Raw genomic sequence first — 126433 nt, forward strand, 5'->3', positions numbered from 1 at the left:
GAACAGCAATAGCATCCATCCTCGCTTGTTTTTAACCTTGATGGAACTACACTGAGTGATTCATTCCAATATTTATTTGTTTCTTTGTTTATTCAGGCATTCATCAAATATTTCTTGGCCTGTATTTTTTGTGCCAGGCACTGTTCTTGATTCTGGGTGCACAACCATGAACAAGGCAAACAAGATCCTTCCTCCCTGGAAGAAGAGAGGAAGTAAACAAGACAAAAAATAAAACAATTTAAGGGACATGGAAATATTACAATGAAAATAGAGTAGGGTACCATGTTTGAGAGGGATGGAGACTGTGTTTAATGTTAGGTTTTGATCTATCTCTTTTTGAAGTTAGGAAGATTCATGCTATTACTAGTTTAAGAATTTGTATCAGGAATCATTGTTGAATTTTACCAAATGTATTTTTTGCATTGATCAATATAACATGGTTTTTCCTGTTCTACCCTATTAATGTGACGAATTTAATTATAAGATTCCTAATGTTGAACCATCCTTTCATTCTTGGAACAAATTCTACACGGTCAAGACATGTCATTCTTGTACTGTACTCTTCAGCCCCACTTAGGATGTTTGCATGTATATTAGAAAGTGATATTAGTCTTTAGTTTCTCTTTTGTGCTATTGCTGATGTTGATCTCAGGACTACGTTACCTTCAGAGGACAAATCAGGGATCGTGACGTATTTTTTCTGCCTTGGATCACTTTAGATAACAGATATTATGTTCCTGGAGGAGTTGGGAGACCTTGCCTATGCAACAATCTGGGCCTAACCCGCGAGCACGTGTGAGGGAAGTCAAATCATTTACTGCATCTCCCATTTTTTCCCCTGTGTTACTGGACCATTCAGGTTTTCTCTCTCTCTGTGTTTTAGTCTGCTCGGGCTGCTACAACAGAACACTATAGACTGGGGGGCTTAGAAACAGCAGGAACTTATTTCTCGTAGTCCCGGAGGCTGGAAGTCCCAAACCGAAGAGCTGGCAGATTTGGTGTCTGGTACGGTCTGCTTCCTGGTTCACAGACATCCGACTTGTCCCTGTGCCCTCACACGGTGGAAGGTAGGAGGGAGCTCCCTGGGGTCTCTCTTCTAAAGGCACGATCCCCATTTGTGAGGGCTCCACCCTCATGGCCTAATCACTTGCCCAAGCCCCCACCTCCTAACACCATTACATCAGGGATTAGGATTTCAACATACGAATTTGGGGGGACATAAACAGTCTATAGCACCTTGTGAGAAAATCTTGGTAATTAATATTTTCTTAGAAAGTTATCAATTTTATTTAGATTTTCACTTTTTATATAAACATTGCATTTTAAATATCTTTTCTGTAGTTATATCCTCTCCTCATTTTCAAAGAACCAATCCTTTTTTTTTCTTAAGTCTAATTGTTGTTTATATTCTATTTCATAATTTCAGGTTTTCCTTAGCTTCTTTCTTGTACTATCTGTTGAATTTTGTTGTTGTTACTCATAATCTAAATTTTGAAGTTGGACTTCCCTGGTGGCGCGGTGGTTAAGAATCTGCCTGCCAATGCAGGGGACATGGGTTCGAGCCCTGGTCCAGGAAGATCCCACATGCTGCAGAGCAACTAAGCCTGTGCGCCACAACTACTGAAGCCCACATGCTCTAGGGCCTGTGAGCCACAGCTACTGAGCCTGTGTGCTGCAACTACTGAAGCCCTCACGGTCTAGGGCCAGTGTTCCACGATAAGAGAAGCCACTCCAATGAGAAGCCCGCGCTACGCAACAAAGAGTAGCCCCCACTCACCACAACTAGAGAAAAGCCTGCGCACAGCAATGAAGAAGACCCAACGCAGCCAAAAAATAAAATAAAAGATAAAAAGGTAAATTCTGAAGTTGAATGTATAGGTCAATCATTTTCGATCTTTCTTGAATTCTTACCAAGCATTTAAGGTTTGAATTTGTTTCTTTAACACAATGGCTACATCCCATTGGTTTTGACGAAGCACATTCTCATTCTCATTCATTTCTAACTAGAGTATAATTTCCGTTTTATTTCCTCATTTAACCAAATAAGTTTTTTAAGTTCTAAGATGTTTGATTTTGTCCCCCGGAGCTACACTTTTCTTGTTTACTTCCTGTTTTATTACCTGGGGCTCAGAGAAAGATGACCGGTACAGTTTCTTCTTTGAATAATTTACTGATATTTTGGAGGGCTCTAGGCCTAATTAAAATTATGTCCACGTTCTTGGGCTTTTGCGAAGGGGAAGCATGTACTGGTGAGGGTTCCAGGAGGAAACTCGCTAGGGTAGCTGCAGAGAGTTCGTGAAGGGCTGTTTATTCAGCGGAGGCAGGGCTGGGGGCCCCTGAGGGAGGGGGAGCCCCAGGAGTCAGCAGCGCTGGGAGTCTGTGTCAGTCCCGGAGGGCACAGGGAGGGGCCGCACCAGAACCTGGAGAAGGTTGTGCGGGAAACAGAGCCCTCAACAAGGGTGGCAGCCCCCCAGGCGAGATCTGAAAAGGAGGCGCTGGGGAAACCTGCCCCCACCTCCCCCCACCCTCTCCTCCTGCCCTCTAACCTCCTGCTGGACCCCCCACTGGCTGAAACCAAAGCAGAGCCCAGAGGAGTCAGGGACAGAATGGGTGGAGGCTGATTGGGGAAGTGGGGGGTCAGGGAGGGGGTCCTGTCCTGTGCGCTGCTGGGCATCACCACCGCAACACTTCCCACTTTGCAGAAATTTCCTGGGGAAGGCTCTGTCTTCTGTAAGACTGCAAAGTTGCCCTGAGCAGGACGGTGTCCTACCCAGCCCCTGAACCCTTACCGGCATCTAGCAGTGTGCTGGACACCCTCCATTCTGAACCCCAGAGCACCTGCTCTAGCCCCCAGAGCCTCCCCCTGGCTTTACGTGCCGGCTGACAACAGAATCCATGCCGCATCACTGGGAGCCTCAACCATCCCGCCCTGGATGCAGCTCAGGGTGGGTGGCGGGAGAGTCCTGATTACTAGCCCTACCTAACAACCTATTCATGATACAGAGAAGGGCACCCTTCCTGTTCCCTCACCCTACAAGCCCAGACACAGCTCAGAGCTTGTGGGGTCTTTGCAGATGCTCAGAGGAGGGAAAACAGTGGAGGGGCCGGGAGGGGGGGTGTTGGGGACTTTGACCTTTAACGAGTCAGCATTTCCTTCTGGTCTGGGTCACGAAGGGAGCTTCTGGAAGCAGCTGCTGTTCGGACACGGTCCCCCACAATGGGCTCTGGCCCCAGCCCAGCCGCCCGGCTGCCAGCTGCTGCCGGCCAGACACTGAGTCAGCAATTGGCCGTCAGGAGCACCCAAAGCAGAACCCAGCAGAGCTATCCAAACGCAGTGCAGATCCCCTCCAGGCCTCCCAAGCCCAAAGCCCAGGGACCCGTTCACTTGGGGCCTCGCCAACCTCCACCCTCGACTGGGTGCGGATCTCCCAGCTCTGCTCTGGGTTCCAAATCTGGGACCCAGCAATGCCTCTCTCCTGCAGGTTATTTCCCTTCTTCATTAAGTTTGATAACATTGATCTTACCTCCTGGGTGATTCTGCAGTGAAGTGAGATTGGAAATGGTTAAGGGGCAGGGTGTTTTCCTACAAATTCAGACTCCTGGGCCTCATACCAGCCCTGCCCACTTTCCAGGGGAGGAGCTCAGGGGTCCGGCTAATCAGAGCCTCCAGTAATTAAAGCCTGGGGTGGGCCAGTCACCTGGGAACCTGCTTCCTACCATCCCCCAAGGGCTGCTTCACCCCCTGTGGCTCTGGCCCCTGAGAAGCTACTGGAGTCGTAGAAAGTGTGTTCAACCAGGGGTCTGGCTCAGACTGACCGAAAGTACCCGGGACCCTCAGGGCCTTTTCAAGTCTCTCAGCCTTGGTTTCTTCATCCACAAAATGGGGTTGATAATTGTGCCTCCCTGTGCAAGGGGGCCTGCGTGTAAGGAGCTCAGTTATTCAAAAGTAAGCACTTTGCAAATTCTGCAGCATGATACAAACGCTGGCAGGGCCCAGGTTACTGGTGCGAGCCCAGAGCCGAGCCCAGAGCCGAGCCCAGAGCCGTGTCCGTATGCGGGCTTGAGGCTCTCTGCCTGCTGCCCCTCCGTGTTAACATGTGCTCAGCCTCAGGCTGCCCTCAGGTCAGCCTGGTTGAGAGTCCCAGCCCTAGGACTCGAGTCTCTGGCCAGTTCTGGACCCCAGCCCCACTGCATATGCTGGGCCAGTGACGGGAGCTCTGCTGGGCCTCTTCCCCTGCACCCAGGTCAGTGGCTGGTGTCTGGTCCCTACCCCATCTCGGCAGCCACCGGTGGGTCATACAGGAATCTTGTCCGCACTGTTGCTGAGGTTCCTGGATGCTTGCACACGTGTTGGCCTACCAGCCTGAGGAGTCTGTGTCGTGTTCTCCTGCCCAAGACTGACCCAGACAGCCAGGTTCTCAGATAATTCACACACTGCCTGTTGGCTCACTTGCTTTACTCTTCCCCAAACTCCAAGGAGGGTATTGGGCTCACTTTAAACACAACAACATGAGACTCTCAGAAGATGAAACAAATGAGAACTCAGAGGGTGGAAACGTTCCATCCAGTGGTGAAGGCAGGAAGGCTGCATGGAGGAGGCTTTCTAATAGGGCTTTGGAGGATGGGAGTCTCAGTTTTAGAGAAAGGCTGCAGAAACTGAAGAGAGTGTGACTTCAGTGTAGCTCTGCAGATGCCTACAGGGCAGCGGTTCCCAACCTTTTTGGCACCAGGGACTGGTCTCGTGGAAGGCAAGTTTTCCACGGATGGGCGGGGTGTGTGTGTGTGGGGGATGGTTCAGGCGGTAATGTGAGCGATGGTGGGATGGGGAGCAGCGGATGAAGCTTCGCTCCCCCACTGCTCGCCTCCTGCTCTGTGACCCGGTCCCTCACAGGGGCCCGGGGGTTGGGGACCCCTGCTATAGGGGATCAACGGGGACCTGGACAAGGGAGCTTCAGCCAGATAGGGGAGCTCTGTCCAGCTCTGCCTGGACATCAACGCGTTGACGTGGAGCAGGTCTTTCCCTTCCTGGCCTCAGTTTCCCCATCTGTAAAATACAGATAAAGGCCTTCCAGTGTTGGATCTTGAACCCCACCGCGACGCAGCTCGAGCCCCCGCGGTCTGGCCTCACCTCACGGTCCGGATCCGTACCCCGCGGGGCCCTCTCGCCGCAGGGGCCAACGGCACCTCTGTCCGCGGGGATGCGCACCCCGCTCTCAGGACCAGGCCAGACACGCCCCACCGTTGCTGTGGCAACGGCGTTCCCCTGCGGCCCCGCAGAGCCCGGAACTCGGCTGCAGTGGGTTGCCACGGCAACCAGGCGGCACCTCCAAAGGGCGGGGCCTCCAATGAGAGTGGCCTCCAGTGGGGCGGGGTCTCCAGGGCCTGGACCGCAAGAACACCAGATGCTCCGTGGCCCCTGAGGGGAGGCGGGCTTGGGCAGAGGAGGTCCAGGTTGAGGCAGTGCAGCATTGTCCAAATTCCACGTGTCCCCTCAGCTCCTCCAGGGCTCCCATCTAGTTCCGGGGCAGCCTCACATCCCACCACTCCCCCAGCTGTGGCTCCTTTTCAGGCAACCTGTCTTTTCATTCCATCATTCGTTCATTCATTCATTCATTGTCTCTGGTTTCTGCAGATTTGGTTTTCTTTTTCCTATTCGGGATCATGCTGATTCCTCACTAAGTATTTCTGTCTATCTACAATTCTGGAAAAGTCTAAGCCAATATTTCTGCAAATATGGTTTCAATGAGTCTATGCCTCCTTCAAGAATTTCAGGAACATTTCTCAAGCACAGGTCATGGCTTCCACCTGGCTCCCAGCTTCCCCGGACGCCACCACCCATCTTTGGCTTTTCTGCTGAGCCCTGGCCTAGCCTAGACTTTGGGTGCCCACCAGGCAGGAGCCCCGGCCCAGTCTTTTCCTCCCAGCTTCCCCCCAGTTCAAGCACATTCAGGCCCCAGGGATGACCCGTGTTGGACAGTCGTTTTCCTGACCTGGCCCTGCCATCCTGCCCGTAGAGCTCCTTCAGCTGGCTCCTTACCCACCTGGTTCACCTGGTCCCCTCTGCACCTGCCCAGTTGCTGTCCAGACATTACCAATCTGCTGCCAGCTCACCTTGACTGTAGCCACCACTACATTTTTAGTTTCCTCTTGGTTTGTGACACCTGGGTAGTTTTTCTTTTCTGTTTGCAAGCTTGGTTTGTGTATTTTGAATTTTGTAATATATTTTTCTACAACTTATTCTTATGAGGTTAAACCATTCGAAATTACCATTTTTCATGATCCAAATTAGTTGAACATAAGCAATTTTATATAACTTATTCTAATATTTGGACAGGCTGGGGTCTTTCAACATCGCTTAGGCTTCGGGAAGTCTACAGCTTTGATAGATTTTTAAAACTTAAAAAACTTAATGTAATATTTATTAGTATTGTAAATGGTGCCAAAAAAAGTAAAAAATGAAAATGGGTCTTAATTTCTACTCTTAGATAGTGCTACTGGCCTACAAAAGATATCCCTGAATATGAGTAGAAAATTCAAACTATATAAACAGAAAGTAGACAGATCGATCGATTGATCGATCGATAGATAGATAGATGGATACTTTTTTTTTTTTAAGTGAATGAAACCTTGTTTCCCTCCCCCAACAGCAGTCCCAGCTCTGGCAAACACTGCCAACCGTTTCTTGTGATTGTTTGGGTATATTATGCACACTCTTCTGTGCCCCTTTTAAATAATTGAACAAACATCTCGGTGGTCTTTCCACACTGGCACACAACTTTTGAGACTCATTCTTTTCAGTAGCATCAGAGAAATCTCTCCTGTGTACCCCAATTAATTTAACCAGGGCTCGTGGGTGAACACCTTGGTTATCTTGTCTCTTGGGAATTTTTTTTTTTTTTTTTTTTTTTTTTTTTTGTGGTACGTGGGCCTCTCACTGCTGTGGCCTCTCCCGTTGCGGAGCACAGGCCCCAAATGCGCAGGCTCAGCAGCCATGGCTCACGGGCCTAGCCGCTCCGCGGCATGTGGGATCTTCCCGGACCGGGGCACGAACCTGTGTCCCCTGCATCGGCAGGCAGACTCTCAACCACTGCGCCACCAGGGAAGCCCTCTTGGGAAATTTTTGTGCGCAGATACTGCCGGCAGATTTCTATCCGTGGGATTACTGAATCAGGGAGGGGGCACCTGAAGTGCAGACACGCCCAGAAAAATCTCTCCACTCCAACCACAGCTGTGGTGTGGAGGGGCTCCTTTCCCCACACCCACAGAGTGCTGGATGCCACCAAACATTTAAATTTTGGACAATCTGACAGGTCAGAAAAAAGATCTCACTGTTCTGATCTGCATTTCTTTAACTATGATTATCTTTGCTTATTGACCCATTTTCTTTCTGTAAAGTGTCCCTTTCATGGTCCGTGGCCATTTCTCTGGTGGTTACTTATAGTTTTTGCTATTGGTTTGCATAAGCCTTTTATACCTCAAGGAAGTTCCCTTCATCTTCATATGTTTTGAAATATTTTTTCCAGGGTAGGGTTGGTCTCTCAATTTTGTTTATGATGTTTCAGCCATGTAGATGTTTAGTTTTTATGTAGTCCATCTGTCTTCTTTAGAGCAATCAGCTTGTGTACCCTGATTTCTCCACACCAAGATGTTGAATGCATCCATTCACACTTCATTCTAGTTTCCTAAAATGTCATTTTTTACAAATAAGTGTTTACTTCGTTGGAAATTTATCTTGATGTCGTGTCAGGTGAGATCCAATTTTATGTATTTCCTATAGTGTCCTACACCAGTTATCAAATCATCTATTTTCTCCAAATTTTTTGAAATGATACTTTTATCATAAACTTTTGATCTATTTTCTTTTAATACTGGCATACTTTTAATGATTAGAATATCATGATATGTTTTAATATCTAATAGGGCAAATCCTCCTCATTCTTCTTTCGTTTTAACAAATTGCCTCACTAGTCTTTCATGTTTGTTTTTCTACATGAACTTCTGCTGCTTTTTTAACTGAGATTGCAACAAACGTGTAGCTTTAATTTAGGGAAAACTAGACCTTTTACAATATCACCTGTTCCTTTCCAAGAGTATACTATATTTTTCCATTAATTTACCTCTTTTCATGGACTTTCAAAGTTTTCCTACCTAATTTCTTTGTAAACGAGAAACCTGCACATTTCCTGTTATTTACCTTTCTTAGTACTATTGTGATTAGACTCCTCCATTATAGGCTCTAACTGGTTATTATTTGTTTTTATGGAAACCGTTGCCTTCTCAGTGATAGTTTTTCTTACTTCTCCCTAAAGTACTGTTTCCCATAGCTTTTCACTCATCCCTTAAATTTTCTTGGTAGATGATTACATCACCTGCAAATATTGATACTTTTGTTTCTTTTTTTTGTTCCAATATTTTTACCTTTTTTTCTCATTTGTAATTTCATTGGCTGATACTTCTAAATAAAACAGAGATGATAATACACATCCCTAGTTAAATGGGAATTCTTTTGCTGTTTCACCATTACGAGTATTGTTTGTATAGGGCTTACCGTGTGGCCAGCCCTGGACCCAGCATTTCATACATGAATCCTCACCACTGCCCTTTGATGTTGGTACTGTTCTTATCCCACCAACAGGAGAGGTGACAGACATAGATGCTGGTGAACTTGCCCAGAGTCACACAGCTGATGGAGAGTGAAGAGAGACACTAATCCACGCTGCCCCTTGGCTGGACTCTTATCCCCCAAGACCCTGAAGGGATGCTATCTCCTAAAGTGAAAGAAGAAGCCATCTTTCCCTGAAGGGAGTAGTTATTTGCTTGTTAACCAGAAATGGATGGCCCTTTGGTCAAATGCCTTTTCAACACCTACTAAAGCCATCCTATTTCTTTTTACCCTGTGACTTACTACCATGGTAGATTATAGTGATGGAGCCCTTAATATTGAACCACCCTTGCCTTCCAGAGAATTTAGTCAAGGTGTAGGATCATTTTAATGTTATTGAGATCGCAAGCCATGTGCGGCTCTCAGTCTCTGAGTGTGGCCTCCTTTCCACACTGCAATGAGGTGAAAGCGAGAAGGTTGGTTATGCTGTGGACATTTCTGCAGCCGAGGTCTGACCATCTTTTCAGGACCTGTGTCTGCAGGAAGAAGGAAGGGCAGCAGCCCCCAGCCAGAAGCAGGGAGACTCCCTGACCTCAGTGCTGAACCTGTCCGATTTACTGGTTTTCCTTTATCCATGAAAAAGAAATCCACAATTTCACCCGCTGCCCCCATCTTTCCAGAAGCTGTTTCGAGTCCATAGCGGAGTGAAGCCCTTGAGTTGATACATTTGAAATGCAACTTAAGCGGACATTTTCAAACCAGAAAGCATCATGATGAGTGGTGATGGGGTGGAGCACACAACTGAAAGCAGATGCCAAACCTGCATCTCAGAAGGGGGTCAGAGCGTGATTCACAGGGAACACAGGGAAGTGTGCTGTGGCAGGGCTAAAATATGAAGGATTTGATTGTTAAGCCAGCCATTTTAATGGTGGGGAGGGGCACTGATGCTAGGCATCCCAAAAGAAAAAAGATGTTAAAACAGAGAAGAGAAAATATTTGAAAAACAAAGGAAATGAATTTTCCAGAATTCAAGAAAAATAAACAACTTCAGATTGAAGGACTCACAGACTGTCAAACAGGAGACAGAAAAGTCCACACCATAAGAAAATTCTAGAAGCATCCTGAGAGAAAGAACATGGAACTAGAACCCAATAAGTGTTTGACCTCTCAAAAGCATACAAGAAGACCACAAAGTCATATTTTTAAAGTATTGAAGGAAACAAACTTTGCACCTAGAATTTTACATCCAGTGAAATTGAAAGTACTATAAAAAATATTCTCAGAAATACAAGGTTTCAGAATGTTTCTACCCAAGGCCCACATTAAAAATACTTTGTATTTCATAAGTAACACAAATGAAGAAGACTCTTCAAGAGGTATGGACAATAAGGATGACCAAGTTTCTTAGAATGTGTATTAATTGTCTTAAAAGTGAGGACAAAAGACAAGAAATAGAGTATATCCACAATAACTCAGAACTGTGTAATTCCAGACAATCTCATTATTGCCAGGGAGTGAGGAATAAGTGACCAAACAGATGGTGAGTAGGGAAAAAAGAAAAAAGAAAAAGAAAGAAACAGGGTTTTAAATTAAGGGCAATTGCCATAAAAATAAAAAAAGAATAAAGATGAACCACCAGAAGAATATATACTCAAAGAGAAACAGGAAAGAATATATATAATAAATGGAAATTTTTAATAAGATGGTAAAACTAAGTCTCAATATAACAGTTCTATAAATGTGAGTGGGTTAAATTCCAAGTAAAAGGTGGAAGCAGTCTGCATTTTGAAATCCTCACAATGGGTTGCCTAAAAGAGATACACTTAAAGATACAAAAAGTTTAGAATAAAAATGTTGGCAGACGACATACTAGCCAATATGGACCAAAGGAAACTGGGTTGACCTCTTCATATATGACATTCAAATTTAAAGCAAAAACCAACAAACAAACAGAAAAAAAAAAGCAACAGATGAAGAAGGACATTACATGCATGCTGATGAAAGGGGCTGCAGAATGATAATGCACATCCATCAAAATCATTTAAATACCTAAGAGTATGCCTCAGTGTCCATCAAGCAACACCCGCCAGATTTGCACGGAAAAGTAGATATTTCAACAATTGTAACTGGAGACTTTAACTTAAAAATTATAATTTAACAGCTCAAGCAGACAAAAATTAGCAGAAATCTCCAAATTCTGATCAATATAATTAATAATTCTGAACTTTTAAATACATACAGGACTTCATACCCATCATACAGAGAACACAACCTTTTGAGCACACGTAGAATATTTACAGAAATAGACAATGTGTTAGGACATAAAGAAGCCTCAATAAGTTCCAGAGGAGAAATACACGCAGACTGGGCTGCTGTCCTCCATTTGTGCTTCTAAATCCCCTTTGCCCGATGCTCTAAGAGATTGTCCTACATAGACCATGTCAGCGGGTCAGTTCAGCCAAAGGGAGCACTGACAGATAGCAGAGAGTGAGGTTCAAGGGCCTTTTTCCCAAGTCCCTTCTGATGGGTGCTCAGGCTGGCTGCGTTCCTCAACTGAGGCCTCTGCTCCTAGCCAGGGCACCTCCACCCCCCACCCCTGGGGCAATCAGGAGACAGTGTCACTCAGCTCTGTGGTTTCCCTACTTCCTACCCACACCTTTGTAAGTACTCCCTTTACCAAGCCCTGCTCAGTTTGAGTGTGCCATCTGCTTCCTGCCAGGATCCCTATGGAACACAGACTATGTTCTCAGACAATAATGCAATTAAATTAGAAATTGGTAACAAAAGTTTATAATAAAAGAAACACTTGGAAAATAAATAACATTATTAAGTAACACATGGGTTTGGGTTTAAAAGGAGATCACCTGGAATATTAAGAAATATTTAGATCTGAATGATAATGAAAACAGTGTATGTTCAAATTTTGTGAGACCCAGCTAAGGCAGTGCTATAGAAGGAATTTTGTGGCTTTAAATAGATCAGCAATTTAGAAGAGTTACAAGTAAATGAGCTAAGAATTTACCTCGAGATGGAGCAACGGATCAAATCCAAAGAACCAGGAAGGAAGGAAATAATAGATAAGGACAGAAATAAATGAAATAAAGGGAAAGATGAGAAGATTAACAAAGTATAAGTTTGTCCTTTGAAAATGTTAAAAAAGAGAAAAATGCAAATAAGCAAAATACAGAATAAAAAGGAGAAATAAGTACAGAAACAGTAGGTATAAGAATAAATATGCTAGTATTTATTCTAAAACCTCAGTGAAATGGACTAATTCCTAGAAACATGTAAAATGCCAAATCTGGCTCAAGAAATAGAGAATTTGACCAGAGGGATAACTATGATGGAAATAAAAGGATAAAAGACCCACCCTTCCTGGGGGGCCCACATAGTTTTACTGTTTCTACCAAAAGTTTGGAAGAACAATAACTTCTCTTTTATGCAGGCGGTGCCAGGGAATAGAAAAACAGAAGCTACCTGGGGGGCTTTGGAGGGTAGGGTGGTCTCCTTTGCAGAAGTGTATGTGTCTGTGCCCTTGCTACTTTCAAGGCACAAGCCCCACAGATGCTGCAAACTGAGGTGAAGCACCTCCCTTACTGCACAGTGTGAGGAGTAAATGGTTAAGCGGGTAAACCTCGGGGGCAGCGCCTGGCACCTGCCCGACGCCACCGAGGTCCTGGGGATGCGGAGGAGGCTGACGCAGGGGCTGCGTGGGAAGGGGGTCCCGGCGCCCCGGCTTCAGGGCGGCAGGACGTCACCGCACCCACCGCAGTTCCGATGGGTGAGCTGGCCAGAGGCTTTGTCAAATTTGCCCAGCAATGGGGTATGCAGAAGGAGGTCGGTGGCACGCAAAGATGCCAGTCCGTCCCTGGTGGCCTGCTTTCCGGCTGGGGGATTGACAAAGGCTGGGGTTTGCCAGTGTGGACCGAGAGCCGCGTGTGACTTGGTCCAAGGAAGTTAAGCTGGAGAAACAGGGTGTGAGGACGGGGGCGCTGACGACCTGGAGAAGTGGGGCGAGAGGATGGCGGGGGTCTCCACCCGAGGCATGACGGGAGGAGAAGCGGCAGGTCCACTGGCCGGCCGGTTGCATCATCCCCGCTAGGAGGGCTGTCTACGATGCTCTGGTCTCCCTCCAGGGCTCTGCCCAGACGCCAGGCGCGATTGAAACTCACCTGTTACACCTAGAAGTCAGTATCCCTACCACCCCCGACAGGCCCTCCACGGTGTAAGGAGGGAGGCCACCAGAGTTTTGTCCCTCCGCGTCGATGCGTCTGTATTGCTGGCATCGCGGGTGGGGCAGGTGAAGATTTAGTGGTTCCACTTGAAAGGGGTACGAGTCGGGGAGGGCCCGGCGCGCCGGGTCCGTGGGTAAATTCGGGGGCGGGGGGGGGGGCGCCCAGGCCTGCGCCAGGGGAGGGGGCGGCGCGTCCGGGCCCGGGTGTCGGTCCCCGACTCCCCCACCTATCGCACGGCGGTGTCAGCGGTGATGTCACAGCCCGGCCCCAGCCTCATCCCCGCCGCAGCCGCGACGCCCGTCCCTCTCCCCGCGCGACAAACCAGCTGGCGGCTGGGGCTTGGGCGCCGCGCGCAGCCAACCAGCGCGGCGGGAGGGGCGCGGGGCGGGCCGGGCCGGGGGGCCCGCAGCCGTCACGCGGCGCCGCCGTCAGAGCGCCGAGAGCAGCCCGGGAGCGGCAGCAGCTCCGCGCTCGGGGACCCGCGCCCATGCCCGTGCTCATGCCGGGCCGCCGCCAGTGACGCCGGAGAGGTAGGGCAGCGGCTCTCCCGGCCTCCCGAGCCCCGCGTCCAGAACCTGCACCCCGCATCCTGCACCTGCATCGCCTGCGTCCCGGGGAGGGGAGCTCGCGCCCTGCGCTGGCGTCCTCTTCTCTGCCAGAGGCGCTGGCGCCGCGCGGCCCCTTCCCTTCCCCCGACCCTCCCCCGTCCCCGCGGAGAACAATGGTGCAAATTCAGGGGTGTCCGCCCTTCTTTAGCAGCTGGGCAGGGCCCTCCGGAAAGGCCCCTCCGATGCGGCCCCGGCTGCAGGGGGACTCTCGTCTGGGATGGGCGGGGGTCGTTACGGGGAGGGCGCAGGCAGCTGGCTGCATCTCGAGACACCCTCCCCCCTTCCCCGATCTTCCCCTCCCCTGGAGTGGAGCCATTCCTAGGGATGCGGCCGGGACTGCGACCGGACCGGCGGGGGAGGGGAGGGATGGAGAAAAGGCGAGAGGATGCGGATGGGGCATCCGGGAGGGGGCGCGACTGCAGCGGCCGGGCCGCAGGGGAGGGCACTCAAGGCTGCCGGGCGCGGGCAGAGGCCCTGGTCCCCGGGGTGGGGGAGGGCGGATGCTGGAGCCAAGAGCCAAACCAGCGGGCAGGCGGGCGGGGCGGGCGGGGGCTGCGGCGGTAGGGCTGGGCCGCCAGCTTGGTGCGCACCTCCGAGACTGCCCATCGCCCCACCCCAAGTCGCGTCCTCCTCCCAAGAGACCCCTTCTCCCTTCCAGAAAGACCCACGGTTTGGGAGGGGCCGCCTGCGGATGCGGCCTGCGTCCACGCAGCCAGCGCCCCAGTAACAGGTGTGGCCTGCAGGAGGGGAGGGGGCTGTGGGGCCGCGACGTCTCGGCTGGCGGCGCTCCCCAGGCGCCTGGGCTCGGATGACAGGGACACTGCAGCTTAGACCCTTTCGCTAGTCCTTTAAGCTGCCTCTCGCCCTTACTTCCCCTCCAAACCCACCGCGCAGCCCTCCCGGCGGGCAGGGAGGGGCCGCAGTCTGCCTGGCGCTGGGTGGGCTGGGGGACCTCGGGCCGCAGGGGCGGAAGCGGGAGGGGAAGGAGGGAATGCCAAGTCATGGGGCCTGCCTGGCGCGGGCGCGACATCGCCCCGGCGCGGACCCGATGCGCGCCCACGTTCCCGGGAAGAGGGACTTTCCCACAGAGACCCGCGGACCCCTCCCCAAGCGGCCGCCCCCTCCAGGGGATGCCTGCATTGCTGGGATAAAGGCCTGTTAGAGCAAAGGATTGGATCTTGCGGCTGCGGAGAGGCCCCTGCGGCGCAGGGCTGTCCCTGTCCTAACCCTGGGGAGTCAGCGTGACACCCAGCGCGCGCTTCTGCAGGACAGTCACACCTAACCCACCCTCTCCCTGATCTCGAGCTGGCTGAGGGCCCTTTACCGGGGCAACCGTGCCCATCCCCCTCTCGGTCTGAGAAAGCTGCTGCAGGTTTGAAGGGAAGCTCTGGGGTCTGGAGTGGGGGCTTGGGGCTGTACCTGCGGCGGCCATTTTGCAGGTGTGGTCGGCCACCCGCCTTAGCGGAGCCTGAGGGGTGGGGGTCGTCAGGAATGAAGCAGGTGTGGCACTTGCAGTGGGTTGCAGCGTCTGCAGGGTGGGGTGAAGGATGCTGCCGGGGCCAGGGCCAGCTCTCAGGGGCTGATGCTTGCAAGGAGGCCGCTGGCTGAGAGACCCAGATGAGGTGGAGGGGACAGTCAGTCTCTACCTGGGTGTGAAGTCTGGTGAGGGTACTGGGTCAAAGCCAGGGAAGGGACTAGAAACTCCATCCCATGCTATGCCCGGATCTGAAGATGAGCAGGGAGTTGCCTGTGGGGTGCGGTCCACAGGACAGAGGGAAGATCAGGCGTGGAGTCAGGGCCCCACGACCCCAAGGCTCCCAGGGGGGGCCCCTTTGAGGAGGGCCTGCCAGGTGCCTGCTGTATGTCCACCCACTGGCTGCTAGCCCTACTGAGTGTCCTCCCTTCCACCTCCCCCCGCTGGAGTGGCCCATAGACTGCCCGTCCTGGGGCCTCCCGATGGGCCAGCCATGGCCAGGTGGAAGCTGAGGCCCTGCCTAAAGCCCAGAGGTGGGGTGTAGCGGGATTCATACCCAGACTCACTGGGCACAGGGGGCCCAGCCACCCAGCCTTGTCCCCCTTCAGTCCCCCTGGTGTCACCACTGCTGACCCAGGGCTGGCCACGTCCTTTGGACGCAGAGCAGGGAAGTCCTCCCATGGGCTCTTGGAGGGTGGGATGGGGTTGGGGGAGTGGGGGGGACAGACATGGGTGGGAGGTGGAGATGGGGGGCATAGCCTCAGGGGAAGACCCGGAAGGGATGGGGCAGTCTTCATAGGCCCATTCCGCTCAAATAGGCCAGCCAAGGTGGGTGAGCTGGGCGTGGCAGGGTGGGGGGATATTCTTATGGGGTCCTGCTATCCCAGGATTGGGGCCCGTGGAGGGGCTACCAGCACTGGGAACCCCACCCTGGACTTTAGGATTGACTGACCAGGGCCTGTGCTCAGGCCTGCCAAGCCCTTCAGACCTGAGACCCTTCTGAGTCTGGAGGGGCCTGGGCTGCCTCCCCTGGGATGGAGAGTGGCTGGCCAGGGGCCACTCCGCAGCGAGTGACCCCCAGGATGAGTGAGTGGCTGCCCTCCTGCCCAGTCCTACGTGCTCCCTAGAGCACTCCCCGTTCAGTATTCTTCAGCCCAAAGGACCAGGCTCACCACACCTACCCAGATGTGCCACTCCCGCTGTCTCCCCTGCCCCATACCCTGGAGCACCTCTGAGAATGCTGGAGGGGCTGGACCATGCCCTCCCCCAAACCTCTCGGTTTTGCCAGGGTGCCCAGGGGCACCGCCAGGCTGCTGGGCCTGCTCAGTACTCTGTTCTGTCCAGTTAGCTGATGGAACTCTTCCCACCTGGCCTCACCCTGCACAGGCAGGCCCAGGGCAGGGGGCGAGGATGGGGTTGATGGCAGGTGTGCTTCACCGTCCCACCTGTTCTAGCAGGTTTGCTGAGCACCACCAGGGTCCTGGCTTCCGGCCGAGGGGCGCTGGCTGACCCCAGGCTCCCCCAGCGCCCCAGTGCAGAGTAATGGAGACGTTGGAAGGGTGGAGGGTACGGTCAAGGTCAGCGGTCAGCTGAGGCTGAGCCTCCTGACCCCTCTGGGGTTTTCCCCAGCCCCTCCTGCGGGCTTTGCCCTCCCCCGACACACACACCCTGAGCCTGCTCCCTCCCAGCTGCCCCCCTGTGCTGGCCGGAAGCCGCTCCCCTTGCAGCCTCCTGGCTGTCACCCCTGGGATTGGGAAGGACACAGCGCCTGAGTGGCTGGGCCCCGCTTCTGCTTGCTGCCTCTCTAATGCCTCTGCTGGATTTAATCTCCTAATCCCGTCCTTGTGTCTGGGCCGGCTGAGCCCTGGTTCCCCCGCCCCCGCCTCATCCCCCGCTCAGGAGCCCGGGAGTGGGGAAATGCCCCCCCTGCCCCTCCCTCTACCTGGGTTTCAGGGCTCCCTGGGGTCTGGGGAGGACAAGCCAGGACCCCCCAGCCCTGGCCTCCTGTTCTCACTCCTCACCCTTCCCCACTTGGCCCTTGGGCTGACTGGAGCCGCTACTCGGATACACACTCACACAGACACACACAGACTCACACAGACGCGCGCACACACGCTCACACAGACTCACACGCACGCACACACACATTCACATACACACACATTCACACACACGCTCTCACACACACTCACACACACAGATTCTGCAGCCCTCACCCGGCTTGTTCCTTCCTGGTCCTCTCTCCCCTGGAGCACTCCACATAACCCCCCACTGTGAGATTCCAGCCCCCCTCCAGTGCTGCCAGCACCTTGAAGCCTGCCGTAAGCACCCCTGAGGGCCACCCCACCCCACGTAGGTAGTTTGGGGGTCAGTGAGGAGGAAGTGAACACTGATTAGGAGCAGACTGCATTGCACATCTCCGTGTGCCCCCTTGTCCGCACTCCCAACACCTCAACACGCAGGTGGCGTTGTACCCATTTGTCAGATTTGGAGGCTGAGGCTCCTGAGAAAGCATGTGACTTGTCACAGAGGACCTGGGATTCCACCCCAGCTGCCTCTGACTCCAAAAACGTTGGTCTTCTAGCACTTTCTGCTCCCCCCACCCCCACCCCATTGCCACCCCATCCCGTGCCAGCACAGTGCCTTACACGCAGTGGCCACTCAGTAAATGCCGGTTCCTTGTTGGGCCAGTGGCTTTAGCCCAAGGAGTTCGTTTCCTGTGGCCCCAGGGCGAGCGGCTGCCTCTCTGTCAGGGGTGGGGATTGTCTGTGTGTCTCTGTGTTTCCATCATGGCCTGCCAGGGCTCCTGAAATGCAGCTCTGGGATAAGGATGGGGATGCCCCAACTGCTCCTGTAGGCCCGGCTCCCTGCAGGCCCCCTCCCCTAGCCCAGCCTCTGGCCTATCCTCAGGGGTGTCCCCCCACCCCAGTCTCAGCCCTGCAAGCAGCACTCAGGTAGTCCTCAGCTTCCTTCCCCATCTGTCATCAGCTCAAGCCAGGATGGTGAGGGGCACGGCTTGGTCATCAAGGCTCAAGGCCTGTGGGTCAGTGGGGACCATGCTTCTGGGGGGCCGTCATGGGGCTGGGGCAGAGGGTGACTCAGTTGCTAGTGTCATCTGGTCTTCACTCTCCACCTGCTTCTGGGACCAGGGCTATACCACGGCCGAGGCCATGCCCAGGAGGGCGGCAGCTCCAGGACGAGCAGTGATGCGGTGGACGATCTCAGCTGTCCCTTTCTTGTACTGAATGCATTCCTTTCATCCTCACCTTCCCCCAGCTTCTCAATCACATTCTCTCTTCGCTGAGTCCCCTCTTTCCTGGTGCTCTCACCCCCGGAAGCCACCTCCCTCCTGCTGCTTGCTGCATCCCCTGGGCTGGATTCTCTGTCCGCTGGGCCCCGGAGCTGCTTCTTAGTTTCCTGTCTTGTTTGGCTCAAGCACATCCTTGTGTGACATCCTAAAAAGGGTGATGAGTCCTTGGCTTCTTGAGAGTGTCTTTGCTCTGTCCTCACGCTGGGTCGATGCTTTGTCTGGGGGCACTTTTTGTTGGTAAATCACTCTGAAGCCTTTGTCATCGTCACCTTCTGCATCCAGTCACCTATGAGAAGTCTTTGTCAGCAACTCGACTTTCCTCCCTGAAATCTTTTAGGATCCTTTCTTCATCTACGGACTCCTGACCATCCATGCAGTTGGGTTACGTGTGGGTTTATGTGTTTATTGGTGCTCAGTGGGACCTTTCAACTGAAGACAAGCTCTATTCTTTCATCTGTTCATGTTTCTTCCCTTTCATTTTTTTTGTTTTCCTCCTTGAATTCAGGCATTGGTCTTCCGGTGTTCTGGCCTCTTCTCTCATTCTGTCTCCTGTTTATGTCCTATTTTCTGGACAATTTTTGGACTTCATTTTCGAGTGCTTTGGGGAAGTTTTGTGTTTCAGCATTTACACTGTTTATCTCTAAAAGAACCATCTTCCTTGTCTCTAAGTGTTCCCATTTCATAGCATCCTGTTCTTGTTTTGAGAATGTAGCCTCTTCTTGAAACATTCTGAGTAAGTTTATAAAGGTTTTTTGTTGGTTTGCTTGTTTTTGCTTGTGGTTTACCTCTTTATCACAGGGCTTGTTTTCTGCTGGTTTACTAGTCTTTCACTTTGAAGCCGTTGGGAGGCCTGCTGGGGAGTGGAAGGGTTCCTGCGATCTGGGTGGGATTCCGACTGGAGCCGAGTGTGGGGTGGGGGGTGCCCAGTGGCAGTTTTGCTGTAGGTGAAGGTGTGGGCGCCGGATGCCAAGCTGTGCCCCAAGCGCCAGAGTGCAGGGGGCCAGCGTCCGCACGAGGACCTCACTCTTGCCTGGTGTTTTCTTCCGTTTCTGTAGGGAAGAGCCTCCTACCTTTTGCCTGAGGATTTGGAAGCCATGGCCCTCTGTGAAGAGGGGGCAGGGAAAGGGGTGAGGGTTTCACCATCGAAGTGGTGGTTCCACAGGCAGACTTGCACCCAGGGCGCCCTCTTCAGCCTCACTCCCCACTCCTGCCCACCGCTGGGTCCATGAGCCCTCAGCCTAGAGCCCCCGGAGGCCCCCGCTATTGTGCTACAGAGGACCACTCCCCTAATCCTCATGGAGTCGGGGGAGGGCCTGTCTTACCCACTTTGCACATGGGGCCACAGAAGCATGCAGAGTTCCATCCGTGCTGCTGACATCCTGGAGGTCCACTTTGAGGCCTTGGCCCCAGTCGGTTGGACCCCTGACCAGGGTCTCCCTGCCACCCTGGATTCGGCGTCAGCATTCTCAGAGCTCCATTATTTACCCCTGGGCTGTCAGTAGTGTTGCCAGGAGTGTGAGGCTCTGCTGGCTGATCTCACCATGCCCACTTGTCTGCACGTTGCTGCCTGAACCATGTTTGTGAGATTCCCTAGGACGCTTCATTCACTTTTATGTCTGGATGGAGCTCCTGTATGACTGGCTGGTCTCCAGCTGCGGGGCATTTAGGCATCTCCATTCCCTCCCTCTCAACTCCTGGACTCATGCACAACATCTCTAGTTGCACAGCGGCTGTCCATGTGGTCTGCAGCCTTACTAGAAAATTGCCGTGTTGTTTTCAAAGTGGTTGAACCAATGAACTTTTCCCAGGTGATCTGTAAGTTCCTGTTGCTGTATCCTTAGAACAGTTGGGGTTTTCAGACGTTTTAATGTTGGGACCTGTTGGGTGTGGTTTTAGACAACACTTTGTTAATTACTATTGTGGTTGAGTATCTTGTCCTGTAATTTTCCTGTTCATATCTTTTTGCCCATTTTTTCTTTTGTGTCTCTTTTCTTTGATTCTGTCTGTTCTTTATATGTTCCTCACATGAATCCTTGTTGATCATATGTGCTACAGACATCTCCAGGTGGGTGGGATTCTCTTCACCCTTTCAATGGTGTCTTGATGCCTGGACTTTTCCTTCTGGTGTCTTCCATGGGCTTAGAAATCCTTCTTAAAGGTGAGCAGGGAGATAAGAGTTTTCGGTTTCTTCCAAAACTTTGTTGTTCACATTTAGGTCTTCAGTCTGCATGGAATTTGTTTTGGAATAAAAAGGGATCTAATTTTGTACGACTGGCCAGTTGTGTTAGTCTGTCTTAGTTTGCTATAACAGAATACCACAGACTGGGGGGCTTAACAACAACAGAAACTAATTCTCACAGCTCTGAGGCTGGAAGTACAAGATCAGGGCACAAGCTTGGTCCGGGTGCAGAGCCCCCGGAGGCGGGTACCAGTATGGCCAGGTTCTGGTGAGAGCCTTCTTCTAAGTTGCAGATGGCTGACTCACTGTGTTTTCACATGACTGAGAGCAGAGAGAAGGAGCAAGTTCTCTTGGGACCTTTATAAGGGCAATGATCCCATTCATGAGGCTCCATCCTCATGACCTATAACCTCCCAAATGCCCCGCCCCCTAACACCATCACACTGGAGGGTAGGGTTTCAACATAGGAATTTGGGGGGAACACAGACATTCAGTCCATGACACCTGTTTTCTCAGCATCACTGGTTCAGCACCCCTTTCTCTTCTCATCAGCCTGTAAAGCCTCCTTGTCAGATGTCAGAAGGGCTGTGTGTGCAGGTCTGTTTCTGGGGTCCCTTCTGTTACAATGGTGATGACTTACTTGTCCCAGCCACCTTGTCTTAATTACTACAGCTTTATATTAAGTCTTGTTATCGGTGGGGCCTATTGCCTTCTACCTCTTGTGTTTCTTCAAGCTTGTTATTGGTATTTGTAGTATCTTATGCCATATACATTTTTAGAAGCAATCTGTCCAGTTTCACAAAAAGACTTGTTTGTGATTTCATCTGAAATTACATCGAATGTTTTGATTCATTTGGGTGAAAATAAACATTTTTAAGACATTTAAATTTCTTTTTCATGAACAGGTTGTAGTTCTTCATTTATTTAGATTTTCTATAATGTTTTTGTAAAGCTTAAAAGTTTTCTTCATAAAAGATGTATGTATTTTTTGTGACCTTTATTCCTATGAAGATATTTTATATTTTTGGTTATTTTTTCAATGCCGCCTTAAAAAATATTTTTAAACTCTTGTCTCTAGTTCATACTAACATGGCTGGTTCCTAGCAACTTTGCTGACCCTTCCTAATAATTCAAATAATATGTCTCTGGATCCTCTTGATTCCTGTGTAGATAAGCAAATAGTCTGCAAATAATGGCAGTTTGTTTTATTCTTTTCCAACCCATATTTTGCCCATGTTATTCCTTTTTCTTGCCTTATCACTCTGGCAAGAACCTCTACTACAGTGTTGAATACAAGTGGTGACAGCAGGCATCTGGAACTTGTTCCTGAATTTAAAGGAAATGTTCCTACTATTTCACCATTAAGTGTGGTATTTGGGTAGATTTTTGCTAGATACCTATTATGAGGTTAAAGAAGTTTTATCCTTCTATTGCCAAGAGTTTTATCACAAATGGATTTTGAAAATGACTGAATGCTTCTTCAGTATCTATAGAGGACCTCATTTGGACTTTTTCTCCTTTGATCTGATATGTGGTGAATTGTATTAATAGATACCCTAATGTTAAGCCATGCGTTCTATTACCATACTGGTATTCCTGAAATAAACCTACTGCATTATCTTTTTTATTTTCTGCTGGACTTTCTTGTCAATATTTTGAACTTTTCTATCTATGTTCATCAGTGAAATTGGTCATTTCTCAAATGTTCTTTGTCTAATTTGATGCCAAGGTCGTATTAGCCTCAGTGAATGAGTTGAGGATATAATCTTTCTCCCTCTGTTTCCCTCTCTTTTTCCTGCTCTCTTAAATAGTTTGTACAAGATTGGAAATATCTGGTTTTTTGTATGTATGGTAGAACTCATAAAAAGTATCTGAGTCTTCTACTTTTCTGGTGGTTAATATTTTAAACTATTGAATCAATTTATTTAATGATTGTAGGAAAATTCAAGTTCCTACTGACAAATTTTTCTACTGGTTATAGGTCATCTTTTCTGGCTTCTTGGCATGTGTAGTAATTTTTTAAATTGAATTCTAGGCATTTCTACATTGTGGAGCATCTGAATTATGCTTTCTTCCTGTAAAGAATGTTGGGCTTTGTTTTGGCAGGCAGTTAAATTACTTGAGGACTTATTTGATCCTTCAAGGCCTGATTTTAAGCTTTTTTAGAGTTGCTCTAGGGTAGATTTCACTTTGGGAATAGTTAAGCCCACACTAAAGTATGATTTCTTTGGGGTCTCTACTGAATGTCTGGGGGCCTGGGGTGGAGGAATCAAAAGAACTGTATTCTGGCTGGTGGGAGCACAGATGTCTTCTGACTTTGTGTGAGCTTTGGGAATTCTTCAGTCTTCAGTCTTCTTTGTCCAGTCCATGGGCATGGACTAGTAGTCTACAAAGATGCAAGGGTATCCCTATGCAGATTTCTGGAGCTCTATTACTGAGCAACTGTTCCCTTTCCAGAACTCTGACCCACAGATTCCAGCAGCTGCAACCTACCCAAACTCTGACTTCCAGCTCCCCAACTCATCAGAGTTGCTGAGCTGTTTGGGTCCCACCTCCCAGTGCCTGAGGTCTGTAAATTGCCTCTGGGAAGATTTGGAGTGATTGGAGGGAAGGGAGACTCATATGTTTCCCTTCTCTCAGTGCCTTTTGTGCCATGTCTGAAAACAGTCATTTTCATCTATTTTGTCCAATTTGCTAGTTGTTGTTTACAGTGGGAGGTTAAGTATGGTCCTTGTAACTCCTTCATGGCTGGATGTGGAAGTGCTGTAAATTTTGCTGGTAGTATTTGCATGTTCATTTACTACTAAGTTTATTTATAGCTCTGTAGTGATTTTTTGTTTTTTGTGTTGGTTATTTAGAAGTTTATCTTTTTAAATTTCTAAACATATGGGTTTTAATGATATTTTATTGATTTTTAATTTAATTGTGTTCAAATTACATGATCATTTGATACAGAGTCTTTGAAATTTATTAGGAGTTGCTTTATGGCCTACTACAAGGTAAAATATTGAAAATGTTCCCTATGTATTAGAAAAGTATGTCTAATTTTTGAGGGCAAGGGAGCACATATGTTCATTAGTTCATGATTATTATGTTGTTCAAATCTTCTACAGCCTTATTAAATTATATGTCTGCTTGATCTGTCAGTTAGTGAGAGGTGTGTTAAAACTGCCATGGTAAATTAAGGAATTATTCCATGTTGCATGACTCCTAACCTTTGTTTTATGGTTTCATCGTTTTGTCTCTCTGGGGCCATTCTGGGTAATTTTTTCTGACATATTTTTCAGTTCATTAATTCTCTGTTCAGCTCCATTTAATTTGCTGATTAACGTGTCTGCTAAGTTTTAAAATTTAAAGGATTACATTTTTATATCTAAAAGTTCTGCATGGTTTTTCCCTCATATTTTACTGCATTATTTCCCATTCCTGCTTATTTCTGTAAACATTTTAAGTGCACTTATTTTATAATCTGTATCTGACAATTGTAACATCTGAGGTCCTTGAGGATCTAATTCTGATTTTCTTTTCCTTTTTTTTTTTCCTGATTCTCATGGTGAATTTCATCTCTTGTGTTGGGTAATATTTCACCATCAGCTCCTATTTGACTGATCTTCATCTCTGGGAATACTGGGACCCCAAGGGTAGGAAGCTATTTCCAAGGAGGATTTGTATGTGCCTTTGTGAGGTGCTTTGGGTGCAAACACCTGAGACCTACTCTGAGCTAATTTCTCAACCTTGGGCTTCCCTGATCCTGCAGGTGAATTTTAGACCCAAACCTGCATGAGGTCAGGTCTGTGGCCTCAAATTCTCAGAAGCGCTGGCTTGTTCACCACAGGGAGCTGAGAGTCATTCAGACCAATGCCCACATCCCTTTGATGGCAGATGGCTTTCCCCAGCCTTCCACTCCACGGGGGCTGTAACTTTGCAGGATCCAACTTTTTGTGACATTTGATTCCAGTCCCGACTGCCTGTGTTTGAAGCTATGTCTCCCATCCCCCCACTCAGCAGGTGAAACCCAATTCTCTGCATTTCTGGCATCAGCAAACGCCTGCAGCTTCCTTCTGGATGGACTTGTGGGATGGGCTCCCCACGTTCATTTCAGCTCCTTCTTCCTCTTTCCCCCCCTTTTCCAGAATTCTTTTATTCTGATGCTTGTTATTTATCCCAAATTTCTAGGTGATTTCTAATGGGAGGGTATCTCATCCATCATATTGCCAGAAATAGGAGTGTCTCAATCACCTTTCTCCCCCCATCAGTTTTGAAATATTAATTTTAATGAGCAAAACTGATTTTTGTTTTCATGCACACCAGCATTTGTCAACCGAAAGTGAGCTAGCCTTCTCTCTCCCTCTTTCCCTGAACCGTTTGGTAATTATTTTAAAAATAATTCTTTTTAGGTAAAATATGAACATTATTTAGAAGAGTCGAATGTATCTCCCTCTTTCCCTGAACCGTTTGGTAATTATTTTAAAAATAATTCTTTTTAGGTAAAATATGAACATTATTTAGAAGAGTCGAATGTATCTACAAAACTCATTTAGAAAATCAGCAGTTTTTGCTCTCTATCTGCAACCTCTTTCAACTCCCTTTAGCTGTTTGTTGTTACTTTTTCGTTGTTGTTACTGTTGTTATTTAGCTCTAGATTGCTAAATAATGTGCTATTCTGCTCATTTTTGGCCAGTTTAAGAAGTTACATAGATAGGATTATATAGAATTTAGTGTTTGGTTCATCATTTCTAATTTATCTTCTCTCCCTCCTTAAATGCCATTGAAGTAACAGTAAACTAAAGAAAGACCTAAATGCTTCCATAAGGATAAAAAAACAGAAGATAAGGCTCAGCAACCACATTTTGGAAAATGAAAAGCAGAACCCATGTGGTAACTGACAGCAGGTCCAGGAAAGCCAAAGGCACGGAGGGAAATTGGGAAGCAGCCCGCGGACGTCCTCACAAGGCTCAGGAGCTGGGCCCCCAGCTGCCCTGGGCAGACAGGTCCAAAGTCTGCTAGAGAAGCAGCTAGACTCCTGAGAATTCTCCCCACCTGCTCCTCCCCCATTTCTTTCTTCCTTTCTAACTCTTCTCCCTCCTTGATCTCATCCATCTCCATGACTTAAAGAGTCAGTGCTCACAAGCAACTGATGCATTTTTCCTGCCCTGCCCCCTCCTCAAATGCTCACATCCAGCCTCCTCCCTGGCATCTCCAGGCATCTCCTGCTGGCGCCAGGGTTAAGGGGTGAACAAGATGACAATCTTCCTCTGGCAGAGCCTCAGCTGCTGGTTCACGTGCACCGGGTCCTTCTCAAGGCAAACCTTCAAGTCCCGAAGGTCTGCCTGGCAAACCCACAACTCCCTTGGGGACGGTGGGTTCTGGATTGACCTGGGACTGCTGTGAAGGACTCCCCACCTCGACCCCCATGACTTAAAGCTATACATTTCCTCGTGAGTTCTGTGTGAACTGCACTCCACAGCTTTGATATGTTGTATCCTCATTATTCAGTTCAAAATATTTTCTAATAGTCAATGAGTTTTTTTTCCTTTGACCCATAGGTTATTTAGAATTGTATTGCTTTATGTCCAAACAGTCGAGAGGTTGTAGGATTTTTTGGGTTTTTTAAATTAATTAATTTATTTTTGGCTGTGTTGGGTCTTTGTTGCTGTGTGAGGGCTTTCTCTAGTTGTGGTGAGCAGGGGTACTCTTTGTTGCGGTGAGCGGGCTTCTCTTCTCTAGTTGTGGTGGCTTCTCTTGTTGCGGAGCATGTGCTCTAGGGTGTGCAGGCTTCGGTAGTTGTGGCACGCGGGCTCAGTAGTTGTGGCGCACAGGCTTAGTTGCTCCGCGGCATGTGGGATATTCCCAGACCAGGGCTCGAACCTGTGTCCCCTGTGTTGGCAGGCGGATTCTTAACCACTGCGCCACCAGGGAAGTCCTGGTTGTAGGTTTTTTATTGCTTTTTTGTTTGGTATTGATGTATAGCCTAATTCTACTGTGGTCAGAGAACATATGAATTTAATTTTATGAATTTAATTATAAATTGAAATTCGTTAGCATTTACTTTATGACCAGCATATGGCTAATTTTAGTAAATGTTCCATGGGCGCTTTAAAAGAATGTGCATGATAGATATTTTTCCTTTTCAGTAGCTGATAGAATAGGCAAAGCAGGGACTTCCCTAACAGTCCAGTAGTTAAGACTTCGCCTTCCAATGCAAGGGGTGAAGGTTCGATCCCTGGTCGGGGAGCTAAGATCCCACATGCCTCGCCAAAAAAGACAATAAAACAAAAAACATAAAACAGAAGCAATATTGTAACAAATTCAATAAAGACTTTGAAAATGGTCCACTTCAAAAAAAAAAAAAAAGGATAGGAAAACGAAAAATTTTTATCTTTTTATTTTCAGCCTCTGTGTGTCTTTTTATTTAAAGATGCCTCTTGTCAACAGACTATAACTTAAAAATAAAAATCTGTTCTGACAGCTGTAACATTTGACTTGGAGTAATAGCCCATACTAATTGACTTGAGCTTTTATCTAGAGTCTTAAATCTTCATTTTCCATTTGACATTTTTTTGTTCTGTTTTTCCTCCTGTATTGCCTTCTATTGGATTAATAAAAATATTAAAAAATTTTTCTATTTATCTTGCTATTAACCTGTTAGTTGTACATTCTTTCTCTGCTCTTTCGATGGTTACCCTAGCAATTGAAACAAGTATCCTTGACAGTCTAATATAAATGATTACTTTTCTACTTAATGTTGAAACCTTAGAACCTGTCTTTTGGCTTCCATCATTTCTGTTGAGAAGTCAATTGTCAATCTTTTTTTAAAATATAAATGTATTTATTTTATTTTTGGCTGCATTGGGTCTTCAGTTGCTCCATGTGGGCTTTCTCTAGTTGTGGTGAGCAGGGGCTGCTCTTCCTTGTGGTGTGCAGGCTTCTCATTGCAGTGGCTTCTCTTGTTGTGGAGCACAGGCTCTAGGCATGCAGGCTTCAGTAGTTGTGGTGCGTGGGCTCGGTAGTTGTGGCTTGAGGGCTCTAGAGCACAGGCTCAGTAGTTGCGGTGCATGGGCTTAATTGCTCTGTGGCATGTGGGATCTTCCCAGACCAGGGCTCAAACCCTTGTCCCCTGCATTGGCAGGCGGATTCTTAACCACTGTGCCACCAGGGAAGTCCTCAATTGTCAATCTTATTCTTGTTCCTTTAAAGGTCTTTTTTTTCCTGCCAGCTTTTAATATTTTTCTTTTCATCTTTGGTACTCGACAGTCTTATTATGATGTGCGTTGGTGTAGTTTTCTTGGTGTTTGCAGAGCTTCTTGAATCTGGATGGATATACTTCAGTAGTTTTAGACAATAAATGGTCATTCTCTTTTAAAGTATTGCTTCTCTCCTATTCCATTATTCTCCTTTTAGATTTCAGTTGCATGCATGTTCGACCATTTCACTGTGTCCTGTATTTCTCTGACTCTCACTTTTATATTTTCCATTCTTTGTTTTCTCTGTTCTTTAACTTTCTGTTTACCTGTTCTCCACTTCCTGAACACTGTCTTCAGATGTGTCTAATCTCTTCAGTTCTTAATTTCAGTTATTGTATTTTCAGTTCTAAAATTTCCATTTGATCCTTTTTTATAGTTTCAAGTCCTCTTGCAAAATTCTCCATTTTCCATTTATTTTCTCCATCCTTTTCTCTCTTATTTTGAACATATAAGTCATGATTATTTTAAAGTCCTCATTTGATAAGTCCTAGATCTGGATCATATGTAGGTTTGTTTCTTTTTTTCTTTTTACCTTTCTTTCCCAATTTGAGTCATATAGCCCTGTCTCTTTTCATGACGTGTGAGTTTTGATTAGTCTCAGATGGTGCCTGTGAATGCATATTCGAGGCTCCAGATGGCTCAGATTTTCTCTTCCAGGCAGGTGGAGTGAGGGTCATCCCTCATTCAGTCAGAGACCAAGCTGAGTCAGCGCTGGCTGCAGTTTGATAAGGTGTGGCCTGCCTGTGGTTCTGCCCTGCTTTTAGATTCTGTGCCTTTCAGGGCTTTCAAATCAGGCCCTGGCGTGATTGCTGTGGCCCCTCCTCCCAGTGGACCCAGAACTCTAACCTGTGACTCCTTGGCACCTGAGACCGTGGAAGACTTCTCTTTGATTTCCAGACGCTTTCTACTTGAGTTTTAAACTTCCGCCCCTCATGCCTTCGGAGTTTGGCAGATGTCTTAAGGGGAGAACTGACCATTTGTTCGGCTTAAGTCTCTGCTTCTTTCTCCGGGGATCTTGACCTCTCAGGTTTTGTTTTTCTCCACCAAAAAGTTCTGCAGGTTCTCCATCCCTCAGCAATGGCTTTCTGCCTGGAAAAACTCTAGATTCCCAGCCTCAAGTCCGTGACCAGAATGCAAAACGCTCAGGGAGAAAGTGCTGGGGAAAGTCCTCCCCTGCCCCGGTAGCCCCATCTCTGGAATCTTGGCCTGCCTGTCTGCATGGCTTTTGTAACTCTTAGACCTTCAAACAGATTTAAAAATTGTATGCAGCTCCTCTAGTTGTGCACGGAGGGGAGGGAGCAACCCTCTGCCGCCAGCCACTCTGCCACCTGGATGCACAAGTCCTCCTTTGTTTTTCATGCTTGGTGTCAATGCATAGTTTCTATCCAGAGCCATAAGCAGAGTCTCCTATATGTTCTTGTAACCCTTTCCAAGATAAAGTTCTAGCTCTATTTTTCAACATGGGATAGCCAATTGTCCAATACCAATCTTACCCAATCCCTGCAATGCTGCTTTATCATATGTTGGATTTGTCTCTGTGTGTGTGTCTGTCTGTGGCCAAGCTTCATCTTTTCCATTGATCTCTCTGTTCTTGTGCCACTACTAGACTTCGTAAATTATTGTAGCTTTGTAGTAAATATGATAGCTGGTAGGGGATGCTCCCCCTCTTTGTTCTTATTTTTCAAAACTCTCTTCCAAATACTTGCCAAATTCCACTGAAAATCCTGTTGGAATATTTTGCTTATTGGAATTGCGCTGAATTAATATAGCTAAATCTGAGGAGAACTGAAAATTTTGCAATGTCAAATTGAACATCTTTCATAAATATTTTCTTCATTTCTAATTATTACCTATTTTGGCACTTGGGAATCACTTATTCAAAGGATATGGCCTTTATTTTTAAGGCATAAGGCCTGTTACTAAAGGCTTGCTAGAAATCTCACCCCAGTTTGCATTCCCACCAAGAATTCATGACCTTGTTCCTACTCTTCCCACTCCAGCCAGAATGTCCTAAGGCTTTTCTCAATTTCGAAAGGGTAAAGATTTTCCAGCATAAGGAAACATGGATTCTCAGAGAGGTACGTCCTCCAGTCCACCCTGGATGGTCATACATGGATGTAAGAAGGTGAAACAGTGTTGGAAAAAAACATACATGGTGTGTAGATGAGGGCGCACTTGGGCTGTGAGGGGCTGTGGGGCGGAGCTGGGCATGATTCCAGCCCCTGAATTCTTCCCCCCACCCACCTGGGCTTTTGCTCGTGTCCTGAACTGGTTGGCCCTCAGTTGTTGGCTGGTCTGGCACTTCCCTCTCTCCCTGTAGCCTCTGGAAGAGCTGTGTGCCTGAGGGGACGGTCCTGCTCCGTGCCCAGCCTGCTCTGGGGAGCCTAGAAGCTGGCCCTGGGCTTTACAGCATTGACTTCAGCCCTGGCCATGCCCTTCCCCAACTGTAGAGAGAGGGTCCCCAGGGTCTCTGCAGACCCCTCCTGCTCTTGGTCCTGGGGTCCATGCACAGAGGTCCCTGCCCCATTCTAGAAGGGGGTCTTTTGGCCAGATTCTCCTGAGGGTGTCAATTACAGGCAGGGAGACTGAGGCGGAAGATTCCCTTTTCAGAAGGGGAGATGGCATGGAACCTCAGTGTTCCATGGAATCACCCTCCCGGCTCACCCGAGTCTCATGGGCACTGCTCTGTCCACTCATCTTGGGCCCGTGGGCTTCCAGCCCAGGGCGGGACAGCCCTCTCGAGCCGGCACAGACCTGGCATGGAGCCTGCCCGGGGCCTGCGTCCTCGGGAGGTGGGAGGGGTGCCTCCTCCATGTGAGTGTGACCTTCAAGTGGACGTGAGGGTCAGCTTCACATTCACACCTGGGTGGTGGCCAAGCAGGCCCAGGGAGTGGCAGCCGTGTGCAGAGGCTCACTCCGTGGTGGCCGACAGTGGCCGCGCCCTTGCCCTCCTTCCTCAGGCATTTGCCCCGAGCCTGGCCACACCGTGGGTTCCCTCTTGGCTTTCCCCTTTTGTTTGTTCTTAAAATTTTTCCAAAGTAACATATGGAGACGTGGCATCCAGGTCCGTCAGGGCTGCGAGTCTCCACTGGAGAAGCAGCCCCGCCCGGGGCCTCACCCTCCACATTCCGTTTTTGGTTTTGTCTGATCCGTTTAGATCCCACTGGGACAGAGTCAGCTTTTCTGCCCCGTCGCACTGCCAACGACCCCGCCACATGCAACACCTCTCCCCGTCTTCCTGCTGTGTTTCCTGTGTGTTGGTTAGTATTTTGTGTTTACACCAGCAGAACTAGTGAACATTCTTTCCTGCTGCTCTCAGGAGTGGACTCTGCTTATATTTTCTTTCTTGGAGAACATTGTATCAGGAATGAGTGATAACATAACGCCTGGGGTCATCACTGATCTCTCATCAAACCCTCTGACGGATGCTTCTCCACGTGGGGAGACCACCTCCCGCCTCGCAGCCCCGTCTTCTCCCCGGCTGGGTCCCCTCCATTGTCCTCCGATGAGGGACGTCCCCGCCTCGAGGCAGCCCCAAGGTCCTGCTGGGACCCCTTCACCATCCTCCGGGCTGGGCCCGCACCCACGTCTGCCCCACCAGCCACCTGCTGGAGCACAGGTTCTAGCCTCCTGCTGAGTCTTCCTGGGTCTTCCTCTCACCCTCCCTCCTGGTTGTGGTGTGGCTGAGCTCAGAGTTCTAGGCTGAAAGTTGCCGTTCCTCAGCAATTTGAAAGTGTTTCTTCATCTGGTATCTATGAGATGCTGATGCCATTCTGAGTCTCCATCCTTTCTCTCTGGAAGCTTCTGGAATCTTCCCTTTAGCCCCGAGGTTCTGAAATTTCACAGTTTGCTGTGGTTTCTGACTTTTTATAGCAGGTGGGGTAGGTAGACCCTTTGAATTTGGAAACTCATGGCTGGCTGTACTGGGAAGTTTTCTTGAATTATTTCTTTAGTAGTTTCTTTTCATTGATCCCCAAATTTTATTTCTCTCCTCACACAGAAAATTACTTAATTGTATTTCCAACCTTTTAATTTACTTTTGAAGGTTCTGTTTTCATAGTCTTAATTTCCAAGGACTCTTTCTTATTCATTAAATGGTCCTTTTAAAAAAAGCATACCTCACTTGCTCATGGGTGAGTAAATTTTCTTTCTGAGGATATTAATTACAAGGTATTTAAACATTTTTTTCCTTCTCTTCCTGCTTTGTCTTTTTCTGTTGTGTTCCTTTTCTATTTGTTTTAGTCTCTGTATTGCTTGCTAGAGGCTGTGGTCCTGCTCAGTTTCCCCAGTAGAGAACCCTGCCCTCTTCCCTGGCAGCCAGCAGGTGGGGGCCCTGCAGCAGGAGGAGGAGGCTGGGGTCCCCCACTACTGGGCATCTTCACTGGGCTTTTCATACCCACCTTCAGCTGGTCCTCAGAACTCCAGGCTGGACCAAGCCTCACTCTCCCAGAGGGTAGCCTCTGGCCTCCTGCCTGATGGTGGCATGGAGGGGGCAGGTCCTGGATGTTCACCGGGTGGGGATGGTGGTCTCGGAATCTTCATTACTCTGCTGGGGCTGCCGTAACAAAGTACCATAGACTGAGGGCTTAGACAACAGAAATGTATTGTTTCACAGTCTGGAGGCTGGAAGTCCCAGATCTGCAGGGTGGTTCCCTCCAAGGCCGTGGGGGAGAACCATTGCCTGCCTCTCTCCTGCCTTTTGGCGGTTTACCCCCAGTCCTTGGCTTGTAGACCTTTGTCTTTGTCTTCACGTGGTACTCTCCCTGTGTGCATCTCCTTTTATAAGGACACTGGTCACCCTGGGCAGGGCCCACCTCACTCCAGTGGGACCTCATCTTAACCAGTTACAGTGCCAGGACCCTGTCCCCAAATAAGGTCACGTTCTGAGGTCCCGGGAATCAGCATGTGAATTTTCAAGGAATACCATTTAACCCATGACATGGCCTGATGCTCCCTCTGCTAACTTTCCACAAACACCTGTTTTCGGTCCCACACAGCCTCTGACCTTCAGAGGCACTTGGAGTATTTCTGGGTCCCAGAGAGCGAATCGGCTGTTTCTTGTTAGGTTCCAGCTTTCCTAGGCTCCTCTCATCCCGTTGGCTTTCTTCCCTAAAGCTCGTGGCATTTCTCACCTGCAGCTGCCCTGCTCCGTTCCTCTTCCTTGTGGACTGGTTATCCGAGCAGGTGTCATTTAGCCCCTGTCATTGCCAGCCAGAAACATCTGTTCTGCCTTTTTGGATATTGTTTCTAACTCACGTCTCCCTTTTTCCCAAGGTGTCCCCCGTGCCTGCTGGGGCTCCCGCCGCCACTAGGAGTGACCCACGAAGGCCGCAGAGATGGCTGGGGCCTCGGTGAAGGTGGCGGTGCGCGTCCGCCCCTTCAATTCCCGAGAAATGAGCCGCGACTCCAAGTGCATCATCCAGATGTCCGGAAGCACCACCAGTGAGTATTGCGATGGGATTGCCGTTGCTGCTGGTCCCTCGGGGCCATGGCTCCTGGGCCTCCCGGCCCTGGCTCCCTCCTTGTCCGCCCCGGGTGTTGGTTTCCTGGGACTGCAGTAACAAATGACCACAAACTGGGTGGCTTAAAACAACAGAAATTTATCCTCTCACAGTTGTGGAGGCGAGAGTTCAAAACCAAGGTGTTGACAGGGCCACACTCCTCTAGAGGAAGATCCTTCCTGCCTCTTGTGGCTTCCAGTTGTGGCCGCCAGGTTGGCCTGCGGCTGCATCACCCCAATCTCTGCTCTGTCATCACGTGGCTTCTTCCCTGCATGTCTGTGTCTTTGTGTGACCTGATAAGGACACTGACCACTGGACATACCCTAATCCAGTATGACCTCATTTCAACAACTGATTACATCTTCAAAGACCCTGTTTCTTACATTTTGAGGTTCTGGGTAGACAGGGGCCACTTTTCAACCCAGGGCACAAGGTTCCTGATTTCTTGTCTTGTTTCAGCTGCTTTTTACTTTGTCTGCTCTTTTGTTTTGTTTCTAATTGTAAGTCATCTCAAGCCTTTCTGAGAAGTAGGAGGCCTGGGGTCAACAGGATGAACAGGGAGTAGTAAGAGACAGAATGGCCATTTCGAGAAGGTCAGGAGGACAGGCATGGCCTCCAGGGTCCCTCTACTGCACAGGACCTGGCTGCCAGAGCAGCAGAGAGGACTTAGCCCCGAGCCTCCCCTTGCTCTTTCTGGCGCCACAGACTTTGTCCTGAGTTGGGGCACGTTTGCAGAAGAGTGGACATAGCCCAGTGTGCAGCTCAAGGAGTTCTCGGCAGCACCCCGCTGCTGAGATCAGAGCGATGCCGGCACCCGGAAGCCCCCCTCCCTGGCTCCACCCACCCTTACCCACAGAGGGAGCCGGCATCCTTGCTTCTAACACTGTAGGTTAGAGGGCTTGTTTGGGGTCCCCTGGAAGTCAAACCAGTGTTTGGGTCATCCCCTGCTGGTCAAGAGCCCACCTCCACGCTTGGTGACTTAGAGCAAGAATTCGCCGTCCTCTCTCCCAGCTGTGGGGTTGGCGGGGCTCAGCTGGGACGTTTGCACTTGGAGCGGCTGCCGTCACCGCAGGCTCCGGTGGTGTGAGCCGCACCGAGCGGACCTCGGGGTGTAGGAGGAGGATAGGCCTGGCCCGCACCTGAGTAACCCCACCCCTTCTGTCATCTACCAGGTTGGAGGGAGGGGCTGCCCCAGGGGAGGGCGCTCAGGGCTGATGGCGGCTGCATCCCTAGGCCTGTTGAGGGGCTGAGGCTTTGGGCATGGCTGGGGGTCTGTGCAGGAGGCCCTGGAGCAGGCTGTGGAGGCCCCGCTCAGAGCCAATGGGGGGGGTCTGTGGGGCATATCTGGGGGCTCCTAGTGACTCTTGTGAGTAGTGTTGCCTCTGCTTGGTCCCTGGAAGCAGAACTGAGATGAGGATTTGGGTGCCAAGAGCTTATGTGGGAGGTGGTCCCTGGATGCACTGCGGGGGTGCAGAAGCCACGAAGCAGCAGGTGAGCAGGTGGCCGCCACGGGCAGCGGGGGCTCAGCTCGCTGGGACCCTCTGAATACAGAGTGCACCTCTGGGGTGTCCTCCCCAGGAAGCGGCTGCCCAGCGCAGGTGGAGGGTCCGTCCAGGTCCTGGCTTTCTTGTGTCTCCAGTCTGGCCCCCTCGAGGCTGGAGAAAGTGCTCAGGAGGTGTGACTCAAGCCTTAAGGTGGGAAGCCAGGGACTGTGACCCCGGGTGGGAGCGTGACCCTGGGCGGGCAGGCGGCATCTGCACGAGGAGCTGTTAGGGTTGCGGCCACGTCACTGTTGGGTGACCCAGGACATCAGGAGTGGCTGTGAATCCCCATCCATGCTGGGTCAGGCCCCAGCGGCATAGTCGCCACCTTAGACAGTAGCTGGGGGTCTCGGCTTGAGGGGCTCACAGGTGACCAAACCCTACGGGAGCCTGTAGAATGGACAGAAAGAACAAAGGGATCAGAGGCAGACCCCGTGTCTCCCCTGGAACTTGGGGGTGGTCCAGGACAGGGTGGGGCAGGTGTCACGGAAGCAAACAGCTGGAGGTGATGGTGGGCTGCACTCAGGGGAACTTCTGATCCTGGGGCCTGAGAGACAGAGACAGAGAGAGACAGAGAGAGAGACAGAGACAGACAGACAGAGACAGAGACAGAGAGACAGAGAGACAGAGATAGAGACAGAGAGAGAGAGATAGAGACAGACAGAGACAGAGAGAGAGATAGAGGGATACAGAGAGAGATAGAGACAGAGATAGAGACAGAGATACAGAGAGAGAGAGAGAGACAGAGAGAGAAACAGAGAGAGAGAGAGAGGGAGAGACACAAAGAAATAGAGAGACAGAAAGACAGAGAGAGAGACGACAGAGAGAGACAGACAGACACAGAGAGAGAGGCCGCCCTCAGCACAGGGAAGCCTGCCTGAGGAGTGGCGTCGGAGGGCAGGGTGACCTTTATTCCTGGAGGTCCTCGACAGGGGCTAGGGCAGGGCAGGCGGCTCCAGAGCCGACCTGAGGCAGATGCTCATAGGAGCTGGATTTGGGCAGCAGCTCATGACCGTTTTGTCAGGGTAGGAACTGATCTGGCCAGCCCTGCCAGCGGGGGTGGTGACATACTCCTTGAATCTCAAAACGAGGGGCACAGCAGGAGACCCCAGTTCTCTGAACGTGCCACCTGGAATCTCCACTGTGACACAGAAATTAGAAACACTTAAAAGTCAGTTTAAATTCTTACCCTGTAATCATGGCCTCGATAACAGCACTCTTCATCTGAAACACAGCGAATATAGCAATTCTGTGAGCTGACCAGATTGTACGTGACGTGTGCTCCTGTCCCACCGTGGGGACCCTACTTCCAAATAAGGTCACAGTCTGAGGTTCCGGGAGGACACTGTTCAACCCAGGACAGTGCCTGGAGGGGAGGGACCCGCCCCAAACCACAGGGCGATGCCTTCAGGGCCAGGCCCCCAGCCTTCCTCCTGGACCCTGGCAAGCTGGGCCCGGTGTGTGTTTTCAGGGAATGGACCACCGTTCTGGAAGGTCCACCGGGGCCCTCCTGACCAGCAGCCCCCGTGTGGTCTCAAAACCTAACCCATCTGAGAAGTCGGCCCCATTTGCCGTCACTATTCTAGAATGTTCCGGGCTCCAAATACAGTGAGACTGGGCCTGGGAGTCCACAGAAGGGAGCTCGGTTTTGCCAGGAGGTGGTGACGCGGTGCAGGCCTTTCTATTAGAGGAATGGCTCCACACACGTGGTGTCAAAGGAGGGGCCCTGGGGGCCAGCGGAGTCCTGGTCAGCAGCCTCGGCCGAGGGTGCTGGGGGCCTGCCGTCACTGGCTGGCCCCAGGCCAAGGTGCCCCTGGTGCTCCCTGCCTTGAGCTGCCTCTCCCCGGGGGTCACCCCTGAGAGTTGCAACGGGCTCTCCACTTGCAGGGTTAGGGTTAGGGCTGCCTGAGCCCCTCAGGGCTGAGGATGCTCCCACGGCCCAGGTGGGGAAACGAGGCTTGGTGGGGTCAGGTCAGCACACGTCACCACACGGGAGGGGAAGGTGGGGGTCCCTCCACGTCCACGTCTTGAACATCACTGAGCTCCAGCCTAGGCCAGGCTCCACTCCTGGCATCGGGCCCCGGGGAGCAGAACAGAGGCTCTCACCGCCCTGGGGGTGACGTTCCAGTGGGGCCACGGAGATGGAACTAGACGGGCCGGTGACAAGGGCCACAGATCGCAGTCAGGCAGGCAGTGATGGGCGTGGGGGGCCTTGCCGGGGGTGTGGAGCGTGGGGGCCAATCAGGTCAGTGGGAGGAGCCGTCCCACCGTCCGGAGAGCCCTCACTGAGGGTTCATGAGGACTGGCACAGGCCCCATGTTGAGAAAACGTCCCTGAGGCTCCTGACACTGAGGTCTCGGTCTCAGTTTTAGCCAGGCCCCTCGCTCGCTCGCGCGCTCTCTCTCCCTCTCTCTCTCTCTCTCTCTCACACACACACACACACACACACACACACACACACCGCTGTTTGCCGATTTCCGTGGTGTCAGTGCTCTCCCCATGGACAGTTGTAAGCTACCCAGGGTTTAACCACAGACCCATGGAATTCCTCAGAGTTGGGCCACGGCTCCCGGAAGGGCGGGCGCAGCACACGGCTGTGGGGCTTCGGGCTCCGAGAACACAGCTTCCCTTGCTTAGCTCCTTCGCTGCTGCTCCCGCCCCCCATTCAAGCTGGGCCCTCACAGCTGTCGCCTTTGTCCCTCTGCGCTCCTGCAGCAGGGGCGGAGGGCACGGAGCCCCCCGCTCAACAGCCCGCGGTCCTGTCCCCCTCCTCAAACCCATGGAGGAAGCAACCCGAGAGCTGCCCGGGAAGCCCCTCCCCACCAGATCGCCTCAGTGCTGATAGGCGGCTGCCCGTCCAGCCCTAGTCCAGGCAGGTCGCCCTGGTGAAGGCTCAGAGGTGCCGGTGGAGAGCAGGCCTGGGGTGGACCCTGGGGAGCGCCATCCCCTCTGGAGCTCAGAGCCCCATCTGTGACGACGGAGACACCACAGGGCCCCCCGCAGGACACCTGGGGGTCAGGACCAGGGCGGGGGTCAGAGCCACACCGGGGGACCCCACCCGAGGGGGAGGGGGCAGGCGACAGCAGTTCCCACGGGCCAGAGCAGCTCTGCCGGGTGGTCCCCGCGGTGGGCTCTCCTCGTGGCCCACTCCGCATTCACTGACCCTCGCAGCCGGCTGTCCCCTGCCCGCCCAGCGTTCCTTGAGCACATCCATGCCCCGTCCCTGGTGGGGGGGTCCTCAGGGAGCTCCCGGTGCACACAGGGTATACAGCAGACGCCCCGGCACCCGGACACAGTCAGAGCAAGGTCAGCGCCGGGGGCAGGTGTCGCAGCCCGCGAGCAGCAGCGGCTGGGTGGGGTGGGCGGAGGAGGTGCACGGAGGTGGGGCACGGGTGGGCGCCGTCGGGGGCCCTGCCCAGGCTGCCTGCGCTCGGAGACGCCGTGATTGTCGTTTCCGTGGCGCCGGCATTACCGCGCTCAGGTTCTGGCGGCCGCATCCCCAGGTCCAGCAGGAGTTGAAACCGGGACGGCGAGGTCTCCTCTCAGCCTCACTCCTGGAGCCAGCATGGACGTGACCCCCTCTCGGCTCCAAAGAAAGGGCTGTGATGGTCAGTCACCTACTCCCTCCTGCCGGCCTCGCAAGTGTGCTGGGTCATCTCCCAGAGCCCATCAAGCCTGGGGTCTGGGACCCAGAGCTGGTCAGCTCCTGCCCGCCAAGCCGTGGCCCAGGGCAGCTGCCGAGTGGGGCGAGGCCGGTGGGAGTCCCAGCGTCCCAGGGCTCCAGAGCAGAGCGCCGTGGACGGGACGGCCTAGACGGCAGTTCCCGAGGCTGTTAAGTCCCCGATCAGGGTGTCACCGGGTTGGTGCCTTCTGAGGTCCAGAGGGAGAATCCATTCCGGGCCTCTCTCCAGCCCCTAGTTGTTTTCTGGCAATGCCGGCATCCCCTGGCTTGTAGAAGCACCATCCCAGCCTCCCCCCCCCCTACATGGCCTTCACCCTACGTGTGTGTCTGCGTCAAATCTCCCCTTTTATGAGACACCAGTCATGTTGGATTAGGCCCCACCTGACCCCAGTATAACCTCATCCTTACCAGTTACTCTGCAAGTATGTAAATAAGGTCACATTCTGAGGTCCTGGGGGTTAGGACTCAACATGTGAATTTTGAGGGGATATAATTCAACCTGCAACAGGGCCAGGGCTTGTTCTCTTGGTGTGAGTTACAGGTCACCCTGGACACGCGCTGGTGGGGAAGGGTGGGGGGGTCCTGGATTCCAGAGGGGCGAGGCCCCCAGCCCGCTGCAGCTGAGGAAAGCCAGTCCAAGGGGTTGGCAGACATGTCTTTCATCTCCAAGTAGGTGGAGGGAACGTGGTCCTCAGATGGGATGAGGTAGGGTGGTGGCCTGGAGCCCTCTCCCACCAGGATGGCCCAAGTCCCTGGTGGAGGTGAAAACCCCCGGCCAGGTGGGCCCTCGGGGGTCCTCGGGGTCCTCTGTCAACACAGACATCGGGGGTTCAGACAGTGTCCCAGAGGGCAGCCTGGCGGGCGCGGGGGCCGCAGCCCCTTCTGCCCAGCCACCAAAGACCCACTGCCTGCTGGGTCCGGGCCTCGGGGAGCCGAGACCAGTCCAGGGCCTGGGGAACATGGGATGCCTCAGCCCTGCCTGGGGGGCTCCCGGGGCGCTCGGCAGGCCCGGTGGTGTGTGCCGGTGGCATTGCTCCTCCTTTGATGAACCGACGTTTCGTGAGCACCGCCTCCCGCCAGCCCAGGTGCAGCTGCTGGAGGAGGGGGACGGGGTGGGGGAGGACCTGAGCAGAGGACAGTCCCACAGCCCCTGAGAGCAACCTGGATGGGACCTGCAGGTGCCCCGGCAGGAGGAGGAATACGTGTGGTGTCCCTGCGGGGGGACAGCCAGCACGCCCCGGACACGGAGGAGCACGTGGGCGTGATGGGGCCCCAAAGCAGCAGGGACGTGGCTGTGACTGTGCTGTGCCTCCCAGCACTTGTATGCACAGCAGACAAGATAGACCTGGGCTGGGGGGGCGAGCGGAGTGTGGACCCGAGAGGTGGGATGGGCCAGGGGCTCGAGGCCTGACCCAGTGCCTGCACCAAGGGACCGCTCTGGGCTGCCTTGGCGGGGGGCGGGGGGAGGTCAGACAGAGTAGGGGGCAGAGATGGCTCATCTGCCTGGAAACGGGGCCCTTGTCCCTGCCCATTGGTAGGGGGGCTGGCTTTGTTGGGGCCAAGGCCTCTGAGGACCCCACCTCCCTGCCCTGGGGTCCCTCTCGGGCGGGCACATCCAGGGTCAGCCTGTCCCTGCAGCATAGCGCTGAGCACCATGCCTGTCCCCTCCCTGCAGCCATCGTTAACCCCAAACAGCCCAAGGAGATGCCCAAGAGCTTCAGCTTCGACTATTCCTACTGGTCACACACCTCGGTAAGCCCAGGGCTGGGGGTCCAGATGGGTGGGCTGCTGCCGTGTGGGTGCCAGCTCAGCCCTGCTCACTGTGCGGCCCTCAGCCAATCCCTTGACCTCTCTGTGCCAATGGGGCGAGGGACCACCCTGCTTCTCTGCAGGGCCGATTGGGAGGTGGGGGCACAGGTGTGAGACCTGTGGGGAGGGGCCTGCTTTCCTAAGTCGCCTTGTGTGTGGAAGGTCACCTTGAGCTGTGACACACACTGTGCCCAGCGGCAGCAGGGACCAAGGGGCCATCAGCCCACTGTGGGCAGTTTCCTAGGGTCCTAGCCATACAACCATTTGCCTGCCAGCCTCTCCTGTTCCCCAGACACCCCAAGCTCGGTCCCCGAAGCTGAAGCTGCCCACCTGGCACCAGCCCCTGCGTGCCCTCCCCCACCCCCTGGAGCCTGGGAGACCCCCAGACTTTGCGCATCCACATCACCCATCTGGTCTACACCAGTCCTCCCATCCCCCAGCCTCCTGAATCCTAGAAGGTGTCCAGGCCCCCGGCCCCAGGGCCAGGGCCCACCTTGGGTCACACCTCTGATTGCCTGGCCCCGGCATGGCCCCAGGGCTCCCCATTTCGCCGTCCCCATCCAGCCCCTCCTCTCACGTCGTCAGGGTAACCCTGGGCCTGCCTAACGTGACCGCTGTCCTCAGGACAGCGTCCAGGGCTGATAGCCCGGACCATGGACTCCTTAGGCCCTGCCCTGCTGCCCCTCCAGCCCCACCTCGTCACCCCCACGGCTGCTACATTGAGCACCACGTCATGGACTCCCACCGCTGAGCCTTTGCACGTGCTCTTCCCGCTACTACAATGCCCTTCCACTCCGTCTGGCCCTAGACTGGCTGGCTCCTCCCACCCTTCCCTCCGGAAGCTGCCGCCCAGGCAGGATTACTTCCCCTCTCCAGGGTCTCCTGTGAGTGGGTGGGCCAGGGAGTGTCCCTCCCCGCGGTGTTGGCCCTGGCGCCCGGAAGGCCCTCCGTGAACACCGTGGGCCGAGAGCCCAGCACGGCAGGCCCAGCCTCCTGCAGCTGCTGCCCTCCTTGTCCTGCAGCCGGAAGACATGAACTACGCCTCGCAGAAGCAGGTGTACCGCGACATTGGCGAGGAAATGCTACAGCATGCCTTCGAGGGCTACAATGTCTGCATCTTCGCCTACGGGCAGACCGGGGCCGGCAAGTCCTACACCATGATGGGCAAGCAGGAGAAGGACCAGCAGGGCATCATCCCTCAGGCATGCGGGGTGGGGGCGGGGTGGGGGACCCGCTGAGGGCAGGACAGGCAGGGGAGCGCAAGCTGAGAACCGGGAGAGCAGAGGGCTGGGAGGGAAGGTAAAGCGTGGGGGTGGCGGGGGAGGTCAGGGCAGGAGGGGCAGCGTGGGGCAGATGGGCCGTGAAGAGGCTGGAGACCCAGATCCGCGGATGGGGAGCTGCGGGAGGGCCCCAGCCCTGGGCAGTGCCCACCACGGTCACACACATAAGACAGGGAGGCTGGGACAGCCGCTGGTAGGGGCAGACCTTCCCTGGGAGGGCTGGGAGGGCTGTGAGTGCTGGTGGTCCCGGCAGGGAGAGGCCCGGGACAAGGGGACGCCTACGGGGTGGGTCTCTGAACCTGAGTTGGTCAGTACTTGACCTGGTCAGGGCAGGGGAGAATGCTGGGTGGTCTGTAGCATGGCAGACCCTCCACTTCATGCAGGCAAGGATGGTGTGAGGAGCAGGAGAGGATCAGACATCGGCTGGGGGGCCCCCGAGTTAGCAGAAGACAGTGGCTCCTTGGCTACAGGCCGTCTCGGTGCCTTTAAGGTGGATTGGGAGGGTGCAGGAGAGCAGAGTCCGGCCTGGGTTGCAGGAGCCACAGCACCTCGAGGGGTGAGGCTCTGGGCACAGCCCAGCCTCACGTCTGGTGGTGTGCTGTGTCCCTGCAGCTCTGTGAGGACCTCTTCTCCCGAATCAACGACACCACCAACGACAACATGTCCTACTCTGTGGAGGTAGGGCTCTCCGTCACCTGTCCCTCGGAACGTGGCTTTACTGATTTAAAGCCAGTGCCCGCCACTGGTCTGTGCCCTTAGCTTGTCATTCATGCGTGCATGTTGCAGACATGCCAGCCCACGCCGGGCACAGGAACGAGGGGCAGTGTCCGCCCTGCGGTGTCTATTGAGCAGCTGCTCCGAGCTGCGTGGCCCAGGCTGAGCCATGGCCCGGGTGACCCCAGTGTGACCGCGTTGGGTGAGCCCCCGCCATGGCTGTGCATGGGGAGGGCCAGGCAGGGGGTGGGCTGACCCCCCCACTGACATTCGTGCGGGGGGCCTGGCCGCACCAGGTGGCTTGGAGCGCACCGTGTGCTCCCCCCACCTCAGAGGTCCCTGATGTCATCGCTGCCCTGCAGGTCAGCTACATGGAGATTTACTGTGAGCGTGTCCGTGACCTCCTGAACCCCAAGAACAAGGGCAACCTGCGCGTGAGGGAGCACCCGCTGCTGGGGCCCTACGTGGAGGACCTGTCCAAGCTGGCTGTCACCTCCTACAATGACATCCAGGACCTCATGGACTCAGGGAACAAGGCCCGGTGTGTGCGGGGTGACGTGCCCACCCTCCCTGCCCTCCCCCTACCACCCGCGCAACTCCGAGTCTCTCCGAGGGACACCTGTCCTTGGGGCGCCTGTTGGTATCCCCATGGGGTCTGTCCAGCGGCCCCCATGGAGGTGTGGGCCTTGTGGGCCTAAGGACATCCAGGGCACATGCCAGCCCATGGTGGCCTCCAGCTCCCCCGGGAAGGGGACGCTGTCGCCTACACAGGGTCTGCTCCTCGTGGGGGGTCAGGCTGTGCGCCCTGGGGGGCGGTGGCTGCCCTGGGTGGGGCCAGGCTGTGAGGACCAGCCCTGCCTGCTTGGAGGGCAGATGCCCCTCTGGACAGGGGCATGTGGGGAGGGTCGGCCACAAGGTGCCAACGCTGCTCCGGGCCTCCCAGCCTAGGAGGATCTGCCCTGGTTGTCATGGCAACAGTCCCCCTGCCTTCTGCCACATAGGGACTCTCGGGAGGGTGAGGATCCCTGGCCAGTGGCCTACCCTGCACTCAGTAGAGGTCCCCGGGGGCTCTTCCACCTCTGTGGGGGCAGCTGTCGGGCAGCGAGCCCAGCCTGGGGGCTTCCCTGGGGGCTCTGCATGGCAGCGACATCGGGACCAACCACTGGCCTCCGCTCGGCAGCCTCGGGCCTTCTCCCCAAAGGCCGTGCTGGCCCTCCCCGGATCGGCCGGTGTGGATGGATAGTAGAGCCCCCTTTCCCTTCTGGGGGCCTTTCCATGTCACAGCCTGCAGGCCACCGCCCAGGGAGCTCTGCTCAGCCCCTGGAAGCAGGGCACCCCCAGTCATGGGGCCCCGAGTGCCAGACTCGAGTTGGGGGCCGAAGGAGCCACACTGAACACAGTGGGCAGGCAGTGTGGGCCCCACCCAAGCTCTACAGGAGGCACGGTCGCCACCAGGCCTGGCAGGGTGGCCCCGGGAGCCCAGGGACCTGACGTCTAGTGACCTGGTTAAGCGGGCTGGCAGCATCAGCGGCCCTCACGCCCGACCACGGGACACTGGGTGACCGCGTGTGGCTTCTGTTCCCCAGGACCGTGGCGGCCACGAACATGAACGAGACCAGCAGCCGCTCCCACGCTGTCTTCAACATCATCTTCACGCAGAAGCGCCACGATGCAGAGACCAACATCACCACAGAGAAAGTGAGTTCAGCCTCAGTGGGCGGGGCCCCGGGTCGGGGACTGGGTTGGGCCGGTCAGGCGGGCGAGGAGGCCAAGCCGGATGCTGGCCCATGAGGCATGGGTGCGGACCATTTCCTGCCCAGCCCGGGCCTCGGTGAGGGGCTGGCCAGGCCTGCGAGGCCACCTCTTCTCGGTTTTTGGCGCCATGTGGGTGGGGAAGGGACTGAGTGGAGGGGCCGTGGACCCTGGAACAGCCTCCTGCCAGGCAGTTATGGTGGAGACTGTAGGCCCAAGGAGGGACGTCTCCAGGGCAGCCCCACTGGCTGGAGACGCCTCGGGGGCCCTTGGAGGGCGGTGTCGAAGGCCGCAGGTTGTGATGCCCGTCACAGGCTGACCGTGGGCCCTGGTGCAGGCTGCGGGTGCCCCTCACCCCGTGGGCGCCGGCATCTGTGAGCACAAAGGAGAGGTTGTGCTGAGCGGCCCCGCCCACTGCCCCCGCCCCAGATGCCTTTCCCATGAGCCTTGGCCTTGTCAGTGGACCCAGGCAGGGGCCTCGTCTCCTGGGGCCTTTATCCAGATACGCTGACTGTGGGCGCTGCAGGGGCAGTAGGGCGGGCGCCCTCCGTGGCTCTGACCCTAAGCATCTCGATTTCTCTGACTGGGCACCCCCCATCGCCACCCTGCCAGCCAGGCCCTGCTCCCGGAGGCAGCACCCTGGGGTCCGCAGAGTGGCTGGGGGGAGGTCGGGGTGCTCAGTCCCTGATGATGCCGGGTCACCCCGGCCTGGCGCCGTCCTCCCGGGGGCCTGGCTGCGGGCTGCCTGCAGCTCCCACCCCTCGGGCTCAGGGCAGCCGGCGGGCCCACCAGGCGACTCCTGCCCGCAGCCCTGGGCTTCCCCGGGTGCATGTGGCTGCCCAGCCAAGTGCTGGGGAGGGGGCCCCTGCCCGGTGCCCGGGCGGCTCCGGGGGCAGTGGGCAGTGGGGGAAGGGGCTTCCGGAGCCAGGTTCACATCCCACCACACGACGAGCCTGGTCTGTGGGACGGGTGGTAGTGACAGTGACGTGCGGGTGAAGAGCGGCCAGCAGGCGGGGAGCAGCTGGTGCCAGGTGCTGGGGCAGGCCGTGCAGCCTCCCAGGGAAGGTCGCCTCCTCCTCAGAGGAGAACAGGAAGAGCTGGGAGCAGAGTTGCTGGGCTCCACAGGGTGGGGCGCTCCGGCCCCGGGGAGGGGGAGGGCCCTGCAGGCTGCACCCAGGGGAGGCGGGGGCCCACGCAGCGTCGCAGCTCCGGCACGTGACACACGTGTCCCCGCAGGTGAGCAAAATCAGCCTGGTGGACCTGGCCGGGAGCGAGCGGGCCGACTCCACAGGGGCCAAGGGCACGCGCCTCAAGGTAGGGACACCCCCCACCAGGGTCCCCACCGACTTGCCAGCGGGGCCTGACGCCCAGCGGCTCCAGGACCAGGGGGCGGCGGGGAGCAAGGACCGAGACCCTGGTGGCGGGGGAGGCGGGCCGGCCTCGGGTGGGCCCCCCCTTTGCTCCTGCTCTCGTGGGACGGGGAAGCGGGGAGGGTCAACGGTGGAGGGCTGGGCGCTGGGTCTCCATCAGGGCCGAGTGGCTCAGGCCCGGTCCTGCCGGAGCGAGGGGCCTGAGGCCTCCTGACGCCCGGCCTCATCTTCCCTACGCAGGAGGGAGCCAACATCAACAAGTCCCTGACCACCCTGGGCAAGGTCATCTCCGCGCTGGCCGAGATGGTGAGCGGGCTCCATGTGCTGCGATCAGGTGGACTCGGGGGTGGGGGGACAGCGGGCACCTCCATCCTGCCCTGCTGGGGGGATGCCGGGAGTGGCCACCTGTCCCTGCTGTGGGGCCAGGTTCACAGAAAAGCCTGGAGGCTTGGAGATGGAGCCACAACCGTGTCACTCTACTGAGCCTCAGTTGTCCCACCTGTGAAATGGGGATGTGCCACCTCCCCACAGGGCCCTGGGGGTGGCCTTGGGCTGTGGGCGGGGCAGTGACCTTGGGTGGCCCCCCGGGCTGTCAGGAGGAGCAGGGACCCTCGGGGTGAGGGGCTGGGCCTGGTGGGCGGTGAAGAGTAGGCAGTGTGGTGAGGGGGGCTCGGGCTGTGCTTGGGCTCCTCCCACCCCTTTGCCCCTGGGCCCAGCGAGCTCTGTCCTCAGACTCTGTCTTTGCCTCTGCAGGACTCTGGGCCCAACAAGGTAAGCGTCTTCTTTCCTCGCTTCTCAGGGAGTGGGGGGGGGGGTGTCTCAGCCCTCTTGGTCGGGTGGCGGGGGAGCCTGAGAAGCAGGGCCACCGTGGGCCACACCAGCCCCGATCAGAGCTGGGCCGGCGCCGGTGCCGGTGCGGGGAGAGCAGCGCCGCGGGGGTGGATGAGAGATGGCGGGAAATGAGATCGTGGTGAACGAACGGGAGGAGCCTCGTCAAGGACGGTGACCCTGAGCAGGAGGGTGGCCTCTCGTCAGCCTGCCTGGGGGGCGGGGGCGTCGTGGGCGAGGCTGCTCCGGGGCTGGGGCCTGGGGGCTGAGGAGCACCCGGTGGGCGCTCACCCTGCAGCTGGGGAGCCCGCCGAGCGGTGTGAGGCACTGAGGTGGGAAGAGCTTGGTTTGCGTGAGGAGCGGGGAGGGGAGTCGGGCGCTGGGAGCTGTGAGAAGGCTCGAGCGGAGCCGCGTGCAGGTCTGAGAGGAGCTAACCGCGTGGACGTGTGTGCGGAGCTGTGAGAGGAAGCCGAGCAGGGGCGGGGCGGGGCGGAGGGGGCGGAGCTCCCGGGAGGGCTGGGCGGGGCCCTGTGAGGAGCGGAGACGGCGCGGGGCACCGCGGCTCCGGGGGAGCTGTGAGAGGAACCGTGAGCAGCTTCGGGGGCGAATACGCAGGACCTGCGTGACGGGCAGTGTGGCGAATGGCAGGCAAGCGTGGCCGTGTTGGGGGAAGTGAGCGGGTGGCTCTGAGGAGGCGGAGGGACTCTGGGCGCTGCGAGCAGCTGTGCGAAGCCTGAAGGGCCACGGGCGACGGGCGCGGGTGGTGTGTGCGGGGCCCGAGGGACCGGAGGAGCCGTGTGCGGGGCTGGGCTGTAGGCGGGTTGCTCTGCGCAGGGACCCTGTGTGAGGGAGCGAGGGAAGCTGCGGCCCAGCGGGAGCTGTGGGGGGTCTGTGAGGAGCCGCGGGAGGAGCTAGGCGTGGGCCCGCCGTGTGAGGAGGCGTGGGGTCTTGCGTGTGGCGGTGGGAGAGCCGTGCGGAGCCTGGGCTGTGAGGAACAGCGTGGGGAGGGACCAGGACCAGTGCGAGGACCTGGCAGGGGCCTGTGCAAGAAGCTGTGAGGCGCGTGTGGGAACACGTGCAACTGTGCGCAGAATCGTTAGGAAGCGTGTGGTTCTTGGGAACGGTGGAAACGTGAGAGGAAGTGTGTTCTGATGGTGCGAGGACCTGGGAGGGACGTGCGGGTGGAATTGTGTGGGGACGAGTGAGAAGGCGTGTGGAAGTATGCGAGGCACCTGGGGAGCTCTGAGAAGCTCTGAGCGGAACTGGGAGGAGCTGGTGTGACTGTGAGAGACTGGAGGTGTGAGAGGAAGTGTGAGGAACTGGGTAAGAAATGTTGTGAGGAACCGTGAGGAACCGTGTGGGGAACCGTGTGGGGAGCCGTGAGGAACCGCGTGGGGAACCGTGTGGGGAACCGTGAGGAACCGCGTGGGGAACCGCGTGGGGAGCCGTGAGGAACCGCGTGGGGAACCGTGTGGGGAGCCGTGTGTGGAGCCGTGTGGGGAACCGCGTGAGGAACCGTGTGGGGAGCCGTGAGGAACCGCGTGGGGAACCGTGTGGGGAGCCGTGTGTGGAGCCGTGTGGGGAGCCGCGTGAGGAACCGCGTGGGGAGCCGCGTGGGGAGCCGCGTGGGGAGCCGGGAAGGGACTGTGAGGAGCCGCGATGGAGACTTGCAGGAGCCGAGCGAGACCAGCGCTGGGGCTCAGCGCCTGGAGCCGGGAGCGCGGGGGAGCGCGGAGGCCCGTGGGCGACGAGGCCAGAGGGCCGGGCCTGAGCCGCCCCGCAGTGTCAGCGGGAAGCAGCTGGCTGTGATTCAGCGGAAGCGGCCACGGGTTGGCCACGGCTCAGGAAGACTGTGGCTGCAGCCGGATGCGCCCCCGGGCTGCCGTGGGAGGAGCCGCTGGCGGGAGGGGCGGCCGGGGGTCAGGGTGGCGAAGGTCCTGGAGCCGCGGCGCTCGCGGCCGGGCCGGCGGAGTGGAGGGAGGGACGTTGAGGGAGCCACCGAGTCAGGGGCGCCGCTTGGGCTCCTCATGGGGTGACCGGGTGACCGTGGGGCGTCCACTAGGGGAACGAGGAGTACGACACACGTGGCCGAGAATTCACCCTCGGGGTCAAAGCATCAACACCCGAGGCGGAAGGGGAGTCTTTTCACCCACCAAGCTGGCAGTGGGAAAGAAGCTGCGCTTTGGGGGCCAGACGCCGCCACGCCTGCTCTCTCGCGGGGGGGCTGCACGGCCTTTCCTACCCCCCAGCGGCGGCCCCTGCAGGCCCCCCTCGGGGGTGACGCGTCTGCGCCCCGAGGAACGCCCCACGGGACCCTGGGGGCCGCTGCGGCTGCCGAGCAGCCGCTCCTGAAGCAAACATGTGCACAAACGAGGGGCGTGGGCAAGTCGCTGTGCCACGCTTAGTGGCGCCTGAGGGAGCCTCGTCCTGACGGGGGAGGGGGTGGGGAGGGGGACCAGGTTGTGGGGGCTTCGGAGCCACTTCGGCGGGACGGCCCGGGCCTGGCGCAGGCGGAGGCGGCTTCACGGGCACAGGGAGGGGCCCCGCGGGGCTTCCTGCAGGCGAGGGGCCTCTCGACCTCGGTCAGCAGCGCCGCTGGCGGCGTCTGTGGGGCGATGGGCTCGCGCTGGTCCTTCTGACGGCGCGGAGTGAGGACGCACTGGCCGTGGCCACTGGCATCAGCCCGCCTGGGCTCGGCCGGCCGTGTGGCCCAGACACACTGTGGCGACAGAGGAGGGGGGAGGCCAGGGAACGTGCTAGCCGGTCCCTGATGGCAACCCGAGCGGAGGCACTGGGACTGGGGGAGGCGTGGAGAGGCCCTGGGAGCAAGCCCGCCCTGAGCCCCAGACAGCCTGGACTTCGGGGACCCACCTGTGCTGGACCCCCTCTTCCCTCCCCCTGCGGTGGGCCCGGGGCTGACCTTCGACGCTCCTCTCCTGCAGAACAAGAAAAAGAAGAAGACAGACTTCATTCCCTACAGAGATTCGGTGCTGACCTGGCTTCTCCGGGAAAACCTGGGTGAGGACTCGCCCGACCCGGATCGGACACCCGGCCCGGTCGCCGCCCTGTCCTCCCCGGCCTGGGAGGGTGCCCATCCTTCCCGGGCTGAGCAGCGAGCCCGGGGGGTCCTCCCAGGGGCCCGGGCCAATGGTCAGCAGTAGGTCAGCGATGCAAGGCCCGGGGACCCGGACAGCCCTCGGGGCTGCAGCTGAGCGGCCAGTGTCGGCGCTCCTGGCGCAGGGCTGTGACGCCCAGACCAAGGACCCACCCTCTGGGCCTCGGTGATTCTGGGGAGCCCTCTGGCTGGCTATTGGGGAGCTGCTTGGTTCCCCCTCCTCCCCTCCACCTGAGCTCTGAGCCAGTGAGACGGATGGGGAGACGGAGCCCAAAACGCCCCAACTCCGATGTGTTCCCACCCAGAATGGCCTTGGGGTCCTCCCCACCTACACTTTCGGCGGGGACCTGACACCCAGGAATGTAAACGGAGCCCCGGGCTGACCCGTTGGACCTGGACAGCTGGGGGTCTCCAGCCTTCCTCGGCGGCATGGCTGGGCCGTCGGAGCCCCGGCTGGCTGACCCTGCACCCCAGAACCAGCCTAGCTGGTCCCCGGCTCGGGCCAGCGTCGGGTGCAGTGTCAGGCCTCCCGGTGGAGGAGAGGGCAGATGGGAGACCCTGGGGGCAGGTGGGCCCCTCGAGAGAGGACACGAGAGTCACAGGAATGAGTGTCCCTTCATGTGAGACGCGGCTGGGACAGAGGCCTCTCCCCCAGGGCCACACTCAGGTCCCGCCCCAGGGTGGGTGGGGAGGCCCTTCACAGCACGGCACCCCAAGCCCTTCGCAACGTCACCTCGCAATCTGTGTGGAGGCCACACCCTGGGGATGTGGTCCCCGGGACACAGGTCCCTGAGGTCTGTGGGTCCGTGCGTTTCCTGATGCTGGGATCCATGTGACCCGAGCTGGGAATCTGACGTGAAACATTAAGAAACGTATTCCAAGTAAGAAGGATAAAAGTGAAATTTTTATGGAACAGAAACAGTCCTTGTAGTAAACGCCATAAAACTCTCCACAACTTTTCTCTTTATTATGGGGAGGGGGAGGCCTGTTGGTTGTAATGTGACCCCAAATGTCAGAAAAGCATGGTTTTATGTAGACAAAAAGTGAGCGAGTGCCCGGCGTGGTGAGGGAGGCCGGCCGCCGGCTGTCTGCTCACCTCCCAGCTACACCTGTGTGGGGGGAGGGCAGGGGGGCGCAGCCGCGGGACTGACCCTCCGCTGGGACCACCTGCTCTCCTCCCACAGGCGGGAACTCGCGGACAGCGATGGTGGCGGCGCTGAGCCCCGCGGACATCAACTACGATGAGACACTGAGCACCCTGAGGTGGGTCCCGAGGGGCCTGGACCCTCCCTCTCCCCCACCAGCCGGCTTGGGTGGGAGTGGGTCCTCTAGGTGCCTCCTTGCAGGGCCGGCTCACCTGGACTTCTTGAGGTTCCAAATGGCTGGCAGGGCACCTGGCGCTTCTCGGCCCCATTCCGTTTCCCACTGCGTGTGGCCTCGAGTGGCCCAGGCCCCTGCCATCTGACCAGGAGAGCTGGGCTCGCGGGCTGAGCGGTTTGCCCCCACCCATGGTCCACGGAGCCACCGGGGTCTTTAACAAGCCATGCAGGGGGCAGGCATGTCTGAAGGTCCCTCTGGCCAGGGGCCGTCCTGGGCTGCAGGAAGCAGCTTGGCGGCCTGGCTCGGTGCTCTGGCCTCTTGGCTGCCACCGCAAAGGGCTGGAGCGCAGGTTAGATTCGCACCGTCCACCTGGGACCACAAGTCCAGATGCGGAGGCCTCGCCGTGTGGAGAAATTTCCACCCTGTCCCTTCCCCTCCCGGGGCCTCGGTTTCCCCAAGTGGCAAGCCCCCCTGTAGGTCAGTGGCCCTGGTGACTCCCTGTCGGAGATGTCCCTGCAGGTGGGCGCAGGCGGGGCTCCGGGTGCCCTTGGCCGCTGGGCAGCACAGCCCCCAGCCCCCCTCTGCCGCCCAGGTATGCGGACCGGGCCAAGCAGATTCGCTGTAACGCCGTCATCAACGAGGACCCCAACAACAAGCTGATCCGCGAGCTGAAGGATGAGGTGACGCGGCTGCGGGACCTGCTGTATGCCCAGGGTCTCGGTGACATCGCCGACAGTGAGTGTCTGTGCCCGCCCATCCCGGGCAGGGCAGTGGGGCTGTGGGGCTGGGGCAGGTCCCGCTGCCCTCATGGTCCCTCTGGCTCGAGGCCCAGTCTCTGCTCCGGGCTCCAGGCGGAGCCACCTCTGGGTGGGGGGCCGGGGTTCTGGACTGGGCCTGGGGAGCTGCATGGTTTGGGTTTGCCGCTGGCCCAGGCAGGCCGGTGACGGTCTTCCCGGAAGCCACAGTGGCCGGCCGCGGTGCCGGGGTTGTCCCTCCGTCCCGCTGAAGACCACCGCCACCCTACCTGATGCCCGGCCTGCGACGGCGCCCTCTGGAGACAAACCTGTTCTTCTGTTTCTGTCTCTCCCCCTCGCCTCCCCCCCTTAGCCAACACTGTGCCCGGAGGACCCAAATGTGTGTATCCCCTCCGCTGCTCTCTGCGCATCCCTGCTTCGGCCCGGCCCCGCGGGGCGTAGGGCAGCACGGTGGGGGGGGCGGGGCGCTCCCACCCCTCCTTGGCCTTCCCCCTCTGGGGGCTGGGGGACCTGAGCCCTCCTCTGTCACGGCACCCTGCGAGCCGTGATCCTGGTTCACCCCCGCGTCTGCTGGGAAATTGAGGCAACAGGGAGGCGCGGGGCAGCCAAGGCCTCCTCAGGCCAAGCGTGGCTGAGGTCAGGCTCTCTGCCCCCCGTGCTCCTAGAGGCCTGAATGTCAGCACAGAGGCTGGGACAGCTCATAGGGCCGGGTCCATCCCCGACTCCTGGCTCCGGCCCCCCTCTGACCCCACCCACCCCAAGGCTCCTTCCCCTGGAAATGCCAGGAGTGTGAATTCGGCCAGGTCCTCCCAGCTTGCGTCTCCCGCTGGCTGTGGGCCCGGCTCCCCGGGCAGGGGCACGTGCTGGGGCCTCCCCACCCCAGGGGCCACAGGGCGCCCTCAGTTTCCCCAGTGCCCGTGCTGTCCTACGTCTGCCGCTGCTCTGCTATGTGTCTGCTTCTGCCAGGAGGGGCCTGGGCACCTCCCACCCCAGTGGGTGTGGCAACCCCAACTCCCGGGCCTTGGGGGGCAGGGAGGCCAGGGCGGCGGGGGGCCCAGAGCAGCTTCTTGCGTTGGAGGAGTGGGGGCTCCCTCGGAGGTCCCACAGTCCACGGCTTGGCCAGGGCGCTCAGCGGGGCGGACAGCGCCGCCCGCGTCTGCAGCTCGGGGTGCGTGGCAGGCTGGTGGGTGGCGGGTGCGAGGTGGGGCGGAGAGGATGAGGATGAGCGTCAGGGCCTGCGTGCAGGGGGGCCGCTGGGCAGTGACAGCAAAGGGCGGTGGGCAGGAGGGCAGGGACGCCGGTGGCCCGCAGGCTTGGCATGTGTGCAGGGGGAGTGCAGGCCCTGGGCGGGGATGCCGAGGGACCTGGTGGCGCAGCCGCTCCGTGGCGGGGGCAGCATTGCATGTGCTCGTCCGGGCGCCCAGCTCGTGGTCCCTGCTTGCTACCTTCTCTTGACCTGCCTCTTGCTTTTTCCCAACTTGGTGTTTCTTTTCTCTCCTCCCATCTGTCTACCCCCCTTCCTCCCGTAGACGTGTCCGACCTTGACAACAATAATCGTAACCGTGGCGGGGCGGAGCTGAGTCCAGCCCCTGACAATCTCTCCACAGTGACCAACGCCCTGGTGGGTGTGAGCCCCTCGTCCTCGCTCTCGGCCCTGTCCAGCCGTGCCGCCTCTGTGTCCAGCCTGCACGAGCGCATCTTGTTTGCCCCGGGCAGTGAAGAGGCCATAGAAAGGCTGAAGGTGAGGCAGGGCCGGGCTCGGACCTGGTGGACGCTAGGCCAAGACCCCTCCTCTTGGATGGTCGTAGGCGGAGGGGCTTGGTCAGAGGCGAAGTGAGCCGTGCAGGGGGGCGCAGGGTGCGTCTTGGCCCCCGACCCCAAGCCCCCCGTCCAGGGGGTCGGTGTGCCCTGTCCAGGACCATGGGGCCCACCTGCTGACTAGGGCGGGGGTCTTAGGGCCTCTGTGCCCTCCCTCCCGGGTTTCCGTGCTTATACCTGCTCCTGCATGGCCTTCACCCTCCTGGCCTGGCCACGGGCGGGCTGCTTTTAGCCTTTGAGTTACTGGCTTCCTTCAGCGAGTGGGTACAAGGTGCTGGGTGTGAGCGGTGGACGGCGAGCCCAGACGCAGGGGACAACGGTACAGGCGCCAGACCCGGGCTGATGAGGGGGTGGGCCGTGCGGCCACCCTGGGGCGTAGGGCCCACCTGAGGTGCGGGAGGCGTCCACCCGGGATGGACCTGGGGTACAGAGGCCCACTGGAATGTAGGGGCTGGGAAGGAGATGGGGAGGCAGTGCTGATGGGGGAAGTGCTGTCCGTCTCACCCGTGGTCCAGGGGCATTCGAACCTCAGAACGGGCGTCAGCGTCTCCCTGCGTGTTTGTTTCTCCCTCTGGGTTTATTCTGCCTTTCCCTCTGTTCTCTGTGTGTGTCCACGGCAAAGACACGCGTCCTTTGCACCTAATAGCCCTCAGCCCTTCACCTTGACCTTTCAGACTTGGAGCAGCCTGGATGGACCTGGGAATTGGGGTGTTGGGCCCTGCAGGCCCGGCTACTCGTCTCCCCTTTGCCTGGCACCAAGGGCTCTGTCCACCGCCTGCCCCCTGCGCTGACCTCGCTCTGCTCTGTCTGCTCCCCAGGAGACGGAGAAGATCATCGCTGAGCTCAATGAGACCTGGGAGGAGAAGCTGCGGCGGACGGAAGCCATCCGGATGGAGAGGTGGGCGGTGCGGGCTGGGGGCTGGCAGCAGCCCTGTGCTCAGCCCTCAGCTCCTGTACCCAGGGGTGGCCGTGTCCAGTGCAGGACGTACCCATCCCCTCTCATCCAGTGACCACCGCCCCCGTCACCAATGGCCCCATTGACCCGATCCCCAGTCAGGGGACCAGTCCCTCAAGTGGACACCTGAACTCATTGACCAGATGAAACATTGTGTGGGTGCTGACCCCCGCTCTGTCCCCCAGGGAAGCGCTGCTGGCCGAGATGGGTGTGGCCATGAGGGAGGACGGCGGCACCCTGGGGGTGTTCTCTCCCAAAAAGGTAGGAGCCGGCCATTCTCTGGGCTGCCCCGATGTGGACAGGGCTGGGGGACCTGCGGCCCTTGGCAGGGTGTCAGCTCCTGGAAGGTCAGCAGGGTCCTTCTGGGAGCAGGGAGAGCGGCTCCAGGCACCTGGCCAGGCTCACCCGCATTCATCCTTTCCCTGTGTGGAGCCTAGACCCTGCCTCCTCATGGTGGGATGTCCCTATGGCCTTAGGACGTCAGAGAGGTCACTTAGCTGCCTGAGGGGTGGACTGGGCCCCTCAGGTTGGGGTGAGACCAGGGTCCTGAAACAGGTGGGGCCTGGACCCCCCAGGAGCCTGCACCCCTCATGGGCAGGGCCTGGCTGGACACGAGCTGGGAGCCAGCTGCCCTCTTGGAGATCAGCTAAAGCAGGGTCTGGCCGTCCCAGCACCCCTCTCCTCCCACCCAGGCCCAGCTTGCCCGTGGCCCCGGCCCTCACATGGAGCAGGGCGCCACCCCCTGTTCAGTCGCTCAGATGGGGCGAAGCACGAGCGTCAGGGAAAAAGTCTCTGCGTGATTCCAGGACCCAGACCCACACACCCATGCACCCACCCCGAAGGTGCCAGACCCTTAGAGCCCTTAGGAGCTGAGCTTCAAGCCCAGAAGCCTGCCTGGAAGGCCGTGGCAGTCTGTTCTGACCCCAGCACGGGACTCTGCAGGCCCTGCCCCTGCTGCCTTGTTGGTGAGGAAGTGCCTGGCTGACTTTTCACCCCAGCAAAGGGTTTCTTTGTTTGCCAGTCTCCGAAGCTGGCGGCACGTGGAGCCCTCACGGAGCCACTGGGGCACCAAGGGAAAAGGAGCACGGGGCGCTGGTAGGATGGGCACATCTGCTAGGGTGGCTGCTCCCTGGGGACAGGGCCAGGCTCCTCAGGCTTCTTCTGCACCCATGCACTCCAGCCCAGGGAGCAGCTGAGGCCCAGAAACAGGAAGGAGGGGTGCCTGGGAGAACCTCGGCAGGCCGGGGAGCAGGTGGCACCCTGGTGGGGTCCTGCTTCACTCCCTGTTAGATAGGCCTTTGGTCTTCATTTGGAATGCGTTGCTCTTGAGCTGTTGCATTGTCCCTGGGCGCAGTGCCCCGGGGTGGGCAGGCGAAGCTGGGGTACAAGTGCCCTCGGGACACTGGCTGTGCAGTCCTTTGGCTTCATTGGTGGCAGAGGGATTTGCTGGTGCCCCCGGGTCTGGACACTGTCCAGGAGTGGGAGGGCGGCCCTCGGGACCACCAGGGACACTTCCTCTGGAGGACAGTGGGGTCCCCAGGACTCCGGAGAAGCACATGGGCCAGCTGGGTCCCCCGCTCGGCCCCGTGGAGGGAGCGGAGCGCAGGCCCTTCCTGGCTGGACGCCTTCTGTGCTCAGGGGAAGGGGCCGCTGTGGATGGTCTGTCCTATGTCTGATGACCAGGTGTCCACAACCCTGTGCAGGGGTGTTAGAGGCATTTTCAGCTCAGGGTGGGGGCAGCTTGCCCCAAGGTGCCAGGTGGGAAACAGGAAGCTGTTCCAGCGTCTGCCATGTTGCAGGATCCTTGCCCAGGACCGGGTGTGAGGTCAGGAAGTGTCAGGGCCCAGAGACCCCGGGTGAGAACAGTGGAGAAAGTGAAGATAGGGGGTGCTGGTCCAAGGCCCAGCGGACAGAGCCTGCAGTGGCTGCCCTGGGCACGGGATGGGGTGGGGAGCCGAGGGCAGTGCTTAGACGGGGCAGCTGGCGGGAAGTGGTCACCTTGGCCTTGGGTCATGTTTTGGTAGACCTGTGGTTATGACAGGTATGGGCGTCTGACCTGGGTGGCTCAGGGGGACTTTTTTCACAGCCTCTCTGCTCCCTGGCATCCAGGGCCCGACCCCTCCCTGCCCAGCGTCCTAATCCCGGGCCCCTCAGCTCCTGGCTGCCCCGGTTGGAATGGGGACCTGCAGCCCTGTTTTAGGATGGAGGACCAGGCCTAGGTCCCATGGGACCCAGCCTTGCCCTGCACATCCAAGGGCCTACCACAGCCTCCAAGCACTCCCTGGGCACTCAAATGCTCAGAGCTGGGGTCCCAGCCCCTCCCGAAGCCCAGCCCCCCAAGTGCCACCTGGCATCTGTCCTCCCTTCAAGACTGTGGGGTCCCCATCAAAATCTCCTCCTCAGGAGCCTTTTCCTTCACATCTCCTGTCCTCTCTGCCAGGCTGGGAGGATACTGTGTCCCCTGAGAGGCCAGGCCTAGGGCGGGTGGCGGTCTGGTCCTGGGGGGAGAGAGGGCAACAGGCAGCCCGGGCTGGGCTCCCGCCCCCACACCCCGAAGAGAGGTGACCCTTCTATCTCCACAGACGCCGCATCTCGTCAACCTGAATGAGGACCCGCTCATGTCCGAGTGCCTTCTCTACTACATCAAGGATGGGATCACCAGGTGGGGGTCGGCGGGGCGAGGGGAGGGCTGGGCTCCCCGACTGAGGGGTCGCTGAGCCCGGGCATCTGCTGGCAGGGGCGCTGTGGGCCCCTCTGGGCAGTGTGGCTCCCCCAGGCCAGGCCGCTTTGGGGGCTGTCCCCTGGACCCCCGCTTGTGCTCTCCAGGCGTTTCCTGTAAGAGCTGGGCATCCTGGGGGCTGCAGGGGGACCAGGCGGGCCAGTGGGTGGTGTCGTGGTGCCCTGGGTCCAGCCGGCGCTGACGACCGCACCACACACGCAGAGTGGGCCGGGAAGGCGCAGAGAAGCGGCAAGACATAGTCCTGAGCGGGCACTTCATCAAGGAGAAGCACTGCGTCTTCCGGAGCGACTCCCGAGGGGGCAGTGAAGGTATGGCCTCCCCCGGCCCCGCCCCTACCCGGCGCTGCTGGTGTCAGCCCTCCTGGCTCCCCATTCAGTCCCGGGAGCCCCCCTGCCCCCACCCCGAAAGGTGTTCTGAAGGCTGGGCTGGGGACATGCAGCTCCATCCCTGCACAGGGGGCTGGTTGGGGTGCTCACGGGTGGGAGGGCACTGAGCCTGGATTGAAGGGATGGCTATTCTTAGGCCACGCCTTCCCGTGGGCTGGGAGCGGCCATCTGTCCATCTCCCTGGCCGGCCTGCCCTCGGGCCTCCGTCCCCACTGCCGGTTCTGGGCATGACCCTTCCTTCTCGAGAAGGCACCTGCTGGGCTGTCCCAGTGCCCACGGCCCCCGAGATCAGGGCAGGTGTCTGGACAGCCTCTAGGATGCAGACCAGTGACCAAAGCCCCCTCTGTGACCTGGCCATTTCAGGGTGGTGGCCTTAAACGGTGTTGCGGACGTTGGTTCTCCCAGAATTCTGTCCCCGAAGCTCTCTCTCCCCTCGGTGGGTGGGCACAAAGCCAGGAGGGGCTCTGGGACTCCTGGGGACATGCGAGCCACTGTTTCCCATCCCACCTGGAGACCCTGCGGGGCGGGACGGTCACCCAGCACGGCCTCCCCACCTCTGACTTGGGCCCGTGAGCCTCCCAACTGGGCATCACTTTTCTCATCTGTGAGGGGCTGAGAGGCCCCTCCGCCTTCTCGAGGCCCAAGCCAGGTGCCACAGGGAGGAGAGGGGCCTGGCGGGGGCTGCGCCTGGGTGGCAGGTGGCCAGGTGGGTCGAGCCCCCTGCCCCCGACCCTGAGTGGGGCTTGCTGGGCTCAGATGGGGACGTGGCCAGGAGGACAGCCCCTCACCGTCCTCCTCTCTGTGCCCCCATCTGTCCTATAGCCGTGGTGACCCTGGAGCCCTGTGAGGGGGCAGACACCTACGTCAATGGCAAGAAAGTCACGGAGCCCAGTGTCCTGCGGTCAGGTACAGTGGAGGCAGGGGTGGCCCCTGCGCCGCCTGCCCTGCACACGCGCCCCTCCTGTTTGTGCGGCACCCCAGTCTGCCCCCCACCAGCCGGGCAGCGCACGGGCCCGGGGTGGTGGGGGGGGAAGGCTGCTCCAGCGGCGCTGAGTCGATGCTGCAGGCCAGCCGAGGCGGGATTCCGGGCAGTGGGGTGCCTGTCCCAGAGCCCCAGTGGCACTGGCGCATTGTGGAACAGAGGAACAGCCAGCGGGGTGTGCGCTGCACCGGCCTCCGGATGCCGGCCCCCCTGGCTTTGTGTCCTCGTGTTCTAAAACACACCTGGAGATATGTATGTCTGTCTATCTGTCCATCTATCAAGAGATTTATTTAATGGAATTGGCTCAGGTGAGGGCTGGACAGGCATGTCTGAAATCCACGGGCGGGACTTTCTCCTCAGGGAAGCCTCAGTTTAGCTCCTGAGGCCTTTCACCCGACATGGGGAGGCCCACCTGCGTAATGGTGGGTGGTCTCCTGTCTGGAGGTCACGTGATTTTAGGTGCACCGTTGGGCTCCCCAGCCCGCCAAACTGACACACAACACTGACCATCGTGTCAACTTTGGCTGGGGTGATTTTTTGCTAAGAATGAGGGGGACTCTCCCCTTCCCCAACTGGTGGTGCAGAGGGGATGGGAGGCCTAGGAGGTGACGCCTGGCAGCCTGACATCCAGACCTCTCCGGCCACCCTGAAGGGCCTTGTTTTTAGCTTCCAGGACCCAGGGTCCTGCCTTTGGGGTCCCGAGGCATGCTTTGAGGGAGGGACACACCACGTGTCCTGGATTCATGGGCCTCGCCTGGCCGCCAGTGGCTGGCGTCCTCGCCTGGCCGCCAGTGTGAGGAGATGGGGCAGTTGAGCTGGGCAAGGGCAGGTCCAGGGTTCCCTTCTCCCCCCTGTTGTTTCAGGATGGGGCCTGGTGCTTGTGGGCTCGGGGCAGGGCCCGGGCTGGGAGGGGCGGCCGAACTCGGGAGCTGGAGGAGGGACGAGGGAGGCCTGGAGAGGACCAGCCTACAGGCCCGGGTTCTCCTGTGGGGAGAGGGGCTGAGCCAGCTCTGTAGGCCACAAGGCAGAGCCGTGGTTCCTGGAGGAAGCTGGAAAGAAACTAGGCCGTCCACAGAGACCCCCACTGGCAGGACAGTCCAGAGACAGCAGGCCCTGCCCTCGTGGGACAGGTGTGCCCTGGACGGTCCTGCAGACAGGGTGGACCCTGACCCTGGGAACACGCAGACCCCCGCCCTGCTTCCGCCGGTGGGACAGATGGGAAGGGAAGCTCCCTGCAGGAGGGGGCCCTGCAAGAGGGGGCCAAGCCCAGCCCTCGGGTAGGGGAGTGCCAAGGCCCAGGGCACGGGAGCAGGAGGCCAGGCTGGCCCGGGGGTGGCACCTGTGGGGCCGTGGAGGGGACAGGGCAGTGGAGAAGCCCCAGGACTGTGTTTTGCCACCATCGCTGCTGCTGAAAGGGGAGGGGCCGAGGGGAGGAACCGGGGAGAGTGGGGAGGCCCCCCAGCAGGGGCGACCCCGGGCACAGGACCCAGAGGGCCGGCTCCGGGCAGCTGGAGGCCCTCCCAGGTGTGGGCAGTGCTAGGATACAGCCCCGGCTGCATTCCTCCTCTTTCCCTCCTCCTCCCCGCCTCACCCCCGAGACCAGCCGAGGCCAAAGGTCCACCGACTCTGGCCTCGCCTCCATCCCCCAGGAAACCGCATCATCATGGGAAAGAGCCACGTGTTCCGGTTCAACCACCCTGAGCAGGCAAGGCAGGAGCGTGAGCGCACGCCCTGCGCGGAGACGCCCAACGAGCCCGTGGACTGGGCCTTCGCCCAGCGCGAGCTGCTGGAGAAGCAGGGCATCGACATGAAGCAGGAGATGGAGCAGAGGTGAGGCCCCGGGGACTGCCGCCTGGGCGCCCCTGGATCCCGCCGCCGCCCGCGCGCCCTCACCCCCGCACGCTCTTGCAGGCTCCAGGAGCTGGAGGACCAGTACCGCCGAGAGCGCGAGGAGGCCACCTACCTCCTGGAGCAGCAGAGGCTGGTGAGGGCGGCCCGGGCGCTCGCTGCTGAAAGGGGAAGGGCCGAGGGGTGGAACCGGACAGAGTGGGGAGGCCCGCTGTGCTGGGGCTACGTCCGGGCACCCTGGGCCTGGGCCCGGGTGGGAGGGCTGGACATGGGCTGGTCTCCATGTGGAGCCACAGGCCTCGCTTCTGCGCCAGGACTACGAGAGCAAGCTGGAGGCCTTGCAGAAGCAGATGGACTCCCGGTACTACCCGGAGGTGAACGAAGAGGAGGAGGGGCCGGAGGACGAAGGTGAGGAGCCCTGTCCCGCGTGGAGGTGGGCTGCGGAGGGGTCTCAGCAAAGAGGCGGCCCGGGCCGCTCCCTGCAGGTCAGCTGCTTGGCACCTCTGCCCTGGGGTCCGTGGTCTGCAGGCAGGATTCGGGAGGCTGTGCTGCAGCAGCACAGCACCTGTGCATACGCACACACCCACACACCTGCTGGTTCTGGTGGGGGCGGCCTGGAGCGTGAGGAGGATGGGGCAGGGTGGGTGCTCCCAGGCGGGCACCCTGCGTCCACTCACCCCTGTCCTGCCCAAGGGAGGTTGGTGCTCCTCCCCGGACAAGGTCTCTGCTCCACACCTCGGGACCCGCTTTGGGAGCATTTGCTTGGGCGGCCCACTGGCTGACCTCTTGCTGCTGGGGGCCCGAGGGTGGCCCAAGGGCAGGGTGTTCACGTCCAGCTCGGCCTCCGGTCAGCTGGTCGGGACCTTTGTGCTGAAGTGACCAGGCCTCCCCCGGCTGGACTCGTCCACCCGAGAGGGTGTGTGGGACAAGCCCCGGTCTGCTCTCCTGCCCCCGCCCCACTACTGCCCCCAGGTCCTTGCTGAGCTCCAGCCCGACTCTCAGGACGCTGGCGCTCACACTGGGGGAGCCGGCCGCCTCTTTGGGGCACGAGGGTTGTCCCCTGTGGCAGAGCTTCCTGCCAGTCAGTGTGCAACTGGGGACCCGCACACCAAGCGCCCAGCCCCGGGATGACCCCGTGCGCCTCTCCCCGCAGTCCAGTGGACGGAGAGGGAGTGTGAACTGGCAGTGTGGGCCTTCCGGAAGTGGAAGTGGTACCAGTTCACGTCGCTGCGGGACCTGCTGTGGGGCAACGCCATCTTCCTCAAGGAGGCCAACGCCATCAGCGTCGAGCTCAGGAAGAAGGTGGGCCCCTGCCGCTGTGCCTGCCCCTGCTGTCTGCACCTCGCAGGGCGGGCGTCACCCGTCCGGCTTCCCGCCGAGCCTTGGTGACAGGCTGCTCCGCCTCCTGGGGGGGCGGGGCAGACCCCCTGACCTGCAGTCCCCGGGAGGAGAATGGGCGGTTGGAGGGGGGGCCCGGGACTGACGGAGGGGGACGCGTAGGCAGGCCGGTGGGCAGGTGGAGCCTCCTCTCCAGGTGGAGCCGGTGGGAAGTTTCCGAGGATGGCTGAGGGACAGGCAGCGGGAAGGAGGCCCTTCCAGGGCCAGGCTCCACCCTCCCTGGGCTGACGGGCATCCTCCTCACCGGTCACAGGTCCAGTTCCAGTTTGTCCTCCTTACGGACACACTGTACTCCCCACTGCCGCCTGACCTGCTGCCCCCAGAGGCCGCCAAAGACCGAGAGACTCGCCCCTTCCCCCGAACCATCGTGGCCGTGGAGGTCCAGGACCAGAAGAATGGGGCCACCCACTACTGGACGCTGGAGAAACTTAGGTGCAGCGGGTGGGCCGTGCGGTGGGCAGTGGGGTGGGGCTGCTCCCTGGGCCTGGGCCGAGACCACTGAAATGGAGGTGGACATGGAATGCCCGGGGCGCACATGTCCCGGCAGCTATTTGTCCTGTTTCGATTTCTTTTAAAATCAGAAGAAAAAAAGTAAGGAGGATCCAGCCTCATTATAGAATCCATCTTCTCCTCGACCAGAGCAGTGGCAAAGTTTGGAGGAAGGGGCGGGTGAGGCGCTGCAGGAAGCTGGGGACCCCTCCACCTGTGGGGGTGGAGGAGGGCCGGGTGGGGGCCCCAGGGAGGACGGCCAGGTGTCCTGGGAGGTGTCTGCCCTACGGCTCTACCTCAGGTCCCACACACTCACCCTGACGTGCGCCTGGCTCTTCCTGGGTGAAGGTGACAGGACGGCTCTTTGCCACTGAAGACAATTTTAATGTTGCTCAAGTGTCCCTAGAAACGTGAGGCGTGGGCACAGGGCCGTCCGGGGGCCAAGGAGGGAGGGGACGGCCTCGCCACGGCCTCTGCGAGGTGTTCATGGGCAAAGCAGGGGAGGGTGAACAGCGAGGACTGGCTGGTCAGCATAACGCCTGCGGGCTTCGGGCCCGGGCAGGGGAACCGGCTGGCGTGCAAGTCGGCTAACGGGCGGGTGGTGGCTCATGTGGAGGTGGGTTCACCCACAGGCTGTTCACTGTCGGGGCAGGCCCCAGAGATGTCGAAACGTCATGAGGTGCAGAGAACGGAAAAAGTGGTCACGACATGCTCACGCACACAGACACGTTTATACGCACTCCGTTCCGCTCACACACCCTCACACGCAGACGCCTTCCCTTCTTATGAGGTCCCCGCCCCCGGCATATGCACTGACCCACGCGCATTCACAGACACGCGCCTGCCCCTGCCCCGTCCTCCTGGGCTGCCGTCTGCTCTTGGAGGGCGGATGTCGCCCCCCACGTCCCTCCTGTTACGCCTGAGCCTCCGAGGGAGACGTCTACGTCTCTCCCACCACCTGCTGGTTTTCCGGGGGATAGCTTCTAAAATGCCTTGTTTCCTGTGTCTTCTCACAACTCGCCCTTTGCTCCCCGAGCTTCCGGGGCTCCGTGCCCCGATCCCCCGTCCTGAGCGGGGCTGGTCCCCGACCCTACGTGGCTGACGTGCTGCGGCCATCACTGGGGCTGAGAGGAACGTGTGGCGAACTGCAAGCCCCTTGGCCATGGTCGGCCGACTCCGAGGACCCCGGAGGGTCCGCCTGGCAAACCAGCTTGAGCCGTGGGTGACCCTGAGCAGGATGCTGTGGCCTGAGCCGGGCTGGGCCTGAGACCCCAGGATGCTCTGCCCAGGCCCACGCTGACCTCTGCCCCGCAGGCAGCGGCTGGACCTGATGCGGGAGATGTATGACCGGGCGGCCGAGGTGCCCTCCAGTGTCATCGAGGACTGTGACAACGTGGTCACTGGTGGAGACCCCTTCTACGACCGCTTCCCCTGGTTCCGGCTCGTGGGCAGGTAGGCGCCTCCCTCCCCCCGGGCTGAGAGATTGAGAGAAGGTGGGGGGCAGCGAGGGGTTGGGCCCTGGCCCTGACAAGAGGGGGAGCCGGCCAGATGCCTTTCTCTATCCCGAGTCCCCGGCCCTGGTCCTTCCTGGTCTGAGCCCCCTGGCCAGTCCTCTCCACACACCAGTGGGCCCTGACCAGGGAGGGGGTCTCAGCATCGCCACCCACCCCCACTTCGGGACCATGGCCGTCAGGCGACACCTGTCCGTGTGTGTGAATGTGAGGCTTGGTCAGGCTTTCAGGTGGGGTGTGAGCAGGAGGCAGAGCCGTGTCCTCCCAGAGCTCAGAGTCCATGCCTGCTGTCCCCAGTCTCCTGGTCCGGGGGCTGCACCCGGCCCCTGCCCCCCAGGGGGCATGGTTCCTGAGGCCTCATCACGGCCAGGCTCCCGAGGCCCTCACCGACCTCAGCCACACCTGGCCAGGACCATACCTGCCGGTGCCCTCCGGAACCTTCCGGAGCTTTACACTGACCCCCATGTGGTGTCTTCCCACGCCTGGGGACCGGGCACTTCGGCTCTCTTGTCTGTCGAGGCAGCGTTCTCGACGGTCTGTGTGTTTGGTTTGGGTTTTCCTCGGAAGCCCCCGCCCCGCCCCGTCCGCCCCCGAGGAGCTGGCGTTAACTTCTCTCTGTCTTGTCGTACTAACCCCAGTTCAGTCATCTCTGGCTGCAACAGCTACCCACTTCTCAACACATGCATGAGCGAGCGCATGGCTGCTCTCACCCCCTCCCCCGCCTCCTCGAGCCCTGACTCCGACGCCGCCGAGCCTGCTGAGGAGCAGAGCGTGGGGGAGGAGGAGGACCTGGAGGACGACGTCTTTCCGGAGCACGTGCCGTGCGACGGCCGCGACCCGTTTTACGACCGGCCCCCCCTGTTCAGTGTAGTAGGAAGGTTGGTGAGGTCGAGGACAGCATGCTGGGAAGGAACCAGCTCTTTTGCACAGGAGCACTGCTACGAGCACAATTTGACCGCCGTCAGGGCGCGACCCCCGGCGAGCGGGGCCTCCCCAGGACAGGGCGTGAGGGGGCACGAGGGCTCCTGGCCTTCCTGGAGGGGCCCCAGTGATGGAGGAGGGCAGGGTGCCCCGGGGCACGGTCTCCTCACAGGTGGAGGCCTCCGGGACTCGGGAAGAGCAACGCCCCCGCCCTTTCAGGGCCCGCGGGGGCATTCGGAAAGGTGGAGCCATGCATCTCTGCATGGGCCCCCCCCCACCAGCCAGTGTGGCTTTCCCTCCCTCCACTGTTTTCCAGAAGAGATGGAGGGTCCTGGTCTGCTCCCAGTGTCCTTACCCTCTCTGTGGGAAGAGGAACAGAAGCCGGAGCCGGCCGCCCCGGGGGGCAGGGAAGGAAGGGCCTCCTTCTGAAGCCCTGGGTCCCAGGCAGCCCGGCCTCTCTCTGAGCCCGTCTCTGTCTAAAGGTGAGGGCGTCCTGTCCCTCCTGACCCCCAGGCCGTCAGTGCCGGAGACGGTGCCGGTGGCCGCTTGCCCTCATGGGAAAGCGCCCTTTGCAGAGGAGCCCATGATTCAGTTTCCTGGACAGAGGAGAGAGGCCAAGTTCAGGGGGGGAGCGGGGACCCCCGCCCTGCAGGCAGGTTGGGCCTATACAGTCCATCCCTTATGTCTATTATCATGGAATGGAACGCAAGCAAGAGGGGAAGGAAAGGCCTAGAAACCTAGCTGTAGTAGGAAATTCAGCTCATGAAAACTGAATTTACGTATACGCAAAGGTGTAAGATAGCTTTAATAGCAAACTCTTTAGGAGTTTGAGATTGCTTCCTTGGGCTAGACTGATGGAAGTTTTTGGAAGTCTTGACCTCGGAGCACCAGTACTGAAAGCTGAAGACCGAGACTGGTCCCCAGATAGCGGAGTTTGCACTGGGAGCCCTTGGGTGCGGGTGATGGAGTGAAGGCCCCACTGGTTCCTCCTGGAAGGAAGCAGGTTCTCAGCTGGCGCGTCATGGATTTATTCTGATTAGTCTTCCCTGAGTGTGAGATGCTGGCCCACTGGACAAGACCGCGTGGCTCTCTCCAAGACGCCCCGGCTGGGTTCCTGCTCTGCTGAGCCCGAGGGGGAGGAGTGGCCCCAGGGCCAGCTCCACGCAGGCCTCTCAGAAAGCCCGGCCGCTAGGGCCAGGGTTGCCAGGTGCCAGGCAGGCGTGGAGTCAGGGCACACGGGGGCAAGGACACCGGGAGAAACGGGGGTGGGCTCTCGCAGTCTCAGCCGGAAAGAGCTGGGTCCTTCCGACATTCCCCCCTCTGTGGATCTGGGATGTGACAAAACCACCAAGCCAAACCGAAGCCACGAGTGAGAGGCCAGCTCCCCACGGCGGCCGTCTGCGAGGGGCTTCACCTGGAAACGTCCTGATCTTTTTGGTTTGGCAAGAATTGGCTTTTCCCACGCAGCAGCTGTGCAGGCCCAGGCCCTGAGAAGGACCCCGTCTTTGGTTTCCTTTTCTCCCTCTGGTAGCTGCTGGCTCTCTCTCCAAAGCTTAAGCAAAATGGGGTGCCCACTCTTGTCTCCCTTCGGACAGGCTTTCCGGCCCCAGCATGCGTCTGTACCTCACCAATCTCGTGGTTAGCGCTGCCCCACACTCAGCCCCGGCTCTGCCACCTCCTCTCTCTCCGGCGGGTCTCAGCCTGCTTCAAGGTGCCCTCTCCTCTGTGAACAGGGCCCCCGGCAGGGGCCTCCCCCGTCCTGACCCGGGACTCCTCACCCAAGTACAGGGTCAGTCCCCCGGGGGGGCTCTTCCTCTGGCAGTCTGGGTGCCAGTGAACTGGGAGGTGAGATGGGCCAACCCAGGGGGAGGAAGTGGGCCTGGGGGCTCAGTTTTCCCCGATGATCCTCCCTGCTCGGACCGTGGCTTTCAGAAGGCGGGTGAGAGAGAGGAAGGCGAGGAGGTGACTGTCTGGGATGGAGGGTCCCGGGGAAGAGGGACTGGCGACCGCCCAAGGGACGTGTTCAAGACTCTGGGTGGAAAAGCACTGACCCGCCGTGTCCGCTCTGTGCCATCTGGGCTGGCGAGGCCGAGCCCTCAGCTCCCAGCTGGCTGCGCTCTGCGTGCCGAGCTGCTCAGCCCGAGTCGTCACCTGCGAGGCTCCGAGCCACCCCGTGTGCAGGTGGGTGCGCCGTGGCCGGCAGGGTCCTCTGGACAGGGCTGGGCTGTTCTGGCTCAGGGTGGCGGGTGCTGACGTCAGGTTGTTTCCGGCATCTGGTGGGCAGTGAGGGGGAGGCCCAGCCTCTGCACCATGGGCCCCATCCCCTCAAGTTCTGGGGCTGCCGGGCGGGGTGGGCCTGGGGGTCTTCCAGCCCCCACCCCCTGCCCTCGAGGCTGGTGCTGCCAGCAGGGGCCGTGGCTGCTGGGCCCCAGGGGTCCCTTCGGGATGAGTGCGCCCGTCACTGTCACCAGTCAGGGACGAGGGGCAGCAGGAAGGAGAGAGTATCCAGTGTGGCTTCCTCTGCCTCTGGGAGCATCGGCCCCAGAGCCGCAGCTGGCTTTGCATGCGAACACACCTGGGCGCCCCGGTGAGCGTGAGAGCAGAGGCCATCCCACAGCCAGGTGATGAAGTTCAGAGAGAGTGTGGCCGCGGATTCCAGGCGGCTTTTTCATTGTCAAACCCTAACCTCCAACCAAGGGGTCCCTCGAGGCCCCCGGCCCTGCCGTTTTTCAGTGCCAGAAGTATCTGGGCTTTCTTTCTCCTCTGACATGAGGAAATCCTGAAAGATCAAGAAAGGCTTGATTTACTTAATTATTGAGCTGCATTAATGAAGCCGGTGGGAGATGGAGCATGGTGTCCGCACGGTTGGGAGCTGCACAGGAGGCAGCCTGTGGGGTCTCATCCCAGCTGGGGCTCTGCTGCCAGCAACTTCCTTAATGTCCTTGAGCCTCCGTCTGTTCACCTGTGAAATGGGGCAGGGATGGCGTATTTCACCAGCTCTAGCACGGCGTCTTAGCTCTCCGGCACCGTATTTGTGCCCCTAAGAAAGAAAGACGCAGCCAATCCAACTAAGATGTGCCATTGGTGAGGGGGCCCTGGTCTCCATGTTGTGATGCGAGCGGAGGAGACGCGGGCGCACCTGCCACCCGGGGTGCTGGGGGCTCCAGTGCCGCCCCCGTGAGCTCGGAGGGGCAGGCGCAGACGGTTTCTTCACCGGAGTTTTCAGTCTCGCGGGCTGCCAATGGGATTGTTTGAGCCTTAGGACACGAGGGGCGCAGCCCCCTCTGATGTGTGGGACCCTGGCGTCTGTGCCCACGGGTAGGCCACGTGGCAGAAAGCGCCCCCCGGAGACCACAGTAGGTTTGTGGAGCGTTGAGGCCCTGGGGGGGAGCCAGGAGGGGACCCACCTGCCGTGGCCTTGCCTATGGCCTGGGCTGCGTCCGGCACCTGCCTCAGTTTACTTCTCTGTGCAGTGCCTCAGGCTCCCTCTGGCCTGGCCTTTGCGGACTCAAAAAGGGGGAGGGGTAGCCTCCTGCCCCTCTGTTACTGCCCCTCAGGGGCAGTCCCGGGTCGCCTCCAGGGTACTGTGAGTGATCTTCTGGGAGCTTGAAGCCCCTGTGGAATTGCCGCCTGACCCTTTCAGGAAGGTAGCCCTGGGCGGGCCGGGGGCTTTGAGGCGGCCCTGAGCCTGCCTTCCTCTCCTGGCCAGGTGGCCCTGGACAGCCCTTAAACTCTCCCTCAGGCAAGCTGTGCTGATTAAGCACCCCCGTGCCTGGCACCATGCCCTCACCTAGCCCACAACCAGAGGTGTCCCACCTTCCCCGAGGGTCCTCCTGTGGGTTCCCTGCAGGCTGCAGGTGGAGTGGGCAGGCCGCGGCCCCTCCCTCCGGCTGTTCCCGACACCCGGCTTTCTGCAGCGGGCAGTGCTCCGGGGAAGGGGTCCTGCCCTGGGGAAGAGGCCCTCCACCTGCTGGAGGGTGGGTGCTGACTTGGCCCTGCAGCTTGGGGCTGTCCTACCCAGTTCCCTCAGCTCTCTCAGGCAGGGTGGGGTGGCTGGGCAGTGCCCCAACCCAGGGGACAGGCCTCTGGGCGCAGGGGCAGGGCAGGGTCTGCACCTCCTCCCACAGCCTGAGTCCTAGGCCCCCTCTGTTTCCCCTTCGGGACCTCATGACTTTGCTTGTTTCATGGTAGCCCCCTTCCCACTCCCAATGTCAATCAAAGGCCCTTGGCCAGGAGCCCGGGTGCCCGGTGAGGGAAGGCCACCGCCGTCCCATCCTGAGGCGGGTGCTGGGCGAGGCCAGCAGCCCACCCCGGCCGGCCCCTGCCCGCTGGTGCCCTCTGCTGCTGTGGCGAGGGCTTCCGCTCTCTGGGCCTCAGTGTCCTCTTGGGACCAGGGCCGGGGCTCGCCTTAGTGGGTGGTCGGGGCAGTGGAGCCCCAGGCCCCCACCAACCCCGCGATGGGCAGAGGTGCCCCCACCATCCATCTACACGCTGCCCCCAAAGAGTTCCTGGAAGGAAGGGGCACTGTGCTGGGGCAGAGGGGCTTCTTGTAGCCCCAGGAGGGCGCCCGGGAGGCAGCACACCCTCCCCTGACCGGGGCCTGCCTTGGCCTGTGGTGCCCAGACAGCGAAAAGCAGTCAACAGAGGCGGGCCTACTAGTGAGCTCAGACAAACAGGGAGAGCCGTGCAGAGGGCGGCCTGGACGCGGAGATGGGAGCGGCTGCGGGCAGTGGCAGGAGCAGGGAGCTGGGCTCCGGGGGCCCGAGCGGGGCTGAGCGGGGCGGGCGGGGCTGCCGCAGGGGCTCAGGTGCCTCTTGGATGCAAAGAGCTTGGGGGCCACGGCGGGTACGGGTCTGGTCGCGCCTCAAGTCCCCTCTGGCGGCTGTGGAGGAGACCGTGAAGGAAGCCGGAGGGAGGCCAGGGGTGATGGGCTGGGTGGAGGATTTCAGAGAGAGTTTTGAGGTAGAACTGATAGATCTGAGATAAAAGCCAGGACGGTGCTCAGATTTCCGACCTCCTGTGGCGGGAGGGTGGCGGGAAGACACGGCAAGATCAGGAGCCCCCCTGAGAGGGGACACCAGGGCCTGGAACCAGGGCCCCCGGGGAAGAGCCCCTCCCCGTGCCTCTCACCACAGGGGGTCCAGAGTGGGGACCCCGGAGCTCTCAGTGTGGGGCAACACCAGCGGCTCAGCCTGGGCGAGGGGCAGGGTGCCTGGGGTGACACGCCTCTCCTCCTGTCCTCCAGCTCTGCCCACCCACCGCCCCCACCGGCCATGCACCAGCTGCCAGCGCCCACCTGGCCGGCAGACTCCCACCTCCCCTCCACTGTCCTCCCTGCTGCTCGCACCTCTGTTCCCACCTTCCCCCATCCCTGGCCGAGGCCCGGGGCCTCCCTCACCCCGCCTTCTGCACTTCCTCCCCAGCCCCTCCCACCCTCTCCTGTCCAAATCCTGCCCAAGCCGTGCCCCTCCCCCAGGACCACCTCCCTGGACCCCCAGCCCAGCGAGCTCAGGGCTGCCGAGGTCTGCTCCTCTGGGCTGGAGGGGAGGGCAGAGCAGGGTGGGAGGCAAGGGTGCCCCCGAAAGGAGGGTGCCCCGAATGGTGAGGAGCTGTGCTCGCCCACCCGGCGGGACAGCACAGGCTCTTCCAGGGACCCCCCTGTCCTCCTGGCTGCCCATGTGACTCCACACGTTGGCCGGCTCGGAGAGGGGCACCGCCGGGGTGACGTGGCCTCTGTCCCGCCTGTGCTGGCACTAGCTGGGTGCACAGCTGAGCTGCACAGGAGAGGGGGGGCTCTGGGCACCCTGGGAGCTGGTGGGGCCGTGCCAGGCAGTGCCGCGGTTTCTGGGGTGTCCTCAGGGCTTCGTTCAGCCGGACCCCTGGGCCCCGGTGAGGGGGGTGTGCCCTGGCTTTGCTGACATCATGGAGCTCCCACCCGCCGTGTTCCTGGAGGGGCTCAGAGGGAATCACGAGGCGTATTCCGTCGTGGGGTCCGTGAGCAAGCGTCAGGGGCCACTGGGGAACGGACGGGGAGACGGGCGGGGGGGACATCAGCACCAGCGTGAGGGTCGTAGGTGAGCGAGGCGGGTCCCAGGTCCTCCTCCTTGAAGCAGGCTGAAACCTCCTTCCTCGGCTGTTCTCTGCTCAGGCCGCGGGCTTCGCCCCGGCCCAGCCCCTCACCACAGCCTCTGCTCCCGCCGGCGCCCGCGCCCCCCGTCCCTGCGCCTTCTCCTGTCTCCTCTGCGGCCGAGGACCCCTCCCTCCGCACCCCGCCCAGCGCAGTGCCCTGCCTGCCCACCCGCCCTGCTGCTTGCCGCCCTGGCTGCCCGCTTCGCTCTGCTTTGCAGTGTTGTGTCGTGAGCCCGGGCTGTGCAGCCGCTGCCGCCTGTCACAGCACACAGCGGGGTGGCCCTGACCGCAGCCTCTGCCTCCCCCCAGGGCCTTCGTGTACCTGAGCAACCTGCTGTACCCCGTGCCCCTGGTGCACCGTGTGGCCATCGTCAGCGAGAAGGGCGAGGTCAAGGGCTTTCTCCGCGTGGCCGTCCAGGCCATCTCAGGTGCGTGCGGGGAGCCCGGGCTGGCTGTCCCTTCACCGATGGGGCCCCTGGGTGGGGAGACCTCTCTGGGCCTCACATGGTGGTCCGCGTGCATCCAGCCCCACCCAGGCCCCCGGCCTCCTCTGTTTCTCCCTGTGGGAGAGGCCCCTGCTGCCCGGCTCCTGGCTCTGGCCTCCTGGGCTCTGTCTGGTCGGCTGGGGCCTCCGGGGCTGTGCAGGCCGAGCCCAGGGCTGTCTGAGCCTACTCTGGCTTGGGCCTGCCACCAGGCAGCCCCAGGTGGACCCACGGAGCCAGCCTGGCACAGAGGTGCCCCCCGCCACTCCCCCTCCACCGCCATCTCAGCCCCAGGGCAGGCGCACAGACTTTCAGCCCTTAGCTCCGGCCCTGCCCACTGCAGCCCCCAAGCCTTTCCTGACTCCCCAGCATTGCCCCGTTTGGACCTCTTGACCTCTCATGTGCTGGCCTGTGTCCCCAGAGGCCATGAACACCCCCTCCACCGTGGGCCTGGCGATACAGCCCCCCTCACTGCAGAGGCACACACCCTCTCACTGCCTAGTCACCTTCCCAGCACCCTCTCCTGGCCGTGGGCAGCCTGGGTTTGCTCCCTTGAAAATGGCATCCACTTTGAAGCTTCCTAGCGGCAGGAATGTGGAGAGATCATTGGAGAACACAGATGTGGGAGCGCTCGGCCAGAGGCCCTGGTGCTCGCACTGTAACGGCCGTTCCTCCCTTCTCTGCCCTCGGGCCCCCGGCGCCTCCACAGGACTCTCTTTCCTCTACACGTCTCAGCAGCCCAGGCACCTTGGGGCCAGAACAGGGTAGGACAGACAGAGTGTGTGGCAGCGAAGTGTCTCCAGGCTGAGACAGGGAGGCTCGGAGTGTGAGCAACCTGGGTGGCCTGTACTCCCACTGGACAGCTCACGCGACCCCACTCTGGATGTCTGGTCCCCCCTCACCAAATTCCCACTACCCCATCATTCCAGGTGCTCTTTCCAGCACCTCCCAGTCATGTCACCATGGTGCCGAGGCCCCTGGGGACCCAGCTGAGAAGGGGGAGCCTGGGGTGGTGGGGGAGGGTGGCTCTAGGGAAGAGCCAGGTGACAGGGATGCTGGGAACATCTAGTGCCACCCTCATCCCCCGGGGGACACTGCCCCTGCAATCTCCAGGGGCTCTGTCCTCCCTGGGCTCTTCCTTGGCCCTCCCTGCCCAGCTCAGCCCTGTTGAGTGGATCCCACTGAGCCAGCTGCTTTATAGGTAGACGCTGTCTGTGCTTGGGCCACACGTGGCATCCCCTGTGTAGTGGCTGTGGTGGAGGAGAGGGAACTTTACAAAGCCACAGGGTGTTGTTTCAGCAGTCTCAGAAGTCACACCTGCTCCTGCCTTCGACCGTGGCAGGGGTCGGCTGATGCAGTCTCCCAACACGGAGCCCTGCTGTGCACAGGCCCTGGGCTGGCCCTGGGTGATGGTGGGACAAAGCCATGGCCCCTCGGGCAGCCAGGGTGGAGGACATGGTGGTGTTAGCACCCCAACAAGGCCGCGGAACAGAGGGTTGGAGCCCCCTGGGGTCTGTGAAGTCTGCTGGGGTGGCATCTAGCCAGAGTGGCTGGCCTTGGGGGCCAGGGAGGCTGTGGGAAGTCAGATCTGGGGTCCTTTAGACAGCAGGAGGAGGGTTAGGGTTTTGTCCCAGGCACAGCGGGGGACCCCAGACGCCGTGAAGGAGGGGGCGTGAGAGCGTGTGGGGCACTGAGCGTCCAGAGGGGTGACAGTGGGGGCAGAGGGAGCCAGGAGGACCTGGTGGGGCAGGCCCTGCTGAGGGGGAGGTGGGGCCCGGAGGACCCCTGGCTTCTGCTGGAGCATCTGAGTCTGGGCCAGGGCAAGTGGGGGCGGGCGGGCGGGGCTGGGGGGCAGAGGGGCAGAGGTTGAAGGTTTTGTTTTGAAAATGTGGAGTTTGCGGGCCCGTCAGAGCAGGCCGTGCTGAGGACGTGGCTGCCTCTGGGCCCTGGGCTAGCACAGGCTGGGGGTCAGTGTGCCCAGGACGGCGCCCTCATTCTTCCAGAGCCGGTTGACGGTGTCGGGCTTCCCCCCAAAGTGGGTCAGAGCCCGTCCTGGCTCCCATGCCCTCCCCACACTGGGCAGCTCCGCCACTCCCACCAGGGGGCAAGCTGGGCCCTGACCACCTGCTCTGTTCCCGTTTCAGCCGACGAAGAGGCCCCTGATTACGGCTCCGGCGTCCGCCAGTCGGGAACCGCCAAAATCTCCTTTGACGACCAGCATTTTGAGAAGGTAGCGGGCAAGAGTGGTGCAGCCATGGACGCCACTAGACAGGCCTCCAGCCCGACCTCAGCACTCCGGGCCTCACTCGGAGGAACAGTAGACAGTGTCTTCCTCCCAGGGCTCCCCTTTCTGCTCTCAGGCGAGAGGGGGGGTCCCGCTCGGTGCCCCCTGGAGCGGGCAGCTCCTCCTCTCTCCTCTAGGCCCTTTCCTAACCTGACACCACCCGGCCACCCACCGCCCCACCCTGAACCTCAGTGCTTCTGAGGCCTTGGGCCCAGAGCCCCCCAGCGGTCCCTCTCGGAGGGGTCGTCAATGCTGGGGGCACACAGGAGGGGCAGAGGGCATCAGGCAGAGAGTGTGGGGGCACGGACGGGGCAGCAGAGGCTATGGGGGCACCTGGTGCCGGGGTACCTGGCCAGGGCCCTGAAAGCCAGTGGGAGAGTCTCACTGCTTTCTGCCCACGGTGCGGAGGAGCTGAGGGAGGGGTATGGCTGGGGAGAGGGGACAGAACTTAAGGCCAGAGACCGTTTCCCACCTTCCTTTCCCACTTGGTAGACTAATATAGGCCGTGACAGCATGGGAGACAGGTCTGGGGAGGTGGGTGCCCACCCACGGCAGGGCAGGCCTGGAACGCGGCTCCCGGTCCTCGACGCGGCTCCCGGTCCTCGACGCGGCTCTAGTGGCCGCACCCAGGCCGGCTCTGTCTGACTCTGTCCCCTGCCCACACAGTTCCAGTCCGAGTCCTGCCCCGTGGTGGGGATGTCCCGCTCGGGGACCTCCCAGGAGGAGCTGCGGATCGTGGAGGGCCAGGGCCAGGGTTCTGACGCGGGGCCCTCGGCCGATGAGGTCAACAACAACACCTGCTCAGGTGGGTCCCTGCAGCTGCTGGGACAGGCTCTGGGACGCGGCCCAACCCCGCGAGGGCCTGGAGTTCCTCCTCACCCCCCCCACCCCCTCCCCGCCTCTTAGCCGGCACAGGCGGTGAGGCCCAGCCCTTGAGCCTGGGCTCCAGCCTCTTCGGGTCCTGCCATGCCCCTCTGCCCTTGGCTCCCAGCAGCGGTGACCCCGGAGGGCCTCCTGGACAGCCCCGAGAAAGCCGCCCTGGACGGGCCCCTGGACGCTGCCCTGGACCACCTCGGCCTGGGCAGCACCTTCACCTTCCGCGTGACCGTCCTGCAGGCGTCCAGCATCTCCGCCGAGTACGCCGACATCTTCTGCCAGTTCAAGTGAGTCTCGTACCCGGGCCGGGCTGTGCGGGTGGGTCTCGGCAAGGTGCGGGGGGCGCCTGGTGACCCCCGGGAGGCTGTGGGTCCCCGTGTCCAGGCCCCACACCTGCCAAACGTCTCCTCCCCATTCACAGCTTCATCCATCGCCATGACGAGGCCTTCTCTACGGAGCCCCTGAAGAACACGGGGAGGGGGCCCCCACTCGGCTTCTACCACGTCCAAAACGTACGTCCTTAGAGCCCCCTTCTCCCCCCGCCGTGATCGGCCCCTCCTGGGGGCCAGGGCTTTGTGCAGCCTCCCTGAGCTTCATTCATTCTCTCTGTCACTGCTTCTCCCTCTTCTGAGCACCAGCCCTGTCCTGGGCACTGGGGGCCTTGGTGGGTTTAAGACTGGGGGTGGGGGCAGATCAGAGCCCCCGAGGGCTCCCTGCAGCGAGCCTTGGGCAGATGTGGACGTGCAGTTTCTGGAGTGCCCCACGAGGCCACCCTGGCCTGGTGCTGGGGCTGAGGCCGGGGCAGGGCACGCGGAGAGCTGCACGATGCCCGGGCAGACGCCCGAGAGGCCAGGAAAGCTCCAGGCCGGGGAGTGTCTCCAAGCCAGGCTGTCAGGAGAGCAGGGACTTTCTGGTGTGAGGCAGGAAAATGGGGCCATGACAGAAACTATCAGGTGGCAAGGCCTCAGGGGCCAGGCCAGGGAGTGTGAGTTTGACCCTGGGCTGCCCGGCTGTGGGTGTGTGGCCTAAGCAGGCACAGGGGCCTTGCTCAGAAGGGCCTTGCGAACTATAGCCTGTCCTGACCCTCAGGGAAGAGGGTCTCCCGTGGTTTCTAAGGCAGGGAAATGAGGCCAGGTGTGAAGGCGTGCTTGGTGGATTCCTTACCTGGCTGCTCCAGCAGAGCCCCACACCCTGGGGGCTTCAACAACAAAGACTTAACACCTCTCAGCCCTGGAGGCTGGAAGCCCAAGATCCAGGTGGGCAGGGCTGTTCCCTCTGAGGCTGTGATGGAGGATCTGTCCTCGGCTCTCTCCTTGGCTCATAGACGGCCAAGACGTCTTCTCCCTGTGTCCTCACGTCATCTCTCCGTCCGTGCCTGTGCCCAAATGTCCCCTTCTTACAAGGACACCAGTCATGTTGGATTGGGCCCCATTCTAACTTGATCACCTCTGTGAAGACCCTGTCTCTAAACACGTGCGGGGGGCGGTTAGGACTTCAGCATATGAATCGGGGGACACAATTCAACCCATAACTCTTGGTGAGTGGGTGAGGGCCCGAGAAGGGTCAGACCGGATCACAGAGGCCCCTCCTCCAGCTCTGTGTTCTGAAAGACCAGCTGAGTCTAGTGGCCCCCAGCCCCATCTGTCCTGGGGAGCGAGCCCTAGGGCCGCTGCCCGGTGGCCTGTCCACTGGGAGTGTGACGGTAGGAGAGGTGGGCTGGACAGACCTAGGCAAGGAGCACTGCCCCTTTCGTGGGCAGAGGTCAGCCCGGCTGGGGGTCTCCAATTTGGGCCTGGAGTGCCGGGTCCTTTGTGGAGGCTGAGCACTTACCTCTGTGCCTCTCCTTCCCCCACTTGACCACACCTCCCTCCAGATCGCAGTGGAGGTGACCAAGTCCTTCATCGAGTACATCAAGAGCCAGCCCATCGTGTTCGAGGTCTTCGGTCACTACCAGCAGCACCCATTCCCGCCCCTCTGCAAGGACGTGCTCAGGTCAGCGGCCCCGGGTCGGGGGGGTCAGAGCCTCTCCACCTCCTGGCCAGCAGGTTCGGCCTGTGCCCTGGACAGGCCTGGTGTGGCGGCTGCAGAGCCGTGCACCTCCCACCACCTATCTCCCCGCCTACAGCGGCCAGTTTCCCGGGTCGGCAGGACCCAGAGCGGGTCAGAGATGACCCCTGAGGACTGAGGAGGGGTTTCTTAAAGACTGTCGCTGTCAGAACCTCAGCCTAGGCTGGGCATAGACCGCGTCCTGGGGACGAGGGGAGCCGGGTGCTGGGCTGGAGGAGGCCGGGGTGGCCCACGGGGAGACGGCGTGGCCCCCCGAGAACTCCACTGGAGGGTCCCGGAGTCCTCAGCTCCCCAGACTGAACGAGGGCCCTTTGTCTGCTCCCTCGTTGCTGCACCCTGCCGGGGGCTCACTCAATGGGTCGGGCGAGTCCCCTCTGAGACCACCCCACCCAGAGCGTGGGAGGAACAGCCGACGGGCGTCAGGGGCAGTGGGACCCCCTGTTGCCACCTGCATCTCCCCTCTCAGCTGACATGAGGGACCCAGAGCAAAGCATCTGGGGTGTCGGGGAAAGAGAGGGCCCAGGGAGGAGCTGGTTTTGGGGCATTTGGCCCCAGGAGCCTTGTCTGTCCTTGGGAGTGCCAAGGGGGTCCTGTCCCGGGAGCCCCTGGCCCTTGCCCCGGTTCTTGGGTCCTCGTGGGGCCTCCCAGGTGGGCTCTAGGGTCCTGAGGGCCCCCCCTCTCGCTCCGAGCTGGTGGAGGGCCCGAGACCGGGCCTTCCCCAGGCCCTGTGGGAGGGAGGGAGGGAGGGAAGGAGGGAGACCCGGGACTGGCGTCCACAGCCTGCTAGCCTCCCCAGCCAGCCCCTGCCCTCGGCTGCCCGCTCCAGCTTGGGGTCCTGCAGGCACCAGTCTCTGGTCACCTCACACTGGTGCTTCTGTCCCCACAGCCCCCTGAGGCCCTCGCGCCGCCATTTCCCGCGGGTCATGCCACTGTCCAAGCCAGGTAGGCGGGGCCCTCGTGGGTGCAAGTGGGTGCCCATGTAGGCGGCCCCTCCAAGGCCGAGCGCAGTCCTGGTGAGGGGTCGGTGTTCTCCCGGCCTCCTGGGGCCACTCTGCCCCTGCTGGACCTCATGGGGTCCCCATGGAGTAAGGGGCTCACACTGGAGCAGGGGGCACAGGGCGAAGGTACAGGGACGTCCTTTACCCCTTGGCACGCACGGGGCAGCAGGGCAACGGTCAGGTGGTGCCTGCCCAGAGTCCCGTGAGGCTGCCCGGAGCCGACAGTGGGGGGCAGGGGCTTCAGCGGGGCAAGGACACCTGAGTTGAACCTCGCAGGATGGACGAGGTTTGGGGTGGAAGGCAGACCAGGAAGCTGGTCCACGGGAGGCTGAGGCCAGTGGTGGCCAAGCCAGTGGGGCCCCTGGACAAAGAACACTGGATGGTCAGCACCCTTGCCTGGCACCCAGAGCCCCTGCCCCGGGAGCAGGTGGGCGGAGGAAAAGCTCTTGAGATCGGTTGGATTTTAGTTAAAAGGGGTTATAGGGTTTTTTCCTGCCCTCACGACAAAAGCTGAAGCCCAGGGACACAGTCACTAGAAGGCTGGAGCATCAGCACTGGGGCTGGCGGTGCAGCCGAGGCCCTCACAGCCCAGGAACCCGCCTTGAGGTCGGGGGGCATTGTCCCCGGCATGGGTGCCCGAGGGGGGCCGTGCAGGAAGTGCGTCTGCTGCTTCCCGGGCCACGTCCGCGATGACCCTTGCGTACCCGCCCCCGAGTCCCCGTAAGATGGTGGTCTGCGGACTGAGGGCGCCGCAGGGGGATGCACACCAGCCCCTCCAGGCCTGCTGACCACTTGTGGACATTATTCTTGGCCTCTCTGTGGGTCTTAGGTTGGCCCCTTGTGTTTCCTGGGCTGTTCAGCCTTCCCTGCAGCCTCCAGGGAGACACCCAGATGCACATTTGTAGTGGAGCCGTGGGGCTCAGGTGGGACTTGGAGGACGGGCTGTGGAGGGCAGTGGGAGCCGAGGGCCAGGGTCCCTTGAGCTGGAGGCAGGTGCTCGGGCTGGTGCGGCGGCTGAGGGTGAGGGTGGTGTAGCATAGGGTCCTGGGTGGGTCGTCTGGCCTCCGAGCAGGGCTCCTCTGTCCTGCTGCTTCTGTGGGGCTCAAGTACCGCCCTCTTCAGAGCCTGTGCCAGGTGCGCGTGGCTGAGCGCTCCTCCTGCTGGGCACAGAGAGGCCCACGGTCACGTCTGTTCCCAGGACCATCGGTACCCAGAGCGGGGTGTACTCTGGGGCCTGGGGAGGGGTCCGCTGGTGCTTTATCTTGGAGGGCAACGACCTCACTGCTTCTGAGGCGTCCCCTCCCTGGCCTCCCCTCTGCGCGTGCCCTCGGCACGTGGCTTCTCAGTTTCCCACTAGTGTGTGCTTCTCCCCTGTCGCCCCCAGTGCCCGCCACCAAGCTCAGCACGCTGACGCGGCCCTGCCCCGGGCCCTGCCACTGCAAGTACGACCTGCTGGTCTACTTCGAGATCTGCGAGCTGGAGGCCAATGGCGAGTAAGTCCCAAGGCTGGTGCTGCCCATGCTGGGGATGGGCTGGGGTCCTCTGGGGTCATGGAGCAGTGAGGGGTCCGGGGGCTGGGCCAGGTGGCACGTGGTGGCACTCTGGTCTCCCCGGACCGGGCCACGCCACCTTTGATCTGTTTTCCTGTTTTCACCCCTTCTGCTCCTGGGGGCCGGGTGTGTGTGCTGTGGGTGGGGGGCTGGGAGGAGGGGCGTGGCCCTCAGCTCTCACATCTCTCTCCCAGTTACATCCCTGCAGTGGTGGACCACCGTGGCGGGATGCCGTGCATGGGGACCTTCCTGCTTCACCAGGTGCGAAGCGCTTGCTGCTCCCACCAGCCTCAAGCGCCCCCCACCCCCACCCCAGGGACCCCAGGCCATCTGACCGTGTCTTCTCTACTGGTGCCTCGCAGGGCATCCAGAGACGGATAACCGTGACACTGCTGCATGAGACAGGAAGCCACATCCACTGGAAGGAAGTGCGAGAGCTGGTCGTGGGTGAGTGGGGGCAGGGCCTCGGGGGAAGAGCACAGACCACACCACTCAGCCCCGGCCCCTGGCTAGGCGCCTGGGTTCTAACCACAGCTCTGCCACTGTTGCTGTGTGCCTTTGGCTCTGTGCGTCAGCCCCTCGCCTGAAAAGAAGGGCTTGGCCTCAGGTGATGATTCCAGAATTTTTTTTTTTTTTTTTCCTGCGGTACGCGGGCCTCTCACTGCTGTGGTCTCTCCCGTTGCGGAGCACAGGCTCCGGACGCGCAGGCTCAGCGGCCATGGCTCACGGGCCCAGCCGCTCCGCGGCATGCGGGATCCTCCTGGGCCGGGACACGAACCTGTGTCCCCTGCATCGGCAGCCCGGGCCGGGGCACAAACCCATGTCCCCTGCATCGGCAGGCGGACTCTCAACCACTGCGCTACCAGGGAAGCCCCCAGATTTCTACTTAATCACTGTACTAGCTTGCTAGGGCTGCTGTAACAAAGTACCACAAACTGGTGGCTTAAAACCACAGAAATGTATCATGTCACAGTTCTGGAGGCACAAGTCCTGTGATAAAGATGTCAACAGGGGCCATGCTCCCCCTGAAACCTTAGGGGAGAATCCTTTCTTGCCTCTTCCAGCTTCTGGTGGTTTGTAGGGAATTCTCGGCTTGTAGACACATCACCCCTGTCCTCCGTCTTCACAGGGCCTAGATTCTTAGATGACGGCCCACCTGACTCCAGCGTGATAGCCTCTCGACTGATCACGTCTGCCAAGGTCCTATTTCCAAATAAGGTTCTGGGGGTCAGGGCTGCGACACGTCTTTTTGGGGGGACACAGTGCAACTTACAGAGACCACCCAGGAGCTTAGACGCTTTCCTTCTGTAACTTCATGTCATGAACTCTTTCATCTACTGGAAACATTTCCTTTGCTGATTCTTTGTAAAGAATTTGTCTTCCCAGTTTCCATTCAAGGATAGGGACCACTGTCCATTCCAGCGTGTCATCAGCATGAAGCTGCCCACGCCACCCTGGCCTGGAGCTGAGGGCCCCGTGGAGGGCCCACCCTGGCGCATTGCTGTGGCTGGTGGGCAACAGCTCCAGGGCAGTGTCTCTGGGGCTTGTAGGGGGGGTTCTGAGGGTGTAGTAACAGGACTGTGACAAGGGACCCATCATCCTGCACCCGAAGTGCAGGACTGTGGGCAGGGAGGTTCTGGGGGCCCCAGGACAAACGCTTTTCTTTTAGACGTTTCGTATCTATTTTCACACAAATCAGAAAAACGGTAGAACAAGCACACACACACCCATTTCAGACGTTGTTTAGGGTAAATCTAAAAACTCTGCATCAATTTAAAGAGAAAGATGAAGCAGACACCCAGCTCGCTCGCAGATGTACTGCACGTGGGTGGGAGATGATGCCACCTTCACCCCGAGCCTGTTCTGCCCAGAGGGAAGGGTCTACACCGTCTACTGACCCGGCTCTGGTCCTGGTGGAGCCTCTCCCTGATGCCCCACACCTTCACCCTCATCCCTAGGATAGCGACCAGCACCCCTGTGTCTGCACAGAGGCTGCACCCTCACTGGCCCTGGGGAGCCAGGCCCTGGTCCCGGGATCCCACCTTTCTCTCTGCTCTCCCGGCCACATCCCATTTGAAAGTGCAAACGGGTGTTCTCCCATGTGTGTGGTGAGGGGATAAGGGTGCTATTGAAGCGGGTTCGGGGAGATGCTGGCGGGAACACCAAGGCCCCCACTCTTGGGTTAAGGGGTTTGGGCTTGCCGCTCTGGGCTGCATCAACCTCACAGACCTGTGAGTGGACGTCTCGGCCTGACCGGGGCTCCGAGGGTATCAGTTTTGTAGGTGGAGTTCCTGGGCGGACTCTGAGCCCACAGAGTCCCTTGAAGAGCCTCCGCTGAAGCCCACGCCCGGGGATGAGGAGGGGTGAGGCTGGCACACGGGCCAGGTCTCTTCCTGCAGCTGAGCTGCCCCAGCAGGGGCCGTGTGGCCCTCCGCCACCTTAGCCTCCAGCCATGGGGGACACACCCTGCGGGGACACGCGGCTGGAGGCCCACACCTGCCTCCTCCCAGAGCTCAAATGTTGCAAGAGGCTTCCAGGAAGTGGAACCCCAGCGTGTGGGCTCAGAATTCTGGCCTGGTGTTGGGTCTTATTTCATTTCCGTGCATGGGGGGCGGGGAGGAGGGGAGAGGCCAGGGATTCCTTTCTGGCTTAACAAAGAAAAGTCAGTATTTGTTTATTCTTGGAGGAAGCAGAGCAGTGAACTTAAGGACAAGAGCACGAAATTATCACTGAAACCACCGGGAGGGAGTTCTGACTCATAGCGGTTGTGGTGCTGTTTACAGGTCACTCCCGCCCCCCACCCAAGTGCGGGCCCTTAGAGGGCTCTGTCGGGGATGCTTCTTACAGGGAGAGATTGTTGACACAGACAGTGTTTCTTTTCTTTCTTTTTTCCTTTTTTTAAGTGTAAAGAGGAAAGGGAACATTTTCTCCTTCTTGTCTTGCTAAGATTTCCTTTTCTAGCAGATAGGAGAGCCTGTGAGTTCTAGGCTGAGGGATTGGCATTTATCAGTTGGGGTGGAGGAGATACTGTGAGAGTTATCGACGGCTGAGAAACTAAGAAACTCAGAACTTAGGCTGCAGGAGGAAGATGGCAGGACGCCCACTGACAGGTGGCACCACATGCAGTTGCAGACCCTGTGTGGGCCTCCCTGTCCCCCCCGCCGTGTTGCCTTTTGTCAGGTGCTCTTGTGGCCACGTGGGGAGCCACATGACGTGGCCTCACAGGTGGAAGCTCCGGCCCAGGCAGAGGCAGAGAGCAGGGACCCAGCCCCCCGCCTGCCCTCCTGGGAAGTGACACACAGCCCGTCCCCTTTCCTGTAGGTCGCATCCGAAACACCCCGGAAACCGACGAGTCCTTAATTGACCCCAACATCTTGTCCCTCAACATCCTCTCGTCTGGATACATCTACCCGGCCCAGGACGACCGGTGAGTCCCCTGGGGGCGGCGGTAGGGCTGCTCCCAACTCCCTGGAGGAGGATCCGAGTCAGGACCCAGGGTGCATTCTCAGCTCGCCCACTTGGCCCACTGGCCGCAAAGGGCCCAAAGCTTTCCAAGCCCTCCTTTCTGAGCCCTCCAGGAAGGGGTGCAGGGAGGGGTGCCTGTGGCCGCGACTTCCCCCGGCAGGATTGTCTGCACACCATCCTGTCTCTGGCTCACTCGGTCACCCGAAAGAGGGGTTGCGTGGGAGTTGCCGGCAGATGAGCTGGGTCCTGTCCTCGGGAGTTTCGTGGGTGGGAGGGCGGGATGGGGCAGTGGGCGGCATGGGGCGGACAAACAGGTTGGATTTCCCAACCACACCGCTGCGGGCAAGTCTGTACCCTCTGGCAGGGGTGCTGGGGCCAAGGGTACTGGAGGAGTTCAGGGTCGAGCTGGGTTGGCAGCCTGGTGTCCCGGGGTGGAGGTCTGCCCAGCGGCACAGCTTAGCCCATGCTTCTTGTCACTGGGCTGTGCCTTTCCAAGCTCCCAGGTGATGGCCAAGATCTCTGCAACCTGGGCAGTCTGAGCTTGACCGCATCAGGGTGGGTGGATGTGGCCCCTGGCAGCCCCTGACAAAGCAGGCCTGTCGGGGTTTGCCAGGCTGGGCGGGGATGTGAGGGGGAGGCCTCTGGGGGCCAAGCCGGGGCAGGCAGCTCATGACTGCTGAGAGCCGCCCTCCTGGGAGGAATGTCGGAGGGCTTGGCTCTGTCTGAGATGCTGCTTTCTGGGGCTTTGGGGACACGGGGAGGGTGCTCCTGAGCCTTGAGGGCTCGACCTGGCCCAGGATGAAGAAGCCGAGAGCTGACCCTGAGCTCGAGCCATGGGCGTCTGCACAGGCTGCTGCGGCTGTGTTTGCAGGAAAGATGTCTTGAGGGCTGGGTGTGCTCAGAGCGGAGTGCGGGCATCCCACACGTGCAGGGAGAACTGGATCCATAAGGATAAAGTGTCCTGGCTCCAGATGGAGCTCGGTTTCTTTATAGACTCCCTGGAGAGTGGGCTGTAGGGAACCATCCCTTGGTGCGGGCAGCTTGGGGGGTGGGGGCAGAGACCCCGACAGGGGCAGGTGTGGCTCTGGTTCCAGCCCTGCCCCAGAACCTTCCAGAAGAAACTCACCCTGCACTCATGTCCAGAGGGGGTAGTGGTTGGGTGAAGAATGCTGGGGGTTGTTCTCAAGGGGCCGGGGGACACCATGACAGGCAGGCTGGGCTTACCTCAGGGCAGGGGGCAGTGAGGCACAGCGGGGCCTATCGCCATGAGAACACACCCTGGGGACATGGCAGAGAGGGCCTGGCGCCCACCCGCACGGGCTGCCTGCAGGGACATGGGCCGCTGTGCCCGGGGAGTCAGGGGTGGGGACCCCGGGGGAGGTGGGGCCCAGGAGGGCTCTGTCTGCCATGCTGAGTGCCGCTTTGGACCTGGAGAATGACCTCAGCATTCCCCTGACCTCTGACCCTTCCTTTGCCCCGGCAACTCCTAGATTCTTGGGACAAGAAAGGGTGGGGGAGGGGGAGAGAAAGGGGCGGGGGTGCCTCTGGGCCGCCCGGCCTGCACAGTCTCCCTGCTCTGAGGAGGGAGACTGCGTTTCTGGGTTCCCGTCCTCCGGCCAGCACGGCTGCTGCAGGGCACAGGGGGACCTCGTTCTGGGCTCAGTCCCCAGGCAGCGGAGGGGGCAGCTGCTCTTGGCTGGACCTCGGGTCAGTGGGGCTCTAGCTAACGAGGTTCGCCCTGTTCCTGGAGGCCAGAGGACCCATCGCTGACGGGCTCTGTCCTATCCCCTGGGGGCTGTGGGAAGTGAGGCCGGCCAGCTCTGGGCCGGTAAGGGCCCTCAAGGCTCAAGGACGTCCTTGGACTGGGGCTGTAGTCCTTGCCCGTAGCTGCTTTGGCCCCTGCTTGGCTCCTGCCCATGCTGTATGGCCCCAGGACTGCCCCGACCCCAGCCTGGCCTGGCAAATCTCAGGGATGCTCCTTAGGGGGTGGCCCCAGGTAGGAGACATTCTGAGGCTTAGCTGGCTCCTCCCGAGGACCCTCCTCTTCCCTGGACCGTGGCTGACGTCCTCAGAGCCGCGATGGGCCCAGCTGCTCTGTGGGTGACCCGGCAGGCCCTTCTGCCCCCAGAGACGCTGAGGCTCAGAGACCCAGGTCTGGCTTGGGCCTCGGAGCCCCAGCTGCCCACCCGCTTTGCCGCGGCCTCAGCCTCCTCCCTGCTCAAAGGCCCCGCGCTTTGCAGCCTCCCCGGCTCAGAGTGGGCCTGTCGCCGCCGACGGCTTCTCTCCGCGCTGCCCCCGCCCTCGCTGCGGCCGCCCCTCTGCCCCACTGCCCAGCCCCCACCCCTCACTAACCTGTGATTGTTTGTGTTTTGCAGGCAGTTTCTTGATTCGGACATGCCTAGGTACCATTTGTGCCCCTTGGTTTCCTTTCAGCCTCACCTCCCACTCCCGCAGCCCTGAGAGTTCATTTCCGCTTTTTGGATTCCTTCCACACTTGCTCACCTCTACCTCCTGTCTCTCCCATCTTCTCCTTTCATTTTATTTCCTTTTGTATTTTTCTCTTCCTATTGCTTCCTTCCCCATTACCCTCCCTTGGCTGAGTCCCTTCTGCCCTTACTCTTGATTTTGGCTGCTTTGGTAGTTTCCTGCCCTCGGTAGACACTGGCTGACGTCCTGCTCCCCCCTCCCCCCACCGCCCCACTCCTGAGCCTTGCCCGTCCCCTGCACCCCAGCGGGAGCAGGCACCCGCATGCAGGCTGGCTGGCCAGTCCCACTCCCCGCAAAGTGAAAGAGAAAAGAGGGAGGGAGGGAGGGAGGGGCCGTAGCGGGCACAGGCTGAGGGGCAGACAGGAGCAGCCCGGCTGAGATCTCGCTCTGCGCTTCCCAGGCCTGGGTGCAAGCCCCTTGCCTGGCCAGGTGGGTGGCTCCAGCCGTGCTCCTGCTGTGGCCACCACACACCCTTTTTGGAAGTAGGTGGGTGGGCCCAGGCTCTGGATGTGATCAGGTTGCCCCAGGTCCAACCCCCCGAGGCACGGGCTCCCGGGCCGGGGACAGCAGATCCCTCCCGACTCGAGTGAGGCCCTGGCGCGTGGTGACCGGGTGCAGGGTCCTTGAGACCCTGGGGGTGGACAGCCTCACGGTTCCTAATTCACACTTTGTCCGTGTGACTCTAGTCTGTTCTGAGCAGAGGGTCAAGGCCGTAACCATCTTGCCAGGCTGGGCGGGATGTGAGGGAGAGGCTTCTGGGGGCCAAGCCGGGGCGGGCAGCTCATGGGTCCCTGTGGATTGTGGCCAGAACTTGGTGGCCCTGGGGGGGTCACTGTTTTGAAGGATAAGGAGCGGCAGGAAGGCTTCCAGTGCAGATGTTTGAGGCTTTAAACTGCAGGGAGGGGAACGGGGTGGTGCCTGCCCCTTTATGAGGGGGGAGCCCAAGGACCAGGTTGGGGGCACAACAGGACCTTCTGAGGCCGTGTCTTTGTCAGGTCATGGGTGTGGTGTGTCAGGACAGATGGTCACTGTGAATGTGCCCCGGGCAGTTGTAGCTGAGGCCCCCAGGGGCAGCGAGCAGACTGTGGTTCCTGTCGGTGTGTGCCCGAGGACGTATGCACCCACTCCAGAAACAGATCCTTGCCCTCCCTGGGGACACGCAGCTGGGTGTGACCGAGACCTGGTCAAGGAAAACAGCAGTGGAGGCTGTACCAGAGGAGGGTCACAGCCCTGCAGGGCCCAGAGCAGGGACCTGCCTCTCGGGCAGTCCGGAGGGCTTGCTGGAGGTGGCAGCTTGCCAGCTGGTCCTGGAGGTGGAAGTCTCCCGGTTCTCAGAAGACTCTGGGGCGGGGTCCCATCGGCTCGGGTTCATCCCTGGAGGGGACCCGATGTAGGGGCTGTTTCCCTGATGAGTGGAAACTTCCAGGCCCATCAGTACGATCGCATGGGGGTGTGTGGGCATTCTGTTCAAGTTTGCGTTTCCACAACCAGCCCAGCATGATAGAGGGGTGCTCAGGCAGGTCCTGGACACCCCCCTACAAATACCTCATGCCTCCAGGAAGGTTCTGGGTAAAATGGAAACATACCCTCAGGCCAGGAGGAGACATGGCACCAGGAAAGGAAGGGGGAGCCCTCTTTCCCAGCAGGGCCTCCTTCGCAGCCCCTAGACCTCGGGAGGACCTCACCCCTGCACCTGAGCAGGGGGCCCTAGCCCCCAGTTTCAGAGGTGGGTTCATCGGCCCCCAGTGGACTTGGTCCGCAAGAGGAGGCTTAGGGCGCTCAGAGGGGTGAGGGGTCAGAGCCCCAAGACTCGGGCTAGTGCCTCCTTCACGGGGCAGGAAACCACTGTGGTGGGTGGTACTGGGGACAAGCAGAGGGTCCCGTCCCCAACATCTGGAGTGGGGTAGGTACTGGGGGCTGTACCGACTGGGCTGGGGCAGCCTGGCTGTGAATGTGGACAAGTGGCAGAATCTTCTGGAACCTTGATTTCCTTCCGCCTCAGGATGGGGATTTTATTAGGGCCTGCCTAAGGTTGTGACGTTAAATGAGATGAACGTGAAAAGCTCTTAGCAGGGGTCTTGCCTGTGGAACTTTATTAATGTAAGTTGTGTGGTTATTTTCACTACTACCTTGTTAGTATTTAATTTAAAATACTCGTAATTAATTTAAAACACATACCTCCTGAGCAAAAGCCTGTTTTTTTTTTTTTTTTCTAACCACTCCAATTTTGCCAGAGGAGCCCCACTTAAATACCAAGGACTCACGCCCACCTTGCAGAGCCCCCGAGACACGCAACAGGGGTTGTGACACAGCCTGTGATCCATGAAGAGTTGGATCAGACCTTCCACCCTGTCCGCGCATCTTACCCCAGCTCACGCTCCTGCCCAGGGCTCGGGTTTCCACCTGCCCGGAGCAGAAAGGGTCCTCAAGACCCTTTAAAACACAAAGGTGTTGAGGTGAAGGCTGGGGAGCACTGGCAGTCCACGGTGACCCTCACCCATCCCACCAGGCACGGGATCTGATTTCTCCAAACAGGTGGCCCAGGTGCCCCAAAGGCCACTCCAGCCTCCCCGGGAAGGGCCCAGATGTGGGATCTTGTTGAGTTTCCCCTTCTGTCCTGCCATGCTGTGCCATTTATGGGGCCATGACCTCACTCACTCATTCATTCATCTATCACATGTGAGCCACGTTCTTCGGGGTGTTAGAAAGGGGGGTTAAAGACTAAGACAGGAACAGTCTGTCCCCAGGAAGCTCAGAGCCTGGCCAGGGAGTTCGCTTGTCCCCTCATTCCCTCGATCCTCCATCCCCTCTGTCCCTCTGGTCTAAGAGCTCGCTCTGCGTGGTGGGTGATGCCACTTGGCTGAGCACACGTGGCATCCAGACACTGAGCAGAATTCCTGAGGTTCGAGGCCGTTCCCCTGCTCTTAGCCACGTGAGCACGTCTTGGGATCACGGTCCCCACCAGCGAGGAGGGCTGCCCTGGGTGCAGTCCGGGGGCTCAGTTCTGGAAGCCTGCCCATCAGATCACCTCCCCCAAGAACCTGGGCCACTCCTGAAAGTGACACTTTTTCGAGAAACGTAGTTCCCAGAGCATAACGAGTTTCTGGTTGAAACCTCGAGCGTGGGGTTTAATTTTCAGATTCTCGACAGACCCATTCGCCTTAGGATGCCCGCCATGCCGGCCTGTTGGCGCATGACGGCTGTGACGCACGTCAGAAGTTGTCTAAACGAGCTCTGATGGGCCGTCGGCAGCAGGTGTGGTAGAGCCTCATACAGAATGACCAGGTGCCCGTGTTGAGAGCCCTGAGATTCCATCACCTCCCACCCAGGCAGCCCAGCTGAGGTGAGGACCAGCCACCTGGGCCTCTGGGCAGCCCAGGGCCTCCCGCGGACCCACACGCGCTCACAGGCAGGGCCAATACGGGTTCCCGTTCCACCAACCCCAGGGAAAACGAAACAGCTGCAGCCTATTTGTGGCAGGACAGAAAAGATGTTTACAACATGTGACATTGTCAACAAAACTTTTTAACTGTTTTCAAGTTTTCCCCATGTGGGTCCTCGCTTGTTTGAGCATCACACTCATGTCCCAGAGCTAATTTGGGGTGGTTCTGTTTCCGGGGCCTGCTGCCTGACCCCTTTGGCTGGAGGAGAGCCACCAGACAGGCCTCCTCGTCCAGGAACTCCTCCCTGCCAGGCTTGGAAGGCTCGCTTGGAGTCAGGATGTCAGCCAGAGGCCCCTGGAAGTGGACCGGAGGTGTCTGAGGGAGGGACTCCTCGATGCTGGGTCCCCACTCTGCTGCAGAGGGACTGTGCTGATGGGCATTTTCCGTCCGGCTGAGGGCCCTGCAGGAACCCCCCGGGGCTCTGCTGTGGGTGCAGGCTAGCCTCCCTGCAGCCCCTTTTTTAAAAACGGGGTCCCAGGGCACGGCACGCAGATGGAAGGGCAAAGGACCAGGATCCATGGTGGAGCCTGGCACGGCCTCGCTGGAGGGAGGGACTGGCCACTTTCCCCAGAATGGGCTGGATGCAGAGGGTCCACAGTATGACGGGGGTGCTGAGCCGATGGTGAAGCTCTGATGCTCTGCCCTTAAAAGTGGCCCCACCCCAGTGTTTCTGCTTCCGTGGGTGCAGGGGCCCCGGAATCTGCATTTCTGACCAGTTCCTGGTGGTGCAGATGCTGCGGGTCCAGGGACCCCAAGTCTGGACCACACATTCCCCTTAAAAGTGTACCTGGGGGGTTGACTGAACTTTGCTCAGGTAGAGTGAGCAGCACTGCAGGGGAGGGGGCGCCCTTCCGGGTGACCTGACGCCCAGAGGGGTCTGCTGGGCCTGCTCATGAGTCGGGGTCCTGGTGTGGTCTCCTCGCAGGCCAGTCACCTCCTGGATGCACCGTGGCTCCCTCTCAGCCCGCTGGGTCTTAGTTTCCTGCCATGTGACACCCTGCCCAGGGTGGCTGCTTGGGTCCCATATCGGTGGGCTGCCAGTCTCCCGCCCTGCTGGGCTGGGCTGGGTCCTCACGCCCCGCACTTGCCACGGGAAGGAAGCCGGCAGCGTCTTTTAGTGACATTTTAGGCAGGTGGGCAGGGGTGGCAGTGCTGAGCCAGGCCCTGGGCCAGCAGGAGGGTTTGGGGCTGGCCAGCCTACCAGGGCCAGGGCCTCAGGCTGGGCCTTGCCCAGGGTGCGGTTGGGCCTCCTGGGGTGAGGACTCGTAATAACAATAATGCCTCCCAGGCCCAGTCCTCAGCTCTGCAGCACCAGCTTACTTAACCCACAGGACGTCTCAGTGAGGCGGGGCAGTGACTGCCCGTCATTGGTCCAGGAAGCAGGGCACAGAGATGTCTGCTGTCAGCCTGAGGTCACGTGCTGTGAAGTGGCATTTGGAGCTGGGCTGTTGGGGTCGGGGCGGGGGGCATTTGTTCTGAGCTGCGCTGCAGCGGGCCTCCGGCTCTGTCCGCAGGCCTGACGCCTCAGAGCTGGGGCATTTGGGGACCCCTGGGACAGGGGGCATCCCTCTGGGTCTGGGTGGCGGCTCCAGGTGCGCCCAGCTGGTCCTGCTGGAGATGGAACCAAAGTTCTCCCTGCGGACACAGGGAAAGGGGTGTCTGCAGTGCCCGGGCTGGGGCTTAGAGTGGGCCCCACCCACAGGGAGCCCCCCACCCCTGTGGGCCCCGCCTGGGCCCCACGAGACGGCAGTCGGCAGCCCCGCGGCTGGTGTGGCACGGCCCCGCCTCCTCTGTCAGTTAGCTGGTACCTGGCCGGGGACGGTGCTCGTTCTGACACGTGAATTTCTTCTGTGTGTGTACGTGTGTGTCCTGCCTGCCACCGCCTTTAGCGTTTCGTTCGGAAATGACACTAGGTACAGCTCACTTTTCTCCTCCGCGCTCGCTCGGTCTGTCCTCTTCGGACGTTCAATTTCCTTTCTCCCTCGGTGTCTCCCCGCTCTCTCTGCCCATTCTCTGGTTACCCCGCTGTCCTCACGTCCTGCCTCTGGATCTTTCTCCTCAGTGACGTGTCCGGCAGTGGCCCTGCTCTGTCCCGCTGCTTCTCCTGTGCCCCTGGGCTGGGCCATGGAGAGAGGGCGTGGCCGTGGCACTGTCCCTGCCCCTACGCGGCTTCTCTCCTCTTCCCTCTGCATGGCCGGGTGGGCCCGGCTCCTCCAAAGGGGCCGGGCCATGGCAGGGCGTGTGCTGTGGCCGGCTGCTTGTGTGGATGCGTTTCTCAACTGTGTCTTTGTGAGGATGCTTGGATGGAAACCGGGTGAGGCTGGGGGCTGCCAGGGCCCACAGAGCGGCCACATTGTGCCTTGAGGCAAAGCCCCAGCCCAGATACGAGGGTCCTCAAAACATGCACCCGGCCTGAGGCAAGAGTTTATTTAGGAGCTCTGCCATCAGATGGTCGAAAACGGAAACTGTCGTATAACAGGAAACCCTGCCCTGGAGTGGAGGCCACCAAATTGTCTGGGCCCTGGGACTGTCCTGAGCTGCCCTCAGAGGGGTTTCCTGGCCACTGGCTCACACTCTGGTCATTATTTTCCGGGTTAGAGACTGGGGACAGGAAGAAACCACCACTGCCTGGTCTGTGCTATGTGGGGCCCTGCCTTTCCACGGGGCCTGGCTGAGGTGGGCGGAGGCCATGCCGTCTGGGAGAGGGGCCACCCCGGTTTTCACCCCCAGCATCCTCCCCCAAGGGCGAGTCGGTTGGTGGAGGAGATGGCCATGGGGAGTGTTGGCAAAGCCAGGCGGGCTCCCTTCGAGTCCAGGGAGAGGCCAGGGTGCCTCCTTACTCAGGCCGAGACTAGGTGGAGCCGGGCACCCCTTCCCACGGTCTCCCCACCACCACCGTCACCTCTGCCCCCTTCCCCCCTCCTCTCACCCTCCCTCCCCTTTGTCACAGCCCCCTCCCCTTTCCTCTCCTCCCCTCTCCATCCTCTCACTCCTGCCTCAGCTCCAGGGGACCCCTCTCCCCCTCCCCCAGGGTGGAGCTGAGAGGGCTCTGCACTCACCCTGGGGGTCACCTGAGCCCCCCACCTGGCACGGTCCTGAGTAAGGAGGGCTCCATCCTCCCTGGACACCAACACCTGGGCCTCTGACCTGTGGCCCCAGCGGCTCTCCCTGTGGGTGGCCCACACGTCTGTCTGTCTGTGTCTGTCCGTCTGCATGTCCCCACCCCCACCAAGAGCAAGCCACATCCGACCTTCTGCCTTGTCTCTGCTTCCGCCCAGGACCTTCTACCAGTTTGAGGCTGCGTGGGACAGCTCCATGCACAACTCCCTCCTGCTGAACCGGGTTACCCCTTACCGAGAGAAGATCTACATGACCCTCTCTGCTTACGTTGAGGTAAGAAACCTGCCCCCAGGGCACTCCGCCAAAATCACCCGTCCCCCAAGGCTGAGCTGCTCGCCAAGGGGCAGTGAGGGTGCTTGTTAGCCCTGGACAAACCCAGTCAAGCCTATTCTCTTCTCAGAAGGCTTCTTAAGTCCTTGAATTAAATCTATGTACTTTTAATAGCTATGCTCGCAATTAACTAACGCTGCTACCTTTAGTGTATGGGTTTGTCCTTGGGGTTGCAAGATGGCTGCAGCACCACCAGACACTGCATCTATCTTCCAGGCAGCACAAAAGCAGAAGCCTCCCCTTCCCCATCCCCAGGGTCTCAGGCCGTGACCTCCCTTCGAAGCACAGGAGGAGGCTGGGGGCCGTGGGCATTTCTTGCTGTGCACAGTAGTGAGGAATGAGGGCGGGGGTTTGGGGTTGGCAGCCAGCGGGATGGTAGAGATGAAGGCATCCACCCCCCCTAGAGCCTAACTACTCCAGCTGTAATACGGGGACCTACCTGTGTGACTGCCCCATGGGATGAGGTTTGCTCAGGCTGAGAAAACACTTGCAGGGCTTTGCCCAGACAAGACCCTATAGCTTTGTCAGCAGTTATCCTGGAGCTCCGGGAAAACCAAAGAACTGGCTGTTGAAGACAGCACCTCGCTCGCTGTGCAGTAATTTCCTGTGGCGTTTGAGAGTTAAACTGTGGGTGCACAGATAGGGTCCGGTCAGATCCTCACATACGTTTTGGGGAGTGTGTCACCCCGATTTAATGGTGAGGCAGCTGAGGCCCGTGTCCGGGACACTTGGGGCCCCTGCATGGACAGCGGCCCCCGGCAGTGGGTGCCCGGCTCTCTCTCCCGCCTGGCTGTGGGTCGGTGCAGAGGCTCTCGTGCCCCGAGGGGGAGATGGCCAGGTGCGGCGGGAGCCGAGCCCCCTGGGGTGTCCTTGGCTCCGAGCCCCTCCCTGCCCTCTGCAGATGGAGAACTGCACGCAGCCGGCCGTCATCACCAAGGACTTCTGCATGGTCTTCTACTCCCGCGATGCCAAGCTGCCGGCCTCGCGCTCCATCCGTAACCTGTTCGGCAGTGGGAGCCTGCGGGCCTCCGAGAGGTGAGCCTGCGGTGGCACCCTGGGCGCAGCCGGTACCGGGCTGGGCTCTGCGTGAAGCAGTATGTCACGTGGTGCACTCCGGGCCGGCTGGCCCATAAGACGGGGGACCCGCCCCGGTCCCGTCGGGCCTCCGGCTCTGGGGTCCATCTCACTCGGACCATCAGTGGACGTCGCCGGGCGCTTGTGGGGAGACCGATGTCATGTTGCGGGGTGTGAGAGAGCCAGGCTCTCCCCGCAGGGCACAGTGAGAAGGCCTGAGGTGTCCACTCTGGGGCCTCCCTGGGAGGTGCCGGTGACCTTCCTCCCCACGGATCTGTGCTATTGGGACTGCTCCCCCCACTCCGTGGGAGAAACTGGGTACACACGGGGCGGGGCGGGAAGGGGGACTCTCGACAGCACTTCCTGAGGACTTGTGCTGAGCCAATGCCTCTCGGAGGCTGCAGGCACGTGGGGGAGGGAGTCGGACACCAGGACCAGCGTCCCTTCTTGCGCTCTGACCACCGCCTGCATTCTTGGGGGTAGGGCAGGAATGGCCGAGAATGTCAAGGCAGTAAGAGGGGCCCCTGCGCCAGCCACAGGGACAACCAAGGGTGCCAGGTCACCACTGGCCGCCTTCAGTGAGGCTCCCCACGCACTGTCTCATGGGCCCCTGTGTCCCCGCTATTCTGGCACAGCCGGGAGGAAGGGAGGGTGGGGGTCCTGGGCTGGCCACGGTCCTGTCGTCCAGGAGGTCACCCCGTGAGCGTGAGCCCCTCTCCATGAGTGGGTTAGTGGGGTGCCCTTGGCAGAATCAGTGGTCCCAAGAGAAAGGGGGGCCCAGCGGGAGTCTGGGTTGGGGACCATGTACAGGGACTGCATCACGGGGAACCGAGCACCTCAGCCACCCTGTGCAAGGCCGCTTGGCGTGGGCGGCTGCAGGACTCATGCCCAGTGTGCGTTTGATGGTGGCGAGAGTCGGTGCCTGGCCAACGCGGGGCCAGGTGGCGACGTTCCTCCTCCCACCCCCCACCACTCCTGGCAGCAATCGCGTGACGGGCGTGTACGAGCTCAGCCTGTGCCACATGGCCGACACGGGCAGCCCAGGTAAGCGTCTGCCCTGGGCTCTCTGATCGGGGGTGGGGTGGGGCACCGTTGGAGGTCAGGAAGCCCCGTCCCCTGGGATCACCTGGGTGACTTCAGCCACGCTGCCATTTGGGGGGCCCCTCACCTGGAGACTCGAGTGCTCACCTTGTGCCCCCCGGAGTTGCTGCGGGGCTGGAGGACAGTGAGGGGAGAGAGGAAGGGAGAGGAGGGGCAGCCGAGACCCCACGGGACACCTGGCTCTGGGGGCCTGGGGTGGGGGTCCCGCCTGCCTCGGTGGATAAGCCTGCAGCTAGGGATGCGTCTGACGGGCGTTCGCTCCAGGGATGCAGCGGCGGCGCCGGCGGGTGCTGGACACGTCCGTGGCCTACGTCCGGGGTGAGGAGAACCTGGCGGGCTGGAGGCCGCGGAGTGACAGCCTCATCCTGGACCACCAGTGGGAGCTGGAGAAGCTGAGCCTCCTGCAGGAGGTGAGAGGGCCGAGCCCACCAGGTTCCCACCCCACCCAGGATGGAGCACGTGGCACTCGAGCCGCCCGTCACAGCGCTTAGGGCCGCCTGGCAGCCACCGGCTTAGGACGGGAGCTTCATCCTTGACCCAAGCGCAGACCGTCGGGCACATAGATGAGACAAGAAAGAAACCGGGGGGCGGGGGGGAAGCTAGTGGGCGGGGCGAGGCCCTTCTGTCGCTCAGGCCAGGACGGCCAGTGTCCAGCAGCGGCGCTGACTGCTGGCCCGGGGCGCGGGTGGGAAGCAGGCATCAGGGGCCACGTCCACCCTCTGGGCCCTTCCCAAGGCCGCGGCTGCAGCGCGCACGGCCCCCCCGGAAAGCGGCTGCAGGAACACAGTGTCCGTCCCGTCGGCTCACGGCGGGCACACGGGCAGGTCTGTTGGCGCCACGTCACACGCCACAGCCCTGCAGGGCGGCCGGCTCTCCCGGGCCTGAGCAGGCCTGGGGCTCAGAGCAGCCGCCCGCCCTCCCCGCCCTGGCGGGAGCAGAGGCAGAGCCGCACTCATGCTCCTCTGTACAGGTGGAGAAGACCAGGCACTACCTGCTGCTGCGGGAGAAGCTGGAGACGGCCCAGCGGCCTGGTCCCGAGGCCCTGTCCCCCATCTCCAGCGAGGACTCCGAGACCCACAGCTCGTCCACCTCCCCACTCGCGGCTGCGGGCCGGCCGTCGTCCCTGGAGGCTCCCAACGAGAGGCAGCGGGAGCTGGCGGTCAAGGTGGGCAGCAGGCGGGCAGCGGCCATGCTCCTGGCCCTTTCCTGGTGCTGGTGACTTGTCACGGCCACCAGGACCTGAGAGAATGAGTCCGTAGGGTCACCTTGACCCCGCCCCCCCCACCCTACCCACATTGGAATCTGGGGACCTCTTGTAGCCTACTCCCCCAGGGAATGACCTGCTCTCTCTTGCATACCTATGCTGATGGGGAGCTCGCCACCTACACCAGAGCTGGCCCTTTCTGCTGCTGGGTGGGCCACGGGGAAGGCCTCCCGCACTTCAGGGGATGCTGGCCCCACCCCCACCCCCGCCCAGGCCCCAGACCTGCCCCGGGGGGCTTCCTCAGACGGCCGCATCACCTGGGAGGTGAGGGTGCTTCCCAACTTGACCTGGGGTGCCTGGCCCCTCGGCCAGTCTCCCGTGTCCTGGGCCTGTGTCCGTGGCAGAGCCGGGTCCCGGGAGGCCCCTGACCAGGCATTTGCTCTCCCGGCAGTGCTTACGGCTCCTCACCCACTCCTTCAACAGAGAGTACACCCACAGCCACGTCTGCGTCAGCGCCAGCGAGAGCAAGGTGGGCGTGGAGGGGCCGCCCACGGGGGGCTGCTGTGGCCGAGAGAAGGAGATAAGGGTTTTCTTAGGAACATTCCTCTCCCAACCTAAAGAGATGCCTCAGAGCTAAGGGGCTGGCTTCCCGGGGCCTGAGGCTGGGGTCTGTGGAGGGCAGGGAGCGAGGGGCCTGCCGGGTCCAGGGGTGTCCACTCGGTGTCCTCTCTGGCTCCCTCTCTCCCCGGTCCCTGGCCCTATCCAGCCTGGCCCTCACCCAGCTGCCTCTGTCCTGGGCTGGCCAAGCCCCGTCTCCTCGGCTTCCTTCCCTCACCTGGGGGTCCACCCTGGTCTTGCAGCCTTATACCCATGCCCAAGGCTGGGGCGGCTCTTGTGCTGCCCTCCACGGAGCCGCTGGAGGCTGGCCCTGCCCCGCGTCAGGCTCCAGGCTTCCCTTCTGGTGCTCTGGCCCATCACCATTCCCCCCTCAGCCTGGTAGACAGCCCTGCCCGGCCTTTGTGCTCCGTACTGACCTCTCCCTCTGCCCAAATCTCCTCTTGCCGTGGCTGCCAGGCTGCACGGCCTGAAGTCGGGGCTCAGAGGCTACTCCTTCCCCGACCCCCACCCAGTGGTCTTCGCTCTGTCTTTGTGGCTCTACAGCCTCGAGGACCTCCTTGGGCAAAAGGCAGAGCCTGAAGCCCTGGGCGGGGTGGGCCGGGGGACGGTGGGGGCTGCGAGAGGGTGGGGAGGCTGGGAAGAGAGCCCAGCCCGCAGCTGGAATGGGGTTGCCCTAAACAGAAGGTAAAAAGTAGGCAACGGTGCTGTGGCAGGGTTGTCCCTACCCACAGAGGGCCCTGAGGCTGTCCCCGAAGAGCCGTCTCTCCTCCGCAGCTCTCTGAGATGTCTGTCACCCTGCTGCGGGACCCGTCCATGTCCCCTCTGGGGGCGGCCACGCTCACCCCCTCCTCCACCTGCCCGTCCCTGGTCGAGGGCCGGTACGGAGCTGCTGACCTGAGGTGAGTGAGCTCCAGGCTCCCGGCAAAGCTTCCACCTCCACAAGCTGCCTGACGACAACGGCTGTGACCGGGCACAGAGCAAGAAGGCAGGGCTCGAGGGGCTGGGTGTCTGGGGACAGCTACACACTAGGGCAGGGCCGGGGGAGGGGGTCTGCCCTGCCCGGCTGACGCGGCCCTGTCCAAGGTCATTTTCTGCTAAAGCGTACATTTAGGATACAGTCGTGAACAAAACCAGGAACGGGTCACAACACTAAACAAAAAGCCCTGTTCAGTGACAGCGCTCACAAAACACTCAGTGGGAAAGTGGTGACAAAGCGGAACCTAGAGGACACCTGAGCCCCCTGACACCAGCCGAGCGGTGTTGGGAGCAGGGCACACGTTGCTGACAGCGCTCGTGTCTGACCCGTCAGGTCTTAGAACACCTCAGGCTTTCCAAATTTTTTTCTTGAAAGAAAAAGGCATCAAGCCCTCTGGGCGCCATCCTGAGTCAGGCCTCCTTGGTCACCGGGTCCGCTGCTTGGGCCTGGTGGCTGCAGTGGACTAGCAGCTCCCTGCACGCACACGGTCCCTGAGCAAGTCGGGTCAGCTTCAGTTAACTTTGGAGACAAGAGATGCGGAAGCCACTTTCACAGGGGGTGGAGGTGGGGAGCCAGAACATGCCACGGGAGAAGGCACCACGCCGGGGTGGACCCTGCCTGCCACACAGTGCGGCACAGCGGCGGGCCGGCCGGAGGTCTGAGCCGACGGGGTGGGGCAGGCCCAGGCAGGCGCCCCCAGCGGCTCTGAGGGGGTAACGCTGGCTGTTGGGGAAGCCGGGCCGGAGAGGCACCTCCTGGCAGGAGTGCAGCGGCTTCACTCTGCTTTCCCAGGACCCCACAGCCCTGCTCCCGGCCGGCCAGCCCAGAGCCTGAGCCCCTGCCGGAGGCGGATTCCAAGAAGCCCCCTTCCCCTGCCCGGGCAACGGAGGCCGACAAGGAGCCCCGGCGCCTGCTGGTCCCTGACATCCAGGAGATCCGGGTCAGGTGCGTGAGGGCCCTTCTAAAGCACCGGCCAGCCCGTTCTGCTCCTGCAAGGACAGGTGGGCCGCCCCCGGCCTGGAACGGAGACGGCTCTGTGCCAGGGGTCGGACAGGGCACCCAACGTAGGACAGGGGACAGCTCTGTGCCCCCGACCTAGGACAGGGGACAGCTCTGTGCCGGGGGTGTCGGGCAGAGCCCCCTAACCTAGGACAGGGGACAGCTTTGTGCCGCGGGGTTGGGCAGGGCCCCCTGACCTAGGACGGGTGGAGAATGAGCAGACATAAAGGGCAGGAGGGTGGACCAGAGCCAGAGCCAGGGCCAGTGCCGGGTGGGGGCTGGGCACCTGGTGGGCAGCTGCAGAAAGATGGTTTTGGTGTGTCCCCATCCCCAGCCCGATCGTCTCCAAGAAGGGGTACCTGCACTTCTTGGAGCCGCACACGGCCGGCTGGGCCAAGCGCTTTGTGGTGGTGCGGCGGCCCTACGCCTACATGTACAACAGCGACAAGGATGCTGTGGAGAGGTTTGTGCTCAACCTGTCCACAGCCCAAGTTGAGTACAGCGAGGACCAGCAGGCGATGCTCAAGGTGCGACAGGGCCACAGGCTGGCCGGTATCAGGCGGGCCGGGCTGGGGGAGGGTGGGAGCCGGGCCCATCTGTCACGGGCAGGGACGTTGGGCTCAGCCTCACTGTCCCTCTGCCTCCCGTGTCTGGGGCTCGCTCTGCCCACCGTGGGGCTCGCAGTCCTGGTGACAGCAGCGGTGACGGGTGGGGCAGGCGCTAATCCTCTCCCATTTGACGGCTACCGACACAGTCCCCTCCTCCTGGGGACGCCCACAGTGGGTGTCAGGAAGCCCTGTAGGGCCAGCGGGGCCGTGGGCTCAGGAGTCCAGCCCCCTGTGCCTGGCTTTGCCCCTGCTCCTCCCTGAGCAAGCAGTGGCCCTGGACGTGAGTAGCCCTGCCTCCTGGCTGGTGGCCACGGGGCCCACTGGGCACTGATTCCCTGTGGTGGGGGAGGGGGAGATGTGAGCTCAGCCTGCCACCCACACCCGCCACGTCGAGGGCTTGGGCCTGAGAGAAGATGCCAGGATTAACGGGCCCCAGAGGATACATCTGGGCCAGCAGCTGAGCCAGGGTCCCCGGGGGAGGGACCTTGGCCTGCGAAGGGTTGACTCATCCCACGGGGACACAGAGCAGTGACATGGTAGCCTCGGGCGTGGCCACGGGGATGACAAGAAGATACCGGTGTCCTGACTACAGAGGCTTCCGGATGGGAGCCACTGCCTGCAGGGTCAGGATGGGCTGTGCATGCAGCAGCGCTGCCCCTTCCTAGGGGTCTTCTTTTCTGCTTCCTCATCCTTGACGCTCCCCCGGGGGGGAGGGGCCTTTCCCCCCAAACCTGGGCCCCGGTGGAGTGGCGACCGCCCCTAGCTGACTGCGGGAGGCCTGGCGCCCCTCACGGCAGCCCTCCTCCACAGACCCCCAACACGTTCGCCGTGTGCACGGAGCACCGGGGCATCCTGCTGCAGGCCAACAGCGACAAGGACATGCACGACTGGCTGTACGCGTTCAACCCCCTCCTGGCAGGGACCATACGGTACGTCCTGCCTGCAGAGGGCAGGGGGGACGGTCGTGAGGACGTGAATTCTCGTTTTCGGGCTGTTGCTCCTCACCGAGTGTGTAAATCCCCAAGACTTTCAGCACCGACACTCAACCAGGGCGGGCCTCCATGTCGGGGACATGCTGCACCAGGCTTGGGGACAGCCAGGCCCCTGGTGGACGGAGCCCCGCCCCTAGTCAGTGACTCAGAAAGGAAGCTGGGGTGGGGGGGCAGGACAGGGAGGAGGGCCGCTCCCCCCGAGTCACAGGGACAGGAGACAGAGGTTACGGCTCTCGGGCGACTGGGGAACCAGAGACGCTAATGCCAGCAGCCTGGCGCCCTGACCGCCACTTCTCTCCCGTCCCCGGCAGGTCCAAGCTCTCCAGGAGGAGGTCTGCCCAGATGAGGGTCTGAGCCGAGCCCTCCTGGACAGCCAGCAGGCCCGGCCCCGCTCTCCCACCCTTGTCACCATCTGTTGTGTCATCCGCCACCCAGCCCTGCTCCCAGCAGACAGCCAACGCGCCCCCTCCTCCTGGGGATGCCCGCGCTGGGCCCGAAAAGCCCACCTCTGGCCAGGGACCTGCCACACGACCTGTCGTGCTCCCAGCAGAGGCCGCGTTTGTTGTCCTTTCTTCATTCAGAACGCGCCCTGGGTGGGAAGAGCTGGGAGACGCCAGGAAGGCCAGAGGACAGGAGCCACGGGGGCATCGCTGCTGTTCTAATATTTTTTTAAGCATAAACGGACTATAATTAATATACATCAGTTAGTGACACTGAAACAGTCCACTCAGAAGTTAACTGTAAGACTGTGTTTTATTTATAAGTGTGCATCTCTAATGCCCTCACGTAGACCCGCAGGGCTCAGGTCGACCCACCCGCTTGCTCCCAAACGCACCTCCCAAGCTTCTTAGGGACACACAAGGCGGGGCAGCCGCCTGGGAAGACCACAGTGAGGTGGCGTCTGTACAGGCCGGGCACCTCCTGGTTGGCACCACGGGGGCACCTGCCCGGCCTGAGCTGAGGCCTCTGCCCAGAGGCATGTGGGGCAGGCCCTGGTACCAGGGCATGTGTGTGCGTGTGTGTGTGTGTGTCTGGGGGGGTCTGATGCCTGAAGTCCGAGCAGCGCAGAAGGTGGGTACACTCTTCCTCGCAGGAGGGAGGACCCATGTCTCACCTGGACAGCAGCCACCTGAGGTGACGCCGGCAGCCCGTCCCTGGCAGTACGTGGGAGGTGAGGCCGCAGGCACCTGGCTGGCGGCCGTCCTGGTGGGAACCAGATGGGGGAGTGGTCAGGGTCCCACCGGGTGTGTCATGTGTCCAGGCCGGCGGGGCGCGGGGAGCTGTGTTGAGAGGTGGTTCAGGCAGCGAGGGGCTTCTGGTGCAGCATTTCCAGCCACTGTGAGACCCGGGGTGAGCTCCAGGTCGCTCCAGGGAAGAAATCATGACTTCCCCTCTTTGCCCCAGGAGAGGAGTTTCTGTGAGTCCCCGTGAGAAAACTCCATGGGGTCAGGTGAGGGCAGCCCGTGCTGGGGTCATCCGTCATCAAGGGAGCGTCCTCCTGTATCCGAGGGTGTCACCCTTGTCTTGTTCTGCCCTCTCGTGACAATATCCATTTCGTCCCTTTTGCAGACCCCATGCCTGAGGGTTGCCCGGGACCGGGCAGGAGCCAGCCCCGGGCTGAGAGTCTGGCCATGTGTCATGCCCAGGCCATAAACCCTTCAGAGAAACCACGGGCCTGGGGTCTTCAGTGACCTGTTCCTACACTCAGAGGCACATTCACCCTCTTTTTAGCTCGAGGGAAAATAGCAACCGCAGCACAAGACCCGTCCCTACCACGTCCCCCAAGAGGGGGTGACGGAGGGTTCACATTCCGGACTAAAGCCAAACACTATCCGGAAACCAGCAGGCCTGTGCTCCCCCCACAGGGCTTCCCTGGAGGCAGAGGCCAAGACGCAGAGAGCAGAGGGGACAGCACACTCTGGAGCAAGCACTGATGCTGGCCATCATGATGGCTTTGAGGGCAGGGAGGAGAGACAGGTGGGGTGAGTTGTTCTAAGATGGGTCAGTTCCGAGAGCCCCTCCTTCCTACGGGGAGATTGGAGGTGCAGGGCCAGACCACGGCCACTCAGGTCAGCCAGCCTGAGGCCGTGGCCTCCGGAGAGTCCAAGGCCCTCTCACCCCGGGCACAGGTGTCTGGGGCCAGCCAACCTGCAGAGCACCCGCTGAGGGGGGCAGGGGGCCCCCGCGAGGGTTTCTGGGAATTGCCCCAAATCCAGGGGCCTCCACGGCCATGGAGGCCTCCAGGGCTGCTTCGTCTGGGCCTTGCGCCGTCTTGGCAGTGACTTGGAACCAGGTGTGGCCCACCTGGTGGCCCCTACCCGTCACTACTTCCTCCTTTCAGGCCGGCTCCCACGTGAGGGCCTGGGTCCAAGAATTCCATCTGTGAGTCAGGAAAGCTGCTCTCTCGTGCCAGGTGCCATGTAAGCCAGAGACAAGTGGTTTGGGACTCAGTTGCCACATCTGTGACATGGTAGGCTGGTCTGGAGGCCCGTGAGGGTCCTCAGGTTGTGGGGTGCAGACAGGAAAGTCAGGTCTGGCTGTGGCTGCTGTGTCCTGCGAGTGGGGAAGGAGAGAGAGATCCAGAAAGCCATCTCTCTTGGACGGTTTTTGTTTCAGTGCTTGCTGCCGCTCAGGCTGCAGCCGCATTGTGCTTGAGGTCATGCTCGCCTGGAGAGGGCTCTCTGTCCCCCAGGGAGGGGTGGGCCCCTTCCGCTGTGGCCCTAGGGAGGGAGATGCTGGGCTCCTGGCTGAGCGGCCCTGGCTCCAAAGCGATCCGGCTGGTGCCCAGGGCCAGCTATTGACACGCTCGTAAGTTTCAAGGCCTCTCTCTGTTCTGAGTAATCATTGTCTTGCTCACCAACAGTGCGCACACGTGCACACACACGCACACACACACACACCAGGGCGGCTGCAACGACGTCGTCTCCCGGCAATCCTCGTCCCCCCTCGACACCTCTGGGGCGGATGTTGCAAGGCACTCGAGGAGGGTCCCCAAATGTCGCCGATGCTGTAGGCACGGGCAGGGTGGCCACACTGGTCCTCCGTCAGCTCTCCTCAGCGCGGGGACCCCGCAGGCACCCTCCTGTATCCCTGGGGCTGGGCCACGTGTTTCCCCGGGAGAGACAACAGGCTGTGGCTTCTTCCCAGGTCCATGCGTCCTGCGGCCAGCTGTCCCCTGAGTTCCCCTGTGGCTTGTACATATGTGGTTGTGTGGCACACCCCAGCCCCTGCACTGTAACTGCCATCCTGATGTAATGACTCTAGTTCCCTGATGTCCGAAACCCAAGTGTTAGGCTCTAGGCTCCTGTACCGTGTGTGTGCACTTAAGGGTCTGTCCAATTAAGAAATAAACATGGCTCTTTATGCAACACCAGACCCACGGGTCTCCGCTTGGCTTTATTTGTGCGTTAGGTCTGTTTGCTGGGGCCTTAAATAGCCACAGGGCCAGGTGTCCAGCCCTGTCTGGAGACAGCATGCATCTCCCAGCGGCGAGGTGGGGAGGGGAGAGAGCCTCGAGGGGTGGGAGGTACAAGGCGGTGTTTGTCGTGGTCGCGTCCACCTGCTTCCCTCAGTACCTGGCTGCACCTGTCTGAACAGCTCCAGGTGCCCTTGGGTATGCCACCCCTCTACTGCCAGCCTCATGCCCCGTCACCCCCAAGTCATTTTATGTGGTCAGCGTTACCTCATACCAAAACCAGACAAAGACATTCCATGAAAATAAAACTACAGACCAATATCCTTCATCAACAGAGAAATATCCTCAATAACATTTTACTAAATTGAATCTAGTAGTACGTAAAAAGGTTAATACCTCATGACCAAGTTGGGTTTATCCTGGGAATGTAAGTTTGGCTCAAGAACTAATCAATGTAATTCACTATATTAAACTAATAAAAGAAAAATCATGTTATCCTCTCTATAGATGCAGAAAAAGCATTTGACGAAAATCCAAAATCCATTGCTAATCAAAACTTTAAATAGAAGATAACTTAGTTAACCTGATAAAGTGTGTCTACAATAAATCTATAGCTAACACCATACTTAATAGCAAAAATATTAATACTTAACCCTTAAGATTGGGAACGAGACATGGATGCCCTCTATCATCACCCCTGTTCAACATGGTAATAGAGATCCTAACCAGTGCAGTAAGGCCAAATGAAGAAAGAAAAGGCACACAGATCAGAATGGAAGAATGGCATAATAGGTAGAAAATTTAAAAAGACTCCCTGGCGGTCCAGTGGTTAAGACTCTGTGCTTCCATTGCAGGGGGCACGGTTCGACCCCTGGTTGGAGAACTGACATCCCACATGCCGCACAGCCAAAAAAAAAAACAACTTTTTTTTTTTAAAGAATATACCAAAAATCTGCTAGAATTAATACATGAGTTAAGCAAAGCTGTAGAATACAAGGTCAATATACAAACACTAATTTTATTTTATTTGTTTTTTTATTGAAGTATAATTGATTTACAGTGTTTCAGGTGTACACCAAAGTGATTCAGTTATATATATGTACACACACACACACACACGTATATATATTCTTTTTCAGATTCTTTTCCATTATACATTATTATAAGGTATTGAATTACAAACTAATTTTATTTCTATATACTGGTGATAAACAGTTGAAAATTTGAGTTAAAAAAAGTACCATTTAAAATAGAAAAAATGCGAACTATGTATGTATAAGTCTAAGAAAACATGAAAAATCAGTATGCTGAAAACTACAAAACATTGATGAGAGAAATCAAAGACCTAAGTGAAATGAGGAGTTACACCATATTCATAATTAGAAGATTCAATATTTGTTAAGTGGTTATCTCTCCCCAAATTGATCTATAAATTCAACATGATCTCAATCAAAATTCCTGTAGATATCAACCACCTGATTCTAAAAGTTATGTGAAAAGTAAAGGAACTAGAAGAGCTAAAACAACTTTGACACAGAAGAATAAAGTCAAAAGAGTCACACTAACCAATTTTGACTTACCGTAAAGCTACAGTAATCAGGAGAGTGTGGTGTTGGTAAAGGGACAGACACAGAGATCCAGGCAACAAAAGAGAGAACCCAGAAATAGACACACACACATATGGCCAACTGATTTTTTTTTTTTACAAAGGTGCAAAAGCAATCAATGGAGAAAGGATAGACTTTTCCACAAATAATGTTGGAACGATTGGACATTGATATGTTTTTTAAAATGAACATCAACCTAAACCTCATCCCTTATACAAAAAGTAACTCAAAATGTTATGTAAAATCTAAATCTATAAAATTTTTGGAAGAAAACATACAAGGAAATCTCCAGGAGACGAAGCTAGGCAAAGTGTTGTTGGACATGACACCAAAAGCTGTATCCATGAAAGAAAAGAAATGCAAGATTGAACTTCATTACAATGAAAAAACGTTTGCTCTGTGAAAAAAAATGAAAAGACAAGCTACAGATAAGGAGAAGACATTCACAAATCATACGTCTGGCACAGGACCTGTCTCCAGAATACAGTAAGAATGCTCAAACCTCAATGATAAGAAATAAAACAACCCAATTTAAAAATGCTAAATGATACCACTACACACATATTAAAAAGGCTAAAATTAAAAACAAAAAACAAAACCTGACAATATCAAGGGTTGGTGAGGAAACAAAGCAACTGGAATTCTCCTCTATTGCTTGTGAAAATGCAAAAGGTACAGCCACTCTGGACATGAGTTTGGGAATTTCTTAGAAAGCTAAACATACACTTTCATATGACTCAGCAGTCCTACTGCTGGGTATCTACCCTAGAGAAATGAAAAACTATGCCCTAGAAAACTGATATTCATATGTTGAAAGCAACTCTACTCATCGTTGCCCCACATGGGGCAATGTAAAATAAAAATGAAAAGAAAAAGTCAGTGGCTTCCCTATATAACAGCAACAAACAGCTAGAATTTGAAATTTTAAAAACACCATTTACAGTAGCACCCAGAAAAGGAGAGAAATAAGTTAAAAAAAAAACAAAAACAAAAACACAAGGTAGGTAAAAAATCAAACAAAATATGTTCAGAATCTGTCTGTAGAAAACAAAATTCTGATGAAAGGAATCAAAAATGTAAGTAGATAGACATTCTGTGTTCACTGATTGCAGGACTGACTACTGTAAAGATGTGAGTTTTTCTGGTTGCACCTACAGACTCAATGTACCCCAATCACAGTGCCAGGACACCAGATATTGACAAACTGATTCCAAAGTTTGTATGTCAAGGCCAAAGACCCAGAAGGGCCAACACAGTACTGAAGAAGACCAAAGTTGTAGGACTCACACTACCCGGCTTCAAGACTTACCATCAGCTTTCAAAAATCAGGATGGTGTGGTGTTGGTGAAAGAGCAGATAAATAGATCAAGGGAGCAGGACAGAGAGCCCAGGAATAGACCCACCCAAGAAGAGTCAACTGATTTTGACAAGGGAGTGAAGGCAGTTCAAGGGCACGAGGACAGTCTTCACGACAAACGGTGCTGGGGCAATGGGATGCCCACAGGCAAAAAAAAATATTTTAAAGAATCTGGTCACAGATCTTACACTTTTCACAAAGTTAAGAAGTTGAGCCAAAATGGATCTTAGACCTAAATGTAAAATGCGAAACTGTAGAACTTCTAGAATTATGTATCCAAAGACAGTATTGAGAAAATGGACCAGGACCTGGGAGGAAATATTTGTAAAACAATTATAGGACGAAGGACTTGTATCCAGAATATATGAAGAATGATTATAACTCAGTGATAAAAAAGATACACAGCTCAGTAAAAAAAGAACCAAAGGTATTTGAATGACCAACAAGTAGACTCCTGACAATGTGTGTAAAATCACCTGTCATCAGGGAAATGCAACTTCCCACCACCGAGAGAACTAAACACCAGGGAGAACAGGAAATGTGGGAAAGTCTTCACAGCACCGACTTTTATAGATACCATGCATCTCATACATTGCTCCTGGGAGTGTAAAAACTATAACCACCCTGCAGAAAGTAGTGATGGTACCTTACAGAATTAAGCATTCACCTGCCCTGTGGTCTAGAAAAATTCTTCAGGTATTTACTCAAAAAAAAAAATTTGTCTACAAGGACTTATACGAAGTATTAATGAAAAAAAAAGGAAGAAAACCTAAATGTTTGTTCATCATCAGGAAAAATGGATTAACAAGTTGTGGTTCATCCATGAAACAGAATTCCATTCGGCAATAAAAAGGAGCAAAACTCTGACACTGGAAACAAAATCAGTCCACCTCCCTGCTGGCCCCCAGGTGGGGATGCAGGAGTCTGGTTACATTTGACTGTCCCCAAGCCTGTGATGAAGTAAAGCAGGAAGCCAGATGCCTCTGATTAGGGGCAGGGTTGACTGGGAAGGGACGCGAGACTTTCTGGGAAAACGTTCTTATCTGGGTAAATGTGTGGGTTACCTGGGTTTGTGCATTTGTCACACAGGTGGAAGTTCACTATTAAGACTGGTGGGCTTCACACCATTTAAGTTTTATCAATAAACAAAAAACTGGGCTTCCCTGGTGGTGCAGTGGTTAAGAATCCGCCTGCCGATGCAGGGGACATGGGTTCGAGCCCTGGTGCGGGAAGATCCCACATGCAGCGGAGCAACTAAGACCGTGCGCCACAACTACTGAGCCCACGCGCCACAACTGCTGAGCCCGCGTGCCACAACTACTGAAGCCTATGCGCCTAGGGCCCGTGCTCCACAACAAGAGAAGCCACTGCAATGAGAAGCCCGCGCACCTCAGTGAAGAATAGCCCCCACAGGGGCTTCCCTGGTGGCGCAGTGGTTGAGAATCTGCCTGCTAATGCAGGGGACACGGGTTCGAGCCTTGGTCTGGGAAGATCCCACATGCCACGGAGCAGCTGGGCCCGTGAGCCACAACTACTGAGCCTGCGCGTCTGGAGCCTGTGCTCTGCAACAAGAGGCCGCCATAGTGAGAGGCCTGCGCACCGCGATGAAGAGTGGCCCCCGCTTGCCACAACTAGAGAAAGCCCTCGCACAGAAACGAAGATGCAACACAGCAAAAATAAATAAATTAAATTAAAAAAAAAGAATAGCCCCCACTCGCCACAACTAGAGAAAGCCCGCGTGCAGCAACGAAGACCCAACGCAGACAAAAATAAATAATAAATAAATAAATTTTTTAAAGAAATAAAAACTCAATTAACATTGATTATTCAGTGTGAATAACCATCAAACTCCAGTCAGGAGGTCTGCGTGGTCATGTGGTTCTGTGTGCTCTGACCTGAGCAGATGTTGGACACCTGGAGAAAAGGCCCCACCTGGTGGGAGCGGGGTGACCATTAGGGAAGGAAGAAGGCCAGCAGCTCCCGAGGGGGAGAGGACGTCTCTCCATGCACTCACGCACCGTGTGGGCCCTGAGGGGAACCCGGTGTCGAACAAAATAACCGGTAATCTGTAATAGGAGGAGGAAAGTATTACTGAAGCCAGACTGAAGACTCCAGATGACTGGGAAACTGCTCTGGAGAAGCAGAGTTTTCAGCAGTTTTATAACTTGTCAGAACAAAGAACATCAATCAAGTCAGGGTTACATTCCTTCAAGGTTTTAAAAAAACAGACCTGCAGGTACACAGCGAGTCAGCGTGGACTTGGTGCCTGGGAGGCAGTCTTATCCTCAAATGAGGACCAGCATCGGCATCCCAGGAAGGGAGGCATTTCATCTTTATTTTTAACATGGACATTCTTTACTTCTGGTCAGTGTGCCTTTTCTTTAATAATTAAAGCAGAGGTATCCATACAATGTATGTCTGATAAGCCACAAACAGGCTGTTCTAGTCAGCATCAAATTCAAGTTAACGCATGTGTTAAGCCAGAATGACTTCCCCAGACCTCAATATGTGAACATTTCTTTTACCACTGGCTTCTGTGCACCCAGCCGTCAGGTCTCAGGGTCTTCCAGATTGTTCCCAGCTCCTCTGGGAGGGCAGGGGCCTCGTACAAGGGAAGGACAGACACACACACACACCCCCCACACCGCAGGCTGGAGTCTGGGGGCTTGTCTGCCTTCCAGGGCGAAGTCGGAGGCCAGGGGACAATGGGTGGATTTCTGGCAAGGCTGGCACTGGGGGACCTTCCTGCTGGGGCAAACCTCACCCCTCTCCCCGGAGGGCGGTGTGGGGGTGGGGGGCAGTCGCCTTCCCCACCTGTGGGAAAGTCCTAAACCTCAAAATTGTCTACCGGGGCAACCGAAAAGATCAGCTCCTAGCCCTCGAGGCTGCAAGTCCCCACTCCCTGAGTCTGAGCTCCAGGAGGGACAGACGTTGGGTGGGAAAAAGAAAACAAGAGGGCCTGTAAGGGGGTGGAGACACGGCCCTCTGAGCAGCAAGACTGGTTCTGGTGGCAAGACTGGAAGCCTTGGCTGGTTTCAGGCCCCAGCACTGAAAGTGCTGTGACCTGCTCGGGGATGCGGATCCCCAAGCTGGGGCATCGCCAGGAGCAGGGCGTCCGGTGGGGAAACCAGTGATGCTGCAGGTGACAGGCTCCTGTTTGGGGCATAGCCAGCTGACGCAGGTGGCCAGGCCCTGCCCTCACCCTCCATGCTCAGCACCCTCCGCAGCACTCGGCCCAGCTGAACTCCTTGGAAGGCAATTCATACTGGTTTTGATGGCCTTTTTCTCTCTAATCTTTGGAATCGCTCGCTGGGGAGGAGGGGGGGAGGTCTTGCTGTCTCCTGAGGGGCAGGTGGAGGACAGCAGCACAGGGATGGGGCGCGAGGGAGAGAACAGCAGCTGCTGCGGGGCCTGGGAGTCCTCCAGGTGGGCACGAGGTGGGGCGCTGTAGCGGCGTCACCTGTGCCCCTTTTCCGGGGGGTCCCCTGGCGGCGTTTGGGTGCCAGGCCTTTGCCCTGCAGAGACCCCGGCTCCTGGGCTCAAAGCCACCTCCCCTGCTCTGCCCACCCTTCTGCAGGGGTGGGCGAGGAGGCTCGGGGAGAGGGGACCCGTCTCCCACGGGCAACCCCCCCCTGCTGATGCCTCTGCCCCACTGTGCCTCGGCCCCTGCACGGGCTGCCGGGTGACAGAGCCTCGTCCCTGAGACCTGGACCTGGGTCTTCAGCAGAAGGTGCCTCCAACCCCCAGCTCATTCCTCCTGCCCTGGGAGCGTCCTGCCCAGGACTCCCTACTGCCCCGGCCCGGTCCCCTCTTCCCGCTCCAGGAAAGGCCTGGGGAGGGGGCTCAGCCTACCCCCCAGCCCCAGCCCCTCCTCCTGCACGCCCTGGGCTCCCTGAGGGCATCCATGACCACGACCTTGGGCCTTGTGTCCTTGCAGCCCGGCCGGCGTCCAGCACCGAGTCACCAGCCAACTCCCGGTCCCTCCACCTTGAGGCCCAGCGACGTGTCTCCAGGAAGGGGGCGCATTGTGGGCGTGACTGGGGTGCGGGGAGGGGTTCACAGGGGGTCCCCACTTGCCCTGGAACAAGTTCATCACATGCTGGGAGCTGGAGGCAGCCCCTGAACTTCCCAGCCTCCTGTTTTGCTCAGGACTGACTCACTGCTCTCTTAGAAATGCACGTTACGTGCCCACCCTCCAGGGAGACAAATTAAGTATAAGGTGAGGTGGGCCCATTTCTTCAGGTTCAGCTTCCAAGGCATCCAGAGCAGCCATGTCATCAAAACTAGGTCATCAAAACAAACCCAGGTCAAAACCAGGTCATCAAAACAAACCCAGGTCATCAAAAACAAGGAAAGTCTAAGAAACTGTCACAGCCAAGGAGAGCCCAGGAGTTAGGACAGTTAGATGTAACGTGACATCCTGGATGGGATGCTGGGACATGAAAAGTTCATTAGGTAAAACTACACTATAGGAATGAACTATGGACAGTAGTCAATAACAACAATCGATATTGGTTCGTTGATTGTACCAAATGCACCACACAAATGTAAGATGCTAATAATGGGGATGTGAGTACAGGGCACATGGGAACTATTTGTATGATCTTCTCAACTTGTCTACAAATCTAAAACTATTCTAAAAGTAAATTCTACAGAAGAAAAACAAAAGCAGAAGGAACGAACAGTAAATAAAAAATAAAATGGCAGAACAAAGCCCTATCATGTCAATATCCACATGAAATGTAAATGGATCAAATATGCCAGTTTAAAGAGTCTGGCAGAATGGACATAAAAACACTAATCCATGTCACCTTTCACAAGCTGACTGAAACCATCATCAGACAAGGAGGCTGAAAGTAAAAGGATGGAGAAAGATATGCCACGCAAACATGAACTAAAGTCAAGTCAGAGTGGCTATGTTCATATCAGATATATAGACTGCAGAGCAAAGAGAACTACCAGGGGCAGAGAGAGACATTACATATTGATAAGAGGGGTTAAATGCACTAAGAAGACAAGGCAATCGTTAATGTATGTGCACCAAACCGCATAGGCGCACTAGAATCCTTCCCCGTTTCTACAAGTCTTCCTAGACTTGTATAGTTGGGCAAGCTTCTCCCTCACCCCCTTTCCCTGGACCCCCCAGAAAAACAGAGGAGGCTCTCTGGGAGGAGCTGCCTGTGGCCCCTTGTGTTGAGGGTGAGCACTTACCGGTCCTTTGCGCCACATCTCCCCACCGCTTAGACAGCCAGTGTTTCAATCGCCTGTTCCAATTCTCTGTCAGACCATTACTCTGAAGATGAAAGTGTCTTCTCTGGTCTGAAGAAACGGAACTTGACCATACAAACTGGTGCAAACCCTGCTGTTCCAGTTATTTGCTGACACTCTGAGCGCTTGCATCTACCACTAGGCCCGCAAAGCCCAGGGCAGGGTGAGCATCTGCTCCTAGTGGGACCCGTTTGTGGCCACCTGGGGCCATGGGGCATCAATCTGACTTGTCAGCCCTGTGGGAGCCACCGCCAGCCAGGAATCTACCCCCGGCCGTCTGCAGTCTCAGCCTCTCTCGTTGATGGACACACAGCCTTTGCTGGAACTCTGTGCCTCAGCGGGTGCAGGAGGACCCTGTAGAGATTCAGCCCATCTCTGAATGGCTGCAGTGCCCACATGTCTGCTCATTTCATGGGCCCCTGTGGCCACCTTAGGCAAAAGCACTGGGATAGCCATTTGCCAATTCCAATCACCTCTGATCCTGGAAGGGGGTTCTTCTGATGGGTATCGAAATGTCCTAATTTAATGCACCCCTTAAATTTCCATAATGATTTGCATGGGACCATCTCCTTAACAGATCAGTTTTCTGTTGACCATCTACCTGATCCTATGGCAAGGCCATTGGCCACCACCCATGAGTCAGTAAAAACTCAAACGCAGGGCTTCCCTGGTGGCGCAGTGGTTGAGAGTCCGCCTGCCGATGCAGGGGACGCAGGTTCGTGCCCTGGTCCGGGAAGATCCCACATGCCGCGGAGCAGCTGGGCCCGTGAGCCATGGCCGCCGAGCCTGCGCGTCCGGAGCCTGTGCTCCACGGTGGGAGAGGCCACAACAGTGAGAGGCCCGCGTAACGCAAAAAAAAAAAAAAAAAAAAAAAAAAAAACTCAAACGCAGAGGCAAACAGCATGCAATTCAGCCCACTGAGCTGATTCATTTTTACCTTCTTTGATCAGATGGTGACCATCCAAGCAGGATGCTACCCATTCCCCTTGGAACTGCCGTCCGTAAACCAGGCAGCCCTCTGTTGGTCCGTTGAGCGCTGCTTATAGGGCACCGTCCATGCGGTAATGGCGTCTGGCGGCTCCTCAGGGGTTCCAAAGTCAGTGCAAGGGGGAAAGAGGCTCCCTGATCACGGATATTCCTCTGGGAGCATATGCACCTGTATAAATAAGTAAATAAAATTTCCATCTTATTCGGGAGTTCTTCCGGTCACTGACCTCCCCACTGGCGGTTTCTTTGGCATCACTTAGGATGTTTCAGAATTACCTTATGTCCCAGGGTAAGAGGAGTGATCTCAATCAAAGCCCAATAGCTGACCAATCATCTCAGACGGAAATGTCCCAGTGCAGCATCCCAGTGGTCCCCGCTGGGTGGCGCTCACTGACTTCTACCCTAAGGCCCAGTCTGTGCTCCACATGGGGCAATAGTTCTTTTGCCTTAGAGTTCAATTTGTCCTTTCTGTGCTCCAGCTTCTACCGGACATAAAGAAGATGGTAATCCCCTTCCGTCCATCGGGCGTCCTATACTATTTCATATTAATAACCTCTGTGGGCTGGACAATCTCATTGACCCCCATTTAGAACTCCCAATCAATGTTGGCTGAAGGGTGGGTTTACACGCCTCCCGTTTTACAGGATTAGGTAGGGGATGCTGTCCCCAGTCAGACACAGTACATATCCCCAGAATACGTTCTGCTACAGCAGATGCAAACACCTCCCCTGCAGTCTGTTCAAGCATTCCAATTTTCATCCAAAGTTTCACCTCAATCTCATCAACTCTCGCGTTCCTTTCTCCTCCTAAGATCTAACGTTCACTTCTATTGGGACTTCACCCACAGGTTTTGGAAACACAGGGCATGGGCTCTAGGTCAAGGGGTCCCAGAAATGAGTCACCTCCGAGTTGCCCCCACCTTCCCACGAGCTTCTGAAGATCTAGAACCAAGAGAGGTGCTTTTCCCCACTAAAATCATTTTTATTTTCCCTTAGAAGGTGAGGGCTTCCAAGTTATTCCATTTGTGGGAAGTGTAATTACAGTATCTTGTTGTCACAAACAGGGTAATAAAATAATCCAGAACCACAGCAAGAATTTTGCTTTGTCTTCTAAAATAATTCTGATGTTTTTCTCTTTCAGTTTTAATGCTCTCATCTAAGTGATCAAACAACATCTCAAACGGGGACCTGATAGAATTATAATTCTTAAGATAGAGTTTTATAAATGTACCTGCTATAAATGTGAATCTTAATAGTCCCCCGCTGCAGTGAGTAATAAAACAGATGCTGGTTGCTGGCAGAGACTTCCTGGTGATCTTTGGCTCTGGCCTTGATGCAGGTGACCGTTTTATCAAAGGTATTGCCACTAAATATCCTGGGTGGCCATTTATCCTGACTCTCTAAAGGCTTCCCCATTTCCAGGCCTCGAAGTCCACACCTGAAACTCGAGCTTTGCCTGGGGTTCTCCAGGCCCACAACCTTCCCCGAGTCTGATGCAGAGCTGCCCCGGCATCTTGACAGGAAGATAGTGACCATTCATGGCAATATTACGTACAACTAGAGGGACCAAGGCCTGCAGTGCCTGGACCCACAGGGGCCTTGCAGCAAGTCCAGGGGATGAGATGGGAGGAGCACTGAAAACCGCTTCTCAGAGTTGCTCAGAGGGACAGTGCAGGCGGGACGTGCCCTTCCCTGTCTTCTGCTCAGGTGGTGGTTTGGGGGAGTCCTCGGGATCCCAAGTCTGAAAAGGGGTGCCTGAGGGAGGCCACCCTGACCCCCATCATTCCCAGCCAGGGAATCACTCCCAGGAGCCCTGGCCAGACCCTGAAGATGGGGATAGGGCTCAGGTTCCCGGGGAGCCCTGCCAGGGATGGGGCAGCTCCTCAGCCCTGGGCCCCCTGTGGTCTCCAGGGCTGGGGACCTGGGCTGGGAACTAAGGCCAGACTCCGAGGGTTCGGGGGTAAGTTCAATACTTGGACGTGCCTGGGTCTCACCTGTACTCATGTCCTTAGCCCTACAAATGTTAGAGGTGACCCTGGATCCAAGGATCCCAGGATACAGGCAAGAACACTGAGGCTGAGAGAACACTGAGGCTGGTAAGGAAGCCACCTGAATCTGCACTCAGGCAGCCAGGCTGCGGGACTACGCTCTGGACTGAGGGACCTCAGGCTATCCTAAGGGCAGGTCAGAGCCTGCTGGCCCTGGCACACTGGGCTCCCAGCTGAGGCCAACAGGGAAAAGGTGGGAGGGTTCCAGAGGCTATGGCAGGCTGAGGACAGGGCAGCTGGGGTGTAAAATTTGGAGGTGGTACGAAAGGCAAGGGGACATGGGCGTTCTTGCGTGTGTGCTGGCCGGGATGCAGGGAGGGGAGAGGGCAGGGGCCCAGGTCTCAGTTTTGTTTCTCTTGGGTGGCACTTCTCACTAACAAAGTGGTTCTCATCTAGGGGGGCTTGGAAGTTCCTAATAGACACCAGCACTTTGTGATACTATGTGCCAGGCAAGCTCTAGGTGATTACCTAAGTCAAATCACTTGCCCCTTGCTATGGTCACAATGTCTGTGTGTCCCCACAATTCCTATGTTGGAATCCTAATGCCGGATGGGATGGCGCTGGGTGTTGGAAGCCATCCTGGAGCCATTGCACCATGACAAAGTCATGAAGCAACGGAAGGCGAAACTGCAAGGCAGCGCCATGCCAGGAAGGTGGACTACAGCTCTGTTGTTATGTTTTATGATAATAAATTTACCTATAGGGGCAATTTTGGGGGGATGTTGCTCCACGTGAAAGAAAAATTCCTCTAGGACTCTCCCTCCTGAAACTACCACAGAATGGGAAGTACCCACTAAAGCCCCGGGGAAATAGGTAAAGAATTAAGAGCCTGGTACTAAGGGGATGTTTTTATGAAAAACACCCTCTAGTATGGAGTTACGGCCATGGGCCGGAGTTCCTGATGACATAGGAAATTTATGGTTCTATTATAAAGGAAGATTAATTATAAAAAAGCAAATGACTGGAGCAGAATTGGTTGCTAGGATAGGGAGAAAAACACTGTCTCAGTTGAAGGAAACAACGAGAAAGAGCATGCAGGGTATATTGTAAATAGTTTCGTGGAACCATTGTAAAAGGTTGCCCATGCAAGAAGAGAAATAGAAACAAGTAGCTCCAACTTTTACAATTAAAATAATCATATAACTGCTTGGCTTGGTTACTAAGAAATAACCTGTGATTAATGGGAACTTGGGGAAATATTTTAATAGGACATCTAGAAACTAGGGGATATTTTAAAAAAAAATCTTTGTAGAATATTTTGAGATTTGATTGTGCTAAGGTTGTTTGGCCACGTACCTGGTAATGTAATCAACTATAATATATAAACCTGTGATTGTAAACAATAAAGGAGAGGATGAGAGAGAGAAACATGCAATGCTGATACTTTAAGAAGTGTAATAGATTTATTTCCTTCGCCGACGCTATCCATCCCTCAGGTATCCCTGGACTCGCTGGAGCTGGACTCCGGCAGCTGGGTGGGACCTTCGGGGGTTGATTAGGTCACGACAGTGCAGCCCTCAGGGACGGGATTAACGCCCTTATGAAAGAGATGCCGGGGAGCTCTCGCACCCCTTCCACCATGTGAGGACCCAGCAGAAGACGGTGGTCTGGGAACCAGGAGCCGGCCCCACCAGAACCCGGCCACGCCAGCACCCGGACCAAGTGGGTACTGACGTCGGGGCTCTGTTTACAAACCACCCAGCCTGTGGTGTTCCGTTACAGTGCCCCACCGGCCTCGGCAGACTGGGACAGTCCTACAGGAAGGAGTTAGGGCCGAGGGACAGCGGCAGGCAGGACGGACCCATGACCCGAGCTGCCTGTGTGCCCCCCGCTGGGTCTCTGTTGAGCATGCTATCCTCACCCTGTTCATCTGGGTCGCAGTGCAGAATTCACATTCCCTTCGTAAATTAACTTAAAACCTTAAGCAGAGCTGGACACAGCTGCGTAGTGAGAGGCAGGCGAGGGGGCAGGCAAAGCCCCGGCCCTCCTCCCCCTCCCCACCAGCGGCGGGAGCCGCCCCCCACCCCGGCTCTTTTCCTGGAGCCTGAACCGTCTTTGGGGAGGGAAGAGGGGTTGCCCCAGAGGCCCCCAGCCCCACGGGGCGCGGAACCTCCTAGGAAAGGAGGGGGGCGGTGGGGCGGGGCGCTAAGGGGCGGGGTCCTGGGCTTGGGCCGGGCCTGGAGCCGAGGGGCGGAACCTGGAGCGGCGGGGACGTGGGCGGCTCCGGGGCGCTGGCCCCGCCCCCTCGCCGAAGCTCCGGCCCCGCCCTCCAGGGCTGTCCTGTCCAGCCTGTCCCTGACCCGTGCGGGGCGCGGGGCTGGGACCAGCAAGTTGAGCATCGCCAAGGACAGCGATTCCGGCCTCCAGTCCAGTGCGTGAGGCGCAAAGACTACAGAACCGGTACCTGCAGGGGTGGGGGTGGGGTCCGGCGTGTCCTTGAGAAGAGACAGAACCTAGCGTGACCCCTGGGCAATCCCGCCCCGCTGTTCTCCAGAGAGCGCCCTCCTGGTTACGGAAGGTCACTCCGCTGCCTCTGCCTGCTGCCTGCTTCCTCCGGCCCTCACATCACACCCCTCCTCATTGGAACCAGGACACCGCGACTCCTGGGGGCCCCCTTTCTTCCTCCTTAGCCACGCCCCTCTAGAGTGGCCCACTGAGTCCCGTGTTGCCCCTCATTCACGGTCGGAGCCCTCATCCTGGCCAACGTCTGGCCTGGCCACCCTGGTCCTGGCCATCCCTCCCTTGGACCCCCCAGAGCAGCACGAGGAGAGGCCCGCATAAAGAGCACCTCCGGCTCCTCTGACACGAACGCTCCCCCACCTTCAGAGCACCCATGGAGCCCCGATTCCCCTGCAAGGCCCCATGATCCTATCTGGCCCACTTCCCAGCTTCTCTCCTCCCCGCTCCCTCATGCAAGGCCTCAGAACGCAGCCCTTGAGGCTCCGGGGTGCACGTTTTGGGGTCCAGTGCCTGTCACGGGGCTGGTTTTCTCTCTACTTGCTGATGAATAAGTCAACTCGGGTCTGGCCCTGCAGGGGTCACTCGCAGCTCAGGGTTGTCTTCCAAGGTGCTAACCTCTTCATGATGACATGGCGGTGCCCCCTTCAGGCACCCCCTCCCCGCCCACTGGTGGTCAGGATTGGACCCCGTGGGGCGGACTTCATGCCCTGCAGTTTCCAGAGGGGGCGATGCCGGGCCAGGGCCGCACCTCCTTCTGCCGGCCAGCTGCCACTCTGGCCAGCAGGCAGCCCCAAGAGGAGACGGGGGCAGCGGCTGTGGCCGTGCTCTTGGCACCACGAGAAGCTCTGCACTTGAGCCAGGGACGGGGCAGCTGCTCTTGACCTCCTCGGCACCGGAGCAGCGGCCAAGGGCACTGATGCTGCCGTCAGCCTGGGCCACGTAAACAGCCTCTCTGAGGAGCCCGCTGACGGGCATCTGAAGCATCCCTGTGCCTGGGCCCAGAGCAGCGTGCCCAGGGGCCAGAGGTACCCACCACCTCATCAGAGCAAGTGCGGGAGGGGGCAGGTGAGCTGCTGCCGGTGGTCAGCGTGGCTGGGGCAGCCAGGTGAGCCTGGACCTCCTGGCAGCGGAAGACCCCGAGGCCAGGCCATGGGTGGGGCACCTGCATGGGCAGAGGGGGTTTTACCAGCAGGCCACGCCGACCGCCCTGCAGGTCCAGGGCCCTGCTGCTTTGTTTCAGTGCCAAGAAGTCTGTCTCCCTCAGGTTGAGGCTGGTGGCCAGGCAGGAAAGCAGGTCTAGCCTGGGACACTGCCCTGCCTGCGGCCTGTCCGCCCTCATTCTGCATGAACAAATCTCCCTGTGTGGCGGGGGAGGCCAACGAGGGGCCTGGGCCTCCCGATCCTTCTTCTGGTCACCTGGCCACCTGAGGTTGTCAGGGGATCCCACCGCTACTGCCCCGGCCCCAGTTGGGGGGTTCCGGGCTCTAGCACGAATCCTCAGGATGGTCGCCTTCCTGGGCTTCTTAGTGCAGGTGTTTGTGCTGATCCAGTCATTTGGTTCCAAGCCAGGCCTTCTGGCCCCAGTGGAGTGGACACATCCTGAGATCCATGACGATCTGGGCCTAGCAGGGTCCCCCGGAGCTTCCCCTCAGGCCGTGCTGAAATGACGCACCTGCTCCTGTAGGTGTTGACCTAGGAGACACTCTGCAGGACCTTGCACAGGGCGGCCTCCCGGCCCGACCTCCCGGCCCTGGGGGCAGGATCCGTCCAGCTCAGCAGCAGCGGGCGGTCACCACCACCTGGTTGACCAGGTGATGCAGGTCTCTGTCCACCTACTCCGGCAGTGGCAGAAACACAGCGCGCCGGGCCGTTGAGGGCAGACCCAGAGCCACGAGGAGGCAGACGGAGGCACTGGTCATCACCCGGACAGGACACTCCTGCCTGTACTGCAGCCATTGGAGTCGTTCCCGGGGGCAGTGGCCACAGACACCGAGGCCAGCGGCCTGGGAGGGGGCGGGAAGATGGTGGGAGCTTCAGCGGGCTCAGGGGCCAGGACTGCCCCGGCTGGGTTGAACCTCACCTGGGCCAGGGATGGAGATGCCGCCGCCTTTCTCTTCCCCCTCCCCCAGCCCCTCCATCTTTCTCTCCCTCTCTCCCCCCGACTTCCAGTGCCAGCCCCAGGGCTCCCAAACAACCTGGGTCAGGGTGCCCCTCCCCTAACCTCAGGGGGCTCCACCAAGGCCCCCTCCAGCCTGTGGACCCACCACCTCCCCTCCCCTGCCCCGTGGGACGGGGGGCCCCAGCCCTTGGCCTTGTGCCTGGGCATGGACCGTGGCATCCTTCCAGGCAGGGGGCTCTGTGGGGGGTCCTTTCTGGGCCTCTCCACCCAAGGCTTCCACTCAGCCCAGGACCTTTGCCGGTCCGCACCTCTGCCCAGTTACCCTGTCTGCCCAGGCCACGTGGCCCCTTGTAAGGTCCATCCTCCGGCGGCCCTAGGCGTGGGGTCCCCAGACTCCTGTGGCAGGCAGAGCTGGCCCCTGGTCCTTCCTCAAGAATCCAGGACCCCCACCCACTCTCAGGGACCCTCTGAGGGATCAAAAGGGCTCCCAGGCCAGCCGCTGGGGCTCCCGGTCTGCAGGAGAGCGTGAGGGCCTGGCGCCTCGGGGAGACCAGGCTGACCTGTTGTCTCCCTGCCTGTTGGTCCCTCTCTCCCTCCTCTCCGGCTCCGCCCTCGTGCTCTCTCCTCGCCTTCCTCGATGCCCCTTCTCGCTCTGCTCAGTGTCTTCCTCACTCTCGTCTCTGGCCTGTCCTTCTCTCCTCCTGTCCCTGTCACTCTCCCCCTGTTGTCTTCTGTCCCCGCTCCCCCTTTCTTTCCTCCACACTTCCCACCCCCAGGCTCTCTCACCACCCCCATTCCCTCTTGCTTTCTCCTCATCTGACTCTCATTCTCTCCCATCTCTCACTTTTTCTCTATTCCTGAGACTGTCTCTGTCCACAGGGCCTCCTAACGCCCCAGGCTGAGGCACAAGATGGCTCATGGGGCTCCTCCCACCTCTGGCCCTTACAGACGCTCGCTCGTGTCACCTGCCAGACACAGAAGTCAACTGTCCCCTCCGCCCCTCCTTACACTTGGACTGGGAGCTCAGGACCAGTTGCCTACACTCGGCATGGCCCGGGCCTGGGACTGACAAGGCAGATGAGAACCAGCCCTCCATGGCGGCCAGCGTGGCCCCTCCAGGAACTGACAACAGCCCTGCCAGAACTCCAGACGGATGGGGAGTGGGCAGGGGTGGGAAGCAGGTGGCAGGGCCTGAGGAGAGCCCCCCAAGTGGAAAGCTCTAGAAAGTTACCTGGGAAGATGCCCCCAGGCCCCCCACCTCCCACCATGTGAGTGTGGGTGGCACACACAGAGCCTTGGTGGAGAGCTTTATTCCGGCCCCTGAGGGGCGGCCGCAGAAAGCTGGCCATCAGAGCTTCACAGCACCCAGAAGGCCCCACCCCCAGCACCCCAGATGTACCAGGCTCCGGGTGCAGCAGATGTGCAGCCCCACCCAGGGCCCCTGGCGTTGGCCTCGCTCAGGCCTCATCCTCCTGCCCTCTTCCCTGCCCCTCTTTGGCCCCAGGGGTAGGGGTGTCTCCTCCCCAGGCTCCGTGCCTGGGCTGTTCTGCCCACCTGGGCCTCGTGAGAGTGCCCCCAGCCCGATCCCGGAACCCCTCATCGCTGCTCACGGGTCCCCGCCTCGGCATTGCCTCCCAGGAGCCCGTGGCCCGTCTCCTAGGCCAAGGTCACAGAGTCCTGGCTCTTGCGGGCCTTGGCTCTGGCGGGGAGGGCGGTCAGCGCAGATGCTTCCTGGAACTCCTCGGCCATGAAGTAGTAGCAGATGGCGTCAAGGCAGCAGTTGGCGTCTGAGAGTCGGCTGGTGATCTGGAGGGCGAGACGGGTGGCGCAGGTGTGCAGGCCCAGGGCCGTGCTCACAGTCAGCACCACGTGCAAGGGCAGGAAGCAGACCACGAACACGGCCAGGCTCGCCAAGACCATGCCGGAGGCCTTCCGGGTGGCTTCCGCCTGGCCTGCGTCGGCGGCTGGCCTCCGGGCCAGGGCGGTCACCACCTGCAGAGAGCAGAAGACCAGCACGGCCAGCGGCAGGTAGAAGCCCAGCAGCAAGAAGACCACGGTGTAGGGAGTCTGCCCGGAGCGGCTGGAGAAGCAGAAGCCACCGTCCTGCATGTCCAGGGACCAGTGGAGCACCAGCGAGCCGAGCACCAGCACCCAGAGTGTGGCACACACGGCCACGGCCTGGCGTGGGGAGCGGAGCCCGCGGGCTCGGAGTGGGTGCCGCACGGCCACGTAGCGGTCCACGGCGATGGCCATGACCAGGCTGATGCTCATGTACCTGTTGGCCAGGTAGATGCCCTGGGAGAGCTGGCAGAGTGGCGTGTCTGTGGTGCTCTTCAGGAAGTGCAGAAAGAAGGGCAGGGCACAGAGCAGGCAGAGGTCAGCCACGGCCAGGTTGGCCATGTAGATGTGGGTCTCTGTCCAGCGCAGCAGGCGGCAGCACAGCACCCAGAGTGCCAGGCCGTTGAGCAGCAGACCCAGCAACAGCAGCCCGCCCATGTAGATGAAGAAGACGTACTTGGCCACCTGGGGCCCGGGGAGCTCCCTGGAGCTGCAGGTACTGTCGTTCATGGTCCTGGGGCTGCAGGAGGGGAGCAGGGCGTGAGGCACGCAGGCAGGGAGGGGGGCCTGGGCCCGCCCACCTCCGGCCAGGGCTGCAGGCGGTGAGCACCCACCCCGCAGTCAGGAGCCCCCAGTCCACCTTCCCAAAGAAAAAATCAAAAGGAGCTCTGAGGCACCCTCCAGGCCACCCCCCACCCGCTTAATGGGTGGGGAACCAAGGCCTTCGGAGGCCCGCGGGCCCGAGGCGCACAGTGAGCAGGCCCAGGGCTGGACCCAGCCCCCCTTCCCCTCTCCCGAGCCCTCGCCTGCAGGGACCTGCCTGCCGCTGGGCAGAAAGGAAGGCGGGAGCCCACCGCCCACCTCCAGTCCCAGCCACCCCAACGCTGCCAGCCTCGGCCCAGACCCAGTACCGTTCTCACAGGGTGGGGGGACGCTCAGAGGCAGCTCCAAGACAGGCCAAGGACAAAGCCCAGAGCCGCCTACTGGCCCCTCCGCCCGCTCGGCAAACCCAGCTGCAGGTGGTGCCCGAGTCTGATCCACACCTGCACCTCGGTGGGCCGGCACCTGCCCCACCTGGCCTTTCCTGGCTGCTGAGGTTCAGGACAGCAGGGTCTGTGGCTCAGTCAACCAGCTCTCCAGAAAACTCCAGAACTCCGTCTCCCTCCTCCCTCCCTCCTCCCTCCCTCCTCCCTCCTCCCTCCCTCCAGTGCTTTATCCTCTTCCTGAGGGCACAGTGGCTGGGGCCACCCCAGGCACCAGCCTCCATCTTCTCTCCCTCCCTCCCTCCCTCCTCCCTCCTCTCTCCCTCCCTCCTCTCTCCCTCCCTCCTCTCTCCCTCCCTCCCTCCTCCCTCCCTCCAATGCTTTATCCACTTCCTGACAGCACAGTGACTGGGGCCACCCCAGGCACCAGCCTCCCTCCTCCCTCCCTCCCGCCTCCCTCCTCTCTCCCTCCCTCCCTCCCGCCTCCCTCCTCTCTCCCTCCCTCCCTCCTCCCTCCCTCCAATGCTTTATCCTCTTCCTGACGGCACAGTGGCTGGGGCCACCCCACGCGCCAGCCTCCCTCCAAGACCCTCCCCAGCTCTCTGCCCTGAGGTCCCACTTAGATTGGCCTGAGGCTCCCCTGGGGTCAGGAGTCCCCTTGAGCTCCCTACAGCCAGGGCCATGAGGGCAGCCCTGCTCCTCCGGGTGCAGACCCGTGGCTCAGAGCCGGCCTTAGGGTGGCCCTGGGCGTCGTACACCCTGCCATGATCAGGAGCACCCACGTGGCCTCACCCTCCACGCCGCTTGCTCCCCTGGACGTGCTCCAGGACACAGCCTGGGACTGCTGGGGTCAGCTCACCAGGGTGGAGGTGGGTGGGGTCAGCGGTAGGACATTCTGGGCCGTGGCAGATGGTGCAAAGTTCAGGCTCTGGCTTCACCCTGAGCCGGCAGCACCCAGGGGTGCTGGTGTCAAACATGCAGGACCACGGAGCACGCATGCGTGAGTGGCGCATGCCCACCAGACCCCCTCCCATCCCCCCACCTTTGTTTCTCTGGCTGGAAGGGCCTGGAGGGGTGGGGCGGGAGTGGCCTTTCTTCCCCCATGAGCACAGGCCCTCTTGGGGGCTCGCTGACCTTCAGGTGAGGTAGGGAAGGGGCTTCAGTCCACTCAGGGAAGGGCCCACAGCCAGGTTGGTGGGTTCTGCTCCGCCCGCCCCCTCCCCACACAGGAAGGGAAGAATCATCCAGAGCCCAGTGACTGCAGTGTCAGGTTCACTGGTGTCTGGCATGGGGTGCCCATTTCCTCAGCCACGGCCCCCTGGGAACCTCCAGGCCGCAGTCCACTAGGGAGGCAGGAGCACAGACTGTAGCCAGAACAGAAGTCTTCCACCAATTATCCCACTCCATCTCTGCTGAATTATAAATGGCACATTTGCCAGCAATTAAATTTTCATGGGCCCTTTCACTGTGTATGAATCTCTACAGCCCCTAAGGAGCCTCTCTTCTCGTGTTTGCAGGATTCTGCTTGTTCTGTCCCCGTTCTGAGCGACATGTCACTCTGCACAGGTTCTGTGACCCCCAGACCCATGCAGTCAGTCTCCTCAGACCCCGGAACCCACTGGAACAACTGCTGGGATCCTCGCTTCCTGTCCGCCTGCCCTGCTGGCCGCAGCCAGGCCAGCTCTGTGTGGCACCCGCAGCCTGGAACCCTCGGAGCCTCCTGGGAATATCTCCTGATTCTGCAGGCCCAGCTGCCACAGGGGGTCCTCCGTGCCATCTCCCCACCTGAGCTGGGTCCAGGGCCTACCCCTCTCTACTCTGGCCAGTGGTGCCTGCAGCAGCGGATGGTTGCTGTCGCTTCTGGATCACCAAAGCCCAGGGCACTGCCTGGGCGGGAGAAGAAGGAGGCAGGCCTGTCCCCTCCCTTGAGACCCTCCACTCAGACGGCTGCCTATGGTCTGGGCCCCGGTCCACACACCCGGGGGCGTGTCACTTCCAGTGTAGCCCCAGTGTGGCCCAATATTTTGTGCAGGAAAGTTAACAAATCTAACTGCAGTCTTTCAATTTTCCCTTTTATAATAAAACAAACTAACTGTCAGGGAGAAGGACACCAACTTTGCAAGAGTCTCAGGGTGCACACGAGACTTTGAGGAAATGCCTTGGTCATGGCACCTCATCTCTGTCCTTTAGGGTGAAAAAAGTTTGGGGAGTCAAGTCCCAAGGTCCAGCTCAAATAGCATGGGGTCCCCAGAAGGCACGGCAACCAGTTCAGGTCCCTGCTTGTGCCAGGCGAGGGCATGGGGCCCTCTGTGGAGAACAGGAACCCCAGCTGGCCTCCTGCTTGGATGTACAGACCTGTCCCCTCCAACAGACACTGTGCAGCCATTGCCCTGTGGCGGCTGGGGCCCCTTGCAGCACGGCCGGGGCTCAGAGCGCTCGGCTGTTATGGGCCCTCTGTCAGTTCCTGCTGGGGGAGGCTGGCCCGAGGGGTAGGAGTACCTCAGGGGTGTCGCTTCCTGCTCCAGGGGTGACAGTGACATCAGTCAGCCCCCCCACAAGATGTAGGAAGCCACCCTCTGGTTATGCGCTGAAATACCTTTGCTGTTACCTGGAGATAAGTCTGGTCATGTTTGGGAGGTCCGAGCACAACGCAGCCTCCCGCCAGCCCTCCCTGCTGGGCCCCCAAGGAACCCCGCGGACTCCCTGAATGGGATCTGGGGCAGAGAGTGGGCGCAGACCCCCGTTGCCTGGGCACCATAGAGACCTCTGGTGCTGGGACCCCACTTTAGAAATAGCCCAGGATCCAGGACAAGTTTCACAAAGCAGCGCTCACCGTGCTAGGAAAACCCCACTCAGATACCTCCTCTTCCAGCTTCAGATGCTTGTCTCAACCCACGGATACATTTCAGAGACCTGAATGAGGTGGGAGTCCAGGCCCTGGGAGACACCCTAAATTATTTTGCACTGCTGTCTGCGCTCATGCCCCCTTTCTAGAGACCATCACCTCCTGCAGATCTCCTCCATCAGGACACTCTGCTGAGGTTCAAAACCCCATCCCAGCCCCCACCTGCTGAGACCCCATCCCAGCCCCCACCTGCTGAGACCCCATCCCAGCCCTCACCTGCTGAGACCCCCATCCCAGCCCCCACCTGCTGAGACCCCATCCCAGCCCTCACCTGCTGAGACCCCATCCCAGCCCTCACCTGCTGAGACCCCATCCCAGCCCCCACCTGCTGAGACCCCATCCCAGCCCCCACCTGCTGAGACCCCATCCCAGCCCTCATTCCGCTCTGAGACCCCATCCCAGCCCCCACCTGCTGAGACCCCATCCCAGCCCCCACCTGCTGAGACCCCATCCCAGCCCCCACCTGCTGAGACCCCATCCCAGCCCTCACCTGCTGAGACCCCCATCCCAGCCCCCACCTGCTCAGACCCCATCCCAGCCCCCACCTGCTCAGACCCCATCCCAGCCCCCACCTGCTGAGACCCCATCCCAGCCCCCACCTGCTGAGACCCCATCCCAGCCCTCACCTGCTGAGACCCCATCCCAGCCCCCACCTGCTCAGACCCCATCCCAGCCCCCACCTGCTGAGACCCCATCCCAGCCCTCATTCCGCTCTGAGACCCCTGGCCCCAGGGGCACTGACCTGCTGGCACTGAGCTGCAGTCAGCCTTGGTTTTCCTCCTGAGCTGCCGACGCCTACGCAGGTGCTGCCTGATGGGGCTGGTGGGGAAGCAGGGCTGAGGTGAGCCGGTCCCCCTGACTGTACCCCTCCTTAAAGCTGGCAGGCGGTGGGTGTGCTGATGACAGCAGAGGGGGTGACGTGGCTCCCCACCACCTGCACCAGCCCCGCTCCAGGGCTGCCTGGGGAAGTTTCTGGGAGAGGAAGTGGGGTGCCAGAGGCCGCCTGGGTCAACACCTCCAGAGGAGCAGCGTGCTTGCTAAGGGCACTCGCTCTGGAGATGGCCCGAGCTGGCGAGTCCAGACCACCAGGCGGCGGGGAGGCATCCTCTCTCCCCGTCGTCTCTGGCTTCTCCGGATGGCGCTGAGCCTTTCCCAGGGCTGAGCCCCGGGGCTGCGGTCGGTGTCCGCACCCCGCCCCGGCATGCTGGCAGGAAGGCCCTGCACCTTAGCACGCACTTCGCCCACGCTGACGCTGACGGCGTGACCGCGGCCCTCCTGGGCTTCCCGCACTCTGCTCCAGCCGCGACTCGTCCCTCCCCTCCACCAGCTGCACCTCGTCACGCCCACCTCCTCAGGCGCCTTCTTTCCAGACGGTCCCTTCCCCTGGTCCAGAGCGTTCTCCTCCCCCGCTCCGCCAGGCCCTTCTGGGGCGTTCTCTTCTCCCCACTCTGAGCTCAGGGCTGGGAGACCCTGCTCAAAGGGCTACTCCCGCCCCCTGCAGAGCCCACCTCCGGGCCACGCAGCCCTCCGCTTGGGTCCCACAGCACCTGGCCTCAGCACCTCTCTCTGCACAGACTGCGAGGGGCTGGGAGAGCTCCGACCCCAGCCCTGCCCGTCCCCACAGATGGAAACTGAGGCCCCGAGAAGGGGAGTGCCTGGCCCAGGCCTCCTAAGCCTGGGACCAGGGACCCTGCCCTGAGGCCCCTGAGGAGGGCCCGGGCTCCACCCTCCAGACCCAGGCCTGAGGGGCCCGCCGTGGGCTCCTCCCCTGCCTTGCCTGCCCCCAGTCTCCCCAGCCTCCTCCCCCGGCCCCTCCCTAGCCCCCGACCCTGCCTGGCATCCTCCACAGGGCTTCCCCGAATGTCTCCTGTGTCCTTGTTCTGGCCGGTGGCTGGGACCTCACCCACTCTCGCGCATAGTAGGGCCTCAACAAATCCCGTTCACCGGTCAGCAGGGGCCCCAACCGGAGAATCCAACCGGGTGGCCAGCGCCAAGGAACAAGCAGATTCTTGGCCCATAGCAGGCGCTCTGTAAACAGGAGTGGCCGCAGGCTCAGA

General features: G+C 58.9%; 2 protein-coding genes across 18 annotated transcripts; one reads left to right on the top strand and one right to left on the bottom strand.

Moving 5' to 3' along the window:
• Nucleotides 1-32988: 32988 nt before the first annotated feature.
• Nucleotides 32989-99524, top strand: KIF1A (kinesin family member 1A). Of its 17 annotated transcripts, none has more exons than XM_060107261.1 (48): nt 32989-33094; nt 40052-40128; nt 41208-41387; nt 42078-42143; nt 42542-42720; nt 43766-43877; nt 45168-45245; nt 45542-45607; nt 46055-46072; nt 49072-49147; nt 50429-50507; nt 51157-51299; nt 51672-51698; nt 52849-53060; nt 53956-54035; nt 54278-54353; nt 56675-56754; nt 57034-57140; nt 58041-58124; nt 59850-60030; nt 60112-60184; nt 60363-60456; nt 61202-61350; nt 61700-61878; nt 63250-63387; nt 64085-64324; nt 70806-70924; nt 73123-73208; nt 73929-74067; nt 74257-74425; nt 74560-74650; nt 76012-76130; nt 77092-77147; nt 78588-78696; nt 78948-79014; nt 79116-79200; nt 82075-82180; nt 91427-91541; nt 92500-92633; nt 93655-93716; nt 94038-94183; nt 94744-94938; nt 95429-95506; nt 96370-96494; nt 97364-97516; nt 97905-98097; nt 98989-99107; nt 99482-99524. In XM_060107261.1, exons 1-48 carry the CDS (start codon nt 32989-32991, stop codon nt 99522-99524), a joined length of 5409 nt encoding a protein of 1802 aa, XP_059963244.1. The 17 variants fall into 17 exon arrangements, with proteins under 17 accessions (XP_059963244.1, XP_059963249.1, XP_059963250.1 ...); XM_060107266.1 differs by lacking the exon at nt 64085-64324 and adding an exon at nt 84594-84620; XM_060107267.1 differs by lacking the exon at nt 64085-64324 and adding an exon at nt 90038-90061.
• A 20562-nt stretch (nt 99525-120086) lies between these two features.
• Nucleotides 120087-120998, bottom strand: GPR35 (G protein-coupled receptor 35). Its single transcript, XM_060107176.1, has one exon. The coding sequence runs from the start codon at nt 120996-120998 to the stop codon at nt 120087-120089; it is 912 nt and encodes a 303-aa protein (XP_059963159.1).
• Nucleotides 120999-126433: the final 5435 nt, after the last annotated feature.

This window comes from Mesoplodon densirostris, chromosome 8 (assembly GCF_025265405.1).
Source record: "Mesoplodon densirostris isolate mMesDen1 chromosome 8, mMesDen1 primary haplotype, whole genome shotgun sequence".
Taxonomy (NCBI): Eukaryota; Metazoa; Chordata; class Mammalia; order Artiodactyla; family Ziphiidae; genus Mesoplodon; species Mesoplodon densirostris.

Coding starts and splice junctions, on each gene's coding strand:
- GPR35 (XM_060107176.1), bottom strand. CDS start 120,998: ATGAACGACAGTACCTGCAGCTCCAGGGAGCTCCCCGGGCCCCAGGTG.
- KIF1A (XM_060107261.1), top strand. CDS start 32,989: ATGGCTGGGGCCTCGGTGAAGGTGGCGGTGCGCGTCCGCCCCTTCAAT. Junction 58,125..59,849: donor GCCCAGTGTCCTGCGGTCAG/GTACAGTGGAGG, acceptor TCCATCCCCCAG/GAAACCGCATCATCATGGGA. Junction 74,426..74,559: donor GACATCTTCTGCCAGTTCAA/GTGAGTCTCGTA, acceptor CCCCATTCACAG/CTTCATCCATCGCCATGACG.